The sequence below is a fragment of the Marmota monax genome, unplaced genomic scaffold (assembly GCF_021218885.2).
Source record: "Marmota monax isolate L192 unplaced genomic scaffold, Marmota_monax_Labrador192_F-V1.1 WCK01_AAM20220418_F8-fsc00008, whole genome shotgun sequence".
Taxonomy (NCBI): Eukaryota; Metazoa; Chordata; class Mammalia; order Rodentia; family Sciuridae; genus Marmota; species Marmota monax.
The window spans coordinates 22,570,830-22,691,012 of record NW_026694432.1 but is presented as its reverse complement, the minus strand read 5'-3'; the positions used below and the strand labels follow the sequence as shown (position 1 = coordinate 22,691,012).

General features: G+C 51.5%; 2 protein-coding genes, 2 long non-coding RNA genes and 1 other non-coding gene across 7 annotated transcripts; 2 read left to right on the top strand and 3 right to left on the bottom strand.

The window, feature by feature from the left end:
- Positions 1–48,071: 48,071 nt before the first annotated feature.
- Positions 48,072–48,144, bottom strand: Trnav-aac (transfer RNA valine (anticodon AAC)). The gene has a single exon. It is a non-coding gene; the product is annotated as a tRNA-Val (tRNA).
- A 2,865-nt stretch (positions 48,145–51,009) lies between these two features.
- Positions 51,010–94,414, bottom strand: Myom3 (myomesin 3). Of its 3 annotated transcripts, none has more exons than XM_046418909.2 (37): positions 94,282–94,414; positions 92,057–92,235; positions 91,704–91,784; positions 90,845–91,004; positions 90,048–90,205; positions 85,762–85,857; positions 84,167–84,255; positions 82,012–82,056; positions 81,306–81,446; positions 79,776–79,937; positions 79,253–79,394; positions 78,127–78,326; positions 77,518–77,571; positions 76,999–77,126; positions 74,552–74,735; positions 72,288–72,462; positions 71,338–71,459; positions 70,743–70,930; positions 70,389–70,515; positions 69,271–69,449; positions 66,675–66,789; positions 65,572–65,728; positions 64,919–65,028; positions 63,431–63,475; positions 62,470–62,606; positions 60,692–60,836; positions 60,492–60,551; positions 60,069–60,136; positions 58,817–58,927; positions 57,115–57,202; positions 56,822–56,860; positions 56,451–56,559; positions 55,141–55,304; positions 54,906–54,942; positions 54,723–54,745; positions 53,593–53,648; positions 51,010–52,402 (listed from the first exon to the last, which is right to left on the bottom strand). In XM_046418909.2, exons 2-37 carry the CDS (start codon positions 92,215–92,217, stop codon positions 52,139–52,141), a joined length of 4,320 nt encoding a protein of 1,439 aa, XP_046274865.1. In that variant the 5' UTR covers positions 92,218–92,235; positions 94,282–94,414; the 3' UTR covers positions 51,010–52,138. The 3 variants fall into 3 exon arrangements, with proteins under 3 accessions (XP_046274865.1, XP_046274866.1, XP_058427037.1); XM_046418910.2 differs by having other exon boundaries at positions 94,304–94,402; XM_058571054.1 differs by having other exon boundaries at positions 94,259–94,397.
- Positions 53,966–60,654, top strand: LOC124075381 (uncharacterized). Its single transcript, XR_009224353.1, has 3 exons — positions 53,966–54,299; positions 55,119–55,352; positions 56,174–60,654. It is a non-coding gene; the product is annotated as an uncharacterized LOC124075381 (long non-coding RNA).
- Positions 94,415–99,338: 4,924 nt separating the features above from the next.
- Il22ra1 (interleukin 22 receptor subunit alpha 1) lies at positions 99,339–118,173 on the bottom strand. The gene is made up of 7 exons (XM_046418906.2): positions 118,014–118,173; positions 114,490–114,622; positions 113,455–113,633; positions 111,187–111,362; positions 106,255–106,393; positions 102,784–102,905; positions 99,339–101,781 (listed from the first exon to the last, which is right to left on the bottom strand). Exons 1-7 carry the CDS (start codon positions 118,054–118,056, stop codon positions 100,876–100,878), a joined length of 1,698 nt encoding a protein of 565 aa, XP_046274862.1. The 5' UTR covers positions 118,057–118,173; the 3' UTR covers positions 99,339–100,875.
- LOC124075378 (uncharacterized) lies at positions 100,223–107,551 on the top strand. Its single transcript, XR_006846020.2, has 3 exons — positions 100,223–100,339; positions 105,456–105,642; positions 106,391–107,551. It is a non-coding gene; the product is annotated as an uncharacterized LOC124075378 (long non-coding RNA).
- Positions 118,174–120,183: the final 2,010 nt, after the last annotated feature.

Here is a 120,183-nt window from a genome sequence, read left to right as displayed (position 1 = left end):
AGGCTGAGGCAGAAGAATCACCAAGTTCAAAGCCAGCCTCAGTCAATTAGCGAGACCCTAAACAACAGGAGACCCTGTCTCAAAATAAAAAATAAAAAGGGCTAAAGATGAGGCTTAGTAGTCAAGTGCCCCTGGGTTTAATCCCCGGTACCAAACAAACAAACTAACCAAACAAATCTATGTTTACACAATTGCTCATGAATATGATGGCTTTTCTTGGCTTATCAACCATTTCTATTTCTTCTTTTGCTCATTTTTTGTAAATGTTCTTCTTAGGAGTCTGAAGATTCTTTTTATGGTAAGGATAACTATTCCAGTTATTTTCATGGCAAATGTTTTGCTGGCTTGTAGTTTGCTTAAAATTCTTGTAGAACGTAGTTTCTTTTTCTTTTTTCCCCCTTTTTTTTGGTACCAAAGATTGAACACACTGGGTTTAATCTGGGTGCTTTACCACTGAGTGACATTCCTGGCCCTTTTTATTTTTTATTTTGAGACAGGATATCTCTAAATTTTTGAGGCTGGCTTTGAACTTTTGGACCTCCTGCCTCAGCATCCCAAGCTGCTGGGATCACAGGTGTGCACCACCACACCTAGCAGTAGTTTCATCTCTGTAGAGATACAAGTTCAAGAAATAATGGGTATTAAAAAATAAAGATGAAACCTTACATGTGTATGAAATTGAGCTTAATCAGAACTGTTACCTATGGCTGTCTGGTTGTGCACAACATAGGAGTTTTGTTTACGTAGATTATACCGTGAATGGGATTTCTGGATTTGTCCAGTGCACAACTCTAGTAGTTGTATGTGGTGACCCCTACTTTGATAGGCAATAAATGGTCTTCAGTGAATAGTTGGATGTTTTGTAACAAGGACAGCAGAAAGCCATTAAAGATGGTTTTGAATTTTATGATAGAAGGTCCCTTGGAGATTATCTATCTAGTTCAAACCTCTCATGTTTCAGATAAGGAAACCCAAGATCTAGTGAGAGAAAGTGCCATGATTCATTCAGGACAGAATAAAACCCCCAGGTTTATAGACTCTTTGCTAATTTCCTTTTTTGTTTAAGAACAATATTCACTGCTGGCAGGAGTCAGCACTGCAAATTGCTTTTTTTTTTTTTTTTTAATGCTCAGGGTCAAACCCAGGGCCTCTCATCAACCAGGCAAGTGCTCTGTGTGGAGCTACACCCCAGCCCTGTAAATCACATCATAAAGCCTCTATAGAAAAGAAAAATGTACAACTATTTTGCTTCCTCTAATCTTTGTCGGGAACAATCCCAGGATGCCTACGCAGAAATTGTTTAGCTCTGGGTCTTTGCTTTTCAGCGTCTTCAAATTTTCTCAGGGTGAACAATTCCTGTTCAAGGAAACCCTTGAAAGCATTTTGTTTGCTTCTGTCCTGACGTTAGCTGGCAAGCTGTGTGGTTTAGCGGGTCGTTAGCTTGGAAGTAATCTGAGAACAGTGTCTCTGGAGGCCTGCTGAAGTCCTTTGAAGTTTGCAATGGGGAAATGACATATTGCTTCAAATTATAATTCAGAATCAAGCAGAGCCTGCGTGGGCACTATGGGAGGCCACAGGAAGCCATTGCTGGGAATTAAGTGCCTTGGGCTTCAAATTAATAGCCAGCTGCATATTGCCGATTCATTTTCCCCAGGCTCCACAGCCAGACAGTGGTCAGTAGATGGATATGCGGGAGAGGACGTGCGTACCCCAGCGTGCTGTGCCCATGCCAGGAAGAAGCCAACCCAGGGAGCCTCGTGGAGAGGGCTGGCGACTCTGGAGGAGGGCAGTGTGGCGGAATCCAACCTGAGCCAGGCCTTGACAGCCGCGGATCTGGAGCAGAGGAGTCAAAAGGAAGAGATGGGGAAGGCCTTGTGGGTGAAGAAGGTGACAAAGCCTAAGGGCCTAGAAGAAGAACCCTACTAGGTGTGTCTGGGAAACATGATATGGAGCATGTCATTTCAGTAGGGAGAAGTTAGGAAAGGAAGTTCAGTCTAGCTTGGTAGGTCCCTAGGTCTCCAACGACAGGGTTGTGTTCTTTTCTGTCTCTGTGAAAAAAAAAACAAACCTGATATAGTCAACTTTTAAAGAGGCGAGGTTCATTGTGGCTCACGGTTTAAGAGGTTTCAGCCCACGGTCCTTGGGGCCTGTGGCATCAAAGGACATCGTGGCAAGAGTGGGGGCAGCACAGGACATCATGGCGAGAGCAGGTGAGGAAGGACCCCCTCACCTAATGGTGGCTGGGTAGCAAAAGGAGAAAACAAGGGGCTAGGGTTGCAGATCCCCTTCCAGGGCAAGCCCCCAGAGACCTCACTTCCAATTAGGCCCCGCCTCTTAAGGGCGCCACCGCCTTCCCGCAGCGCTGCAGGCTAGGGGCCAAGCCTTAACATGCGGCCCAGGGGGTGGTTTCCAAAGTAGAGCAGGGGTTTAACCATTTCTCTGAAGACAACAGGGAGACATGAAAGGTTTATGAGTAAGAACATTATAAGACAAGGCGATGTTGGTGTCTGATTCCAATTCAGACCCGGTTAGTGAAAGACTATCCAAATGGGATTGAGATGGGGCTCAGGAGGATTAAGTCATCCAGAGAGAAATATTGCATGGATTCTTTTTTTGGGGGGCGGGGGGGCGAATGGGTCTTTGTGGGAGGGATGATCGCCTGTTCTTAGTTAGGAAAGCATGAAGTTGTTGCAGTTGTTGTGCGACGCTGAATATAGATGGATATGGATGCCCGGGGAGCCTGCTACTCACTTGCCAGTTGCTCTCAGCCCCCACCTGCCCTTTCCGCACTCTGCTGTGTATCAGAGAAAGACAAATTGTATTTCCCAGTTTCCCTTGAGAGCTGGCTTTTGTTTAGGTTCACACCGAAGGCGTGGGTGTGATAAATAAAAACTGCAAGGAGGAGAGAATCCACTCCCTTTCTGCTTCTGGATTCTGGTGTCCTCTTTAGCAGCAGAAGTAAATGATGGTGACCTCATTGGCTCTAGTGGACCTGGGTGGGAGGGCCACAGGGACAGGAACAGTGACTTGGAAATATAGGCTCCTAGGTTCTTGCTCAGGCAACTGAACTCCAATGGCAAACAGAAGCCTTAGGGACACTGTGCCTCTGAGCTTATTTATTTATTTAGGGTGTAGTTGGACATAATACCTTTTTTTAAATTTATTTATTTATTTATTTATTTATTTATTTATTTATTTATTTATTTATTTAATGTAGTGCTGAGGATTGAATCCAGCGCTAGGCAAGTGCTAGGCAAATGCTCTACCAATGAGCCACAACCCCAGCTCTGCCTGTGAGCTTTTGGAAACATTTTTGCTCTTATGTCCCAGGTTGATAGTGATTTCCTGAAGTTACTAATTTTTCTATCCTTTTACCTCCCCTCTTTTGTTCTTTCTAATATCCTTGTCACCAGTTCCATTATTAATCTGAAATATTCACTCTTTTTTCTTTTCTTTTCTTGATCCTGATTAGTCTGGTACCTACAGAATTTCTTCATTTGGCTTCTAGGATACTACCAGGCTTTCCTGACATCCTTCTGGATGTCCTTTGCAGTCTCTTGCTAGATCCCATCTTAAGTGTGACTCCAAATACTGGGCATGATTACTGTTAGTGATCTTTCCTGTTAAAAGTTAGTTAACTTTCCAGTGATCCTAAAGATCTAAAGATCTAGCCTTGAGGCTGGGGATGTGGCTCAAGCGGTATGCGTGCGGCCCGGTTCGATCCTCAGCACCACGTACAAACAAAGATGTTGTGTCTGCCGAAAACTAAAAAATAAATATTAAAAAATAAATAAATAAATAAAAAATAAACATCTAGCCTTAAGGGTTGATGATATAGCTCAGTTGGTAGAGTGCTTGCCTTGCATGCACAAGGCCCTGGGTTCGATCCCCAGCACTAAAAAAAAAAAAAAAAATCTAGCCTTATCTGTAATACAGCCCTATAATCTAGGCCCATAGGCATAATCTCATTTTACATTCAGGGAAAATTGAAGATTTTTTTTTTTTAACCCTACAGATTATTTCATTAATCCTATCTTTTTTTTTTTTTTTTTTTAGTGCTGGCACTCAAACCTAGGGCCTTGCACATGATAGGCAAGTATTCTACCACTGAGCTACATTCCCAGCTCCTCCTTAGTGCTATCTTTGCGTATGTGTGTGTGTATGTGTGTGTGTTGGGGGCCAGGTACTAAGATTGAACCTAGGGATGCTTTACCACTAAACTATATCCACAGTCCTTTTTATTTCTTATTGTGAGATAGGATCTTGCTAAGTTGCCCAGGCTGACCTCAAATTTGTGATCCTCCTGGTTCAGCCTCCAGAGTAGATGGGATTACAGGTGTGTGCCATCATGCCCAGTCCATTAATGCCATTTTTGGAGGTAATTTTATATGTTGATTTTTACCTCTGAGGTACAGACTTCATTTCAGACTGTTATAGCTAAAAGGAGCCCAAGAGTTTTGCTCACTGCTAGGATATTACCTCATTTATTACCTCATTAAAAACTCCACAATTGAGCCAGGCGTGGTGGTGCACGCCTGTAATCCCAGTGGCTGAGATAGGAGAATTATGAGTTCAAAGCCAGCCTCAACAACTCAGTGAGAACCTGTCTGTAAATAAAATGCAAAATAGGGCTGAGGATGTGGCTCAGTGGTTGAGCACCCCTGAGTTCAATCCCTGGTACCAAAAAGAAAAAAAAGTCCCACAGTCAAGGTTCTGGTTATCTCCTTTGCAGGTTCAAAAATATTCTTTTTTGTTGAGCCTGCCTAAAATCAATCAAATTCAAGAAAGTACAGTAAAATATTTATACTTTTCAGATGTTAAAATGAAATGTAAACCACCATTTGAAACATTAAGTTCCTGAGGAAGGGATTCGTAGTTTTAAGGTAACTAAAAGAACTCCAATGATATTATTTGTGTCCATGAGCATGGTATATCTTCATTTATTTAAGTCTTCTTTAAATTCTCTTAACAATATTTTGTTAGAGTTTCCAGAATTGAGGTATTATAAATGTTTTTAAAAATTTAAAGATATACTTTATGACTTGTGAAGTTGAGGCAGGAGGATTGCAGGCTTGAGGCCAACCTCAGCAATTTAGTGAGGCCCTCAACAACTTAGGAAGACCCTGTCTCAAAATAAAAAAGTAAAAAGGGCTGGGGATGTAGTTCAGTGGTAAAGCATCCCTAAGTTCAATCCCTAGGATGCCCCCCCCAAAAAAGAATATATTTAAAATATTGTTGGGGCTGGGGTTGTGGCTCAGCGGTAGAGCGCTCACCTAGCATGCGCGAGGCCCTGGGTTCAAACCTCAACACCATATAAAAATAAATAAACGTGTACAACTAAAAATAAAAAAATATTTAAAAAAAATAAATAAATAAAAAAATAAAATATTGTATTGGTGCATTGTGATTATACATAATAGTGGGATTCATTATGTCATATTCACACATGCACATAACATAATTTGATCAACCTCATTCCCCAGTTTCAAAATATGCCAAAGTCTGTCTGGGCACAAAATAACCGAGCCACCACACACCTTGTAGATTCAAACAGCAATTCTTTATTCCCGAACTCTCACCGGCACTCTACAAGCACGTTCTGGGAAAATTCCACACCTCCACCGGGTTCTGCATCCCAAAATACTCTCTGAATCCCGCGAGAACTCAACGGGAACTCAAGGAGCGGGCAGGCGCCTGAGGCAGCAGGATACGCCCTATTCCCAGCAGGGTCCACCGTAAACCTGGAACCCCCCTAATCCAGCAGGATCCACCCTAAACCCAGATCCACCCTGGTCCTTGAGCAGGGTCACCTTTCTCAAACATTCATGCAATGTTACTGCAAATGACCTGGGTCCAAGGCAAGCCCATTTCCACAATGGAGAGTCCTCCCTCTAAGCAACATTGGGTAGGCTGACAAAGAAATTGCCATGCATCATTCCTACTTGGCTATGGCTCTCAGCAAAAATAGACTTTTTTTTTTCTATTTTCTTTTTATACCAGGAATTGAACCCAGGGGTGCTAAACCACTGAGCCACATTCTTGGCCTTTTTTAACATTTTTATTTAAAGACAGGGTCTCTCTGAGTTGTTTAGGGCCTCATAAGTTGTTAAGGCTGGTTTTGGACCAACAATCCTCCTGCCTCAGACTCCCAACTGTTGGGATTATAGGGATGCAGTATTGTGCTCAGTTAGAATATTATACAATTAAAAAAATCTGGCTTTTCTTTGTCTTTCTTTTAGCATTACTTGCAAAGCATCTTACCATGTCTCTAAAGGATTTTATTAACAAGAGTAATAGCTGCATAGTTCAGATGGCAACTTTTAAACTACTACTATTACTTAATACTTTTTACTTAATACTTTTCCTTAATGATAATGTCTTCACTATGTTTTGTAGCATTTGCTTCATTGTGTTAAATAGAAAGTCTAGTATTTCACTGGGCGCCTTGGGGAATAGTTTAGAGTAACTGCAGACTGAGTTCCAAACCCAACACACCAAATAAAGAGGGTTTTCACTGAAAATGTCAGTTTACTTTGAATATTTCCCCATCATGTAAGCAGTCTTCATTTCTTCCCAACAATCAATATATTCATTTACCACCTCTTACCTCCTTTAGTTTTATTCCAAGGATTTTGGAGGGGAGTGGGGGTGACTATTGATCAGTCTTAAGGCAAATTTAATCTTGAATTTGATCACTCTATAATACTCCACATTGCTACCTGGCTGTGCTAACTGCCATCACAAATAATATAAAACATATCTATCATTTATTCATTTATTTCATCAACAAACATTTTAGTGAGGTGACATCTAGTATGTGCTGTAGGAATCTGATATATTCAGCTCAGTTTCAGAGCTGAGTAAACATGGTTTCTCCCGCCCAGGGACTTTCAGGCTATGTGATTCCACTAGAAACAAATCTTTGCAGCCACTGCTGGCCCTTGCTGGATGTTCCTGGAGGGCTTCGTCATAACCACTTGCTTTTCTCAGCTTCCTGCTGTATCCAATGGCCAATAGAGTCCTGGAGACTAGAGAGGATGATCACTGGGCAGTTTACCTTGATGAAAGCATCTTCCAAAGCACGCCAACTTAGGTCAAGACCGATTTCTTCCAGAATGTTCTGAACCTCTCCCCTTCCCACCAACATACTTCCTGGATCCTGTGGAAGCTTTGTGGCCAGTTGAGTCTGCCTTCCCCCACAACCCTCAGATCCTTGCTTTAATCTCCAAAACACAGGTCTCCCCGCCATCTGTCTTCTTCCACACCCTCCTCTGCATTCTGCTCCATGTTGCCTCTTCCTGTTGCTTTGCTCCTCTCAAGTTTCCACTGCACCTGCTACAGCCTCACCCCATACCATGCATATCCCTCCAGGAATGCAAGCTATTCCTAGAAGCCCCCTCTACCTCCTTGTCCAGCAGACACCCAACTCCTCTGAGTTTCTCAACCACTCTCTCATGAAGATGTGACTAGTTGCCCACTTCTCAAATGCCCAAGGTCAGGAGTTCTTTTCAGGGATGCCTCTGAACCATTTATAAACAAATCCCCTTGGGGAGCTTTCTGTTGTTCTTCCAATCAACTTTCTCTTTCATCCTTTAAATCTTCTTCATTCTCAGATGTCCCATAGGACCTCCTATGTGTTAACCTAGTGTCCTGCCAATCCCCATTGGCCGGCATCTGGGTAGTAGGGGCCATCAGAGCCATGCCCAGGGCCCCTGGGATTCTTCCATAGTTTGGGGCACACAATTCCTCTGTGCTTTCACTCTCCGCAGCCAGCACTCTGTCCCTGTCTGTGGATTGTCCTTAGGTCGCCAAACTCAGAGAACCAGAGTGGCTCCAATTTACATCTTCCCTCTCCTCCAGGACAGCTCTTACCCTTTCACTGATGGGTTTAAGTACCTGGGCAATTGAGGCAGGAGACTCCCCTGAAGAATGAGCCCAAGTCAGTTACCCTTCAGGCGACTTTGCTGTCATTGTATGCTTGCTTGACCTCTCTACCTTCCTGGTTTTTCATTCCACTTCACTACAGGTTTTTCCTAGGAGATATATATATATATATATATATATATATATATATATATATATATATATATTACTGGAGATTGGAACCAGAAGCACTTTACCACTGAGCCACATCCTAGCCTTTTTTATTTTTTATTTTGAGACAGTGTCTTGCTAAATTGCTTAGGGTCTCACTAAATTGCTGAGGCTGGCCTCGAACTTGCAATCCTCCTGCCTCAGCTTCACAAACTGATGGGATTACAGCATGCACCCAGCTTCTGGAATACTTTCTAATAACTCACTGTGCAGGAATGCTCATCTAAGAGATGGCTTCTGAGACACCCAATCTCAGACAGTCAACACCTAGGTCGTCTCCAGTGAGGTCTCCCTCATTTCTTCTACTGTGGAAGAGACACTTTCCCTTCAATACATGACCCAGGTACTAGCCTTCTCCCTCCTTTCCTGCCTCTTCTCTGCATTAACATGACCTTCCTAGGAAATCTTATCTACTCTCATTGCTGCATGTGCCTTCTGTATTAGTTTCCTATGGCTGCTACAACAAAATAACACAGACTGAGTGGCTTATATAGAAGCTGATAGCCTGACAGTTCTGGAGGCTAGAAATCCATGATTAAGATGTCAGAGGGTTGGTCCTTCCGAAGGCTGTAAAAGAAAGTTCCATTACTCACTCTTAATTTCTAGTGTGCTGTTGGCAATTGACATTCTCTCACTTGTAGATCTCTGCCATTGTCTTCATGTGACATTCTCCCTGTGTGTGTGTCTGAGTTCAAATTTCCCTTTATTATAAGGATACTAGTCATATTGAATGAGGCCTCACCCTAACAAACTCATTTTAATCAAATTATCTCTGTCAAGACCTTATTTCTAGCTGGGGGCAGGGGAGTTGTACACCTGTGATCCAGCAGCTCAGAAGGCTGTGAGGCAGGAGGATCAAGAGTTCAAAGTCAGCCTCAGCAACTTATCAAGGCTATAAGCAACTAAATGAGACACTGTCTCTAAATAAAATATGAAAATGGGCTGGGGATGTGGCTCAGTGGTTAAGCGCCCCTATGTTTAGTCCCCAGTACAAAAAAAAAAAGACCTATTTCCATATATAGGTCACATTCTAAGGTACTGGTTTGAACACAACATACACACTTAAAAGGGATATAATCCAAACTATATTTTTCCTAGAGAGAAATTGAATAATATTTCCCTGCTCCATGGGTCAAAATCCCAGAGAGGGGAAAATGGGGTTTTGGCTTGGTAGCTACTACCCATGAACCAGGTATTGGTTATTTGGAATTTGTTGGAGACTGTTCTGCCCAAACCTTGCTGCCTGTTTTGCAACACATAGCTCAGCCTCTGTCATGAGCTGTGTATAGTAACATTCAGCCTCTCCTAGGTTTCCCACATGCTCAGGTTAATTATAATGATTCCAACTTCTGTTTCACGTCCCCTCTCACCATGCAGATCCTGAACCTTGAGTCCCATTGGAACAAAGGTAAAGTAAAGGGCAGGCCCATGAGAGGAGCTTGCTGTGGTTCAGCAGGAGAAAAGCACACAGATTTTACACGCGCATGGGAGGTCCAGGTGAAAGGGATGACCCGGGACAGTGGCCAGGCACGGGGCTGAACAAAGAGAAGCATTCGTGGGAATTTCATCTCCTGCTTTTAAGAAGAAAAGGGAGTTGGGAGCACGTCTCTGGCATCTGCTGTTTCCCAAGAAGTATGTTCAGCTCAAAATAATCCTGAGGCCAAAGTGACGTATTTCGAGATAGCATATTCTGCCACCCTGCAGTCACCTGCTAAGGTAGTGAGGGTTAGAATGTCAATAGGGGTGGGGGGAGTGGGGAGGCTGGGGTTGTGGCTCAGAGGTACAGTGCTCACCTAGTGTGCTTGCCTAGCATGCATGAGGCACTGGATTCAATCCTCAGCACCACATAAAAATAAAATAAAGGTATTGTGTCCACCTATAACTAAAAAAAATAAAATAAATATATTGAAAAAAAAGAATGTCAAACGCTGAAATTTTGGAGGTGCATGAGTCAGTCCATATCTGTTTCAGTCTTGGGCTTTTTTAAAAAAAAATTTTTGTTGTTGATAGATTTTCATTTTATTTATTTATATGCAGTGCTGAGAATTGAACCCAGTGCCTCACACATGCCTTGCAAGCATGCTACCGCTCAGCCCCAGCCCCAGCCCCAAGGGTCTTTAGTTTTTGCAACTGAACAAATTCCTAAGTTGATCCACATCCAAGATGCATCTCCTTGAAATCTCCTTCTCTTCTGATGTTTCCCGGTCAGTGTGTTTGACCTTCATCTACTCAGAAATTGGAGAGTGTCTTCTCTAAGAAGCTAAAAATAATGTGGTTCTCAGCCTCCTTTGAAGTCAGAGGTGGCCAAATGACACATCAGCTTCCAGTGTCTGGGAATGTTGACCTCTAGAGTTTAATCGTCCCTCCCCCCATACATAACTAATCTCTGAGTCTTCTTGATACTATTTCTTAAATCTTTCTGTTATGAGGTGAATTTTGGTTCTCAATTTTTATATTGAAATCCTGACCCCCAGTATCTCACAAACAATTCTACTTGGAAGTAGCATTGCTGATGTAATTGGTTAAGATGAAGTCATCGTTATTATCTGAACGTTTATACTCCCCAAATTCATACGTTGACATCCCCCGTGAGGTGATGACCTTAGGAAGTCACTGGGTCGTGGGAGTGGAGCCCTCTTGAAAGGGTGAGTGCCCTTCTAAAGAGGCCCCTCCTCCACTGAGGACACAGTGACGAGGTGCTGCCTATGAGAAGACGGAACCTCAGCAGACATCAAATCTGTTGATGCCTTGATCTTGAACTTCTCAGCCAGAGAAATAAATTCCTGTGTTTATAAGCAGCCCAGTCTCTATGGTATTTTGTTACCGTAGCCCCAACGGTCTGACAGCAATACTGGAGCAGGGTGGACCTAAAATCCAGTGCGATTGGTGCCTTTATCAGACATGTGAAAACCGGGAGAAGGCCGTGTGCCCACAGGGGCAACACTGGAGTGAATGTGGATGCAGGGAGGATGGCTCTCACCAGAAGCTACACAGAGGGGAGGAAGGATCCTACCCAGAGTCCCTAGGTGCCCTGTTGACACCTTGACTTGGGAACCGTAACCTCTGGAACAGGGAGCGGACACCTTTCTGTTGTTTTAAGGTGCCTGGTTTGTGGCACTCGGTTACTGCAGCCCAAGGAGAGCAGCACTCTCTAATCCACTGACTCTCTCCCTGGTCGCCAGGCTCTTGTGATCCTGCAAGAGCCTCTAGAATGGTCTTCCCACTTCCTGGGTTGTTTCCTTTCCATTCATTCTCCAGCAGTTTTCTTAAGCTCCAGTTGCTCCCCTGTGTACACCCCTTCCAGGGGCCTCTCAGTACCCCAAGATGGATTCTGAAGCCTCTTACCCCATACACACGCCCCCCTGTGCCCTTATGGCTTCACCCTGTCCTCGATTTTTATGGTACTCTCAATGATTGCAATGCCCCATTGTTCCTACTGGCTGACCTCTGGCTTTAATTTTCCACTTGGGAGATGTTCCTTCTCCTAAGAAGCGGTCCCCAACTCCTCACATAGTGCCCATGCTGAATGCTTTTGTAAAGCCTGGCTCTTGCCCCTTCAGAGGATAGATGCCACTTACTGTGATGCTCATCTGTCTGCCTCCGTAGTCTGTGAGCTGCCCAAAGGAAGGGGCTGGGTCATTTTAGTATGTGACCTCTGTGCCTCCTTGTGACTGGCGCATTTCGGGTGCTTGATCCATTGAGGAAAACAGAAGGCTGTCTCTTTTTGTCATCTTCTCTGTGTTAGCCACCTTTCCCTCACTGTGACAGAATCCTGAGACAATTGACTTATAAAGAAGAAAGGTTTTTGGGCTGGGGATGTGGCTCAAGCGGTAGCGCACTCACCTGGCATGCGTGCGGCCCAGGTTCGATCCTCAGCACCACATACAAACAAAGATGTTGTGTCCGCCGAAAACTAAAAAAAAATATTAAAAATTCTCTCTCTCTCTCTCTTAAAAAAAAAAAAAAGAAAGAAAGGTTTATTTTGGCTCACAGTTTTGGAGGGTTCAGTACGTGATCAGTTGGGCTGTTGCTTTGGGCCTTGTCAGGCAGCACATCATGGTGAGAACTCATGGCAGAGCAAAACTATTCACTCCTGGCCAGGAAACAAAACAGGAAGAGGAAGAAGCCTGGTCCTACAATGTGCTTCAAGGGCAAGTCCCCAGTGACCTGAGGACCCCCGCTTGGCCCTACCATCTACTGATCATCCTGGGGACCAAGTCTTCAACATATGAAGCTTTGGGGCACATTCAAGATCCAAACTATAACATTCTCCACCGGTTTCACATTTTGAAAGATCTTCACCATCAAACACAAGTTATTTATTCATTCTTTTCTTTTCTTTCTTTCTTTCTTTTTTTTTTTGTTTGTTTATTGGGGGTTAAACCCATGGATTTGCAAGTGCTTTACCACTAAGCCACATCCCCAACCCTTTTTATATTTTATTTTGAGACAGGAGCTCACTAAGTTGCTGGGGCTGACCTTGACCTTGAGATCCTCTTACCTTGGCCTCCTAAACCTTTGGGATTACATCCAGCCCTTTAAAAAAATGTTATTTTGAAACAATTGCTCAGGCTGGCCTCAAACTTGTGATTCTCCTGCATCTTGAATATCTGGGGCACAGGATGCACACCTGTAATCCTGGCAACTGGGGAGGCTGAGGCAGGAGAATCACAAATTTAAGGCCGACCTCAGCAACTTAACAAGAATCTGTCTCAAAATTTAAAAAAATAAAATAAAAAGGGCCAGGGATGTAGTTTGGTGAGAATGCAGTTCAGTAGTAAAGCATCCCCGGGTTCAATTCCCAGTGTCAAAAAAAAAAGATTGAATACCTGGGAATACTAGTGTACCATTGTGATTGACCACAATTTATGAAATTAATCTTTGTGGCCTTATCAGAGAAATTAATTTATTTTTCTATTGAAAATAGTTGGACAGGGCCGGGGATGTGGCTCAAGTGGTAGTGCGCTCGCCTGGCATGCGTGCGACCCGGGTTTGATCCTCAGCATCACATACAAACAAAGATGTTGTGTCCGCCAAGAACTAAAAAATAAATATTAAAACTCTCTCACTCTCTCTCTCTTAAAAAAAAAATAATTGGAAACCTCTCTAAGCTGTTTTCTTTCAGGGGAATAACTGAGGACTTGGAAATCCTGGTTTTTGAATCTATCCTTCCCCTGCATTTATTAGATAAGGGAACTGAGGCCAAGAGAGGTTAACATAACATAGAGTTTACAGGAAGTCTGTGGCGGCACCAGGCCAAAATTCATGTTTTCTGACTTCTGCTCCAGGATTTCTCTTGTTCTTCCACAGCAGGTGAGACTTCAAGAGGTCAGGTGTGGCCTGCAGGTGAGTGTGTGACAGTGGCCATCTAGGGGGAGGGGAAAGGGCTGGATTTGCAGCATTTGTGGTCTCTGTGGTGTCGGTGACCCTTGGCTGATCAGGCTCCCTGTGCGAAGCCTCTGAACATAAGAGCTGGTCCAAGCTGACCCCGCCATCCTGCTAGGTACAGTCATGAACTTGGACATTGTCGATTCATGTTCTCAGGAGACCTCCATGATCTCTTCCTAAAGGTGGTGCTGGAGGCTCCTGCCCCTCAGAAAGTAGCCATTGCCAGAACATGCCAAACTCGGGCCACAGGACTGTGTAAAAGGCTAAAAATAAAATGCAAGGATCCCAAAGGAACGCCCTGTGGAAATGTGACGGGGCGGAAAACTTGTCTGGGTAGAAAGTGCACCTTCAGTTGCTTTTTTATTTTTAGAATTGCCTGTAGAATATACCCAAGCTCCCCACTTAATGTAGGGAGACCTCAGGCCAGTTTGTGAATCTCTCAACCTCTGTTCCTTTATTTTATTTTATTTTTTGATGGGGGGGTTACCAGGGATTGAGCTCAGGGGCACTTGACCATGGAACCATATCCCCTTCCCTATTTTTACAGGGTCTCACTGAGTTGCTTAGCGCCTTGCTTTTGCTGAGGATGGCTTTGAATTTGTGATCCTCCTGCCTCAGCCTCCTGAGCTGCTGGGATTACAGGCGTGGGCCACACACCCAGCAGTTTCTTTTCATTCTTTTTTTTTTTTTAATACCTTAATTAATTAATTAATTATATGGTGCTGAGGATTAAACTCAGTGCCTCACATGTGCTAGGCAAGCGCTCTACCACTGACTTACAACCCCTGCCCAGTTTCTTCATTTTTAAGATCCTTCCTTATAAGGTGGATACAGAATAAAATGACATAAGACCTGTGTGGTGCCCACCACACCACCCAGACATGTTCAGGATGCAAGAAGTACCTGTGCTCTCCTTTTATGGCTTGAACATTTCCTGCTTGTTCAAATCTTTACATTTTTTTTTCTTTTTGCAGTACTGGGGATTGAACCCAGGGGTGCTCTACCACTGAGCTACACCCTAGGCCCTTTTGATTTTTATTTCAAGATAGGATTTTGCTGAATTGCTCAGGCTGGACTTGAACTTGCAATCCTTCTGCCTCAGCCTCCCACGTTGCTGGGATTACAGGAGTGTGCACCCCACCATGCCAGCTCTTCTTTACATTTTTGAAGACCTGGCTTTCTATTAATGAAAAATTAATTTTACTTGGTGTCCTAACAGATATTTAGAGGCAGGAAGTTTTTCTGTGGACTGACTATCTAACTTAATTGTCTTTAATATCCAGTGGTTTTGTAGGACTTAGGGTTAGGGTTCAGTTAGACCCTCTACCCAGGTAGAAGGTAAGATCTCAGGCAAGTCATGCTCTGGAATGTGGACCAAGGTGCTCAAGAGAGAGAATGAGGAGTCTGCTCATGATTAAGGCTATAACCAGAAATGACATTAGGGCCCCAGCTATGGGCTGGGCATTTGACCCATAGAATCTTCTTTGATTCTCACATGAAGCCTATGAGGGTGGAACTATTCCCATTCTATCAATGGGAAAGTGGATGTTCAGAGAAGTCTATGCATTCACTCGACAATATTCCTTGAGCAGCTACTATATGCCAGGTGTTGTTCTAGAAGCTTCAGCGGAACATGAATGAAACAGATAAAAATCACAGCCCTGGTAGAGCCGAAGGCAATAGAGCAATAAACAAGGTAAAAAAGTGAAGATGTGGAGCATGTGAGGTGGTGCTAAGTGCCTTAAAAAACATTAAGCCGAGCAGGAACTAGGGAGTTAAGGGAAGGCTGCAATATGGTTGAAGGTGGTCATGGAAGGTCTCGTGAAGAAGATGACCCTGGAGCAAGAAAGACATGGAGGAGGTGTGGGGGTGGCCCTTGTGGATAACTCCTTCAGAAACTTGCCTGGAGTTACTAGGAACTGACGGGTGGGCACTGGAGTTATCAACTTTCAAGCAAGTGCTCTCATTTCAACAAGAGAGACTCTCTCTCTCTCTCTCTCTCTCTCTCTCTCTCTCTCTCTCTCTCTCTCTCTCTCTCTCTTTCTCTCTCCTGTCTTGGGAATCAAACCCAGGGTCCAGGGCCTCCTGCGTGCTAGGCAAGTGCCCTACCACTGAGCTACACCCCCCAGCTCAAACCTCATTTTCCAGAAGCAGTGCCACCGTCCTCTGACCGGGGATTGTGCATGTGTGTGCATATGCACACATGCACACGTGTGTGTGGCACCCCGAGGTGTGCTATGTGTTGTCCAGGAATGTGCTGTGTTGACCTTGGGCCCACCCCATGAGGACCTGAGCTTCCCTACTACACGTTGCGGGAGCTGAGGCCTCACACGGTTGATTTGCATGGAAACTTGGCAGCATTTCTAGTCACTTCACCCTGAGCCCTGCACCACATTCCAGCGGCTTTATTTGTGTGCCTTGGAACCCTGCCAGGCCTGGGCCTGGGACAGGTTGCCATGGTGATCTCCCCACTCTTTCCAGATAACTTCTCAAGGATGTTGCCCTTGGGCCTGAAATAGTTCTAGCCTGCTGCAGCCTGCTGGAGGAGGAGCCCCGGCCTGGTGAGACAACAAGATGGGACACCCCTCCGCCTCTCCGGCTTCACATCTGCACAAACTGCAGTCTGGGTCAGAAAAGTTCTGGGAATCATGCTCCTGTCTGCCCTCACTGACTCCGTTTTAGGACCAGAGATGGTCTTGCTTAGATGGGGGGACCTTCTTTCAGTGGTTATATTTTGGTTGTTATATTCAGAGCTTGCAGAAGAGAGCCTGTTAAAAAAACATTTTTCAAAAAGCTCAACTTCCTTGATGCAGGCCTCCAGTCAAACACCCTCTTTAACTGCAGAGTTCAATGAGTTCTGACAATGCATAATGTGGGGACCGACCACTACCCTCAAGGTACGTGGCTTTTCCATTTCCCATCAGGTGCCCCATTATTCCTGTTAATTTTAGGGCTCACCCCCTCCCCCACCCTCTCCCACCCTCCCCCACTCCCAGGCAAACCCTGATCTGCCATCTGTCATCACAGATTCGTTTCAGCTTTTCTAGAAGTTCACACAAATGGAACCATCTAGTATGTGCCCTTCTGGACGTGCTGCTTTTGCTTGGCGTGTTTTTGAGATTCGTCTATGTGGCTGCTTATAGGAGCAGTGCATTCCTTTTTTTTTTTTTTGGTGCTGGGGGTGGGGGCATTGAACCCAGGGCCTGGAGCATGTGAGGCAAGAGCTCTACCACTAGGCCACATCCCCAGCCTTTAGTTCATTCCTTTTTATGTCTGGGTCCTCTAGGGAGCAACCCAAGTGTTTTTCCTTGTTCTTCTATTGATGGGCATTTGGGCTACTTCCAGGTTTGGTTATTACAAATGTTAAATAAAAATGACAGGAGGCCATTGTTTGGGACTAAGCCCCAGCAGACTGGGCTAAAAATAAAAATGGAGTCATTTGTAGACAAGTTCCACTAAACTGAAACCAAGCTGCTTCTGAGAAATCAGGATTAGAGAGATAATAACCCAGTTTCCAAAACAGGGCAATTTCAATTGGTGCCATAATGAAGTTCTCTCTGCCTTAATCCTTATACCAAAAGATAATCTGATGTAACCTAATGTTAATTAAAAAGTTGTGTTTCTGTAGCTCCGTCTCCCTGTCCCTGCCTGAAAAGGAAAGTAACTTTAAAACGACCAATCTGATTTTTTGGTTCTTTGTACTTTCTTCAGTCCTTTCTGTCTACAGCTCAACCTCCTGCTCAACTTATTGGAACGATTACACTGTTTTCTGGAAAAAGATGTTACCTGCATATAGAATTGAAAATAAAGTCCATTCAGATCCTTAAACTAAACGGTTGCAATTTTGTCCTTTGAGAGAAGTAAAGTTGCTCTGTACATTTGGATGTAAATCTCTGTGTCAGCATGTCTTTTCATTTCTCTTGGGTTATACCAGGAACAGAATGGCTGGGTCATATGGTATGTTTAATTTTATAAGAAACTACAGAACAGCCTGTTCAAAGGCAGCATTGATTGCAATTGTTTTTTTTTCTTTAAAAAATTTTATAGTGCATTATAATTATACATGATAGTGGGGCTCATTTTGACATAGTCATAAATGCATATAACATGTGCATTTCTCTAATTCAGTTCCCAGTACTACCACTTTCCCTCCTCACCTCTCTCCTCCATCCCCTTTCTTTACTCTCATGGTCTTCTATTTATTTATTTATATTTAATTGATGCATTATAGTTATATATATAATCGAAATGCATTGTGGTACATACATGCACCTAGCATAACTTGGTCAACTTTGCAATTTTTTTTTTTTTTGGTACCAGAGATTGAACCCAGGGGTGCTTTATTACTGAGCCACATCCCCAGTCCTTTTTATGTTTTTTATTCCGAGACAGGGTCTGGTTGAAGTACTTAGGCTTTGTCTCGAATTTACCATCTTCTTGCCTCGGGGCTCCTGAGTTGCTGGGATGACAGGTGCATCCACCGTGCCTGGCTGCAACTGGTTTTGGAGGGACTGGAACTACTAGTTTCAAGGCAACAAGGAGAGTGGGATCCTTTACCAGTGAGTACTTGCCTGCCTGTTTGGGAAAGACCCGAGCACCTACTGGTAGCTATAGAAACAGGTGAGGTAAGAGTCAGGTGGGGCCCTGGCCACAAGAAGTCGTGCTCAGAGCCTTGGTGTGGTTAGATCACGGGGAATCAAGGAGACTTTGGGGAAATGGATAACCGGTCCAGGTCCCCTCATGCATTGAACATAGCCCTTGTTGCTCTGAAATGGACATGTTTGTTTCTCTTCCTCTCCTCTTCCCTGATCTCTCCTCCCTAATCTTCCCCTCTCTAATTTCAGGGGGATCTAGTGGGGGGAGGAACATGGTTGTTGGGGGAGGAATAAGCTTTTCAAAGCCCTGTGTTGGGGAGTGATGGGGAGAATCGCAGCTTCTGGGACAGGAGTCCCCTGTGTTTCTCCTGTGCTAGCAAAGCAATAAAACTTCTCTTTCCTTTTTATCAAAGCCCTGCCCTTGTTATAGGATTGGCATCAGGGACAAGGACTGAGCTTTCAGGAGCAGTTTCCCAGGATCAACAAGTTTCTAGGGTGGCTGGCTGGTCTGTTCTACTCCTCACTTTCATTTATCCACTCTGGTCCAAGAGAAAGGAAGCAAATGCATGAATTAGAATAACAGAAGACAGATTAACAAGAGAAAAACCCAACAAGTTCATTAGCATGAGCCTTGGGTACCCCACTGGAGCTCCCCAGGGGAGTGACTCAGAGGGGCAATTAGGACTGGCCTTAGAGAAAAATAAGAGACCAGACAAAGGAAAAGAATTTTGTAGGAAGGGAGCCTTGTGGGGGAGCCCCCAGGGAAGGTGAGGTCATGGTTTGTTGTGTACATTTTCCGTGGATTCTGTTTCTGGACCCATAAGAGTCTGGAGTGATATCAGTGGTTAGCTTTGGCCTCACAAGTGGAGAGGAAAGGAAGAGCCTGCTTTTAGGCCTATAGGGGAGGGCAGAGAGCTTTTCTGCGACTGCCACTGCTCAGTGGCCCTCAGCTGGAAATGGTCCTGTGTGAGAGTGGCACATGCCATTCAGGGTGGCCTCTTCTGCCTGCCGCTCTTCATTGGATATGCTCATCTCATTGAATCCTCACAAACACTTGGTGAGGTCTCTGCTCTTCCTTAAGTATTTGAGACAGAAAATAATTTTTTGGATTGTCTATAGAAGAGGCTGCTCTTCAGGAGAAAGGGCAAAGGCACCTGGAGGGGAGGCTGGGGGGTTGGCAACACACACACACACAATTGATCTGCACAAAGTCACACAGCCAGATATGGATTTGAACTCAGTTTCTGGACCGCAGTGTCCTCTATTATCTCACTCTTGGAGTGCAGGGGACCTGCCCCGGGTGCTGGGGTAAGACCCTGACCGTATGTGCCTTGGGGACATCCAAGAAAAATATATTTAATAAAGGAAATTTGATCTGGGAATAAAATGTGAAAATAAAATTGCAATTTGGGAAACATCTGTAACCTGGGCTGGCCTACAGTAAGTATGCCTGGAGAATAAAGGTCATGGAATTTTACTGGGAAAGAGAAAAGTTCCGTAAGTGTGGGCTGTCACTAGATAAAACGTAGAATCTTAAAACCTACTGTTTTGTTAGGTCAGGATTGTGAGGCAGTGACAGGCAGATGCCCTGTACAAACCACCAGCTGTCTCGTGACAGCTCCTGTTAGCGGACAAATCAGGTGTAAGGGAACCTCTTCCTGGTCTTTGCCAGCTCTGTTTGGTTAGGGCTTGACACAGGTGACTCCATTTTGAATCTAACAGCTTTCCCAGCCTGCCTGAAGTCTGCTTAAGAAATTAAAATTCCCAACCCGTGTGTTGTGGCACAAGCTTATAATTCCAGGGAGGATGAACAGGAGGATCTCAAGTTCAAGGCCAGCCTGGGCAATTTAGCAAGACCCTGTCTCGGGATAAGACAAAAAGGGCTGGGGTGTAGCTCAGTGGTAGCGCACTCCTGGGTTGCATCTCTACTATGGGATGGCGGGTAGTGGCGGTGGGAGGCTCATTGACGTCCCCAAGTGCTGAAGCACAGTCTGTCCGTTGAGCTCCCTCTGGGTATGGTGTTAGTTTTATAATTTTCACCGTTTGACAAATAAGCCACATGAACAGGGAGAGAGGAGATGGTGATGGTCTGGTCCAAGGCTTCAGAACTGGAAGTGGCCCCAGATAGGATAGGCCAAGTCCTTCATCCCTTAGAGAGGAAGAAATGAGGACCAAAATGGACAGTGCCCTTCAGCCCCTGGTTCCGTCTATTTTGTTAACTGGCGTCTACATATTTTCCAAGTCTCCTCTGTGAACTTCTTCCATATGTCCTGCTTCTGGATTTTTCTATTTGCTCCTTCTCAGTCCCCTGCTCAGATGGCTTTCAGAGCCATTGGTCATGTGGATGGCCTGTTTCATGCTTGTCACTCTGATCGACTGGGAGCTCTCTGAGGACAGGGACAATGCCTATTATTATTTTTTTATTTTAATGGTTAAAAAAGTATATTTAGAATTAGACAGCTGGGCTCAGTTTGGATTATCTCAGGTTTGCTGGAGACATCTAAACCTTCATGATCAGCAGCCACTTGAACATCTATCAGGCCAATGGGCCGCTTCAATGTCATTCAGCTTCTTCACAGCCTGTCTGATGTGCTGCTTGTTGGCTTTGACATCTGCAGCAAACACATGTGGGTTTTGTCTTCTGTCTTCTTATGGCTGATCTTTTTTTTTTTTTTTGGTACCAGGGATTGAACCTAGGGCACTTAACCATTGAGCCATATTCTCAACTCTTTTTATTTTTTGAAACAGTGTCTCACTAAGTTGCTTAGGGCCTCGCTAAATTGCTGAGACTGGCTTTGAACTTGCAATCCTCCTGCCTCAGCCTCTCGAGCTGCTGGGATTACAGGTGTGCACCACCATGCCTGGCAGTCAGGGGGATCTTGAGGATGGCCTAGTGATCAAGCTTGTTTCTCTTGGGGGTGCTTTTCTGAGGGTACTTGGGCTGCCTCTAGAGCCACAGTATCTTGGACCACCAGAAGAGGGGTGACATGCAGATCTTTTTGTGGCTGAGGAGGACTTTCAACACTGCCTCTTTGGCCTTCAAAGCCTTTGCTTTCAATTTGGCCATGGGAGTCCCAGGAGATCCTTCTTGGTTTTTGGTGCCATCTTGGTGAAAAGGCCTGGCTCAGTTTTGATCCTAGTCCCCAGCACAGTGCCTGGTACACAGCCAAGTGCTGACTGAAATTGTTTTGTGAATGTAATGCACATCTGCAAACATTCAAACACATGGAAAGCGTGTCTCCTTCTTCATGGTTCCCTTTCCACCTCCTATTCAGTCGACTGTGGGACCTCTCAGATTTTTCTCTGCATATGCAAAGCATTTGTCACTTTACCCATCTTTACAAACATGAGACTCATGCTATAGAAATGATCCTGTAATTTGCTTCTGCAAAAATGTAACCTTCTCAGGGTCTCTGACAAGGCCTGAAATTTAAATTGATGTAGACAATTTAACAGCAGAAAAGCCTTCAGATCCTCCTATGGACACAGCAGTCCCTACATGAAAATGAGGATTCCAAGAAGTAGTGATATCCTAAATTGAACAAAGAGGAATTGTAAAAAGTATGACGAGCAAAAAGGCCCAAGCTACGGTGTAATGGGAGAAGTGAGATTAGGGTCGGTTTGATGAGGTCTGTTTGTACAGATTTCTCCCAGCCCCAACTCCCTGTTTCTGGTGATAAGAATATTTCTTTCCTTCTGGAATGTTGTGTGGGGGGCCACTTTCACACGGGGAGCTCCATCTGCTTTCAGGAAGAAAAAAAAGTTCAGAGTGCCCTTCCTGCGCCTGTTCTTTGCAACTGCCTTTTAACTCAAAATAATCCTGATGGCAAAATATATTTTTTGGGGGGGTTGGGGGAGGGGAGGTGTTCTGCCATCTTCATTTCTCTTTCCCAGGGAACATTATCTTGAGTGAATAAAGTGACTTATTCTTTGCATCAGTTATCTACTTCTGTACAATAAGGCCCTCTCAATGGTGGCTTATGACAGCAACTACTTTATTTGCTCAGGATTCTGCGCATCAGCCATGCATGGCGGGCAGGGCAGCTCTTCTGCTGGTCTTGCCTGGGATCACACACACACACAGAGGCTGTTAGGAGCCTCAGCTGGGATGAGTTTTTGCCCCACATGGTCTTATTTTCCACAAGCTAGCCTGGGCTTCTGTGCATAGCAGGGCAGCATCCTGGGCTTCTCTAAGGCCCTGGGACTTTTCAAGGACAGATCCTAAAGTGTATGCAGTTCTGAGGGACTTCTCCAAAAATAAATAAATAAATAAATAAATAAATAAAAAACTGTTGCTGGGCACTGTGACGCACATCTGAAATCCCAGGGATTCAGGAGGCTGAGCCAGGAGGATTGCAAGTTTGAGGCCAGCAATTTCATGAGGCCCTAAGGAACTTAGTGAGACCCTGTCTCAAAATAATAAATAAATAAATAAATGAAAAGAGCTGGGGATGTACCTCAGTGGTACCAGTTTTGGATTCGGTCCTCAGTAATACACATACACACACACACACACACACACGCACACACACACCCATGAACCCAGGGCCTTCAATGAGGCCCATGCATGGAGTGGCCCAAAGCTGGAGCTCCAGAGGCCTCCTGGCACATCTGGTTTTCTCTGCTCTTGGACCCTCTGTGAGCCTTTAAGTGTTCTCTTGTTGTTCTTTTTCTCTGAAACTGGCCAGGGAATGGCCAGGAGCAGGGCTCCTTCTCAGTGACCAATACCCAAGTTCCCTGCCCTTTCCTGTCTCAATTCTGAGGTCGCAAGCACGGCTCTTATTCACCCCTCATTCTTCTGAATTCACTGGGACTGTAACTTTATGTCCTGAATCTTTCAGGCTTTAGCTTGTAAAACTCAACCCCGCCCCCATTTCCCTCAAATATGGTCTCGGCTGTAAATTTCAAAGGTCTATTTGAAACTCAGAAACTAAGAATGGACCCTTTGTTGGGCTGGATTCGCCATCACTTCTGGAGGAAGTTGGCTTCCGAGGCCCAGCTGCTTCTCCAAAGGGTGCAAGGACTTGGGAACCAAATCTATAGGGGGATACCCCTGCAAACCAGAGCTGCTTATTCACACAGAGTGAAGGATGTGAACTTGGCTCTCCCCTGGGGTTCCAGTTTCCCAGGCAGGAGATGGATCCTTGAAGCTCAGCTGCAGCAGGATTATGTTCTGGGGGAGAGAGGACAATGGGAGAGAAGGAACTTGCCCAACTGGGCTCTGAACAAGGGTGGGGAGTGGGGGGTGTGGGGTGTGGCGCTTGGGTGGGATGTGAGCAGTGGCTCTCTGCAGAGGGTGTGGTGGTTACCCAGACCCCTTGGGGGTGGCTCCCAGTTGCAGTGGGGGAGGACAATGCTGGGCATGAAAGCCAGTGCAGCTGTAGCACCAGGACCCAAGCAATGAGGGAAACCCAGCCCCCCTGCCAGCAGCCCATGGGATGAGCAGAGTCAGACACAGAATTGGCAGCAGGTGGAGATGCTGATGTCAGCTTGTTGAGGGCCACAGCTGAGTCCGGATGACGCATGGCATTTTGCCAGAGGGAGTGGTTGAGAGGTGAGGCCAGCGAGTCATTGAGATGATGATGGTTTTGTTAAGCTGTGTATTCAGTTGTATATTAGACCTTTACTGTTGGGCAATAGGGCAGCTCTTGCTGCCTCGGCACCCGCTACTTTGGAGTTCCCGTTGAGTTCTCCCGGGGTTCCGAGAGAGTGCGCTCACAGAGCCTGGTGGAAGGGGTGAGAGTTCCCGGGGAGCGTGTGTGGAGTGCTGGTGGAGTTCGGCAATAAAGAGTTGCTGTTTTGAACCTACAAGTGCTTGGTGGCGGCTCGGTTATTTGTGCCCAGCCAGACTGCGGCAGCAGCTCATGGCAAGAATAGAAGTTGGCTGTAGACAGGCAGGTGGCGAGGGCACGTTCAGTAGCCCAAGGATGGGGGTCTCCAGTGAAGGAACTAAGAACTAAGGACTGAGGATTTGGCCTTGGCGCAGCTTTCAGCTCTTCCCTGGGAAGAGCCAGCCCCCTTTTGAGTTCCTGTCTGGAAAAACTCAAGGTTGTCAAAAGAATTGACGCTGGTCCCAACCAGAATCTCAAAGAGGCCCTGACTTCCTTCAGAACTTGTGTGAGTGGGCTTCCAGTTGAGAATCTGAACTTTGTCCCTCTGAGATGCTATCTCCTACAGGACCTGAAGGCCATTCCTTTGAAGTGTGTAATCCCAGTAGCTCAGAGACTAAGGCAGGAGGAATGCGGGTTCAAAGCCAGCCTCAGCAACTCAGCAAGGCCCTGAGCAACTCAGGGAGACCCTGTCTCTAAATGAAATACAAAAAAAAAAAAAAAAAAAAAAGCTGGGGGTATGGCTCAGTGGTTAAGCATCCCTGTGTTCAATTCTTAGTACCAAAAGAAAAAAAGTGAATTTAGGATTCAGAGAGAAAAACAAAATAAAAAAAGTATGATTTTCTTGATGTGAAGTTCAATAATGGGTAGGAATGAATATTGCCTTCCCCCCTGTCCATGGGGGATTGATTTACCCATTGAAAAACCAGCCTCTACCTCAGAGCAAAGCCTGTCCAAGGAAGGGATATGACCCTCGTCCTTGGAAAGACCCACAGAGCACTCCTAGGCGCATACCCACCTTGCTGAGTTGTTTATCTACAAATAACAGGAGAGATCTGCTGCGCCAGGTGTCCCTGACTCAGTCAGGCTAGGTGAGGACCCATAGCAACCCCCTAGCAGCCACCAATCAGCATGAGACAGGGAAATACCTGGAATGCCAGATGGCCCTCCCAGTAGTTTATGGTGGTTGATAACATGTTGGGAAACCATGTAGTTCAGCATGTACACCCGTCGTGGCCTAAACCAATCAGTTCAAATGAGTCCCCCTCTTGTACTAGCCAATCACCCTTACCCAACTTGTTCCAGCCAGTGAATGTGCTAATCATGTTTTAGAGTTGTTTTATGATTTTCCCGCGGTGTGTGATGATTTGCTAAGAGATGCTATGATGTATGTGGGGGTCCCTGCCTTCCCCAAAGAGTGTATAAAACTGCTCAAACCCTAGGCTCGGGCCTCTGAGCATCACCAGTTGCTGTGTGTGCACGGAGGACCGAGCTAGCTCGCAATAAATGCCTCATTGCTGCTTACATCGATCTTGGTCTCTGGTGGTCTTTTGGGGGTCCCGAAGAATTCGAGCATAACACCATGACTCCATGCAGACACCAAAAATCTAGTCCTTTATATAAAATGGTGTCGTATTTGCACATGACCTCCTCACATCCTCCAGTATATTTTAAGTCATCTCTAGGTTACTTATAACACACAACACAATGTAAGCACTATGTAAATCGTAGTTGTACTGTATGGTTTAGGGAATAATGACAAGAAAAAAAAATTAGTACATGTTCAGTGTAGATGCAATTTTATTTTTCAAATATTTTCAATCCACAATTGGTTGAATCTGCACATGGGGAACCTGTGGACAAGGAGGGCCAGCTGTATATAACCGTAAAAATCAGAGCAGAGGCCCCCTCCAAAGGGGATTGACCGGCAAGTGGCATGAAAGTTCTGGTTTGTTTTAAAATAATCCTAATCTTGTTTGGGTTTCCTTCATTGCTTTACTGCTGTATGTATTTGTTAAGTCTCATCAAACTGTTCACTTATGATCTGTGTATTTTCTGCATGTAAATGACACTTCAGCAATAGTTGTAAAAGAAGCAGTGAATCCCCAAGTTCTAGATGTGCAGCTAGCAGGATTGCCAGCTCCTTTCTTTAGAACCAACCCTGGAGAAACCGAAGTTGCCAGAGGGAAACAAGTTCCTGCACCAACAGGAGAGGCACAGTTCTTTTCCTGTGTTGTATGTTTTATTTAATCTTTTGTCCTTTAAAACTGTGTCCAACTATGACAGTTTCTCCCCCGCCCCCCCCACAACTCATGCAACGTTAATGTGCTTTGTTTTCTCATTACTTCCAAAGTAAATTTTATTTCTAGGCTCGTCTTTTTAAACATAATTGTTTACCTTGTTGGCATGTTTAGGCTTCTCTTTGGCTTTATGCTCACTGACGGTTATGAGGTTCACAGAAGAGTAAAGAACTTTGTGTATGTGCACAGGTCACAATGACCATGCACTGGAGCTAATGCCATCTGTTGGTGGAGGGAAGGGTTGACATTCTTTTTTACTGAAGTTTTTTTTTTTTTTAAATTTTAAATTTTGTATATCTAATAGAATTTTGAAATGAAAGGGGAAAAGCTTCTTTACACATAAGATTCTTGGGTTTAAATATAATTCATTATATGTAGAACATAGAGATCTACTTTGTTCTTTTTCTATCATTGTAATATTCCATATTCTGAGTACACTATAATTAGTCAACCATTCCTTAATTGATAGCTACTTTAGTTGATACCAGATTTAATTTTTCTTTCTTTTTTTCTTTTTCTTTTTGCTACACATTTCACAAATTACGTACCTTTTTAGGGTTTAAAAAATTTTTTTGTGTGTGTGTGCTGGGGATTGAACTCTGTCTTGCCTGTGCTAGGCTAGCTTGCTGTACCACCGAGCCACACCCCTCAACCTTGGAATGCTTTTTAGATCTGTTGAATTGCCTGTGAATTTTGCATCAAGGTTTCAGGAGTGAGTCCATCTGTGGAAGAAACCTGAGAAACGGTCTCGGTCTGCAGCCTGGGCAACTGTCCATTTTCATATAATCGCCAACCTCTTCTGGTTGCCTCAGTGAGACAACTCAGTGAGATGGGTCTCACTGAGTTCCTTAGAACCTCACATTTGCTGAGGCTGGCTTTGAATTCATGATCCTCCTGCCTCAGCCTCCCAAGCTGCTGGGAGTTCAGCATTACCAATCACAGTTTCAAGATTTTGTGACCTAGGCCTATTTCTGTGGTTAAATTCAAGCGGGGGAGCTTGCCTGGCCAGCCAGCTGTCTGAAAATGTCTTAAGGTTAATGAGCTGACTTTTGTCATCATCTTGGTTAGGCAGTTTCAGATATTTGCATTTTGTTGCAAAGATGGAGAAACATAGTTTTTGAAATGCTTGCCTAAATACTGAGGGTGCAGCCAAGTTTCCACACTCCCATTTATGATTCTAAAGATTGGTAACCAAATGATCATTGGATAAGCTTTTTATCAAAACTATTTTGTTCCCTTCTTAAAAAATGTATATATTTAGGTAACTGTTCTCTGGATCAGGTCTGTTTTACTTGTGCGCAGGAGGGCGGAGGGCATCACTGTCCATCAGAAAGAGCTTAAATGGGCATGAAACCAACAGGACCAACTTTTTGGTACTTCAAGGATTTATTTTTTCTTCTTGGTGTCCAATGATTACTTGTGATTAAAAAAAAAGTGGAGGGGGGGTCTCAAGGCTGTGAAGCTCAGCATTATGAACTTTAAAGAATTTACAGTGGCTTGAATTTTGTTCATAAACGGTTCTGATGTGTTTGTCTTGATTTATGAGATGCGGCACCTCTGGTAAAGTTTGAGCAGTCAGCAGATCCTTGTAGAGGATTAGATTCTTAGGAAGCTTCTAAGGGAGGGTGGGGGCTTCCTCCCCGCCTCCTGTCCTCCTGTCCTCCTTCCCCCTTTCCTTCTTGTTCCTACTGGAGGGCAGCAAACATATTTACAAGTTCATAACCAGAACTAATCCTCCTTCTTCTTCTCCTTTTTTTTTTTTTTTTTGTGCTGGGCCTTGAATCCAGGGTCTCACCGTTTGCTTAACTACCACTGAGCTCGGCCCCCGTCCACATGTACCAGTCCTGAATGTCGGATGGATTTTCACAGGTACACATCCAAGTGCCCATCACCAAAAAAGAGAACGTTTTCAGCAAGCTGGCAAGCTTCCTTGTGCCCTTCCCATTCCCCGGCTGGAGGGAAACACAGTTCTGATTTCTGTGATCCTCAGTTTTGAGTGTTCTTGTACATACAGTGCGTGCTTTTGTGTGTGGCTCCTTTTGATTGACAGTCTGTGTTTCTGAAAGTCATTGGTATTGTTGACTGTTCAAGTACCAGTGTGCTGCTGTTGGGGGGGTGTAGTTTCCATCGTACCACGGTTTATTTATCCCTCTTCCCGCTGAGGAATTGGACTTGGCTTCCGTCTTTGTTATTACAATGATCATAAAGCTACCAGGAGCATTTTTGAACATTTTTACAGTGCAGTCATTTCTCTTGGGTATATTCTTAGGACTGGCACTGGTGAGTGAGAAGGTAGGTATATATTTAGCTTTAGGAAAATCTGCTAAACAAATTCCCAAAAAGGTTGTACAATTAGATTCCTTCCAGCGAGATCCGAGTGTTCCAGTTGCTCCAGTTCCTGGGAACGATTATCACTTTTGATGTTTTTAATGTAACCCTTCTAATAGCTGTATTTCCTTGTGGTTTTAGTTTGTATTTTTCAAGGTTATTTGATGTTATGGGTCAGTCTACCCCAGCTTTTACTTTTTGTTGGAAATGCCTTTTTTTTTTGGAATATGTCTAAGTTTCAAATTGTTTGCTGAGGGCTGGGGTTGTGGCTCAGTGGTAGAGTGCTCACATAGTGCGGGGGGGAGGCACTGGGTTCCATACTGAATACCACATTAAAATAAATAAATAAAAATAAAGGCATTGTGTCCACCTACAACTAAAAAAAATTAAAAAAAAATGTTTGCTGAGATGACTGGAAAGCTTTTACCAGTTTGCTTTTTTGATTTTTTTTTCCTGGTACTGGGGATTGAATTTAGGGGCACTCAATCACTGAGCCACATCCCCAGCCCTATTTCGTATTTTATTTACAGACAGGATCTCGCTGAGGCTGAGTTGCTTTGAGCAACTCCCCCACCCTTTTTATTTTTTTGTTTTGAGACAGGGTCTGGCCTTGAACTCGTAATCCCCCTGTCTCAGAAGTTGCTCAGCCTCACATTTGCTGAGTCTGGCTTTGAACTTATGATCCTCCTGCCTCAGCCTCCCAAGCTGCTGGGAGTACAGGCATGCTACTCCCCCCTCCCCCAACCCCGCCCAGCTATCAGTTTGCTTTAATCCAGCCTTGGTATGGATACTGTCACACCTTAAGAACCTCTAGTTATGCTGGGTGTGGTGGTACACACCTGTAATCCCAGCAACTCAGGAGGCTGAGGCAGGAGGATCACAAGTTTGAGGCCAACCTCAGCAGTTTAGCAAGGCCCTAAACAACTTATCGAGAATTTTTCTTAAAATATCACCCTCCCCCCACACCAGGTTCAATTGCCAGTACCAAAAAATGTCTGGATTTTTTTTTTTTTTGTGTGTGTGTGTATGTTTATACCTGGTAGGTCTTTGCATCAGAGAAGATTTTTCTAGAATGTTCTTAGCATGGGGAGTCATGCCAGGTGATTGCATTTGTGACTGATTCTTCAGATTAGATATATTTTCAGTTTTAGGAAAGAATTTTGTAAGCCCAGATTCCAGAGCCTGTTTACATAGAGTTGAGAAGGGGAATGTGATAGATTTGAACAGCCTGTCTCTTAGATGTAAACCTGGGCAAGCAAAGCCGGAAGGAAAGCGTTTTACCAACCCCAGACAGTTAAAGCAGCGCAGTAAGTACTTGCCTTGAGGGCCTCTTGGATAGGGTCATTCATTGTTGGATCAGCGGTAAATCTCATCATTCTAAAAAGCCGAGTTCAAGAGCTGGAATGTAGAAGAGTATTTTGCAGAAAGTATGTTTTTGTTTGCATCTCCCCAGTTTGATCAAACTGCATTAAATTCATTTTTCCTTTTTTCATCACCTGCTTATTTCCTATGCAGGTGGGTGGCTGAATCCGGCCAGCTGGGATCTGGCTTGGCTGTTTAAATATTTAAGATTTATTTATTTATTTTGGTACTGGGAATTGAATTCAGGGGCACTTTGCCACTGAGCCACATCCCCCGCCCTTTTTATTTTTTCTTGTTTTGAGACAGGGTCTGGCCAGCCGAGGCTGGCCTTGAATTCATGATCCCCCTGTCTCAGATTCCCAAGTCTCTGAGACTTTCCTTCCTTCCTTCCTTCCTTCCTTCCTTCCTTCCTTCCTTTTCTCTCTCTCTCTTTCTATGAAAAATCCCTGTCACTGATGCTGGAATAGGTGAAGGTATAAGAACCCTTAAATCTGTCCCCAGGGTACCATTGCTCTGCACACCAAATGGGGGCGATATCCTCGGAATGCGTTTGCCACCTGTCCATGGACCCCCTGAAGGAGGGCCAGTTTATTTTAAACACTATGTTAGGAAATCCCAGGGCACCTGGCTCTGGGTGTGGCCTGGCTGGAAATGCTGAGGGGCATGGACTTACCAGGGTGCAGGAGAGCACCCTAGAGCTGTTGGGTGCTCCCAGGGAGATTGGTCTTTCCCTCTTGTATATCATGGAGAGACAGAGCCCCTTTAAAATTAAAAGAAGCTTCCTGATGGCTGCTTTTCTGCATCCAGAGTTTCTTTATGCTTTGAATGGAGACAAACCACCAACTGGCCGGGTGGGCACCAAGGACACTGAGATGTTTCCTGGCTGGCACAGCCTGGCTACATCTACCAATGTCTGTTTCCTGGCTTTGTTTCTACAGATTGTAACTGCTTCTAGAGGACAGGCAGAGAAACAGCCTCGCTGCATCTCCACAGTTTGATCAAACTGCATTAAATTCATTTTTCCTTTTTACATCACTTGCTTATTTCCTATGCAGGTGGGTGGCTGAATCGAGCCAGCTGGGATCTAGGAGGGTTCCCTGGCTTGGCTGCCCGAGATGATTGTTCGTGGGAATGGAGGGGGCTCAGAATCCTTCAGGATCCCTGCAAAACCCACTGTCCCAACACTCACAACTTCGCCACAGTTACTGAATTGAGACCGTTAGACCAACCCCATTGTGTGACATCTCCGGTGACTTCAATGACCTCTGGGGGCAGACTCCACGTGCCCCAGCCTGCAGTTCTGAATACCTCTCTGGAGAGTAAGCCAGCCACAGGTGCCCACCGTTCACTGCCTGTCCCTCTGTCAGAACAGGAGCATGGCAGGGATTTGACTCTGGTGCCCTCTGTCTTCCTTCTCTCCTTTATTTTTCAGTTTATGACAAACTGTGTATAATTGTTCTTCAATTGTTGCTCTCCACTAAATTCTAAGCTCCCTGAGTGTAGGGATTTTGGTCTCTGTCAACTTCTGTTTTCTGAGCATCTTGAATATGGGCAGGCACATAGTAGGTACTCAATAAATACTTGTTGAATGAACTGTATTGCCAAACAGGCAAAGCTCAGTCAAGGTAAAAAGGACGACCTCTTGCTCCCATTGAGCTGAAAGGGGTGTTATGGAGGGTGTGTAAGTTTCCAGATAGCTGCGTGGCCAACTTTCTCAGCTCCTTTTAAGTTGCAGCTCAGAAGCACCTCAGTGTGGCCCACCTCCCTATTCAAAACTGGAACACACTGTCGCATTCTTGACCTTTTGTACCTTGCTCAAAGGTTTCCCTGTAGCCCATCCCATCTTGCAGCATAATCTATTTTGTACACATTATGGTCTTTAAGCTCCAACACACCCAGCGGAATCCTTCTTTGCTGGGGCTGAGACTCTGAAAACCATATTTCTTCGTCGCCAGCTGGTTCCCTGTTCCACTCCGCCGGTGGGCGACATCGAAAAGAAGCCGTGAGGATGCAGGCGTGTGTGTGTGTGAGTCAGCATCCTCTCGGAAACAGAACCAATAGAAGATGTGTGCGTTTCCAGGGAGAGGTCGATTTTAAGGAATTGACTCTTGGCATTATGGGGGCAGGGAAGTCCACAGTCTGCAGGACAGTGTGACAGGCTGGAGACCAGGGAAGACTCGATGTTGCAGCTCCTGTCCCAGGTCCCTATGGGGGCAGAATTCCCTCTTCCTTCAGGGAGATCTTTTTCTCTAAAGACCTTCAACTGATTGGACAAGACCCACCCATGTTATGCAGCGTAATCTGCTTTACTCTGAATCTACTGATTCAAATGTTGATCTCATCTAAAACGCGACCTTCCCAGGGACAGGAGACTGGTGTTTGACCGTGTTCCTGAGTACCATGGCCTAGCCAAGCGTGCACAATCAGTTATTTATGGCGAAGAGTGGGAAGGGACTTGCTGCTTCCCACTTGCTTCCTGCTCCCACAGGCACAACCGCAGCCACGGCTCCTGGCCCAAGAGTGGCAGTTCCTTCCTGGAACAGCAGCTGATCCTCTCTGCAGTTAACCTTAGAGAGGCAGCTTCGGGGCTTCCCCCAGAGACACAGCACCAATGAGCAGGGGCTCCTTTTTAGACTGTTCTCCCCAATCCCCCTGCGCTGAGCTTCTAAAGTCTAACATCCCAACCTCTCCCTGTGTGTCTTGGCCCTAGTGGGGGTGGCTGCTTCCTGTAGTTGCTCCTCTGTGACACCTTCAGCATTCTCTTATTTCCTCCTCCTCCTCCTCCTCCTCCTTTCTGTTTTGCAGTGCTGGGTATCGAACCCAGGGCCTTGTGCATGGTAGATGAGTGTTCCAACCCAGGGCCACGTCCCGGGCCCTGGCAATCTGCTCTCACCCTTTTGTTTCCCGTAGGAACAACCTCCTACCTCGATAACCATTATTTATATTCAACTCTCTGTTACAGTTCTAGTGTCATCTATAGCTCCTGATACAATTCTGTGTGTTGTTTGTTATCTGTGCTCACTTCATCCCCGCCTCCCATGACACCAGCTCCACAACGCAGGGGTTTGTCTGTTTAGATCACTGATCTATTTCAAGCCCTTAATCTGGTGCCTGACACCTTGTAAGTGTTCAAAAAATACTCCTGGGATGAGTGAATGGTTAGAGAGTTGAATGGATGGTTGTTGGTTTAAGATTTCATTGGGATTATTTATTTGAGTTTTCTATTTAGTGTTTTATTAGTTCTGAGCCAAGATTAATTGTAAAGTGAGATTTAAGGTAAATGAGTATTTTTTTTTTTTAAGATACAGGCAGGACCCAGACTTGGTGAACTTAAGGTCCATCTTGTGAACTTTTGGGGAGCTCTGTAAAGTGGGAGGCAGAAAAGCAGGATAGGCTATGAATAATAGCCACTCCTTCATATGTGTGGGTTTTACATGTGGGTTCAACCAACTATGGACTGAAAACATTGACAAAAATTGTGTAAAAATTTTTTTCCTTGTCAGTAACCCTAAACAATGTTATTTATATAACACAGTGTATTGGGTACTGAAAGTAATCTAGAGATGATTTAAAACATTCAGATGGATATGTGTGGGTTATACAGGTTGAATCATATTGATGCTTAAGAAGTGGAGGATTCGGAGCATTTTGGATTAACCAATAAAGGCTATGCAAATATTCCAAAATCTAAAAAACTCTGAAATCTGAAACTTCCAGTTCCAAGCAAATACTACACCTTTTATGTAAGACACTTGAGTGTCTGTGGACTTGAGTATTTGAGGGGGGTCCTGGAACCAATCCACCAAGGATACTGAGGGACAGTCGCCTGTACTCTGGTCAGAGGGGTAGTCCAGGCAACCAAGCATTTCCCATGTGACTCTGGAACGAACTCTGTTTTTGCCAACCAATAGCCTCATACCCCACCTCCTTTTTTTTTTTCTTATAGTACTGGGAATTGAACCCAGAGACATTTTATCACTAAGCTACATCCTTCCTTGATCCCCCAAATTTTAATTTTTTAAAAATAAAAAACTATGGGTCTGGGGTTGTGATTCAGTGGTAGAGCCCTTGCCTAGCGTGTGTGAGGCACTGGGTTTGATCCCCAGCACCACATAAAAAAAACAAAACAAAATAAAGATATTGTGTCCATCTACAACTAAAAACAAAACAAAACAAAAACTATGATCAGATTAAATAAGTTCTTCCTTGATAGTCTGCTAATTTTTTTAATTATGGAAGAATGTAGATGTTTATCAATTGTATTTTCTGCATCTGTTCAGATGATCATATGATCTTCTCCCCCAAACCTGCTACTTTGAGGGGCCTGGCATGGAGTGGGTGCCCAGAGAAATAAATTTTGTATGTGGGAATGAAATAATGGATAAATAAACTAAGTGACTTCCTCTTGGTCATGTACCAAGTAAGCAATGTGACCTAGGAGTCCTGACTTTTAATCCTCACATACTCCCCCTTAGTCCCGTCCTAACCCCCATGGTTTGCCTGGGTGCTGCCCCAGCGAGGTCCAGGGAGTCCTGAAGGATGAGTGGTGTCGGCGAAAAGATGACACAGGAGTCTTTCCGTTGGAGCAATCTCCAGAGAGAGAGCTCTAATGCAGCTTTCTCTGGTTCATCTTTTATTGCAATTTTTCTCATCATTATAGATTCAGAATACGTCATTGATTATACAATTTCAAAACTTTGCCAAGACATAACGTTTCCTTAACCATAATTAGGGGTATAGAAAAATGTAACACCAATTTACATTTTTCCAGGATGTGACCTTTAATTATCAATTATTAATAAAATGCGTCACTAATTTACATTTTTCCAGATTTTCCCAAGATGTACTATTTTCCCCAAGATATGCTATTTTCTTATTAACTAATGCCAAACTAGGTAACCAGACTCTAAGTCTCCTAACCTATCATTAACCTTTAAGTTTTAAAGTACACCTGCACTTTTATTTCTAGTCTAAAATTCCCATCTAAAAAAAGTCCCCTTAAATCTTATACTTAAAATATCCTAAAGTTTATAAACCATTCTTAAAACATATCAGAAACCCGTACAACTAAAAACTTAAGAATTCTAAACCCAAGAATCTAAATAGAATAATATTTCTAACATTATTCTAAAGATATGTTTTATAGAGCTACTTTAATTAATTCCTAAATTTATTCTCATAACTGGTTGAGCTGCTTTCTCAAAGAGTTTCTTTGTTTCTCAGTCAAGGTGTACTCGTTCTTATATCTTTATAATCTTTCTCAATAAAAAGTAAGTTCTAAACATCAGTCCACTTTCTGCCAATATTAAGATGCTCATCAAAAATCCCTATGTGAGGGCTGGGGATGTGGCTCAAGCGGTAGCGCGCTCGCCTGGCATGCGTGCGGCCCGGGTTCGATCCTCAGCACCACATACAACCAAAGATGTTGTGTCCGCCGAAAACTAAAATAAATAAATAAACATTAAAAAATTCTAAAAAAAAAAAAAAAAAAAAAAAAAAAAATCCCTATGTGAAGTAAAAGAGGGTTTATAGAAATGAAAAGAATGTATCCTTATATGTCCTAACTTTCCTAAGTGTATAACATAACTTTCCTTAATCAAGAATAAAACTACATTTGGTGGGTTTTGTTCAATGAGCATAATGATTAGGTTTTCTAAGAGGCTGGAAATATGGGCTTGGGTTCCAGTTGATATAATCAACGTGGTGCCTAAAATTCTCGTGACCTTTCGGAGAATGATTGTTGGCCATTATCAGTTTTGTCCTCAATGTGCTGAGATAGGAGAGCGGCTTTCTACTTTGTCCTTGATATGCTGAGGGGTAGTAGAAGAGCCTTCAAGGCATGAACTACCTGTTATGTTCTGGCCATCTGAAATTTAATTTGGTTTGGCATTTAACATACTCATGCCTCCTGTCAGGGACATGAGCATGAAAATGAAAAGTCCCAATTACATAAAAAAGGGTCTCATGGTTTTCGTTTCCCACCAACCAGTGAGGCTTTGCCCGCGTTCATCCTCACTGTGACCTTGACAAGACAGTGAGAGGGGAATCGCCTTCACCAATGGTTTATGGTTAGTTTGAGGCACAGAATTTGGATGTGCAGTCACTGACCAGGTGGACGACGGTGCATTCTTAGCCGGTTTCCTTCTGCATCAGACATGCCGTTACCCATGATCCACCTGTGCTCCTGGTGCTAAGTACTTCTGAGTCCAGCTGGTTGTGCTAAGACCCTATCACAGACTCTGCTGGCGTCCAGCTCATGTTCCACAGGCCCTTCCTGGAGGCCACCTGCAGATACTGTCTGCTCCTTGCAGGACCAAGCCTTCCTGCTTCTCCCTGTCCAGGGGGCTCTCTGGCCTTGTGTACAGGGGTACTGGGAATGTTGGGGAGTTGATGGTCCCTGGTGCCCCTGCCCAGTGAAGGTTGTGATTGGGGGCAAGTCCCCCAGCTTCCTCACCTTGTGGATGGGATTGAGTTCCATGCAGTCTGTCAGAGGGCTCCCCACAGGTTGTCCTGTGTCCCCAGCAATAACCTGCTCATCAATGTGCCCTTTACTGGCTCCTTACCTTCTTGCTTACTTGCAAGGTGACTTCTGGGGTCACCTCCCAAATAAACTGCTTGCACCCAAATCCATATCTCAGGGCGTGCCTCTGGGGGAATTCAGACTATAAGGAACACTGCTTTGGTCTTGTCAGTCTGCCACCCAAGATGCTGAGTTCACCCCTTGCTGTCCATTGACAAGCCTAAGCCCTGCTCCCCACCGGCTCCTCTCCTAATGCCGCCACCAGTTCTGGATTTTAGCTGCCACAGTTTCTTCACTGACCCCACATGCTGTGTCCTTACCCAGCTCTGTGCCCCAGATCTTGTCCACTCTGATGTATTTTGGTCACTGCCTTTCTCCCTCTCCCTGTCTATCACAGCTGCCCAGAGACCAGCACACAGAAGGAGCTGGAAAATATCTGTAGGACAAATTAGTTGAAGATTGAGTTGTCATGGGTGCTCATTAGATCATTAAGCTATTATTACATTTGGTAATAACAACGGTTGGTGCCTTAGTCTCTTCAGGCTGCTACCACCAAACACCACAAACTGAATTGGTTTTAAAGAAAAGAAAGAATCTGGGCAGGTCAAGGTCAAGGAAGATTTGGTGCCGGCCATGGCCTGCTTTCTGGTACATAGACACCTGCCCTGGATCCTCACATGGTGGAAGGAATGAGGGTTCTCTGGTTGTTTTTAGGGCACTTATCCTATGTACATGGGCTCTGCCACCATGATTTAATCCTTGGAAGGCCCCACTTTCTGAGACCCTCACCTTGGAGGTTAATTAGGATTCCATCCCACTCCTCTCTCTCTTCAGTGATCCAACCCAGAGGTGTTCATTCCCAGCTGTTTTAATTTGAGATAGGCTTTTGCTAATTTGCCTGGGGCCTCGCTAAGTTGCTGAGGCTGGCTTCAAACTTGCCATCCTCCTGCCTCAGCCTGCCAGGTTGCTGGGATCACAGGTGTGCATTACCACATCTGGCAGAGGTCAGAATTCAACATGTGAATTCTGGAGGGACACAGACTGCAGCTGGTCATTGGGGTAAGGATGTAGGTGTTTTATGCACTGCCGAGGAGGTCTAAATTAGCAGTCTTTCTTGGGGATACCCATCAAAAGTTTAAATGTGCTGATAATTCAAAGCAGCAGTTTCATTTTTAGTTACTCATCCCACAGAAGTACTTCATCCTGCAGAAATACTCTGTTTCTTGGGAATACTCTACATGAGATTAAAGGTATATGAACAGGGGCTGTTGAGAGTCACAGCCGAGTCAGAATGACGCCTGGCATATTGCCAGAGGGAATGGTTGAAAGGTGATGCCAGCGAACCATTGAGATGATGATTTGAGTTAAGCTGTATATAATTGCTGTGATGCTGGATTGATTGAGTTGTATATGGACCCTGCTCCGGATAGGTGGCTCAGTTAATCTGCCTCCGTCGCCTGCTACTTTGGAATTCTGGTGGAATTCTCTCAGGGGTTTGGGGAGATTAGGCGCGCGGAGCCTGGTGGAAGGAGTGTGTTCCCCAGTAGTATGTGTGCAGTGCCGGTGAGAGTTGGGGAATAAAGAGTTGCTGTTTGTGAAAGAGTAAAAGAAATTGAAGTTAAAGTGTAAAAGACCGGGTATTGTAAAGTTTCTAAGCTGCAAAGCCTGAGTTAAAATGTAAAGGACCAGGTATTGTTAAGTTCCTATGCTACACTCAAAATCTGAAATTCCTGTAGCTGTTAGGACAATTCCCGGGACTGCCCAGTAGATATTCCCCCTGACCATTTAGTTGTTTAATAACCTAGACCCTGTGCAGCTTGGCATGTAGGCATCTCAGGGCCCAAACCAATCAGTTTGAATGTATCCCCCTCCTTAGGACTGCCCTATCACTCCCACCCTACCTGTTCCCGCCAATGAATGTACTAATTGAAAGAATTCCCCACGCAAAGACACTTCGCCGGGAGAATTCCAATTTTATTGCAAAAAGCTGTGTGCTTATATAGAACTAAGGGGGAGATGGTAGGGCTTAGATAAATGGCAGGCAACCCGTTTATTGGCAAGTTCTTTCAGATATCAGCTCCAGAGCCCAGGAATTAGTTCTCATTGGGGCTAAGGTTCCCCGCCAGTGAGATTTGAAATTGGCACCAGCGGGAGAGTTCACACGGGCGGGAACTTTTCGCGCCACTGCAGAAAAGAAGAAGGTAGGAAGAAGAGGTGCTTAGGCGCCATGTTGGGGTTTTTTCTCTGGGGTATGGCTGCCTTTTATACTTTTCCCAACATTCCTCCCTTTTTGTTTTCTTAGGAAGTGGGGCGTCGTTGGTCAGATCCGGCTGCTTCCTGCTGTGTGGGGGCGCTGTGGGGCCTAGAAAGGGAAGTGGAGGAATGCTCGGGGGGCAGGTTTGGGGATATCATGGCAGCCAGAAATAAAACCCAGTGGCTATAGACAGCTACGTCCTTAGGGGTGAAGTCTGTGAAAGTTCCCTGAAGCCACAAGTTGTCGATGGCATCGAACCAGTCCTGGATGGAGGAGATTGTTGGTATCAGCCACTGGTCCTGTAACAGAGACTCTAGGAAATACTGGAAGCGTTGCCTGGACATGGCATCACCAGCACCTGAAGAAGATCAGAGTGAATAAAAACAGAATGAAGATAAAAATTAAAGCAAAGGTCAATTTTTGGCAGAAGTTCCATGTTGGGGGACTGACAGAGAAGAGGCCAAGGGCCATGAGGAAGCTTAGAAGGACATAAAGACTCATGAATCCAGGATGGCAGATTAAGAGGTTCTCCGAGCTCGTTGTCTCCCGCTGTCTGATGTCTGTTGCATTCCATTGTGCCTGGTAGTGAGCTTCAGCACTGAGTGAACTGTTCTCTTAGAGATGTTGGGGGTTCATCGGTCATCAGAGGCTGGTAGTGCCTAAGCAAAAGCTGGTTGAAAGTTTGATTAGAAATTTTCTGCAATTGGGTTTGAAGGAACTTCATTATGCAGGGCAAGAGAGCACAAAAAAGGAGCATCCCAATAAGGGGCCCCAAGATAGGTAGTAAGTACGTGGCAAGAGAGGATTGGAAGAACCCCGTTATGGGATTAGAGGAGGTGGGTTTGAGCAGTTGGGTCAATAATTCCTGCAATTTAACAACATTTTTTTCTATTAGCCCAGACTCATTAACATAGTAGCAACATTCCTCTCTGAGGAACAGGCATGTACCCCCTTTTTCTGCAGTGAGAAGATCAATCGCCCTTCGGTTTTGTAAAGCCACTTGTGCCAATGAAGTAACCTGCCGCTGCAAGGAGCCCAGAGACTCAGCAGTGGTATCGAGTGCTTCCTGCAGTTTTTGTTGCAGGTCATTGGATGCCCATAGAGCATGACCTATAGCTCCACCAGAGAGTCCGAGACTTGCCACTGAGGTTGTTAAAGTGAGGCCTACCAGAACCGGCAGAAAGACTGCCCTACGGGTGCGGGAAGGTAGGGCCAGCTGCCGGAATTCGGTGGGAGTATACAAAGACAGCTGAGGAACTACAGTAACCAAGAAGCAGGTGCCAGAGACATTGATTGTTGAGGTACTTAAAGACCCGTTACACCAGAGGAAATGTCCAGGTTGCATAAACGCAGGGCTCTATGGGGTGCTATAGCTCAAGGAACAAATGGGTAAAGGATTCATTGTTGGCAGGTGGAAACAGATGAAAGGAAATGAAGTATTGGTGGAATAACTTTCCCACAGTGGGATACGTGTCACATGTAGGGGTTGTCCTTTCTTAGAGAAATTGTAGGTTTTTGCTGAAATATTTCCTGCCGCTAATGGGACCACTGCTAGAAGTGGACGACTAAGTGAAGCACAGAGAAAGCACTGAGAAGTAGGCACAGAAAGAGGGGTGGAGTTTAATAATCAAAGAGTTTGGTGTAGCAAATTGAGCCATGTGGGAGGGGGGCCTAAGGGGGTTGAAGGCTCTGAATCCTCTTTGGATGGGCTATGGATAAGATCTCGAAATTTTGATTCTGACTCCTTGATGTGTTCGACTACCTGGATGGTTGCTTTAGGTGCGGCCAACAGTCATCCACCCTGTGGGTCTGGCTGAGGTTGTCCGAGCATAGACAGCAAACTCAACATAGTCCCAACGTTTGGCCTTGGGGTCAGGTATATCTAAAGTATACCATCCATTGTTATCGGATGAAGAGCCTTTATGCCACTTTAGGTAACTAGAAGTCCACCCTTCAGGGTAACCAAGTGAATGGTAAGAATAGCTACCACGTTCATCATGGAACCTGCATGACCAATAGGGGCACCCATTATATATCTCAGGCCACCAATGACAATAGTCTTTGGTTTGATCAAAAAGGAAGCAAATGAAAGGCCAGTTCCAGCTACCAGGGATGAAGGTCCTTGAAGGTGACAATTTTAGGGAAATAGAGGTGCAGTTGTGGATGAAGCAAGTAGTTGCATCCACTGCGCGGACCTTCTGCATGCCATGTTCTGAGTATCGTTCCCGAAGAGTAAATAAATACATGGTAGGAGAGGAGGGTAAAGGCCAGTCCTGACAGAGCACAGAAAATAAGCAGAGCACAAAAAACAAGCAGAGAGAGAAGACTAGGGTGTTGGGAGAGCTCATTGTGCCTTCTTTAAGAGGAATTGGGCTGTGGAGAACACCGTGTGAGCCACAACTTAAAGGGGTGAGATGGGTGTGGAGAGCAGGAGTAAAGGGGAGGTTCAGGAGGTGATTCTTGGAGTTCCTCTGGGGTGGTCCTGTCGTCAGCAGGTGGGGCCTCCTGGTGATACGGCTTCAACCTAGAAATGTGAATCCAGGGAGTGAGACGGTTGTCTGGTAAGGAGAGTTTGGCGGCGGTGGGGGTACAGAGAATGACAGGATAGGGGCCTTCCCATTTTGGGGCAAGAGGCCCTTTCTCCTCTGGGGTGTTATAATAGACTAGACTCCCAGGTGTTAAGGGAGGAGTGTTTGGAGAGGAGACTGGGTCCGGAAGAAGCCAGTCCTGATATTTCCAGAGTTCCGAGCGGAGATGAAACAAGAGAGGCAAAGACAAATCTCGGGTGAGAGGTCCTTGTGAAACGACCAGCCCAGGGGGTATAAGAGGTCTTCCATACATTATCTCAAAGGGAGACAGTAAAGATGGTTTCTTAGGGAGAGCTCTGATTCGAAGCAAAGCCAAGGGAAGGAGTTTGACCCAGTCTAAGTTTAATCCCATTGTCAATTTGGTAAGGACTTCCTTTAGAGTACGATTTACCCTTTCCACTTTCCCTGAAGCCTGGGGGCGATATGGACAGTGGAAATGCCACTTGAAGGAGAGGGCTTGAGACACCTTTTGTGTGATCCTAGAAATAAACTCAGGGCCATTCTCAGATTGTAAGGAAGTGGGCATACCAAACCTGGGGATAATGTCTGTCAGTAAGATTGAAGCTACAGTGGAAGCCTTTTTATTGGAAGTGGGAAATGCCTCAACCCAACCAGAGAAAGTGTCCACAAAGACAAGGAGGTATTTAGTGCGCCGTACTGTGGGCATGTTGGTGAAGTCTACCTGCCAGTCAGCAGCGGGAATGTGTCCCCGGGCTTGGTGGGAAGGGAAAGGTTTGGGCCTTAAAGGAGTATGAGGGTTGGTCCACTGACAGATCTGACAATTAGAGGCTATATTTTGTAGCATGGCTTTGTCAGAGGGGGTGAGGGAGAAGAAGCTCTGTAAAAAGAGGGTTAAAGACTGAGAATTGGAATGGAATAGAGTATGAAGGAACTTGAAAAGATCCTTGTTCTTACTGGAAGAAGTAGGGGCTTCAGATGAGCTGTCTAAAGTGGCCATTATATGTCCCCCAGGGGGGCCATAATTGGAAGTGGTAGCAGCCATTCGTGCTGCCTGGTCAGCTTTGGCATTGCCCTCAGTGATAAGAGAGCCGTCCTTCTGATGGGACCTACAATGGACAACTCCCAACTGGGTGGGTAAGTGGGAGGCCTCTATCAGATTGGTTATAAGAGCCGAATTAGTGATCGCATTACCTTTGGTGGTAAGTAGGCCTCGCTCCTTCCATATTGCAGCATGGGATAATAAGATATGGAAGACATATTTTGAGTCAGTATAAAGGGTGAGGGATTTGCCTTGTGCTAGAAGGCAGGCACGAGTGGCTGCTATAAGTTCAGCCTGCTGGTTGGTAGTTCCTGAAGGCAGAGCTTTGGCCTCTATAGTCTCAGTGGCTGAAACTACAGCATATCCAGAGTAATGAGTGCCATTCTGCCTAAAGGAACTGCCGTCAGTGAACTAGATAAGGTCAGGCTTGGTGAGTGGTCCCTCAGAAATGGAAGACTGACAGGGGAGGAAATCATCTAAGGTTTCCAAGCAATTATGAGTTGGTGTGTTAGACGTGGGAGTCATTGGGAGCAGTGAGGCAGGGTTCAGTGCAGAGCAGGGGAGGAAAGTAATATTAGGGTTTTCCAGAAAGGAAGTGAGGAGCGACAGAACTCTGGATGGAGGAAGGGTTTGAAGGCCCTTATAAGCTAAAAGATCCTTCAAATGATGTGGGGAGTGGATAGTTAAAGGGGCCCCAAAAGTCAGCTTAGAGGCTTCTTTGTGTAAAATTTGTCCAGCAGCCAGAGCTCTTAAGCAAGGGGCCCACCCACGGATGGTAGGGTCTAGTTGTTTGGACAAATATGCCACAGGTGCAAATGTAGGCCCATAGTTTTGACCTAAGACCCCAAGTGCTTGTCCCCCTTTTTCATGGACATATAGATGAAATGGTCTTGAAAGATCAGGAAAGTGAAGGGCGGGTGCCTTTAGGAGGAGTTGCTGAAGCCTGCGGAAGTGGTAGTTGGGGGAGGAGGCAAGAGATTCACTAGGGGGTCCCTTTGCTAGGTCATACAGGGGTTTGGCTAGAAGAGAATAATTTGGGATCCAGGCCCTAAAATAACCTGCTAGTCCTAGGAATGATAGTATTTCGGCTTTCGTATGGGGCACTGGAAGATTAGAGAGGAGTTGCCTCCTATCCAGTGTTATTTCCTTTTTCCCAGGTGTAAGACGAAAACCAAGATAGGTGACAGAAGACTGGGAAACCTGGGCCTTGTGGGGAGACACCCTATATCCCTTATCTGCTAGGAAATTGAGAAGCTGGGCGGTGTGGGATTGAGAGTGTTCCCAAGAGGGACTACATAGAAGAAGGTCATCGACATATTGAAGGAGAGTAGAGTCAGGACAGGTGGGGTGAAAGGATGTGAGGTCCTGGGCAAGAACTTGGCCAAAGAGATGGGGGCTATCCCTGAATTCCTGTGGGAGGACAGTCCAGGTAAGCTGACGAGAATGGCGGGTGTGAGGGTCAGTCCATGTAAAAGCAAAGATATCCTGAGATTCTGAGGACAAGGGAATAGAAAAGAATGCATCTTTTAAATCTAGGACCGAGAAGTGGGTAGTAGTGGCAGGGATCTGAGAGAGGAGGGTGTAAGGGTTGGGCACTAGCGGGTGGATGGGGACCACAGAGGAGTTGACAAGGCGAAGGTCTTGAACCAGCCTGTAGGACCCGTTAGGTTTCTTTTTTTTATTTTTGAGAATTTTAATATTTATTTTTTAGTATTTGGCAGACACAACATCTTTGTCTGTATGTGGTGCTGAGGATCGAACCCGGGCCGCACGCATGCCAAGCGAGCACGCTACCGCTTGAGCCACATCCCCAGCCCATCGTTAGGTTTCTTAACTGCCAGAATGGGGGTGTTGAAAGGAGAGTGTGTAGGCCTAAGATACCCCTTTCATAATAAATCCTGGATGATGGGTTCTAATCCGAGGAGGGCTGTGGTTGTGAGTGGATATTGTGGTTGACTAATATATCTTGAAGGGTCCCGTAAGACAATATGAATAGGACTGCATTTAGCCATAGAGGGTGTAGTTGTGTCCCAAACCTCAGGGTTAACTGGTTTAGATAGTTGTGGAAGAGTGCGTGAAGGAGGTGTGTCTGCCCCTAGGAACATCATGAGGAAATGAGAGGTAGGAGAGGTGTGGGGTGATATGTGAATGGTGACCTTCAATAGTGAGAGTATTTCCCTTCCCAGAAGGGGAATGGGGCAATGGCTCATAACGAGAAAGGAGTGTGTGAAGGACAAAAGGGATCCCTGCATATAACATGATAAGGGGGGGGGGGTTGAGGGAAAATCTGTTTACCTCCTACCCCGACAATAGGAGTTTTTGAGGGTGTGGTAGGACCCCAATACTCCCTCAAGACCGAAAAAGCGGCACCAGTATCCAAGAGGAAGGTAATGAAGCGTCCATCCACCAGGAAGGTGACCCTAGGCTCTTGCTTCTTGATGGTAATAGTCGGGAGGGAAGGCCCAGGGCTTGGTCAATCCTCCTCTGCCAAGCCCAGGAGAGGCTGGGGTTGCCGGGCAGCTGACCAACCTCCCTTCCGGGTTGTTGGGCAGTCTGCCCCCCAGTGTCCCCTTTGATGGCATTTTGGGCAGGGGTTGAGGGTGTCCTCGGCGAAGGACAATCCCTGGCCCAATGTCCCTCCTTATCACATTTGGAGCAAGCTCCAGGGGGTGTCTTATTAGGACGGCGTGGTGATGACCTTCTCTGAATGACCTGGGCCAACATTTGGAATTTGGCATTTTCAGCCTTCTGCCTACGGCGTTCACTTTCATCCTCTCTACCATGAAAGACCTTGAAAGCGACAGCGAGGATTTCGGTCTGAGGAGTAGCAGGGCCCTGTTCAAGCTTTTTAAGCTTGGCTTTAATGTCAGGGTAGCTTTGGGCCAGAAAATATGTCATTAAGACATGACGGCCATCAGGGGTTTCTGGGTCGAGGTTTGTGTACTGTTGAAGGGCCTTGGTTAGTCTATCCAGGAATTCTGAAGGTGTTTCCTCCTTCCTTTGAATGACCTCCTGCACCTTTTGAAAGTTAACAGCCTTGCAGGTGGCCTTTTTCAGGCCCGCCAAGAGGCAGGATGTAAAAAGGTCACGAGACTGTAAGCCTTCAGGGGTGTTGTAATCCCATAGGGGATCCTGCTCTGGGACAGCATGAGGGCCCATGGGGTGGTTAGGATTGGTCCTATGGTTTTCATCAGCATGGGCTTGGGCTAGCTCCCAGACCCGTGGCCTTTCCTTGGGGAGAAGTGTATTGGCCAAGAGCATGTAGATGTCATGATGAGTGAGGCTATATGCTTGTAGGACCCATTGAAACTCCCGAATGTAAGTGGTGGGGTCAGTGGTGAATGAGCCTAACTTCCTCTCTAGCTGAGTAATGTCCGACATGGAGAAGGGCACGTGGACTCTGATGACACCCTTGGGACCAGCTACCTCACGAAGGGGTGTGATTGTCTTGGGGGTGGGAAGGAGTCCCTTAGACCTGGTAACAGGAGGACTGAAAGAGGCAGGCGGCGGACAGGAAGGAGAGGGAGGGGAAGGGAGTGTCTCTGTGGAGGAGGAGGAGGTGGAGCAGGCAGAATAGGGTGGAGAGGAGGGGGATGAAACGGAAGGCTGAGGATCTGTGGAATCAGGCAGAGGAAGAGGAGGGTATAGCGGGAGAGAAGGGGCAGATGGGGCTGGGGGATAAGGTGGGGGTTCATCTGCTGGGTCAAATGAGGAAGAATCTGCGAAGTCAGGAGTAGAAGTAGGGGAAGAGAGGGGTTTGCAAGCAAGGAGGACCTGAGAGGGAGGGCAGGAGGAGCAGAGAGCAGGGTGCTGTGCGAGAAGGCTAAAACCTTCAACGCAGGGAATCTCCCTCCACTTTTTCAGACGCTGGCAATAGTTAAAAAGGTCCCGGAGGAGGTTTGGATCTAAGGAGCCTTCTGGAGGCCAATGATTGCCATTATCCAGTGGATATGTAGGCCAATCTTGGGTACAGAATTTGATTAGAAGTTTGGGCTTGATGTCTGGTGTGAGGGAGAGTGTGGCCAAATTTTTTATTAAACATTTGAGAGGTGAGGCTTCAGGTATAGACGAAGAGGTGCCCATAGTCACAGGGAAAGATGGAAGAGAGAGAGAGAGAGAGAATAAGAGTAAGCGAGAGAGACAAGGAGAAAACCCGGGCTGGAACGGCTTCCAGGAAGCTCAGGGCGAACGGGGGTCAGGTGGGCGTCCCCAAAATGACCAGCCGTCGCGAGGAAATACAGAGGGCACTACCTGGTCGTCACCAGTGAAGTGCGATCTGTGAGACCCAATGGGGTCGGAGCCACGGGCAACCTGACGTCAGGAAAGTTTTCGACCGCAGCGGAAGAAGTCAGTAATGAAAACAGAACTCCGGCTCCGGCAGAACGCAGTTCCAGGCCGGGAGTTCAGTTTTCCCCGAGCAGAGAGGCAGCTTCAGCCAGACACAGCAGCCCCACAGGAAACAGCAACTCTAGCCGGCAGCGGCAGCGGCGGAGGGAAAAAACCACAGAGCCTCTCGTGTAAACTCAGAAGCCTCACGCCCCAAAGGGAAACGGATCACCAGAGGGTCCACTTCGGCCAGTAAAGGTCTTAGTGGGAGGAATTCCCTCCCCCCTACCGGGCATCTGGAGTGTGCCGGACGATCACGGTCACAAACCCAGCGGTAGCCCGAAGGGAGTTGGCGAGCCGGGGTCAGGGGACGCTTACCTACGCCAGATCAGTGGTGAGTGCAGGAAGCCGGAGTCTGAAAAGATCGGACCAGGGCGGAGTGTCTCGGCGGAGCGGGGGATGGGGCTCTTGTTGGAAAGAGCTCACCCGTATCCTCACACGGGGCACCAGAATGAAAGAATTCCCCACGCAAAGACACTTCGCCGGGAGAATTCCAATTTTATTGCAAAAAGCTGTGTGCTTATATAGAACTAAGGGGGAGATGGTAGGGCTTAGATAAATGGCAGGCAACCCGTTTATTGGCAAGTTCTTTCAGATATCAGCTCCAGAGCCCAGGAATTAGTTCTCATTGGGGCTAAGGTTCCCCGCCAGCGAGATTTGAAATTGGCGCCGGCGGGAGAGTTCACACGGGCGGGAACTTTTCGCGCCACTGCAGGAAAGAAGAAGGTAGGAAGAAGAGGTGCTTAGGCGCCATGTTGGGGTTTTTTCTCTGGGGTATGGCTGCCGTTTATACTTTTCCCAACACTAATCATGTTTGAGAATTGTTGTTTGATTTTCCCACGGCGTATGTTGATTTGTTAAAGGGGACTGTGATGTATGTAAAGTCCCTGCCCTTCCAAAAAAAGTGTACTTAAGCACTGCTCAACCCCTGCTCGGGGCTCTGGGCTGCTCTCCCTTCTTGAGTGAGCACGGAGCCCCAGCGCGCTGGATCCTCAATAAACCCCCTTTTGCTGTTGCATGAGTCGGTCTCTTGGTGGTCTCTTCCTCTGTCGTTCGCCGGTCCCTTACATTTGAACCTACAAGGCTTTGTGGGGGCTCGGTTATTTGTGCCCAGCCAGACTGCGGCAAGGGGCCATATGGAAGGTCCATCATTGCTTGCAACGATGAAGAAAAGGAAACTGCCTAAATCGATGGATGAATGGTTACATGATATTTAGCACATGGTATAAAAGGAGGAAGAGTTGTCATGAAAAATCTTCGACTATTATTACATTTGAAAAGCAAGTACAGATTCAATATCCCTTATTTGCAATGCTTGGACCAGATGGGTTTTGGAGATTTGGGAATTTTAAGATATTTTGTCTGGATATAATGAGATATCTTAGGGGTGGGACCTAAGTCAAAACATGAAATTCATTTACATTTCATATAACATAGCCTCCACCTTAGCCTCCCAAGCTGCTGGGAGTACAGCCTTGTGCCTCCACACCCAACTCTTTTTTTTTTTTTTAAAGTTTTAATCATTAATAAGATCTTTTTTTTTTTTTTTTTTGAGAGAGAGAGAGAGAGAGAATTTTTTATTTATTTATTTTTTTAAAATGCTTATTTTTTAGTTTTAGGTGAACACAATATCTTTATTTTACATTTATGTGGTGCTGAGGATTGAACCCAGTGCCTCTTGCATGTTAGGCAAACGCTCTACCACTGAGCCACAACCCCAGGCCCAAGAGAGAGAGAATTTTAATATTTATTTTTTAGTTTTCGACAGACACAACATGTTTGTATGTGGTGCTGAGGATCGAACCCGGGCCGAACGCATGCCAGGTGAGCGTGCTACCGCTTGAGCCACATCCCCAGCCCCTCTTTTTCTTTTTTTATTTGGCAGTTAATGATTGTACCTCTATATGGGGTACAGTGTGATATTTTAGTATATTTATAGATTGCATATGGATCAGAATATTTAAGTTATCCATCATCTTGAACATTTATCAATTCTTTGTGAAGAAAACATTAAAAATCCTCTCTTCTAGCTATTTGGAATTATATTGTTTTATTTTTTAATAAAATTAGTTTCATAACTCCATTGTGACCTGAGATGCCTACTCAAAAAAGAATGAAAACAGATCCCAAACAAAAGCTTGCCCACTCGTTCATATTCTTCTTTTACTGCTCCTCTGCTTCCTGACCATGGGGTGAACAGTTGCTGTGCCACCTGCCTCTCACCACGTCACCCAGCACACCTGACACAGGCCCCAAATGATGGATCTGCTCCATCTCGGACTGGAACCTTCCAATTTATGAACCATAATATGCCTTTTCATATACATATATATGTTTTTTTGGTACCAGGGATTGAACTCAGTGGTGTTTAACTATGGAGCCACATCCCCAACCCTTTTTATTTTTTTATTTTGAGACAGGGTCTTGCTAAGTTGCTGGGGATGGCCTCAAACTTGCAATCCTCCTGCCTCCGTCTCCACAGTCACTGGGATTTCAGCCGTGCACCACCTTGCCGGCAACCTTTTTCTCTTGTATGTCTTTACATGTATGTAAATCTCAGGTATTGTGTTACAGTGATGAAATGATTGCTACAGTGGGCCTATGTTTTCTCTATCCTGCCTAATTTGTCCACAAGCATTTATAATTTCTATTTAAAAATAACACAAAACAGAGACTATTTTAAAAATTTCTTGTGAGATTGCGGGCTTCTATTTCTGGGAGCCTTCCAACTGTCATCAGTCCAAAATGTGCAAAAGAGGGCTGGGGGTGTGGCTCAGTGGTAGAGCGCTTGCCTAGCATGCACAAGGCACTGGGTTCAACCCCCGGCACCACATAAAAATATAAACAAACAAAATAAAGGTATCATGTCCATCTACCACTTAAAAAAAATGTGCAAAAGGAAGGAACTGTTGAATTCTGTGGAAGCACAACCCACCCCAGGAAATGGGTGCAGGGCAGCCTCATCTGTTTATCACATTCGGGGCACAGCACCTGGCAAGCTCCATCACATTGAAATCTCACAGAGAGAGGACTTCCTTTCTCTGCGAGTCAGGCAGGTTAAATGACTTAATCACGTCACTCAGGCTAACGCAAGGGTGGATCTCAGATCACAACGTCTAGGCTTCCTTTCCTAGGTTTTGCTCCCACGGAGATGTGTTGAAGGATTGTGGAGCCCACGGATCATTTGAATGTGTGAGTTGTTTTGTTTTCAGTCATACTTGATAATAATTTCTTTTCTTTTTTTTTGGGTACCGGGGTTGGGACTCAGGGGTACTCAACCACTGAGCCACACCCCCAGCCCTAGTTTGTATTTTATTTAAAGACAGGGTCTCACTGAGTTGCTTAGCGCCTCGCTTTTGCTGAGGCTGGCTTTGAACTCTCCATCCTCCTGCCTCAGCCTCCAGAGCTGCTGGAATAACAGGCATGCGCCACCGCACTGGCTGATAATTATCTCTTATAAAGCACCTATTAATTTTAATTAGTACAATTGAAAAATAACACACCCTATGAATTGCCTGCCAGAGGGGGAATTCTGTGTTCACTTGCCTGTATCTAATACCCTGCTAGTCTTCAGATAAAAATAATGAACGTGACAACCAACGTTTTGTGTCTCATGGCTCCTTACAATTTTTTTATCATGAAAAAAAAGAATCTACAAAACGGGGAGTGTTGGCATGAAGCCCCATATGCCCATCACCCCATTTTAAGAACGGTTGGTTTCTTGTTTGTTAATTTTCCCACCTTATCTTCCTGCCATTTTCTTTTCAAAAAAACTGGAGAATTTAAAGCCAAAACCCCAAGACTCATTTCCCCCCTGAACATTTCTATAATTGGAACGGAAAGGCTTTGTGTGGCCCTGCGTTTCTTCCTTTGGATCTGCTAGTACAGGAAGCAAGGATCTAAAAATCAGCCCCAGGCGGGTGGGTTTCTGGGAGGCCGGGGATGGGGTAGGGGTGGCAGGGGGGCACTTCCTCCGGGCTGTGCTGTTTATTTTGCTCTGGGCTGGGGACATTCCTCCACGGAACCGGAACCGCCTCCAGCCTCCGCAGTTAGACTTTTCTCCAGTGCTGAGAGTCAAGTATCTGGCTTCCCCCCGCAAGAGACATCTGGGGTGTGTTGCTTCTGAAACTATTTTTGGTGTGAGAAATGTCACTCAAGAGCTATTTGGAATTTTTTAAGCACTGAAAGCATCTGACTGGAGCCACAGGGGAGGCCAGGGGGGTGGAGCTAGTTACTCTGTGGGCCAGACATTTCCCATTCGGGTTGCTGCTTCCTCTACTCTTCTTAAGGCTTTGAGTGCTTGGGCCTAGGATGGCACTGGCATGGCAGGCTTGGAGGTGGAGTGGCCAGTGGCATGGGAGACGGGGACCCTTACTGGCTGACTGGCCTTCCTCCAACCTGCACATCTGTCCTGGGCTCTCTGTAACTGGGAGATCCACGGAGAGTGCTGGCCAGAGTGTGAGCCACAGGGTCTGCTGGTTCCCACCATGCCCTGGCACATGTAGCCAGCGGGTGTAGGAGGGATTCATTTCACCCTTCAATTTGGCAGTTGTTTCAGAAATTGGAGACAGGTGTCACCTCCTGGTGATGGGAGTACAGATGATTTTTATTTTCTCCTTTATAATTTCTAGGATTTTCTAAAATTTTGTAACATCTGTAACTTTGCAATTCCCTCCCCCTGCCGTCTTATTTTTTTAAAACAAGGAAACTGGAGGGTAGGGGCACGCCCAGGTCTGTCCTGAGATCCATCCAGCAAGGCCAACCAGTACCTGTCACACCAGGGAAGAGGCCCCTCCTGCAAGCCTGACACCCAAGGTCGTCCAATGTCGCCGAGGCAGCCTCCCTTCTCACCTTTGCTTCCACCATGCCCACTCCTGAAGCGACCTTCTCTCTTCCCGCAGCAAAAATGGACCCATTCCAAATTTTTCAGGGTCCGATAACGATTTTGCCAATTGTGAGCATGTATTAAAAACCCTACCTGCCCCAATCAAGGTAACCATCTGTGTCCTTCCTCTGACCACTGGTGGCACTTTATTTGGACTCGTTTTCTAATCTTTACCCTCTCCTGCCTTCTCCTGGAGTCATTCGCACCCAGGTCTGTGACCTAGACAGAGAGCTCCTCATGGGCGGGGCCTGTCTATCATTTGTCTTTGACCTCCCAGTGCCATCCTCAGCCTGGCACAGGCTGGATCTCAAGTGAGTGTTTGTACTGTTTACACCTGGGATTGGTGAGTCTGTGCAGGCGAGCTGTGGTGTTAGCAGCCCACTAGCCTCTCCAGGAAACACCTCCAGTTGTGACAGCTCAAAATAGTGACATTGCCAAATGTCCCCTGCAGAGCAAAGTTGCCTCCTGTGGAGAATCACTGGCACGTGGCTTATCAGGGGTCCTCCCAAACAGTGCCGGGGAGGGGTAGGAATGCCCACTGATAGACGAGAAAGGCTCATGGAGAGTTTAGCTGAAGCCGAGTCTTGCACCTACATTTCCCATTCCCAGTCCAGCGCTCGCCCTGCCATGTTGGAGGTCTCTCAAAACCCCTACTGAGACCTTTGCTTCTCCCCTTTGGTGTGTCCACACTACCCCCATCCCCATGTTCTTGGTTCCACCCTGACCCTTCCCTCTGCCCGCTCCTGTGGCCTGCGCCAGGCTGTGACCCACTGGTTGGCCCTACTGGTCCATGCAGGCTGGATCTCAGGCTGTGCCCGGAACACGCTCATCACATCTTCTTGAGCTCCTTGGGCTCGTCCCCGTGTTTGAACACGCTGATGGTGACCTGGCCTGTCTCAGAGCCATACTTGTTCTTGACAAAGACGCCATAGCGCCCGCTGTCCTCACTGTTGACCTTCTCAATGGTGATGGTGACCTCGGTCCCCTTTACCTCCATGTGGTAGCGGTCGAGGAAGGCGACAGGCTGGTCATTCTTTAGCCAAGCGATTTCAGGAGCTGGGTCTCCTGAGATGACACAGGTCAGGCACAGGGTCTGTTCCAAGAGAGAGGAAGAGAAAAGTCTCACCTCCTTGTAACTTGAACTTGGTATTCACCTTCATGTCCCCAGAGAGCTCCTAGTACAGGTAGCTCCTTGGGATAAATTCATTGTGTGGGTTTTACTGTGACCTCTAAAGGTGAGAGACATTTTATTTTCACCCCACGTTCTCCATCATCCACCTTTCTAGGAGCGCTTACTAGTTAGAATTTCCCACTATTCCACTCTAGTAATTACCTGCTCCAGAATGGCCTGCAGTTTGTTTGATTGCTTTTTTGTCATATATGTGTCATGACTTTACCATGTAAGATTTTATTACAATAGCACAAAGATTTATTAATTGAATTGGAAAATTATCGAATAAGATCTAATGCAGAGCCCCAGAATGTAATGGTTAAACACGTAGGCTCTGGACCGGAGCTGTCTGAGTTTGAATCTCAGCTCTACTCCTTCAGGCTGTGTGACCTTAGATAAGTCTCTTGACTAGTCTGAGTCTCAGTTTCCTCAGCTATCAAGCGTTGCTAGTAATCATGCCCCATTTCATGTGGTTGCCTCTATGGTGAAATCAGTTAAAACCGGTCACCCACATGGAATTGAGCCTGGCACAAAGAAAGCACCTTGAGAAAATGGTAGCCAGGATTTTTGAAAACACTAGTCTTGGATAATTCCAGCCCTAGAAGGGATCGTCCAGTCAAACTCTTGTGGAAATGGAAGCCAGAGATGGCAGTCTGTGACACCAGAGAGAGATGGGAAGCCAGGTGCGGTGTGCATGCCTGTAATCCCAGCCACTTGGGAGGCTGAGGCAGGAGGATCACAAGCTCAAGGCCAAACTCAGCAACTTAGTGAGGCCTTGAGCAACACAGTGAGATCCTGTCTCAAAAAATAAAAGGAGCTGGGAATGTAGGTTACTGATAGAGTACCCCTGGGTTGAATCCTCAGTACTGTGGAAGGAGGGAAGGAAAGAAGGAAGGGAGAGAGGGAGGGAGGAAGGAAGGAAGGAAGGAAGGAAGGGCTCTCCCTGAACACACAGGGTCAGTGAGATGTGGTCACTTGGCTGACTGCTGCAGATCCAGCCTCTCTGGCTGGCCAGCTGCCCCCTGGCTCTTGATTCTACACAGGGTCACGGTCCTGGATGGCTCCCTGAGGGAACACCACTGGGACCCCTCTGTGGGCTGGAGGGTGGGTACCTTATCTTCCATGATGGTGGCCACGTCCGGCAGGCCCCTCACCACTTTGGCTCGATCTGGAAAGGAAACAAGACGGCAGTGGTGAGCCGCTTCCCAGGGCTGAGGCTTATTTTAAGGGAGGCTCCTTGTTTCTGTTTTCTTCACGTTGGATGGAAACCTTTAAAACCGTGGGATGCACTTCCTTGTCTTCACCAGTAGGAGGTGTGGGACTTGGTGTGTTTCTGCCATTGACCAGAGGAGTGGCAGCACCGCGTGCGAGAGAGAGAGAGAGAGAGAGAGAGAGAGAGAGAGAGAGAGAGAGAGAGAGAGAGAGAGAGAGCGAGCGAGCGCGAGAGCAGCACCCTGCCCTTAAGGCAGTGAGGCGTCTCTGAGTCGCAGGCTGGCCGGGGGGAGGTGGGATAGAAGCTTTTGGGACACCCTCATTCTGGTCCAAGGACGGACCTGGTGGCTGTTGTGCATGGGCAGGAAGAGAGTGGCTGTAAATGACAAAGCAGAAACAGATACATTCCCCATGCTTCAGGGAGGCCGCGGGAAGAGAAGGGGTGTCAGCCTGGCCCTCGCCCCTGCATCAGGGAAAGGGAGCAGGACCCTCGGGCAGAAAAGGCCCGAGCGAGGGACACCACGTGGGCAGGGATCTTCAGCGCCCCCAGGTGAAATGATCCACTTCCCCAGACTGCAATGCCACAAACCCCAGCAGCCACATGTGGGTGAGTTTGACGGGCATCTATTGGGGTTCTAGTTGGGGCACTTGTCCAAGACATGGCATGCAGGATGGGAGGGAGGGTCGAGCTGGAGAAACAGGCTGGTGGCGCGAGAGTCCCCTTGGCCTGAGTGGGCCCAGGCTGGTCTCAGCGGTGCTCTCTCCCGGGAGGAGGCTGGCCCTGCAAGGCCTCACACCACAGCCACCAACGTTGCTGTGGCCCTGCTGGGCACCAGGCCCGGGCTGGACACGTCCACACCCACCGTCTCAGGAATCCTTGCGTCCCTTATCTGTGGGCGCTGCTGCCGCCCAGGTCTCCCTGTGAGACCGCAGAGCCCCACTGACCCTGCCGGGGAACTGGGACTCCAGCGCCTGCCGGGGAGGCCACCCAGACTCAGAGGCACAACCCCCAGAAACACTGGGGACTTACTCTTCTCGATGATGGCCAAGGCTCTGAAAAACAGAAACAGGACAAGGCGTGGGGTCAAGGGCAGCCCTGCCTGGTGGGGGAGAAGGGGTGAGGAGGGGAGGTGGAGGTGGCCCGGGGGTCCCAGGAGGGGGTCCTGAGCACAGTTCATGCCACACCCCAGAGGGGCCCACGAAGGAGACTTACTTCAGTCTCTGGTGTTCAGCCAAGGCGTCGTCAAAAGCTGCAAGAAGGACAAAGGTTGGGGGCATCAGGGCCTCTGCCAGGGACCCTGAGGGACAGGGCCTAGTCCTGACTGTCCCCCACTCTTCTCCCCATTCCAGTATCCTCTTGAGGGAGTGACAGGGTGGGATGCACAGGCAGGAGTTCCCCCCAAAGACCGTGGAGTTTTCTCAACAGGTTTCTCAGCGGACAGGCTCACCTTGCCCCGAGAGGTCCACAGAGAGCTGCCGGACTTCCTTTCCTGCGGCTATTTCCAGGCTGTATTTGCCCTTGTCCGAGTCTTTGGGGTCCAGGATGTGGAGCCAGATCTCATCCAGAGTGGTGCCCGCCCGTATCCGATCGCCAGTCTCCAGGCGCTTGTCTCTGAGTGTGACCGTAGGGAAATGGTCAAGGCTGGCTGGCCACATGGCTGTAAGCACCCCTGCCCCAAAATCCTTCTTGGGTGTTGTTTCCAGGAGACGTGGACACATAGCCACTCACTGATCCTTTGCCTTCTGCATCCAGCCAACCATCATCATTCCACTGTCCACTCACTCACTCATTCACTCATTCATCAAATCTCGTGACATATCAGCTGTTGCCGGTGCTGAGTCCAAATCTGTAATAAATCCTGTAGGCTGGGACCCTGGGGAAGTGTGGCTCCAGGGTATTGACCACCACTTCTCCCATCCTCAAGAGCCAGTTCCTCTTCTCTTGTTCTCATCTTAAACCCTCCATGAGTTTAAGGGTTTCTTCCCACAATCACTCTCCCCTAATCTTAGAAGCCATAGAAGGTTACCCTCTTTCCTTTCTTTACTTGAATTTCATTCCTGGAGACACCCGACCTGTGTTCCCAATGTTCTATGCCTAGAAAAGGAGCCCATTATTCTGTAACTCTCTCTGGCCTCAGTTCTCATTCTACAATCATGAACCCATCAGTCTAGCCTTCCCTTCACAATGGGTGCAGTAATGTCTGCTGCACAAGGCTGAGGCACGCACATGATAAGAAGCACTGGAAAATTCTGCTCTCAAACTATCTGGGGTGACTTAGATTTTGGCTGAATCTCTGTGGCTACCATGTCAAGCCCTGACCCTCAATTAGTTTTTAGCTATAGAGGACCCTCTGCCGGCACCTTTCCCCTAAGCTTGGCTGCCTGAGTCTGCTAAGCTGCAAAGGTCCACAAGGGCACCTTGACCCACCTGACCATCTGATTAATCCTTGTTCCTATATTTCTCTCTCATCCAATTCCTAGATGCTGCCTGGAGACCATGATCACTTTGTGGCCACGGATACACAGTTACTATTACTATATTTCCATTTTTCTCTGGAAAACCTACTCCTCTGACTGCTGATCCTCACCCCCAACTCCATCTGAAGACAGCAGAAATGGTATGAAACCCATGTCTCTTCCAACCCCCTAGAAGTGGGCTCTGCTGGGAGGACTGGGCAGGGGGCAGGAGGGAAGCCCTTGAGGGGCAGGTGCTGGGCCCCATGCAGCCTGGCTAGAGCTCTGGGCAAGGCCAACCTACTTGTGGAACCAGGTGGTTTTCATGTAGTCCACGTTGAAGTACTTGACCTTGCTGAAGATGCGGATCCCCTCCTCGGTTCCCTGGATTTTCAGTGGGGTCGCAGAGAGGGCTGGGGAGACAGAGGAGGAGGGTAAATCTTCCCCAGGGACCTCTGGGCAGCGTGTTTTGGGGCCAGCCTGCTTGCTCCTGCCCTGCAGGGCAGTGTGGTGGGGAACGTGTGCTGCGAGGAGGAAGCAGCTTCTCTCCCAGTCTTTGGGTTGGACACTTAACCCACTTAACCCACCCCTGGCAGCTGAGGCTGGTGGGAGGCCCCTTGGAGGCTCTGTGGCAGGCATCAGGATGGGGCTAGGCAAAGAGGTGGGCTAGCTTACCTCCGATCCTGCCCAGCTCAGTGAAGATGGCATCCAGGGCTGGGGGGAGACAGAACGGTCAGCTGTGTGAGACTCTCTAGGGATGCCCAGGATGGGGATGTCCTTGGAAAAGGCTGGTGGAGCTCATGAGCTGTTCTCTGGACACAGGGAGATCTGCAGGATGACTTGGGGGTGAAGGGCTCTAGGGACATGGGGACCTCATTCATCTTACCTCACAGATCATTTCATAGTCTCTTGCTCTAGTGTGACCCCCACAGCCCTCCTGGCCCATCTCTAAGGTCACCAGCTCCTACCTTCACCTTCGAGGTCCAGCATGGTGTCGTCTTCCCCTCGCTCATCAGAGACCACTGCTCTGTAAATTCCCTGGTCCTCTTTGGACAACTGGAAGGATAGGAGATGGCCGGGTCAGCAGGGGTTTGGGAGAGATGGACGGCAAGTGAGGAGGCCTGGGCTGCAGGCCTGGCCCTGACTCTGCGGGACCTCAGGCGAGACCTCCTCTCTCTGGGACCTGGTTCACTCGTCTAGGCTGGTGGTTTCTAAGTGGCTCCAGTGACAGCTGGTTCCTTGCTCAGGGCCTGTCTGAGCCTGAGGAGGGTCGGGGTGGCTGTGGTGACCCCTGCAGTTGGGTTGACAGCACAGACAGCCCTCCTTGCAGAGCTTGTCTGAGCATGGCACACCCCCTATCAAGCTGCCCCTGGCCTGGGGGCCCCGGATGGAGGGACCATTCTGCACCTTCCAGAAGGAAGCACGGTTGTGCTTGCTTGTGCCTGGGACAAGGGGGCCTTTCTGGCACATGTCTGTCAGCCCCACACAAAATCTGAACCCACGCTCAGCAAAGCAAGAACCCGGAGCACTTTTTTTTTTTTTTTGATGGTGCTGAGATGGAACCCAGGGCTTTCCATGCTAGGCAAGCGCTCTGCCACTGAGCTCCGGCTCCAGTCCAGGGGTGGTGCTTTTCAGGCAAGATCAGTGACCTCTCATTACACAACACTTCCTTCAGGGGGGTAATATTAGCTTCAAAGGTCCCCAGCACCCAGAGCATCCCCACATAGTGGGTTTGGGGCGAAGGTCCAAGGCAGAAGCAGCCCTTAACCTGGGGTTTGAGAGACTGAACCCCAACAATTCTTTCCTATGTCCCCCTTCCTTTCCTCCATGCACTGTCAGCTCTAAAGTTCCAGTCAAACTGGGAGCAGGGACTGGGGGGATTTATGAACCACGCCCCAGCCTTGTATCCTTGAACTTGACCCCTCTGAGCCTCAGTTTTCCCTTTGGTAAAACGTGGCCAGGGCTGATATAGCATTGTCCTGCCTAGGATTTAGAAGACCCCGGGATCATTATTTCCTCTCTAGTAGGCAGCCTGTGATTTCCCCAGTCCTACGTGGCCCTCAGCAAGACCATGGGACTCAGCAGCAGGGCAGAGAAATACAGATGGGTTAAGAACAAGCCCCGTAACCAGGCACACTCCTGCAAAGACCGTGGGGAAGGACGGGTGGGACAATCAAACTCCAGGCCCACTCTGTTCTGCCCAGACCTGTCTCACATGGACACCTCTTTCCTGGATTGTCAGAGCAGGAAGGATCATTGAGAGAGCATCCCTTCCAACCTGCTCATCTTCCTGATGAAAGCTGAGATCAGAGAAGGACAGCTGCTAGCCTGAGGATGCACAGTCAGCAGCATGGCCAGGCCTCGTGCCCAGGCCAAGGAAAATCAGTAACACATGTCCTGCCCGAATTGAAAATTTGGGTAGTTTTTTTCTTCAAGGTCTTTTTTTGTTGTTGTTAATTTTGATTTTTTAATGATATTGCATGATGAGCTGGGGGTATTGTTACTTACTTTGGTGATTGAGTTTTGATGCCCCTTAAGATGTGCACCTAGGACGAGGGCTTCCCTCGCTCGCCCTGGCCCCAGCCCTGCAGGGACTCCCAGGCCGGTGCCCTCAGTGCTGCCCACTTGCAGCTGAGGGCAGGGTGAGGCTGGAGCCCAGTGGGCACCCACCTCTTCAATGAGGATACATCCTTCTCCTGTCTGCGGGTCGTACTGACCGGCTGGCGTCTCCCTTTTCTTGAAGAACCACTGGAAGCGAGTCTCCTTCTTGGTGTTGGTCACCTGGGGAGGGTGGAGCACAAGGGGATGCCATCAGCTTTCTCAAGGGAAAACTCAGCCCTTCAGAGTGGTTCCACAAACATGGCTTCCTCCCTGGGGTCCAATCCCCCCCACACTCGGTCAGATCCCAGGGCCCCTTCCTGACGCCAGGAGTCTCCTCTGCAGGACTCTGGAACCAAAGCTTTTGCTAATAGTGTTCCCTCTGCCTCTAGGTCTCTTCCCTTCTCTATTCTCCTTGTAAATTCCTAGGCTTTTTTTGTATGTGCATGCGTGTGTGTGTGCATGTGTGTGTGCACATGCATGTGCATACTGGGGATTGAACTCAGGGCCTCACACATGATCCACAAACACTCTTCCACTGAGCTCCACCCCAACCCAACACTTCTCATAGGCTCAGTTAGATGTCGCTTCCTCCAGGAACCTCTCTGGAAGCACCGCACACCCCCATTGTGACCAATCCATTCCCGGCTCAGGTCTGATCCAGCTTGAGGCAAACTGCTTTCCAGCCGTCCTGGACCAAGGGCTCCCAGAGGCCTGAGGGACCAAGACTGCATCCTTGTGCATCTAGTACCTTGCAGAGCACTTGGCACATAGTAGGTGCTTCAAGTTCCCGGAATGAATATGCCCCTGGAGGAGCCCCCACCCACCCCGTCCTTCTCTGGTTATTGAAGAGGCTGCAGGGTGCTGAGAAGGACCTCCAGCTTTGGAGTCAAGCAGTGTCAGTTAGAACCTGGACTCCACGGCTAACCCTGCGGTCTTGGGATATTTCCCTGAGGTTTTCTCATCTGCGAGGTGGGGATAATAATGCATATTTCACCCACGATTGTGACATGGGTGAAATAAAATAGTATGGCAATGCTTTGGGCAGAGTCAGGCTCCCTGACCCACTGGCCCCATGGGACCCTGTCTGGAGGTGCTGGGAGCGCTGGCTCAGGGCTGACCCACCTCACATGCATCCTCCTGCCTGCACTCTGGGAAGACGACTTGTTTTAGGTTAAGTGGGGTCTCTCAGGGGCCACTTCCCAGGTATGGGGTCAGTCAAGCACAGGGAATGGAATGGGGGATGGTAGTGGGGTGGGGAGGGACATCCAGTGGACTTGAGGACAAGCTGCAGGTCCCTCCCCACTGGCAGGTGGGGACTTGCCTTGCACGTTAGCAGCACTTGGCAGTCCTCGGTGATCTTCCACTGCAAGGGATCCTGGAAATAGGGACCTGCCAGAGGAACAGGAGACACACCCACTCATCCACACGGGCTCGGCCTGGCGCCACCTGGTGGCCGTACGGGGGAAGGCAGCTGGGCGGAAGCAGCGGAAGACCACTGGCGCCCAAGATGCTGCCCGCACAGGGCGGGTTGGGGTGAAGCAAGAGAGAGGCCTGGGGTGCAAACTCTAAGGAGGAACTCACTCGGGCTGGGGAAGTGCTTTTTGTTCTGGTGCCGGGACAGAACTGGACTGAACCTCACTGGGGTTCTCTCTGGGGTGGGGATGGGGCTCCTGTTAACACCCCGTCTAGCTGGTCTCCAGCGCGGACCAGTGGCCGAGGTGGACGTCCCTCCAGCACCTCCTACCTTGTTTTCTCTTCCAGTCTCTTCTCTTAGCATCTGCCTTCCTCAGAAGTTTGTCAAAATCTGTGGACACACAGGGAGGAACTGGCATGAGCCCAGAGAAGCGCAGGACTCCAGGGTGGACAGGCCCCAGAACTGGGGGCCCAGAGCCTGCGGGGCAGGGAGGGCCGGTGCGGGCAGCAGGGTGGGGGGGCGGGGCTGACCGTCGTCCACCAGGGCCAGGGTGATCTGGTTCTTAGCTTTTCCGTCTTGGAGCTGAGCGGTGTACGACCCCTTATCCTCCTCCGACAGGTGAAGGATGATCACCTCCACCAGCCCCTTCTCTCGGTCGAAGTTGATTTTGCGGTTCTGGGGAGAACAACCCCCAGAGTCACTTTTCCTATCCTGGGGATTTTGCTGTGGGGCGTACCTCAGCGGGTGGTGGGACTTGGGGGTGATGAGTGCAAAGTTATCAGCCTTCAGAGACTGGGAGGGGCCCCGGGCAACCCTTTCCTGCTTGTATAGATTGGGGCTCCCCCAGCACCCAGTGCCTGGGAACACCCCTGGATGCTTGAATTAATTACAGTTTAATAATAAGTCCCTCACCCCTCCTGTGCCTCATTTTTGGATATTTTCAACTTCGTTTACAATTTACTAGAACTCTCTAGAAGTACATAAAGGATGGTATTAAAAACCACCCATTACTAGCCAGCCATAATTAACCCCTCTTTACATTTTGCCACATTCTAGCAGTTTAAAAAGTTTTATTTTCCATATTTAGGTCCTTATTCTGTTTGGCTTTATTTGCATCTAACTTTATTTTGTTTTTCTGGAGGGGGATTTGATTGTCCAGATGCTGTATGATCTGTGCTTGGGGCTTTCCAGTTAGGTTCCTCATATGCTTCTCTTGATCCTGGGGCAACTTGTCCATTGAACAGATGCAAACACAGAGGCATAGAGAGGTGGAGACCTGCCCTGGTTAGGTCAGACAGCCCATGGGACTGGATGTGAGTTTTCTGACATCCACCCCTGCCTGAGCTCATTCCCTTCGGTCAGAAACCAGCATCCACTTCTCTGTAACAAACACATGCTTTGCTTCTTTCTCCCTCTTCCTTCTTTCCTGCCTCTCTCCTTCTTTCTTCCTTCCTTCTTTCCTTTCTGCTGGGGATTTAACTCAGCATCTAGCCCAGGCTACACAGCAATTCCACCAGCCCCAATCCTTGTTTTCTGATGGCGGCTTTGCCATCTGCAGACGAAATTCACAAATAACATGAGATTGCATCATGAGCTTGAGTCTTTCATGACACTGAAATTGCCGTGTTTGCAGATCAATAAGGTTGAATATCAGCAATTTATATGGCTCATTCTAACTCAGCCTATCTACCTATTAATTAAAATAAAAACAATGTAGCACTTTCACTGTAATATGAAGAAGCAATAAAAATCATTTAAAATGAACCAACGTGTATTTTGATATGTGGATGCTGAGGCACAACCTCATTCATGCTGCACTGATTTATGATGAACGAGTTTGAATTTAAGAGAAGAAAAGCAAGAAGATCAGGAGCTACTGCATAAAGAATAGGAAAATGAGTAAATGAGCACAAGTGACCAATAGAACAGAAAGTCTCCACTCAGTGTGCATGAAACTTGTGCAGAAGAACTTTATATTTTTACCTAAAACAGGGTTAGGGTCTGGGCTTGGATAATTATCTGCATGAAAAGGTGTTCCACCTTCAGGATGTCTGCTGGGACATTTGAAAGTTGTAGAGGGTCTAGAAAATTCTTTTATAGAAATGTTCCTGACACATCCTGCACATCTTTCCACCTCCCATGTACTAGAAGCCAGGTGTCCCCATCCCCACTCCATCTTGGTAACAGCCAAAGCACAGAGCCATCTCTGAAATGCCCCTTGTGGGGAGGTTCCACCCTGTGGAGAGCCAAAGCCAGAGAAGGTCAGCTGAGTTGGGGGAGCTTCATGGAGGGACGGAGGGCCAATTACCGGTGAGCTGAAGATCTCCTTCTGGTTGAAGATGAGGTGCAGCTCAGCGGCTGGGGACAGCTTTTCCACCTCCAGCCAGAGCCGCACCTCTCCCTGCTCCAGGATGTCGATGTTCCAGCCGGAGATCAGCTTGATCACTGGGGGCACAGTTGGGAAGGGTGTGGGTGGGGCGCCCTCTCCTCCCCCTCCCCACCAGCCCTGCCTGGACCCCGTTGGCATTTGAAGTGTGACGGGTTTGGAGAGCCTGAGGCTGGACTCGGGTGGGTCTGGGCAGCTTTTCTTTCCACTCATCTTGGCTCTTCCCCTTCATGGGCTCTGGGGCCATAGTCCACACCTGGTTGGGCATGAGATCCTGGGGGATTTTCAAAGACACTAGTGTCTGGACTTCACCTCCAGAGATTCTGATTTGCCCGGGCATTGGAATTTTTTTGGGGGGAGTATCAGGGATTGAACCCAGGGGCGCTCAACCATTGAGCCACATCCCCAGCCCTATTTTGTATTTTATTTAGAGACAGGGTCTCACTGAGTTGCTCAGTGCCTCGCTTTTGCTGAGGCTGGCTTTGAACTCTAAATCCTCCTGTCTCAGCTTCCTGAGCTGCTGGGATTACAGGCGTGTGCCACTGTGCCTGGTGGCATCTGGATTTTGAAAAGCTCCTGGGGGCGATTTCAACGTGCAGCCAAGTTCATGACCCTGGCCCTAGGATGGCAATGCACTATCCCTTGCCGATGGGGAGAAGCGGAGGTTTAGGTGATCCCAAACCCAAATGACTGAAGAGCCAATAACGATTATAAGAAGGGACCATCCCATTTCCTTCCCTCGCATCAGCTGGCCAAGGTCTCTTTCAGGGACTCCCCTGGTCTCTGACCCTCCAGCGCTGTGGCTCTCCATCCTGTGATCCAGGTCCCTTCCTGGCTCTCTGGTGGACCCAGCTCTGCTCAGGGGCTGCCCTGGGAGGCTTACCTGGGTTTCTGATCTCATGACTCAACTTCTTCAGCCTGTTCAGCTCTGGGGTAGGGAGGGGCAGGGAAGAAAACAGAGAGGGTGAACTGTCCTGGCCAGAGGAGCCCAACAGAGCCATCCTTGTGTCCCATGCCAGGTGAAGTCCTGAGAGAGGCCCTCATCCGAGGAGTAACTTGGGGTCCTGTGCTCCACAGGGGCTGAGGATGAGCACCGTGGGCTTTGGCCCAGGGGCCCGGAGGGAGCTGCTAGGGCTGCTGCTGGAGGCCCCAGGGTTTCCTGTCCTTCAGGGCCTAGACCAAGCCCCACCTCCCTAGAGGAGCACCTTCTCGTGCCAGGCTCTGCTGGACCTCAGTAGTTCTCATGCAATGCTGTGGGCTGAGCGCCTCTGTCCACCTGCAGGCCTCTCCAGGCCCACAGCCTCCTGAGCCTCACTGTTAACCCACATAGCATGCCGTCCTAGTGCCTGAGGGTCTGGACCACGCAGTGAGCACTGAGATGTCTCCACAGCTGGTCTGCAGAGTGCTGGCATATTTACTGACTGCTTCTTTGTGTCAGCTTTGTCTCTAGCGTTGAGCTGAGCTCTGGACCTACATGAGTGTCTGAAACATAGTAAGTGCTCAATAAATGTGCATTGCAGGGATGAATTGGCAGGGTCAGTCACACACTGCATTTTCTCTTATAATCCCCAGGGTCTTTGGCATGATGAGTTGGGATTCTGGCAAGCAACCCATCAACAAAATAAAAACCCCATTATGGTGGATGGCTTTAGTTTGCACAGAAACATCTAATTGTATCTGCATAATGAGATCGTTCTGTGGGGCAGCAGGGGTTATAATCCCCCTTTGCTGGCGAGGAAACTGGAGGTCTGAGAGGTGATATGACTTGCTCAAGGCCAAATAGTCAGCAAATTGAGGAGCTAGAATTGGAACCCAGTCCCTCTGGATCTTGTTTCTTAGCACAATTGAAGGCCTTGATGTGCAACAGCAGACAGTGGGCACGGGCTCTTCCACTTGCTCTAAAGACAGCAGCCAGCGCGTCCCATCAGCCACGAGCACTGGTTGCATTAGTTGAGTCATCAGGTGTGGCTGGGCCTTGACACATGGCTTCCACACTCTGGTTAGCCACAGTCCTTACCGCTCCCTATCGTCATCCTCACTCCACAGAACAACTACCATTTGCGGTTCATTTTCACCCTTGCAATCTTGATTTTCTTATGCTATTGAAAAAAGCAAAATAATCCTGGAACATTTGCCTTTATCAAAAGTGGGAAAATGAAAGACAAGAAGAATGTGAATTCTCTCTGGCAGGGGTTTTTGAGTTGAGGGCCTAGGACTGCACCTGCCGTATGGTGGAGGCTCCATAGGTGATTATTGATTGGCTAACTGAAGAAGTGTGTGTGGGGGTGAGGGCTGCTACACTCTGGTTGTGTTTGTGTTGGACTCGATCAGGGTCTGTCTCCGGGGAGGCGGTAGGGAGCAGGGGAATTACCTTCCTCCGTCAATGTGTGGCTTGCAGAGATGTCTTCATCGGCATCAGTGACTACCACTGAGTAGGTGCCCAAATCCTCAAGGCCAGGTTCTTTCAGGATGACCTTGGACCTGGCAGACAGGAGAACAGAGACTATGGGGTGGGGTCCTTGGTCTTGTGCACTGGGGGCTGAGAGCTGGAGAATCTTGGTTCTGGTGGCCAGTGCTGCAGTGGAGACCCCGACCAATCTGGGAAGCAGGGCAGCTGCCTCTCTGCACCTTCGCAGGGGCCCCTCTGGCCTGGCACCTTTAATGGCCACATTGTCCCATCTGCCTCCAGGGCCCAAGACACCAGCTTTATCTCCTGGTGGACAGGGCCAAGGCCACGAGCAGCCAGGGGAGGAGGAGGGAGACCTGGGGCATTGACAGACACCCTGGTGGTCATCTGATCCAACCTGCATTTATCAACGAGAAAGCTGAGGCCCGAGACTGTGCCAGAGCAGGAAGCTGGCACTCAGGCTGGGAACCGGGGCCTGGGCATCTCCGTGGAGTCTCCGAGGCAGAGGCTCATGCCGTTCCTTAGTGAAGCAGAAACTCCAAGAGATTGTCACCATTCCGGCCCTTCGGGGGGCTACCCCGCCACTCCTTCCGCCGACTCCCCTTCCCGTCACTTGCCTGCTGACTTCATCCTTGATCTCCACCCTCTGGGGGTCTGGTGGACCCTTGTAGTCTTTGGACCATTGAAACTCCGAGGAGTCAGGGGCCTCTGGGGCTTCGAAAGCCAGGTAGATTTGGCCCTCTTCATCCACGCCGACCTCGATCTCCCGGGCATCTGAGGTGACATCAGTGGTGGGCACTGGGTGCTTATGGAGGGTGAATCAGGTCATGCCCCTCGCTGCTTGGGCCCTCCAGTGGCTGCCATCACACTCCACACCATAAAGAGCCCAGACTTCTTTGCTTGCCCTCCTGGCTCCGTCTGGCTCCTTCTCAGCTCAAATGTCACCTCCTCACAGAGGCCCTTCCTGACTGCCCCGGCTACTGTGGCCCCACCCCCCATAGCGCCATGTTTTATTTCCTCTGTGACACTCTACACTATCCTAAATTGCCTTCCTCGTAGAGGAGTTCCCTCGTTTACCGACCCCCAGCTCCCTGAGTGCTCCTCCCCCTCCCAGAGCAGGGACCTGCTTTCTCGAGAACTTCTGGGTCCCTGGTACCATGGGAGCGTCCCTAAATATTTGTTGCGTGAGTGAATAATTGAAAGCCTGGAAAGAGAATGTGGTTGATGGCCGAGTGCTTCTGGCGTTTTCTAGCTGGGTGCCCTGGTTGTCAATCTCCCTGAACTGTAACAAAGTCAGTTCTAAAGTGCAAGGACCCAGAACAGCCTTTGGCTTGTGTCACAGGAGGGACCTCAGGAACTGTGGCTGTGACAGGCAAGGGCACTCCTGGGGACTCAGATGGAGCTGGGTGTCATTTAAAAGACGTACAAGGAGTGGCAGGGGTTTATGCATGTGGCCTGTGAAAAACTGGAAGGTACGGTCGAGTTTGTGGAAAGGTCGTTCCTATCTGGGGTCCCACAGAAACGGATGGGGGAGGGGAAGGGTGAGAGGAGGGGCAAGGAAAGAAAGATCTGGAAGATGTCCCAGCGGCCAAGGGAGGAGAGGCCCAGCAGACCCTGTCCTTGTGCTGCCATCCTCATGGGACTTCCCACCCCACCAACCTCCACCCGGCCTCAGTGACAGCCCAGCCACGGAGCACCGGCACCCTCCAGCTGTCCCTACCTGGCTTGTCCTCGAGGAGGACAGGGTCAGTAGGCATTGATGGTTGCCCCAGGCCAGCTGAATTTATGGCCTGTACTTGGAACATGTACCTCTTTCCTGGCTTCAAGTCACACACCTGGGGGTTGGGGACAAGAGCAAATACTGAGGACAGTGAAGGTGCACCTCCTGGATCACCGGCCAGGGGTGCAGAACTACTTGGCAAAATCCTCAGGAGGACGCAGGCTGCCGGGGCCTGGGGACAGGCAAGGAGCCAGTCCCTCTTCTGAGTTATTCTCCTCCTGCCAAGAAAACCCTCTTCCTTCCTATGTTCCGTGTCTCTCCATAGATGTCACCTTCCACCCACCAGCCCAGGGACATCCATGATGTCCTTTCCTCGAGCCCTTCCCATACAATCACTAAGTTCCACCCGTTTTATCTTCCTAACGTTCCTTGAAGGTGGCCCGGCCACGTCTTGACTGAGGTGTCATTTCCCGTCACCTGGATTAGCCCAACAGTGCCCTAAATAGCAGCTCTGTCCCCTTTTCCCCAGTCTGTCTTTCCCTCTGCCAATCTGATCAAGCTCCAATCTTTCAGTGGCCTTCAGGGTCAAGTTCGGAATTCGCCAGGCAGGACCTAAAGGCTTGCACTCTGCTTTAGACCCCTGTCCTCTTGCTCCTGTATAGACCCCTTCACTCCAAGGCTCCCCAGGGTCCCCACAGTCATGGTGTCCTTGCTGAGTCTTCCCTCCCTCCTTCTAGATAGAGCTCAGGCTTCCCCACTGAGCTCCGGCACACGCAAGGATCCCGGGAAGCAGCAGTGAGATTCCTGCTCTGAGCTCCGGGGAGTCCTCAGATCCATCTCCGTCTCTGAGCATTCATCACTCAGAATTGGAATGGCCTGTTACCCAGCGACCGTGACTTGTTCAGGTTTTTATGTCTAGGAACTGGTCCAGGCCTGGCACAGAGTAGGTGCCAAGAAGTGGTTAGAGAATGATTGAGCGAGTGGGTGGTAGCCAAGCAACCCCACGTGGAAACTGGGCCAAGTCCCTGAGGCTGTCTGCCTTGGCCAGGGCCAACCCAGGACTGGCCGGCTCTGCTGCAGAGAACGGCCCCCGGGCCGTGAGACTGCAGAGCCTCAGAGGATCCCACTGGGCGAGGCTTGTCCTCCCTGACGCTGTCTAACATGGCCTTAATCTCATCCTTATAAAATCAAAGCATTTTTAGTGTTTCCTGATTATAAAAGAAATGCATGCCGGCTGGGAAATTTCTAAAGCAATAGAGGAGAATGTCAAGGAAGATTGAATGTCCTCCTAGCGGCCCCACCCTGGAGAGGGCCAGGGTGAACAACTTGGTAAAGTCCTTCTAGATTTCCTGGAAACCTGCAGTGGCCATGTTCTGCTTGTTGGTATCTTTTCTATCCCACACAGTTTCGGGCCTCTGGACCCTGCTGTCTTTTCTCTGGAGGGGTAGGGAATGGTCCTGGTGACTGAACACCTGTCTGTCCTGGGGAACGGGGCCTGGAGAGAGGGGTGGGGACACGGGCTGTCCTTCCCTAAAGCTGCACATCACAGAACCTGGTCCACATCAGAGAACAGTCCTGATACATGCTCCTTTGATGGAGGAGGCCCCCCGAGACCCACGGGCTTTCCAGGATGGACATTACGGCCTGCAGAAGTAGCTGCCAGTGACCAAAGTCCACAGTTCTGGCTGAGGGTCCCAGTGACTGTGTGCGGTGGAGGCTCCCGGGGACCCCTTCGTTTCCTTGACTTTGTCGTGCCGGGAAACCACCTTGGGCTTCCCTTCCCTCCTCCACGTGTAGAAGTTAAAACAACCACAAAATGAACAAAACCAAGAGTTTTGTTGGATTTCTTACTTACCCAGAGAGTTTAGAGCTTGTTTCTCATGTGAAGAAGCACATGATTATTTATGTATGTTACGTATGTGTCTATTTGTCTATCATCTATCTGTCAGTCTACCTAACATGATGGATATATTACGTGCCATCTTAGCATACAGACATCCCCTGCTAGATCCTGCTTTGCTTGTCCTGGCTGCAGCAGAGACCTGTATTTCATGTCAATGTCGCGTTCTGTCTGCTCCACTCTTTCTACTATTGTCACTCCTTATACTCCCTGTTCTTTCTACCACCTGGCACAGGACTCCACTTGAAGGACACACTCAGCATATCTCAGCACCCCCCCTACTGATAGGTCCTTGCATCATTCTTTACGATTCAGTCCTAGAGGCAGCATTCCTCCGTCAAGGGCTAAGCGCATCTAAATGCTGATATAACCGGGTGACTTTCAAGTGAGTTTTTAAGGAGGAGTCTATTCAGTGTGGAGCAGGGTGAGGCCACCTGCCCAGACCTACTACTACAAGGTCGCTTGCTGTGTGACCCCTGGTAACCCACCTTCCCGCTCTGGTCCTCTGCTGCCATTGAGTGAGGGACATGCTCTCTGATGGTTGTTCAGCCAGGAAGTCCTGTGGTTCAGGACATATCCAGGGGCAGAGAGGGCTCAGGGCTGGCTGGAAGGGGCGGGGCTGGGGGTGTGGCTCAGTGGTAGAGGCTTGCCCAGCACCCTCGAGGTCCTGGGTTCTATGAAGGGGCAGGAACTCACCCTGAAGTGGGTGCCAGGGATGGGGTCTGCAGTGACTGGTATCCATTCCTCAAAGCCTTCTTCCTGGACACTGATGCGGTAGCCTGTGACTGGCCCAGCCCCCATGTACAGCGGGGGCTCCCACTGCAGCATGAGGGAGGAGGCCCGCACCTCAGACACCCGCACATCGTACGGGGGGCCTGTGGAGAAGGGGAACAGGGCAGAGAGGTGGGGTTGGGCAGCCAGATGGGCAGTGAGCCGAGTGGCCAGTTTGTCAGTCACAACCAAGACTGGAAGGGTATAGTGGGGACCTGGGCGGCCTTGGCCTCATGCAAGATCAACCCTTCAGGAAGCTCCCTGACCTTCTCTGTCCCCATCCCAGACGGCGTGATTCTTTCTAATGTCATTGCCATTCTAATGTCCAGTACAGAGGCAAAGGCTGTGACCTCCAGAGCCATGGTGGAGACTCTGGGTGAGTGATTTAACCTCCACGTTCCTATCTCCTCATCTGTAAAATGGGGGTGATCCGTGATGGCTGTTCTCAGGCTGCAGTGTCTGGGACATAGCGAGGACCCAGGTAATTAACTGTTACCTCTAAAAGTGCTACACATTGCAATTACCTGCCACCAGGGGAGGGTTTTGTGTAGAAAATGGATCTAAACTGAGCAGTGACAGAGGCCACGATGGTTCCTTCCTCGGGGGCCATTGGGGGGCTCATTGTGAGAAAGCTAGCGGGGGTTACGGGAGCAGTGCACAGCGTGGCCAGCTGTTCCCGTTGGTCCGGGAGGGAGGGTATTCCTGACTTTCCGTGGTTGACTGAGAAGGTTGTGGATAAACTGGGATGAGTTGGTCACCTTGCAAGTGTGGCCTTGGTCTGTGGGCAGAATTGAGCTTGGATGCTGTGCTGAATCGGGGGGTAGTATGTGCTGGGGTACAGGGCCAGTCGAGGTCCCCTAAGGCAGGTTTAATTTGGTGTGCATCAGGGGTTTCAGGGTTCGTTTGTGTAGAGGGGGTCTGGGGTCTGGGACTGACAGCACAGGCCGGAGACCTGGGGCTGGGGAGTGGGACGACTCTCCTCAGTTGTCCCTGTGGGGAGGACAGGAGGGCAGGTGCTGGACCTCAGCCCCCCGTCTTCTCACCTGGCTGGGGCATCGTCCACTCTTTGCACTCAAACAGGCTACTGGGCGCCGACAGCTCGCCAACACCTGCCCAGTTGGCCGCCCGGCCACGGAACTCGTAGAAGTGACCTTCTTGAAGGTTACTGACCTGGAGGAGCAGACACAGAGGTGAAAGGCAGGGCTGGGGAAGGGAGGAGGAGGGCGGGATCCAGAGCAGGAGGTCCGTGGGGGCTTTCAACAGGGTTGTCGGCGAGGTCTGCTCTCGAACTTGGCTGCAGTGGGAGGCAGGGCAACTGGAGGCCTTCTTCAGATTCGGAGCCTCCAGCTTGGCCCTCCCTGCCCCGCAGAGGGATGAGGCCCACACTACAGCCTCACCTTGCAGACCCGGCTTGGGAGGGGCTGCTGGTTGACCGGGTGCCAGTCCAGCTCCTCTGAGTCGTGCTGGTCCAGGAAGTAGCCCAGGATCTTGCCGCCTCCGCGACGCTTGGGGGGTTTCCACCCGATGACCATCTCGTTCTTCCCACAACTCAGGAGGGCGAAATCATACGGGGCCGACGGGGTAGCTACAGGAGGCAGGAAGGAGAGGTGCTGCTCCTTAGGGTGCTGGATTGGGTGGTGGAGTCTGGGGGAGCTCTGAGCACCCTTGGGGGCACCCACCTGCTCCAGGGCTTGCTCCCTGAGCCTTGCAGCATCTACCCCTCCTCCCCGGGGCACTGGGCCTCAGATTTCCAGACCCGGGGGCCTCCCGACCCCATAGAGATGAAGGGGCTCAGGCTTCATCCCAAGACCCCAGGCCACTGTTACTTCTCCCCAAAGGAGAGGGTGGTTAGGGGGCTCCTGTGCCCCTCACAGGGCTTCTGCTCCATTGGTGGCTGGGGTCACACCCTCCAGGATATGACCTATACGCCCCGCTCCCAGCCAGCTCAGGCTGCCCCAGAGGCTTGTGGGCTGAACCTGCCCCTGGACTCACCCAGTGCCTGCTTCACCCTGATGGGTCCAGTGGAGGCCGAGCTCTCGCCCACGCCTGCCTCGCTGACCGACCTGACGCAGAACTCGTACTCCCTCCCCGTCCTCAGCCCGGGAACTGTAAACCTGGGCGAGGACGGTGCGGCCTTCAGGGACGGCTGAACGGCCCCAAGGCTTTCTGAACTTCCTAGAACAACCTTGTGCAATAAATGAGTGATAGGGCTGAGGGTTCTGGGCCAGTTCTTCTCTAAAAACTGTGCCCTTGATTCCAGAGTGATGCCCAAAGAGGCACCACGGAGGCTGTTGTCCTCGAGGTTGTAAAGGACTTCTCCAGGGACCTCCAAGAAGGGGCAAATACACAGAAAAAGGGACCAAGGCCAAGGCGGCATCTGACCCAGCGCTACCTGCGCATCTTCAGAACTTGGGCCTTAGCCTTGAAAAAGAGCGTGTCTGTTATTGTCTGCACTGATGCTGTGATTCAAAAACAGAGTCCTCTTAAAGATCACCCCCCAAAGACCTGTCATCCAGGGACAAATAAGACCACCCAGGCTTAGAGAAAATTGTCCTTCTCATTCTGTCCCTTCTCAATAAAACCTCTTTTTGTAGACCTCTCTTTTCTTTGGCCACATTTTTCTGTAGCGAATCTTGTTCTGCAAGGACTCCTCTAAGTCAGTGGTCACCTCTGTCCCTGGTCTCCTGCAAACAGCATGACCTTGGCAAGTGACTGTCAAAAACAGGCCATCTGGGTCTGTATCCCTGATCCTGCACTTACTAGCTGTGGGAGTAAAATGACACTAAGAATCATTGTCATAAACCCAGGGTCACAGTGAGACTCGAGGACCTAAAATATGAAGGAGCCGGGAACAGGGTCCAGGGTTCATCCTGTGAAATGGTGGGCTTCCGTATTACTATGGCCCCTCTTTGAGGATGCCCTTGACCAGGAGCTGGACTTACCTGCTGTCCTGGATGGGTTTGTTGTTAACTGTTTGCCACTCAGATGACCCCACCTCCCGGGAGTAGATGTAATAACCCAGGAGCTCTGTGCCCCCGTCCACAGGATCCCAGACCAGGGAGACAGAGGTCTGTGTGTCTCGGAGGGCTTGAACTTTAGCTGGGGGAGGGAGAGTAGCTGTAGAACAGAAACGGGGCAGAGAGAAGACACTGAGTTATGGCCCAGATGGGGCTTTGGTTCAAAGTTTCCCAGTCCCTGAAGTGTGCCTGAGACTCTCCTGTCCTAAAGTCCTTTCTCCTCTGACTTCTGAGCGTGTCGCTTCTTCACTTAAACATTAAAACCCTCATTCGTTGATCCTTGTGGTCTCTCAGATGTCATCAAATCTGACAGTGACAAATCTATCACTCCTTTAGTCCTTATCTTCAATCTCAAGAAACTTTGATTTTCTTTCCTTAAAATTTATCTACTGAGTTTCAAGACTCTCGGAGACTAAGCTCCTTAAGTTGGGGCTGCTATGATTTGTTAGATGGATAGATATAAATGGATGGATGGATGGATGCATGGATGGACAGATGGATGGATAGTTGGATGGATGAATTGATGGATGGACATACAGATGCATGGATGGACGAATGGATAAATGGTTGGATGAATGGATGGATGGACAGATGCATGGATGGACGGATGAATGAATGGACAGATGGATGGTTGGATGGTTGGTTGGATGGACAGACGGATGGATGGATGGTTGGATAGGTGGATGGATGGATGGATGAATGGATGGTTGGATGGATGGATGGATGGACAGATAGCAGGTATACTATCTTCCTAGCTCTCTCTTCACTTAAAGTCCTTACACATCCATTGGCGGCTCTCTGTCTTCCTTTTGCCCCCAAATGGGATTGCTCCAACTTTTTTTTCTTAACCTACTCCATTTTTCTCTTCTCCTTTTGTTCCGGAGGCTCCCGCCTCTCCAGTGCTTCAGCCCTGGCCTCTGTAGGCCTCACCTCTAGCTCTGCCCTCCGCTGACCTCAGAGCCTGTCTACCTTTTCCCTTCCGACATCTCCTTTGTGCTCTGGTGGAGCCTCGGAGGCAACAGGAAAAGTCTGAACTTAGCACCTGCCCAGCATGATTCCTGCTTCTGTCAGTCTGCTTCCCACCAGCCACCACGCTGGCCCTGAGCACAAACTGAGAAGCAGACTCAAGGTCCCACGTGCAGGAAGGTCCTGCCTCCCATTCAGCCTCTGAGATTGAGGAGTGTGGTGGTGGGTGCAGCTGGGTGGAGGGAGAGTCACTCAGGAACCCCATTCATAGGTGCCATATGTGTAAACACACACACACACACATACACCCCTATTACAGCAGAGCAAATACAGGACTTGAAATCATCCCCACATGGGCCCAGGGCCTTCTTGGGATGGCTGCTGGTTCCTTAAAGAACTAGTTGGCAGTGGCTGCTTGCAGAGACCCTTCTGATCTGACTCAGGAAAGAGCAAAGAACCCCAGAATCCAGAGGCCTCCGAGGGCCTCCAAGGAGGGGGGCCTAGGGAAGTCGAAGCCAGGCTGGGGCTGCAGCTGGGAGCTTCAGAAGGAGCTGGAGGGAGAGCAGCCAGGGCCTTCAGAGCAATGGATCTGGCAGGTGAGGATGGCAAGGTTTGCAGCCAGGACATGGCTTGCCCAGGCCCACATTGTGCTGCAGATGAGTCAGGGCTCGGGTGGGACAGCTCGGCCCCCTCAAGGAGGGAACAGGGGGCCTGCTTGGGAGGCCTCTGGCTGCAGGCAGGATCTAGAGACCTTTAGATCTGAGAAGCTCCTGTGCTGGACCCAGCTGGCCCCTGTCACCTGTAAATTGTTCATCTGAGAAAAATGTCCACACCTCCCTGAACCTGCTGCCCAGAGAATGGGATTTCTTTCCTTTTTTTCTTTTGGGGATTAAACCCAGGGTGCTTAGCCACTGAGATCCACCCCCAGCCATTTTTTGTTTTCTATTTGGAGACAAGGTCTCACTGAGTTGCTGAGGCTGGCTTTGAACTTGCGATCCTCCTGCCTCAGCCCCCCTCCCCAAGCTGCTGGGATTACAGGCGTGTGCCACGGCACCTGATGAGAATGTGATCTCTGACATCATGAAACTTTACAGGCCTGAGATCATGACGTGTTGAAGGGGTCAGGGGCAAGGAGGGGTTCCCAGCCTGCACCGCTGGGTCCTCTGCCCCGGATGCTGGTGGCCCAGCCTGCCTCCCGCGCCCCTCGCTGCATCGCGCGGTACCTGGCTTGCCCCGCAGGGCGATGGGCTCGCTGGGCTCCGAGGGGTCGCTCATGCCGTACTGGTTCATCGCCCGCACTCTGAAGACATAGGACTTGCCTTTCTCCAGGTCGAGAAGGGCGAACCTCGGGGACTTGACAGGGGTTTCTGACCTGATGGCCTCCCAGGTGCCACTCCCTATGACCGACTGAAGAGAAGGAGGAACAGCGTTGGTGAAGGGATGGCTGGGGCCTGGCTCTGGGCCGGGACCTTCCCACACGTCCTCGGGAGCTTCTCTCCCCCACAGGGGCTGCCTGAGCACCCCAGAGCTCTGTCCGCTGCCTCCTCCATCTCTCCACCTGGACGCCTACTGAGCAAGTCCAGGGCTCAATCTGGGGTTTCCCAACCCATGTGTCCGCCTTGTGCCAGACTCTTGGGCTTGGGCCCAAATCCTTGGAGCCCTCCTGGGCTCAGGCCTTCACACCCAAATGCGTTCCATCAACAGATCTGACAAGCTCCACCTTCAAAACCTCTCCAGAGTTCAGCCATGACTTGCCACATAACCTTGATCCAGGCCAGCATCACTGGTCACCTTAGCTGTTCAGCTAGCCCCTTATCTGGCCTCTCTGTTTCTACCTTCGACTCCTCTCCGTCTTTCCTCACATGGCTGTCAAAAGCACCCTTTATGGTACAAGTCAGATTAGGCCCCTGTCTGCTCAGAACCTTCCTAAGCCCCCCCGTTGACCCCAAAAAAAATGCTTCCCCATGACCTGAGCTCGGCTGCCTGTCTGGCCATGATCCAGTCCCCACTTTGTCCACCTGCCACAGCCCTGGGCCTCCCTGCTGCTCCTCAGTGGCCCAGGTCTGGCCTCAGGGCCTTTGCACTGCCCGGTCTCTCTCCTTCCTTTACTGAAAACTCGCCTTTCCAGGGAGAGTTTTCCAGGGTGCCCCTCCCAGCTCTCTCTCCTCAGCGCCTCCACCAGCTCTTGACCTAAAGAGCTTTGGTTTTTCTGATTTATCTCGTTTATCCGGCTTTCCCACCCCGTGCATCGCCAGGGCCAAGAGTAATTCAAGCGCGTGGGATGAATCGTTGAATAAATGGACGAGGTCTCACAACCGTCTTGCCAGATAGATGTTAGTTTCCCCACCAGTGGGGGAAACGGGTTCAGAGGCTTTTTGGGAACTTGCCTGAAATTCGTCCCTATGGTAGATGTGGCCTTTAAACCTGCTCACTCTCCACGACCTCGGGGACCCAACAGGCTCGTCCACCCTGAGCCTCTGGGCAGATGGAGGGTGAAGAGCCAGGGGTGACTTGGGCAAGTGAGGCCCCAGGAGACCGTTTCTGCTGAGTCTGGACGCAAGTGTTGGGGTCCAGGAGCACCAGGGGAGCCACTGTCCCTGCCTCCCTGTCTTTCCTCTCCAGGCTTCCAGTGGCCTAGAACCCAGCGAGGCCCAGAAAGTAGCTTCAAGGAACACCTCTGAGCAGGCCCCTGGCTGTCTCTGCTTGTTTTAATAAGTCTGGTCCTCCCACAAACCCTGCGAGCTGTGTGTGATTTTACCCAAAAAGAAACGGAGGCAGCAAGAAACTAAATAACTTGGGAGTGGGAAGATGGCCCATTTGGATAACCAGGGCTCGGGACTCCTCCCTGGAAATATCTGGTTCTTTTATTCTGGAAGCCTTTACTGTTACCTGCTGTGTACCAGGCACTGTTCTGGGCACAGAGAGTAAAGAGAAGAGAAACTTAGTCTCTGCCTTTAGGGAGAGGAGTCAAAGACACTTCTCAGGAAGCATTCACAGCCCAGGGGCTGCGGCCTCTGACTGTGTGCTGTGTCTTATTTCATCCTCCTAGGGCAGGTTTTTCCCTTTGGGAGGGAGGAAGCTCAGATAAGTTAGGAAACTGGCTGAGGATCACACAGCGGAAACCTGAATCCGAATAGATCTTAACACCCGTGCGGTGTTCTATTCTGCCGCCTCCCCAGCTCTGAATCCACCCCAGATGAATGGGTCCACCTCCCGCACAGTGTGCCCTGACCCTCTCTGTGTCCAGTGAGGACTGACCTCGAGTGCTGGACACTGGCTGGTGGGCAAAAGCCTGTGTCACTGGCTGGTGGGCAAAAGCCTGGCTTCCCTCCCATCATGGCCCTGCCAAGAAGATGCATGTGACCCAAGTGTGACCTGACACCAGTGACTGGGGGCAGGGGTGCTCAGGGAACGGTGGATATTGTTGTCTGCACCTCTTGATTTTGTATATTTCATGAACAGCCTTAGGAACTGCTGTCAGTAAGTAACTAATCTCTCAGGGTTAGTGGGAAAGGCCATTTAATCCATCCCCCTGCCTCTGTGTTAGGGAAATCTTTTCTGTTCTCTTAAGCTCCCCTGCCCCCCAGGGACACTGCCTGGGGTTTCTGAGTACCCAGTGCTTCCCCGCACCCCGGGTTCACTTCCCAGGCTGGGTCCTCGGGGCTCCCACCTTCTCCAGGGAGTACTGCAGTGGGGCTTTGCCCCGGGGGCGCGGCTCATCCCAGCCCAGAACCACGTAGGCCTCTCGGATCTCGCTGGCGTGGACGTTGGTCGGGGGTGAAGGAATGGTCACAGCATCTGGAATTGGAGTCACCCGGGGCAGAGACGGGTGGGCGCTCAGAGACCCCTCATCTCAGCCCCTCATTCCACAGAGGAGCGAGCCGGAGCCCAGAGAGGGGCAGGAATTTGCTCCAGACCACACAGCGAGGCCAGGCAGAGCTGATGCCAGACCCTGGTCTCCTGATGCCCTGCTCGGGGCTCTTCCTTAGGGACCGCCTCCTCCAGGAGAGGCAGAGCCAGGCAGGAGACAATGACCCCGGCACCTGTGCCTCTTCTGACTGACCCTCTCCCCTTACGTCCCGGCACCCTGAGCATTGACGGTTTCTGTGCTTTGCCAGCCTGTGCCTGCTCTGGGGGACAGGACCGTAGGAGCTGACTGGAGGCCTGGGCCTGGGAGGGGCACTCATACCTTCAAAGTCATCCATGCTGACCGTGATCTTGCTGCCCAGGTCAAAGGGGATCTCTAGGAAGGAGGATGGAGCACGTGGGGTGGGTCAGGAGGCAGCCAGGGCCTGCCCCACCCCGGGTTCTGAATGCAGCCTGGTCCTGGCTGGGCAGCCCTCACTCTGTGACCTCAGGCAGGTGCCCTCTGGGCCCAGATTTCTCTGGAGCCCAAAGTGGAGCCCTGCTGCTCTCAGGCCGAGAGATGCTCTGTCTCTCGAGGCAAGTGGGGACAGACAGGAGGCATGATGGGCCTGGGCATGACCGAGCAGGGGCAAAGCTAAGTGACTCCCGAGGCTGAGAGGGCCAGGTCCCCACACTCCCCCAGGCAGGGGTCCTGAGGGCAGCCCATTCTCCTCCATCAGGCTGAGGACCTGAGGAAGCCGTAGTCCTCCCTGGACTGGTGCCTCCTGTGGGTGGGTTCAGCAGACTGGCTGCACCTTCCCCCTCAGGCTAGGGCTCCCTGGGGCCTGGGGTGTGTCTTCCCCTTAGAGTGAGGCTGTGTCTCCCGGGTGAGGCGCTCCTGAGCATGCCCTGACTGATGCTCCAGAACGTCCTTCAGGGCCTCTGTCCTTACCCATCTTCCTCCGAGCTGCGTCATAGTCCTCCATGACGACCACTTCCGAGGCCTTGGAGGGGAGGCTGCTGCCCGCCCTGCTGATGGCTCTCACCCGGAACCGATAGCTCTGGCCTTCCACGAGGCCTTGGATTGGGCACCGACAGGTCCCCCCGGGGGCCTTGTGGCAGGGCACCCATTCACTGGAGTCACCCTGGCACCTGTGGGAGACAGGCTCTGGCTTCAGCCCCTGCCGGCGCCTTAAGCCCTCCAGGTTTGCGCCTCTCCTGGGCTGTGCTCTGGGCCTGGGGCTGTGCCTCCCGCCCACCCTCACCCCTGCTCACCACAGTCCTGCCAGCTAGGACGATCGTGCCACCAATGGGCATTGCCCTCAGAGACAGGAGCACTGTCTCCACCCCAGGTCCCCTGCTCTGAGCAGTAGAGGCAGACTTCACTGAGCACTGTCCACTCCCTAATTTGGCGCCTTCTAGGTGCACCCCCAGGCCCCGGGCTCTTACACCTATGGGTGGGGGCAGCACATGTGGCTGTCACAGGCTGGACGGGGCAGTGCTCATGTGTGGGTTCAAGCCCTGCCTCCACCACTGATGAGTAGTGTGACCCGGGCACCGTCACCTCCATGTGTGGAGACATTAGAAAGTCCCCCTCCCTCTTAGAGGACATTGTCAAGGCAAGGCACAGTCCTGGCTCAGCCTCAGGGACACATGGCCGTCCACTGTCCTGAAGGGGGAGGATTAGCAGGTTTCTCTCCAGCGGGGACCTCAGAACTGACAGTATATGAAAGAGGCACGGGTTCCGGTCCCTAGCCTTTGGTCCCCTTCCTACTGTGCCCTCTCCTCCAGGACCCGACACAGGGGAGTGGCCAGCACATTCTCATGTGCTGGGGTTTCCAGCACCCTCTGTTTTGGCCCAGAATTCTAGGCATCCGATTGACACAGGTTTGAAGCATGGACGCCTCTTCTGCCCCGAAATCATCCAACTCGGTCAACCTCCTGCCCTGGGCCAAGAAGCAGGGGAGGCTTCCCGGAGGCCAGGCACGGGGCTCCTTTCTCTTGTGGCCGCCACTCTTGTTCTCGCTACCAGGCAGAATTCTACCCTGGGGACGCGGCCTCTCCAGAGACCCGCTCACCTCTCGATGGAGTAGCCCGTGATGGGGCTGCCCCGGGTGTCGCTGGGCGGGGTCCAGGTCAGGATGAGGCCGTCTCTGTTCACGTGCAGGCACTGGACGTTCAGCGGGGAGCCTGGGGCCCCTGGGTTCTCGGCTGCAGCATCTGACACCGAGAGGGAGCACAGAGGCTCGGTCAGCGGCATAGTTAACCCCCGAGCCCCACAGTGACCTCCCACTTAAGTAACGTGCCCAAGGTCACCCAGCTAGAGAAGTGGCCAAGCCAGGAGTCAAACCCAGATGGGAAGGTTTAGGCGGCAGAACTCAATAGGTGACCAGAAGGACCCAGCCTACCCGCAGCCCACCTCCCCAGTCCCCACCCACTCCGCCTCTCTGCCTGTATCCTTTTTGGAGGGTCACAGGCGGCCACAGGGATTCTTAGACAGGACCTAACCTGAGGCCCCAGGAGAGGCAGATGGCCAGCAAGTCCAGGGTGGAGCCTTGGCCTCTGGGTCCTAGCAACCCACCTTCCCACCCCACGCCTCACCTCTCACGAAAACGTAGGTGCTCTGCTCCCTGGGACCAAAGGGTGAGGGCACCCTGATGGTGTAGAGTCCCTCGTCCTCCTTATAGGCACAGGACACCTTCAGGGATGCCTTACGGTCCGCGTAGAGCATCTGCCGACGTCCCGAGGACCTCAGTAGCCAACCTGTGATGGAGAAGGGGGTCCAGCATGAGTTTGGGGGATCCTGGCTTTACCAGCTCTGCAGGGCTGGAGGCCTGGCTGGGCAGAGAGAGAGCCTGGTGTGGCTACAGTCTGGGGTTCAGCTCAGGTAGGGGTGGGGACTTCAGGACTCCGCCAAGGGAGTAGTTGGAATCTGCAGAAAGCTGGGGGAGGGGCAGGGCTTGGTAGGCATGGTGGGGGTGGTGGGCAAGGTGGGGGTGGGTTCAAGGCCAAAGTGGAGGTCCAGGGAAATGGCTGGCAAGGGGAGGAACTGGGGGTTCTATGAGGAAGGGAGAGAGGGTTCTGTATGAGATCAGGGGTTCAAAGAAGGGGAGCTTATTGAAAGTGAGGGGGGCTCAGTGGTAGGACCTGGGAGCTTAATAAAGGAGGCCCCCTTTACAGAGCCCCCGGGTTGAGGGCTGGGGCTCCATATAGGGGCCAGGGTCTCGTGGAGAGAGTTGGGGTCTCTCAGTGAGGAGGGCAGAGGGCCGGTTGAGGGGCTCCATGGGTGGGATGTCAGTGAGTTGATAGGGACTCTCAGGGACTCTGGGGGGTGCAGGGAGTGGCCAGCCCGGCCCCTGGGGAGCCATCCCTCTCTTTGCTCTGAGCAGAGAGGCACTTCCTTCCTGCCAGCGCCTCTATTCTAGATGACCCACAGGTTTGGGGGACATCCCAGCCTTGTTACCGCAGCTGTTCCTCAGGGCTCGGGTGACTTCCACACCTCCCCTCCCCCGTGTCCCCAGCAGGTGCAGCTCTGGGATGAGAGCCAAGGGTGCTGGGGTGGGGGAAGCTGTGCTCCTCGACCTTTGGCTGCAGGCTGGTCACGGATGGGGCAGGAAGCCCAGCTGTCCTTCTCCCCCCTGCTGGGTCACCTCTTCCTGCTTAGCTGAGTCCTTGTCACGGTCCTGGCCTGGGACATCCCCAGAGGTCTCCTAACAGTCATTTGCCTGGCACCCACATGGCACCCTGACTCTGGGGAGTCCTGGACACAGCAGGCTGCTCCGAGCAAGGTCCTGCTGCTGTTCAGATGCCCTGGGTGGTCATGGGGCACGGGGAGGGAGGAGCCAGTGCCCAGCCTCAGGGGCCTGGGCTGTGCCCAGGGCTTCCTCCTGGTCCCCAGCTCATGCTCCTCTATACCCACTGCCTGCCCAGGCCCCAGCTCAGGCCTAGCACTCCGTGGGTGCTTGGGGCCCCCACCTGACTCTGCTCCTGTCCTCCTTGGCACCCACAAGGCAGCTGGTGCTGGGTGGGGGAGGGGCACGTCTGAGTCTCATTGGGGAGGGTCTCAGCCTCTGGGCCTTTTCTGGCTTCTGGCCTCTCTGGGGGGTGCCTCTGAAGGCCGGGGGTCCTCACCATCTCGGAACCACTGGATGTTCTGCTCCGCGTCTAACATGTCCTCCGAAAACAAGCAGGACAGGGAGAAAGGCTCCTTCTCACGGGCGAAGACGGGCCTCAACACCGACGTGAATTCCACGTTGGGCCCAAACAGCGATCCTGGGACAGGGACAGAAATCCAGGGCAGAAGTTGTCTGAGATGCCACCCCGACCTGGGGCCTGGGTGGGAGGGAGGCCCTGGGCGTCCCTGTGCCTGTGGGTTGGGACTCAGCTCTCCCAGCACAGTACTGACAAGGCAAGAGGGGCCTGGCCCCGGGGGGGGGGCGGGGGAGTAGGGGGCAGATAAGCCCCAAGAGCAATATCCCAGGGCCGAGGCCGGTCTCCTTCGTTTTTTGCCTTTGTGACCCAGTTTTGGTCAAAGGGCAGCTCAGACTCTGGGCGCAGCTGTGGGGTGGGTCATGAGGGTCGTTCCTAGTGGACAGCGCTTTGTGGACAGTGGATGGGTCTGTTCTGACAAGGACTACACTAAGGAGTCCCCGACACCCTCTCCCAGTGAAGGCCCACCCCCACCCCGCCCACTTACTTACACCCCGGGGCACTCCCCCACTGAGCCACATCCCAGCCCTTTTTATTTTTGAGACAGGGTCTCGCTAAGTTGCTGAGGCTGGCCTAGAACATGCCATCCTCCTGCCTTGGCCTCCCAAGTAGCCCCCAGCTCACTTACTTTTAAAGATCTCTGAATCGAAGCCAGCATCCTTCCCCAGGTAAGCTGAAAATCAACACACACGGAGTTGGACAGCGTTCAGACCCCACATTCCTACAGGTTTGCGGGGCATGGCCCTGATGTGGGTTCAGGTCCTGCGCTGTCAGTGGCCCCTGTGGCCGATTCTCCGTCAGTGGAACCAGGTCAGGAATTCCTACCTGGTGATGGGGGTGGGGTTAGGAATGAATGAGATCCCGAGAGTCAAGCCTTCAGCCGGAGCCTGACACACAGTAGGTGCTCAGTAAATGCTGGTTTCCCTCTTCTGTCCCAACTGGCTCCAGGACACACAGTGTCTTCATAGAGGTGGAGCCTGGTCAGGGACACTGGGCTTTCTGGTGGGATCAGCACTGACAGCCCATCAGAGGCTTAAGGGTGCGATCCACGTGACCCCAGGGGATGGGCAGGAGCCGCCATGGCGCCCACAGTGCTTACCAAGCGCTTTATGCTAATTTGATTACTCCTCACCCAGCCCTGTCTGTTGCTGCCTTTGTCCTCGTACAGATGAGGAACCTGGGGCAGAGTCACCCAGCGAACCCCAGGGTCCTGAGGCCAGGATGCCCCCCCACCCCGTCCCTGGAAAGGTCCTCCCTGAGTGAGGTCCAGCAGGGCAGGAGGCTGCCCCAGTGGTACAGAGGCCAGTGGGAGACTCGGGGCGGGGCGGGGGGAGATGAGGAAGACCAGGGCCCTGCCTCCCAGCCTGGGGCCTTCCACTCAGACCCCGAAGTCACCATGCAGATGAGGGGTGATGGGGTCGAGGGGAGTCCTGAGCAGGGGCTGGCGAGAGTCTGAGCTCATGGACCTGCAGCTGTTGGCCCTGACGGAGGGAAGGACAGGGATGTGGGGGGCGGGTGGACAGAGAGGCAGGGTCCTGCTGTCTGACCTTGGACTTGGCTCTGGCCAAGGCCTACGGGGCAGCTCAAGTTTCCACTCAGAACCTGGCCTGGCAGCCAGGACAGCGGCCTTCCAAGAGCTATTTGAGGAACAGGGCAGAGGGCGGGGAGGCTGCGAAGGACAGTTTAACAAGGCCTGTGGCTGTGGGGAGGGCGGGGCTGGCCCCAGCCTGTCCACTGCCCAGGACAGCTGCCCTGGGTCAGGGGGAGAGGCTTCTCACTCCCGGGGGCCCTGAGGGCAGGGTCCGTAGGTAGACCCCTGGACAGTGCCCTGCCCTGGTGGCCCAGAGGGACAGGGGAGCTATCCTTTCCCAAGGGCCTACTGTGTGCCAAGCGCCATCTGTGTCATCTCATCTAATCAACACGAGCACCTAAGCCAGGTAGAGGGTCCCCTTGCACAGGTGAGCACCTATAGCTCAGAGAGGCGAAGGTCCCTGCCCAGGATCACACAGCGCGTTGAGGGCAGAGCAGGGATGGGAACTCAGGTCTGGAGAACTCCCGGGTGCCCTGCTGTGATTTCCGTTGCCCGTGGGGTGACCTCCAGCAGGGGTCCAGGTTCAACTGGGAATGTACACCAGAAGCCAAGAGGGCCAGTGGGATCAGGTGGAAGTGGGGAGGCTTGGTCTTGGCCCCTGAGGACCCCTCAGCAGGGTTGGCAGGGCCAGACCACCAGGCCCTCAGCCGGATCAGGACCCGAGTCCAAGCATGCTCTTTGGAGACAGGCAGGGAAGGTCGTCCTGAACAGTTGTATAGGTTGTGCCCCGCACAAAGGCATCTACTGCGAAGGCAGGCGGGGGCTGAAATTTTCCTGCCATGTCACGTGGCCTGGTGTGGGGACAGCATCCACCTGGAGGAAGGTTCCCTTTTTTCCAATTCATCTCCCAGTCCACACGAAGGTGCCATCCGTGCCAGGGATGGCCCTGAAGGCAGCCCAGGGTGGAGAGAGACGCCGTGCGGGGTGCTTGGTGCAGGGCCACAGCTCAGGGAAGGCAGACGCTGATCCCGGGCAGGGGACCTGCCTTCCACCATCAGCCACCACGCTGGCCCTGCTGCCGTGGCAGTCTGAGGGAGGAGGCTCCCACTTGCTCCAGAGGCCAGCAGGAGGCAAGCCTCCATGGCTGGCCTGATCCCCAATCCCAGGGGACACCCGTGCCAGAGGCCCACTGTCATCTGCCTGTCGTGGGTCTGCCATGCTCAGCCTGGGCCACTGGGGACAGCAAACTTACTGCGGACGAGGACTTTGGCGAAGGAGGAAGCCTGGCCGAAGGCGTTTTTCACCATCACAGTGTAGGTGGCCGAGTCCTCGGTGGTGACTCTGGAGAGAGAAGGAAAAGTCCCCGAGACTGCTGGGCTCCGTGGGAAATGCAGGTGCCCCTCGGTGGGTGGCCAAGGCTCTATGTTTTGGGCTTGGCCTTGGCACTTCTCTATGCTTTGAGAAACTGGGGACACACACACCAGCCTCCACCACCTCAGGGGAAAAGGGCTTTGAAAATAGCATGTGCTGCATTGCGTTGTCATTAGTGACTCTGGAGGGCCAGAGAGGTGAATTGACTTGCCCAGAGTCACACAGCCACTGGAATTCTATCAAGCTTCAAGGTGATAAGCCCTCTCCTGGCACTGCCTGCTACTCAGGCCTCCTCCCTTCTTAACAGCAGCCGACAGATGTGCCCAAGGCCTATGCCCATCTGTGCCAGAGCTGGGCCAGAAGCCCAGGTGTTCTCAGTCTCAAGCTTGGATCTTACCAGCAGCCAGGCCAACCCTGTCATGTTCCCGGAGGAAGTGTGGGCTGGCTCTCTCCCTGGGCATTTTGGTGACAAAGACAGCAGGCAGTAGGATGTGCACATCTGGCCCCCTCAGCAAGCCGCGAGGCTTCTTGGTTTCCCCTCACTCCCCACCATGCAGGGTGGGCACCCCTCTGTCTCATGCCAGTCTCGAGGTCCCTGGCCCTGCCTGTGTTCCCTGACTGCCCACGCCACGGGACCCCTCCCTGTGGTAGCCTGGTGTGCTCAGGTATTTATGCCCGGGTCCCCCTCTGCTTCCGGAAGGAAGGACCGGCGTCCTGTCCGTCTTCGCGTCTCTGAGGCTGAGCTGGCTGGAGTGAAGGGCTCCGTGGGTTGGAGGGAAACCCAGACCCGAGGGACTGGCCCCGCCCCAGGCCCCCCCCTGCACTACTGCACAAGTCTGGACACTTGAGCCTGTTTCCCACCTGGGACATGGGGACAGCAGTGCTTTGGTGGTGGGCATTATGCATCATGGGTGCAAAGCTCCTCGTACAGGGCTGTGTCCCGGGAGGAACTCGACCTGGGGCAGCTGTGTGAAGGGTGCGTATCTGGGACAGTCACACCTGCATGTCCCATGTGCTTCCTCCAAGCACCCGCCTCTTCCTTCAGAATCAGGCTTACGACTTTGCATCTCCTGAAAGGCCTCTCTCCCGTGCAACTGCTTCCCTTGCACGTGTGGGTGCAGGTGTGTGTGTGTGTGTGTGTACAGGGGTTTCTGTCCTGGGAAGGAGCTTTCCCAGCCAGGCTCAGCACTCGGCCCGCGAACCTGAGTGCAATTTTCTCATCTTGCATTCCAAGACATGGGCATCGTGTGTGAGTGTGTGTGTGTGTGTGTGTGTGTCTAATTCCTGGGCCCCACTCAGACCGACTGAAGCTGCATCTGGGGGCAGGGGGGGGGCTCCGTCTTGGGGGTCATTATTTTAATAGCACCCAACATGCAAATTTGGGGGAACAGCTGGAGGAAGGGCTCAGGGTCCTGCTCTGGCTTCAGTGGTATTGGGCCCCGGGGGTCAGGGTCTCTCCTGGCTTCTCAGCCTCACCTCCTGATCTCCAGGGTCAGCAGCCCGTAGTTGTTGGTGATCCGGTACTTTCCGGCGGGGAACAGTCGGGGGTCGATGCGCACGTCATCTTTGTACCTGTGGAGACACGGTGGCTGTGGCAGGCCAGGAGGCTCTGAGCCTCTCGGACCTGGGTTCCAGCCTCAGCTGTGTGCTGCGTGCACACCTGTATTGCCCAGGGTGCCACGGTCACTGTCCCAGCCTGTGCAATGGGGGTGTAACAGCAGTGGCCTCTCAGGGCCACCTTGAGGACGAAGTGAATGGTGTGGCAAGCTTCCCCAGCCTCACGCGCTGTACATCCCGAGACGTCCATCCCCCTTCTAGGGGCAGAGAAGAGCCCACAGTGGGGGCAGCTGCTCTTCCTCCTCCCAGGGCACCTCAGGGGTACCCTGGGGACCCCGTCTGGCTTTTTCCTCCTCTCGGAGGGGCAGGTTAGCTCTTCTGAATTTTGGGTGTCATTTGAATCACTTGGGGATTTAAAAATCTCCGCTGCGTGGGGCTCCGCAGTGGAGCGCTCGCCTCCCCGTGGTCTGGGTTCTGTCCCCGGCACCAAAACCAAACCAAACGCCTCCTGCCTGTGAGCACCCCAATGCCGGCCTCCGCGGAATCTGCCTCTGGCATTGCTCATGGGTCTCCAGTAGCCACTCTGCCCTGAAGGAGCGGGATTCACCCCCGGGCCACCCCGCAGGCAGCACGACTCCTGGCCCCTCTTCTGCGAGGCGTGGCCACGTGACTGACGGCAAGTGAGGATGAATGGCATGTGGCGCTTCTGGTGACACACTCTGCCCCCTTTCATGTCCTCGGCCTTCCTGCCTGTGGCAGGAAGAGGGCTGGGTCGCTGCTCAGCACCCTGGAGACCAGGGCTGCGTGTGAGCGGATGGGGAAGGAGAAAGATCACCTCCTACTTTCTTTAAGACGTAAAACAGCCCATGCCCAGGATACATCCCAAATCGATGAAATTGAACTTCAGGAGGTGGGACATGGGCATCCGTATCTTTTAAGCTCCCCCAGGTGGTCAAACAGATCACCTGCCCTGGACACTGCCTCTGTTTTCTGTGAACTCTAGGGTATCATTCTCCCTGATATATGGGTGGGACAGTGGGGTGGCCTGGGGGTCTGGGGCCTGAAGAGTCAATGCTGGGAAGAGGGTAAATGTCAGTAAAAGTTAGGAGGCTTGGGTTCTTGACACAGTATGCTGTGTGGCATTGGGAAATTCAGTGCCCCCTCTCTGGGCCTCTGTGTTCCAGAGGCCATTGTATGGTCAGTCTCATGGGGCGACCATGTGAAGGCTTCTCTCTGACCCCGTGCTGGTGATTAAGGTTGAAGAGGAGGGTGCTCCTCATTGCCAACAGAGGGCGCCCCAGACTCATGGCGCTGCTTTCCTTGATCTGGCCTCCCTGTTTGTCTCCATGGCAACCAAACAGCACCACACCCACACAGTCCCGGGGCAGTGCCCTCTTAGGAAAGGGGCCCAACTAAGTCTCCTATGGGGAGGGGCCTAATCTGGGCACCCAATCTCTCTGGCTCTCCCAGGTCCCAGGGCCAGGAATAGACCCCACCCCACACCTGTCAGGAACATTCCAGACACCTCAGGCCGGCTGGGCTCTGTAGCCGCTGCCGCGGTGGACACAGATGCTCAGCCTGCCCTGCCCCTGGGCCGCTGTGTCCCCACTCCCCGTGCAGCCAGGCCAGCGAAGGCCGGGCTGTGTGGACAGTGCAAAGTGACATCCCATAATAGAACCACATTAACAGAGACCACTGAGGTGAGGAGAGAGCCCAGAACCTGGCTCGGAGAGGCCCTCGGGAAGGAGTGAGGTCTCTATCGTTTATCTGAGTCTCCTCTGCACATACTTTGATGTTGGATTTTACTTTGAAGGCTGCTTCGACTGAGAGGCTGCTTCTAACTGGCCTCAGGTAACCTGGCCAGAGCCCCAGAGCCCCAGAGCCCCAGAGCCCCAGAGCCCCAGAGCCGGGGGTTTTAACATGCTGGTCTTTAACAGCATGGGTCCCTGGGGTCCTCTCTGGGCGCGCTGTGGACCCCTCACCTGTCCCGTTGTGGAGGACGGTGGGTGCTGCCCCCCCAGCTCTGCACACTCCAGGGGTCCATGGCTGGGCAGTCAGGTGTCCCCAGAGTGCGCCAGCCCACCGCCCACACTACCTCCCTCGCCTCTCCTCTCCTTTCCTGTGTCCCTGGAACCCCCAGGGTGTTGGGGCCCCCTGGATGCCCTGACCTGGGTTCCCGTCTCCTCCCGTGGAGCTCCAGGCAGAGATGCTGGGAGCCCCCTGGGGTCGTCCTCCCCCAGGCTCCTCGAGAACAAATCCCTGCCCTTCCTCCACGGCAAACTGGGTCCTTTCTCAGGGACACCACTTCAAGTCCCTTCAGCCAAGTGTTTGCCTCGCTAGAGTGAGGCTGCGCGTTTGGGTCCCCTTGGTGCCTCTGCATCCAGAAGGTGCTCATTAATTGCTGAATGAATGGATTTGCCTGACCAGCCAGGATCTTCTGACCTAGGGCTGGGTTTCTCCCAGGGCCTGAATGGAACCTCTGGAGGCCAATCCCAGGACGTCAGTGGCCCTGCCCGAGGGGCGCGTGGAAAACCATGCGCTGGGCCAGGAGCTGCGGGGCCACCTGAGCCGCTGGGGCAGGAGGGGGCCGGGCCTGGTTTCCACCCTCTTAAGAAATGTCTGGCTCTCTGTGGTGGCAACCTTGTTGGCAGGAGTGGAAACTATTTCCCCACCAGAGGCTTCCGCAGAATGCCAAGACGGGGGCCTCAGGTCTTGGCTGCGGGGCCCGACAGCTGAGGCTCTGACCTCTACTTAGCCCACGCTGGTGCTGGAAGCTCTCCTACTATGGGACCAATATACACGTAGGGACTTCCTGGCCCTGTGGAACCCCAGCTCCCGGCCCAGCGCCCAGCGTGCTTCTCTGAATAAGAGCTGGTTGGCAGTGAGGAGCCCCAAGGCCGACTCCCTCGAGACGCCTCTCTTGGTTGCTCCTGGCCTAAGTGTGTTCTCTTCCTGAGCATTCTGTGCATTTAAGAGAAATTACAGCGTAATGACTACTGTCAGGCTCTCTAGGCCAGTGGGAGGAGTTTCAGCTTGGAGGCAGGAGCCCTGAGTTTGAATCCTGGCTCACGCTGGCTGTGTGACCTTAGGTAAGTCACCTCACCTCTCTGGGCCTTGATAGCCTCTCCTGAGAAAGGGGCAACAGTCTCCCTCTCTGAGTAGCTCTGAGGCTCAAATGAGAGAAAAGCGCTGGGTCAATGTAAAGTGAGTCCAAGTACAAAATGCTGCTTTTGTCTTGTGTTCCTGGTTATCTGTGTGCTTGTCTTCTCACTCCTGTTAGACCACAGTCTGTTCACCCTGGAGATCGGGCTCCTATGCCAAGGAGGAGCCGTCCTGCCGCGGCAGCCATTTCTGCCCTTCACCTCCTCTGTGATCTGGAATGTGACCCACGAATGCACTTCTCTGTGACCCCCGTTCTCTCTGGCCTGAGCACTCCCTGAGGGTGACACTCTGGGTCTTTCCTGCGTCCAGTGCCTGAGTCGGGGCCTGAGATGGTGACACTCTTAGTACGAATTTGTCAAACCCCTTCCTCGCTCCCAGGTGCCTGGCAAAGGGCCTCAGGCGCAGGGGAACTGGGTACACGGTGGCTCCACCGTGGGATGACATGTCTCCCTCCAGGGCCTGGCTGTGCCAGCCCACCTAACCCAGCTGGGCCTAGCTCCGGGGTTTTGCTATGGCCACGCTCCCACCAACGGCGCCCCCCGCTTCCCCGGCCCTCTTTAAGTTCTGAGGTCCTCTGTGTTGTTGAGAATGTCTGCTGCAGGCAAGTGGAACGGCCCTCAGCCCATTCTACAGCTCGGACAGCGAGGCTGGACCAGAAAGGTCAAGACACATGCCTGAGATCAACTCAGCAGAGAGAGAAGGCCGCGCCTGGGCACGGGCTCCTGCCCAGGCCTGAGTCCCTCCCCGCCGCCTCTCCCACTGCCCCGGCCACTGTCCTGCCTCCTGCCATCATCCTCCCACCCCTGAGACCCGGGGCTCGGAGCAGCTCCTCCCAGCGCCACCAGCATCATGTTTTTACAAGGCTGCCCCTCCGTGGCCTGTCTCCCAGCCCCCGCTGGAGGGAGGCTAAGAATAACCCAGGTCTGTGGCTCCCCAGCTGTTGCTATTGGGGGTGGCAGAGCTCAGGGTCTGTGGCGTGTGGCTTTGGGGGAGCCCCTGGGGAGGCGTTGGGCTGTGGGGCACTCTGGGGCTGGGCCGCTTACCAGGTGACCTGGGGTGGCGGCGAGGCCTGGACGGTACAGGTCAGCAGCACCGTGGTGTGCTCCCAGACGGCGTGGGAGCGGAGCGGGATCCAGAACCAGGGTCCCCGGCCGGCGCACAGCTCCCTCAGCTCCTGGGCCTCCCGGACCTTCTCCTCTGTCTGGAGGGGGGCGGGCATGCGTGACGCCTGGTGACCTGTCTCCCCACCTTTGCTCCCGTCCCCCTTCCTTGCTGCCCAGACTCTGGAGTCAGACCCTGGGGGCTGGCCCTCCAGTCAAGGGGCAGTGCTGCCCAGTGGGCAGGGGGCGGGCTGGGCTGGGTTGGGGCCTGACTCTGCCCCTTACTAGCTGTGCACCACGGGCAGGGCCTCAGTTTCCTTACCTGAGAAATGGGGGTGATGATCCTATTTGCTCCACCCCACGGGATTTAGCCCTGAAGATGTGACATACGTGAGAAAGCCCTTGGAGGTGTGCCCTGGGAGGGGCCGGGGAGTGGCTTCAGTGCCTGGTGTGTCAGGGAGGCGTTCCCTGGGGCTCTCTGGGTTCTATAGCTGGGAAGGTGACTCACTGTCCCCACCTCAGCCCTGGGAGCCCTTAGAACCCCATCTGTGCTTCAATTGAGAAACTGAGGCTCAGGAACAGCAAGCCACTTGCCCCAGGTCGCACAGCGAGAGGGTGGAGGCACCAGGGCTCCAGCCCAGGGCCCGTCTTCCCCCGCGTGCCTCTCGACAGGGGACACAGTGCAGGTGGGGCCTTGCGGTGGTCACAGGGGCAGCGGGGCTCCCAGCCCACACTCTCACCCGCAGCCTCAGCGCCTTCCAGTCGCGTCTCTGGCGCAGCAGCCGCCGGGTCCGCAGGAAGGCCAGCTCCGTGCGCTCCCAGTCGTTGCCGAAGCCCACCCGCTTCTGCCCGCGCTCCTCCAGCTCCACGGCCGAGGTCTGGCGCCTCAGCTGGGCTTCCCTGCCGTGAGAAGGCCGGCAGGGCTCAGCGAGGCCGGCAGGGCCCCGGCTGTCCTGGCCAGTTCTGTCCCCAAGGCCGGCAATGCTGGTGGCACCTCACGCTTCTTGAGGAAAAGCACCTCTTTGCTTCTGGTCCTGCCTCCAAACGTCCTGAGGGGGCCCTGCTTGCAGCTGGTGCTCAATAAAAGCTTGGCTACGTTAGGGCCTTGGCTATGTTAGGGGCCTGCGCAGACCTTGTCGGCCTGTGTTCTCCACGGCGGGTGGACAGGCATTGGTGGCCCCACTTCACAGGACCTTAGGTTAGTGATTGGCTTCAGGTCAGCAAGAGGGTGGCCAACACCTCCCAGCCTAGGCCCCTGCCCAAAGCCACATGCTGCCTGTGACGTGTCACTCTCAGAGACCTTCCCCACCTGTGGACAACCTGTGTGTGACCTGCGGCTGTTACTGGCTCCTCCTCCACTCTCAGCCCCTCCCTCACTGTCGGTGATGGGGCGGCCCCTCCCATGGTGGGGACCCTTCCATAGGGCAGTGGCTTTGGGGCGAGATGGCTCTGGGCTGAGGCTCCTGTCCAGCCCTTTTCTTGATGTGGAAGTTTGGGCGGGTTCTGTAAGCTCCGTGTGGGAGCCCTGCAGGGAGGCAGGGGACTGGACAGGATGGCCCCTCCTTGGCCAGGGTTCCCTGGGAAGACCATGTGACTTACCAGGACACCTCTGAGGAGGCCGTCAGGGCCAGGGCAGCGGCCAGGGCGTAGTCGGCAGCGCTGAACTGATGCTCTTCCTCACTGCACCAGGAGAGGGGGGCTGTGATTCCTGAGGACTGGCTCAGGGGCCCCTGAGACTAGGGCTGCACCCCAGGGCACCAGCCGGCAGGCCAAGGCCCCTCCTCAGACAGGGACCTCTGGGGGCCGGCCTGGGCCTCCCTTTTCAGGATGGGATCTCGGGAAGGACGGCTGTGCCTCCCCTTCAGACTGGGACCTCTGGAGGGCTGGCCACGCCTCCCACCTCTGCCTGGGGACCCCGGGGAGGTGACTGCCGCGGGCACCCTGTGCCCCACCTGCTGCGGAAGGTCCTCCTGCTCACAGAGGAGCCCATGTGCAGGCTGTGCTGTCGCTCCTCCCTGTGCTCCTCCTCCTGCCGGTGTTCCAGCCTGTACACCTGCACGGCCTGGGGGGGCTGGGTCCCCCCCGCGCTTTCCGGGCTGTGGGGCAGAGTCATGGCTGCGAGGGCGACAACCTGCCAAGGCCAAGGTGCACGGTCATTCCATCAGGCATCTGCCCACATCTCTGCCAGGGCCAGGGGCCAGGGGCTCTCTCTCTCGGGGTGACAGGGGACCCGAGGCTTGTGAGGGAGAGGGACCTGCTTGTGATGGCAGAGGCAGGCTGTCACTGGGGAGTCACTGGCCCTGCTGTGCAAGGCCACCTAGGACACAGAGCCGGCAGGTGCCCACTGTCCTGCCCTTGCCCACGGCTTCCTCCCCTGGTCTCTGGTCCAACCTGAGATGCTGGCCACACAGTGGTTTGTTGCAGGGACTCTAGGGCCAGCCTGTAGGCATGACCCTCTGATCCTCACCCCTTACTCCAGTTCACAAGCATGTGGCCTTGGACCCTGTGACTTGGTTTCTTCACCTGTAAAATGGGTCTACCACTCCTCATGTGGCTGCAAAGGTCAGGGGAGGCCTGGTGCTTAGCCATGACCACAGGTCACCTGGTGGCCTCCCTGAATGCTCCCACACCCTCTCCAGGTGGGGATTCTGGTGGTCAGGCTCCCCTGGGAGGGCCCTGTCTGGACTTGGGGAAGGGAGTGGTCAAGGAGAGACTGCCCCCCAGCCTTCCTCCTGTGCTAGCCCCACACTTCCAGAAAGGCCCCTGGAGGTGACCATGTGTGGAGACAATCCTGTGACCTGGGTGTGAACAAAGCACCCGGGGACCCTTTCTCTGGGTCCATGACAGGGAACTTGAGTCCAGTGAAAGGGGCCCGTGGGGTATCGGGGGCTCAGGCTGCTGAGGGTCGGCCTCAGTGGGCCCCTGTGCCTTCCAGTTCCTAAATGTTTGTTCCCTCTGCGGGTCTAAGCCGAGGCCCTCAGGGTGGAGGGTGGACGAAGGCAGAGTGAGCCACCACCAAGACCTGTCCCTGAAGTTCCCTTGGCTCCTGCCCAGGCTCTCAGCGGAACACAGCTGACAGTTACCCCTTCGGCTTCGGGTCTGGCTCCTCCCAATGGAAGAGGATCTCTCTGCACCCGAGAAATCGCCAGCCCTGCTCGTCCACCTCTCTTCCTCCCAACCCCGGAGGAGACTGCTGGAAACCTGCGTGTGTGGAGCTGGACGCCCGTTGTTCTCCTGGGACACTGTGGCCCTGGCCCCAGCAGCCAGGGGTTAACCTTCCCTGGCCTCCACCCTGGCTGCCTTCCCCGGGATGCTCTGTTCTGATTAGCACCGTGGTGGGGCCGGGCCTGGCGCTCAGCCCTGACCTCCGGGGCCTCCAGCAACCAGACCCCCACTTTAGCAGATGAGCCATTGATGCTTTTTAAAGCTCTGACTGATGCGTGGGATTAAGCGGCACAAGTTGGTGGCCTCTGCTGCCCTTTTCCCACAGGGCCAGAGGGCCCTCTTCCCAGAATATAGTGTGGCCCCGTGGGGCAGGGTCCTGGCAGATGCCCCAGGAGACCCCTCCCCTTCCTCAAGAGGGAGAGTGAGATGTGGCTGGTGCACCCCCCCCCAGCTGAACGCAGAGGAGCCGCCCAGGGTGGGCAGAGGCGGACACATCCTGCCCTGTGGGACTGTTGGCTGGGGCGTGCTGGGGCGTGCTGTGGCCATGGGCTTCCCGGAGGCTAGAATGGCCTGGCTCTGATGAGCTGCGGCCACTCCTTGCCCAGCTGGCCCCAGCTTCCAGCCAGTCAGCCCAGGCCCTGGATGCAGTGCCCCCGGCTCTGAGACCCCCACCCCCGGGGTCCAGGGCTTGCTCTCTTTCTCTGCCTATGGGCTCGGCCAAGAAGGCTCAGCCAGCCAGCCCGCAGCGGGGCGCGGCAGACTCCAGTCCCCAGAGCATCCCCAAAGGGTCTTTATGTGGAGCCTTCACATTGCAGAGGACTCGGCTCAGATGACCCCGGCCACAGGAAGGTCCTGGGATCCCCTCTTCCCCCTGTTCACTTGGGGTGCTGCCTGAGCTCAGATCTCCCGACTGCTTTCACACACACACACACACCCCACCCCCCAGTGGAAAGCTGAGGGTCTCACTTTCCGGAGCTGTCCCTCCTTACCCCGATCCTGGAAAGTGACTCACAGAAGCAGCTGCGTCCACTTACGAGTCTCTGGGGAGAAAATTCGTGAGGGTGAGAGGGTTTTTGGTCTCTTCTTCCCCTCGGCTCAGCAAGGACTGGGAGAAGAATGTGATCTGGAGCCGGCCTGATCTTAAATATAGCAGGGCTGGGTGACAATGGGTGGGAGCTGGGGGGAGGGGGGAGGGCGGTCCTGTCCCTCGTGCCCTGGTGCCCTGCAGGACAGCAGCAACAGGTGGAGCCGCCCCTCCCGGGCTGCCTGGCTCTACCCCTGTTCCAGTGGGAAGAGCCAAGGCTCCAGCCTGTTGTGTGGAAGTGGCTGTGGCGGGTTTTCCTGGTTGTGGGATTTCTGATCTGAACTCAACCTCTGGCGGGCTGGGCGCCCTGGGGATGTGCTCAGCTTCTCTGATCTGATCAGATCCCCCTTCTGAAAATGAGCCGGTGCCGCCAGGCACCCAGGCTGCAAAGACGGTAGAGGGAAGGAGGAAAGGCGACCTAAACATGCATCTGCGGTGCTCAGGGGTCATCCTGGCTATGGTGAGGTACTTGGCTTCTCCACCCTCCACCACCCCCACCACCCCTGGCACAGCCCCCGCCCGCCCACTGTCATGGTCATGTGTGTGTGGGGGGGCGTAGCTGGAGAGGAGTTGGGAGCCGGGACCTCTCCAGAGGGTGAGTGGGTCTGGGAAGACCGCATCAGCTCCAGTCCAAACACAATGGCCTCCACTGGCCTCCTCCTGGGGCCTCCACCTACACTGTGGCCACCTACGCCGTCCTCTTCTAGAGCCCGGGGCCACTCCCTGGAGAGAGGAGCAAGCACCATAGAGCTCTTCGGCCCAAGTCTTAGCCTCCCTCCTGCCCAGGGTGAAAAGCCCTTCCTAAACTCCCTGCTTCTGTCCCTCCCTCTGGCCACCGTGGGAACACTCGGTGTGTCCCTCTCGTCTTCTCCTGTCCCGGCCAGGATGGGTTCCCAAGGCTCACACCCGCTCTGAGGGCTGAGTGGGAATCTGCACAGCTAAGGCTGCTCCGTCCTGCAGGACAGGGCCATCGGCACCGGTCCTCAGCCCCCTCCCCTCCCAGGCGTCCTGCTGGGACCCACCAGGGTAGACACCAGCATCGGGGGCACCCCCCATCTGACTGGCCTTGCTCCCAATCTGTCCCCTCTTCCTAGCTGGATGACCCTGGGCAGTCACATAGCCATCCTGGTTTGATGATCTGCACGGGGAGACAATTAAGCCCGACTTACGGTCTGACTGAACTCAGAGCCTCCATTACATGTGTCCAGCAGACGTCTGCCCAACATGTGGGGCTCCTCAGTACCCCTTGGCTGACCACACACCGGTGATGCACCCACTCATCACTGGGACCTCTGTAAATACGGCCAACCCTCGGTCATGTAGCTGAGACAAGGTGACTTGGAGTTGCAGAAACTTTGGTTTGAATCCCAACCTTAAGCCTCCATCCACTAATCAGGAGGGGGCCTTGGCTTTCTGGGCCTCAGTACCTTTATCTGTAAGTTAGGATAAGTTCCAAGATGGTGGGGACCTTGCCTGCCTGTCCTCTTTACTTTATCTCCAGCCCCAATAATAGTGCCTGGTGTTCAAGTGGGCCTTTGATTTGGGTTCCTTTAAAAATGTTTGAATGGGGGTGTTGCTCAGTGGTAGAGCACTTGCCTCGCCTGTGTAAGGCCCCGAGATCAATCCCCAGCAAAAAAATTAAAAATAAGTAGAAATGAACGAATGACCAAATACTGTCTTAACTCCATTCAGGTTGCTATAACAAAATGCCTTAGAATGGGTAGTTTGTAAATTACATAAATATGTTTCTCACGGTTCTGGAGCCTGGGAAGGCCAAGATCAAGGTGCCAGCAGACTTGGTGTCTGGAAAAGGCTGGCTCTGCTTCATAGCTGGTGCCCCTTCTGTGTCCTCACAGGATGGAAGAAGCAGAAACTAGTGTGTTCCCTGAACCTCTTTTATGGGGGCAATCATCCTGCTGTTAAGGAAGAAGCCCCCATGAGCCAATCACCTCCCAAAGGCCTGCCTCTAATGTTACTGTATTTGGGGATTAGGTTTCCACATATGAATTTGGGGGGAACAAACATTCAGACCATAGCCACCTATCTTACAAAATGGTTGTGAGACTTAAATGCAGTAAAAAAAAATGTGTAAGATTACTGGCATAGTGCCTGGCTTATATTTCTTTGTTCTCTTTTTTCCTTCTTCCCCTACCCTCCCTCCCTCCCTTCTTTCCTTTCTTCCTTCCCTCCCGCCTTTCTTCCTTCCTTTCCCTGAACTTAAGACCCAACCTACAGTCACTCAAATGCTGCTTCACCTACCAACGACTCAGCCTCCAAGTTTTTTCCACAGAGCAACCAAACTGTCTTTGGCCGATGGCGCCACCTGGTGCCATAATGGAGAACTGCCTGGCCGAGGCTTCCCACTACATCCCGCCCATGGAGATAAAGAGCACCTCCCTGTGGCTCTCACTCTCCAGTTGATTCCAGTTACCGTTCTCCTCCTTTGTACAACTCAGAGCTGGCCTTCCTCGGGCCTTTCTCTTCATACCAGAGGAAGGGAAAGTGGGTTCTGTCAGATCAGACAAGGCGGGCAGCGGCCAAAGGAGGCAGGTTTAAAAGGGCCGCGCAACAGGCTTCATTGAGATATCACTCCCGGGCGGAACTGGATCAGACCCACAGAGGGGACAGGGGAAGGGTCTGAGGAGAAACCGAGTGGAAGCTCGACCGGACTGGACTTTTATGGGGTTTACAGCAGGAAGGGAAGGGCTTGGGACAGGAAAAGGTGTCTCTAGGGTCCCTTGCTCCCCTTGGAGTTGGTCAGGGGAGTTGGCTGAACTCCAGGATTGGCCAGGGGGTCCTGCTGATTGACAGGCATTAGTCAGGAGATCTGGCTGATTGACAGGCGTTTCCGCCGGCATCTGATTGATGTTCAAAGCAGCGCGGGCTGCTTTGTTCTAAGTTGCCACTAAGTCGCCACCAAGTCGCTGCCACCGACCTAACAGGTTCAGATAGCCAAGGGGCCGAGTAGAGGGCTGAGGTCTCAGAGCTGTGCCCCCCCCAGCATCAGTGTGAGCGGGCAGGCGGGGGCTGTCTCTCTTCTCTGGCCTTGCCTGCCTCACTTTCTGTTTCTGTCCCACTATCTGGAGTGTAGAGTGGGGATAGCAACAGGGGACAAGCCTCAGTGTGACATCAGGTCATAGGCTGCTTGCCCAGGCTGGCACTCAGATGTGGGAGGGACATAGAGCCCTGGAGGAGTTCATCGCTGTTCTCTGGTGGAAACTCAGGCAGCCTCCGTGTGTTCCTGGAGCTGGGGCTTGTGGGGGTCTGGGTTTGTAGGCACCCCAGCCTCACAGCTCCCCACCCCATCCAAGGAGGTGACGGGCTGTCTCTAGGGATGTGAATGGAGGCAGTTGATAGAGGTACTGTTGGTGTGAGGGTACAGATCCCTCGGTTTGCCTGTCTGGAAGAGTTCGTTGAAAATCTAGATTCTCCAGGGGCAGGGCTGGGCTGGGGTTGGGGCTTCCAGTTTTAGTAGCTCCCCAGGGGATTTTCATGATGAAGCATGTTTGGGAAACTGGCAGGGGCAAATCACCTCTCTGAGCCACATTTTCCTCCTGTGCAAAACATCACCAATACCATGGAAGGGAGGTTGGCAGGAGGATGTGATCAAGATTGCAAACTGCTAGGTGACGGGGTTGCAGTGATTTCCCCTTATCTGTGGTTTGACTTTCTGTGGTTTCTGTAACCTCTAGTCAATTGTGGTCCAAAAATCTTCAATGGAAAATTCCATAAATAGACAATTCACAAGTTTTTATTTTTATTTTATTTTAATTTTTTTTTGAGACAGTATCTTGCTATGTTTTCCAGGCTGGGCTCAAACTTGGAATTCTCCAGCCTCAGTCTCCTGAGGGATTATAGGTGTATACCACCACACACAGCTTAACAATTCATAGAATTTAAGTTGCTTGCTGTTCTGAATAGTGTAATGAAATCTCATGCCATCCTGCTCCACATACCCCAAGTGTGAATCATTTCATTGACCAAGGTATCCGTGTGATATATGCTACCTACCCATTAGTTACTTAGTAGCTGTCAGTTATCACATTGACCATCATGGCAGTGCCTGTGTTCAAGTAAACCTTATTTTACTTAACAGTATTGTATTTTATTATTAGTTTTTCTTAATCTCTTATTGTGACTAACTTATAAATTAAACTTTATCATGGGTGTGTAATATGGGGTAAAAGTATCTTTAGGGTTCAGTGCCATTTGTAGTACTCTAGAGATCTTGGGGTGGTTCCCCTGGGGGTTAGAAGAAACTCCATATTACTACTCACTTATTCCTGGGCTTGGCTTTGCCATGACTGTAGGCAGGTGACACCTTGGAAACTGGGCAGGGCAGGGCTGTGGAGCTTCCTGGTAATGGGGTCAGAGCCCAGGACTCTCAGGAATGCCAGGGCCCCAGCCAGTTGCTGGGGTACACAAACACCCTATTTTCTAGGTGGTTCCAGCTTATCTATGGCCCTGAGCTGCCTAGGGGGCTGGAATCTCAGGGAGGGGGTCCTGGAACTTGCCCCCTTGGTGGGGACCGCACCAGCCTGTGGAGGGTCCCAGACTCAAAACATCCCCTCTTTGCCTAGACAGCTGGACTTCTCCACCCCACAGGTCCTGTGAGTTAGGAGAGGTGTTCATGGTTCTTGATTTAAAAGCCTCTGTAGGGAAGAGGGGTGTGGCTCAGTCGTAGAGCCTTTCCCAGCCTGTGCGAGACCCTGGGTTCCATCCCCAGGACGGCAAAACCAAACCAAGCCCCCAACTCCAACCACATCAAAAATCACCTCCATAGCTCCCTAGTCCCACCCCTGACCTGGAGACAACAATCCAGCTGTTTGCCTGTTTTTCACTAGTAAACAAGGTAAAGACTGTTAACCTTTGGCCATGGGTGCCCCGAGGGACAGGAAGTAGACTTATTTGCAGTGTATGGGCCCCGGGGCTCCCTCGGGATGGCGGTTCACCACCTTCTGTTACAGAGATATCGATCCAGTGACTCTGAAGTGATGTTAAATATTAATTTCACACAGATAAGAACACGCTGTCCGTCACCACGTCCCAGGGAGGGAGGGGGAGCTGGGTGAAGGGAAAAGACATTGTGCACCCTTGGGAAGGGTCAAACCAGGGCAACAGGACTTTAGGCCCGTCTCTCTAAAGTTTGGGGCGGGAGGGTGACCAGGGAGTTGCTTGTCCCTCCAGGACCCCTTTAGGGATCCTTCCCTCCTTACGCCCCACTAGTTTCATCTTCCAAGAATCCAAACAGGTTTGGAAAGTTCCTTCTCTTGATGAGGCAAAAAGCCCTCGTTTTGACACTGACCCTGTCCCGGCCCCCTTTGTGGGATCTTGAGTGGGGGTCCTTGGGCGGAGGTCCTTCCCCTCTCTGGACCTCGGATTCCTCATTGTAAGGGGCGTCTCAGGTGAGAAGGACGTGAGGCGGTGGCAGTTCCCTGAGCACAGAGCCTTCCCTTCCTGGGAGCCCGGACGAGGCCAGGGCCCAGTGCCCGCTGCGTGGCCTCCGGGGGGCGCTGTTGAGAGCCAGGCACAGGGAGGCCCTCTGACCGCAGGGAGACAGCGCTGCATCTTTTGTCTCTGGGCTGTTTCCAGAAGGCCCTGCAGTCCCTCCATGGTCCATTCTGGAAAGTCCAGCCCTCTGGCCTGTCCTGAAGCAACTCTGAGGCAATCTGGATCCTCTGAACCCTTGATCCAATTCCAGGTGATCTGAAGCCAACTTGAACTGAGGAAGTCAACTCCTGGGGCCACCAGATATTTAACAAAATCACAACAGGAAGTGGTCACAGCCTCCATGCCAGGCACTACTACGGACACTAATGTCCTCCTCACCACAACCCCGCGAGGTGGGTGGTGCTCTCCCCATTTTACAGATGAGGAAACTGAGGTTCTGAGCCGTGGATCGTCTGCTTGAAGTCGCGCTGCTGCTACTTGGCGAGGCTGGACTTTGAGCCCAAATGGGCTGAGTCCAAGTCTCCAGAGTTGTGAAGTGAGTGCCATTTGCTTTGTGTCCTCTTCAGGGCCCAGAGGGTTCCAAGTTCCTTTCAAACCCTGTTCTCAGGTTGGAGCGTGAAACTCCTGCCTGCAAGAAGGGTTTCTGTGGCTCCTCCCCGTTGGACCTGGGGGTTCCCTGGGGTAAAACCTCCAGCAGAGGAAATAGGCTGGAAAGGTGCGGGAGGGAGCCCCAGGCCGCGCCCTTCCCTGTAGTCTGCCACTGAGCTAGACTGCCTCTGCCTCTGGTCTTGGCAGAAGTATAAGTTATTCTGGTTCCGCCCAGCCAATGGTCGCGGGTCCTTGTCCCTCCTCGGGCATCACAGGGGAACAGACGCCTCTCTGCACCCTCAGATGCTCTGGCTGGAGTCCTCCCCTCGCTCATCAGCTCCCGTGGGGGCCCTTGGCCTCCTCCTCTGGTTCTTTCCAGGCACCCACCTGGGCTGGCTGCAGAGTGTGCGGCGGGGCAGGGCGAGGGCTGACAGCCCAGGAGGTGACGGGGTGGGGGAGAGAAGTCGCAGGCTGCTGGCCCCCTCAGGACTCCCACTGCACAGTCAGGGCCAGCTCCTTGAACAGCGAGCCCAGCTCCGTGGACGGCTCGAGCTCTGAGGCCCCTGGGGCTGGGCTCTTGGCCTCAGCCTTGGACACCAGACCCTCATCCTTGGGACACACAAGGGACTCCAGCAGGCCCCAGGGACTTGGCTCCTGGTCTGAGGGGGAGCAGGAGAGGGCAGGAGTGTGCAAAGACAGGGACCCGGGGTGGCCTTCGATCTGGACGGAGGAGAGGAGGGAGAGCTGGCCCCCCAGGTACTGCGGTGTCCCCGGCTCCCCGTTCAGGCCGGGTGCTCCGTCCACACAGAACTCCTCCAGGGACATGGAGGCCATCCCCTGCAGAGACAAGTCACCTGGAAGGCAGCTCCCAGCTGGCTCCTCTTTCTGGAGCTGCCCTTTCGGCCTGAGGTGCTTGGGACCCGAGAGTGTCCCCGAGGGGGAGTCTTTTCCAGAGCTGTTCACGCACACCCCGTAGGAAGCAGCCAAGCTGTCCAGGGTGGCCTGGGGGGTGTAGGGGAGCGGCTGGGCCTTGGTGGTGGCCTGCGGAGCGTAGCACGGGGCTTTAGCTTCAGAGGCCACCTGAGGTGTGTAGGCCGGGGGCCCGACCTCAGGGGTGGCCTTCAGGGTGCAGGACGGTGGGGAGACAGTCTGGCGAGGTGACACGTTGGGGGGCTGGAGGACGGAGATGTCTGGCTGCCCTAAGTAAGAGATCTCAGGGAGGCCGTGCAGCTGTGCGGCTCCTGGGGGCTCCCTGGGCCCCGAGACCACGACCTGGGAGTACTGGACGGGCTGGGACAGGCCGCTGGGCCCGTTGAGCTCAAAGACCGGGACCAGCACGTGCTCCTGGATGAACCGCAGCGGCTGGAAGGTCAGGACGCGCTGGACGTTCTGTGCAGGGACAACAGCAGCCCACCTCTTAGGGCGGGGCCTCAGCCCCTGATGCTGACCTGGGCAGCGGGGGCCCCCGGGGGAGTCGTGGGGACCCTTCCAGCTGCATATACCTCCCTCCCACCCCCACTTCCCGGAGACCCCACTGAGTTCTGGGGCCCAGCGCCTCCAAGGAGGGACGGGGGCTCCCAGCCTGTGTTGAGGGCCACGTCTAAAGTCCAGGTAACTCCTGGAGACAGACTTGGGCGCTGGCTTCTCCAGGGGGAGGTAATCCAGGAAGCTCGGGACCCGGATGTGGTGTGCCAGCTGCCGGAGGCTCCTGGCAGCTTGTGACTGCAGGGTCAAGGTGGGCAAGGGTCAAGGTGGGCAGGATGGGAGACAGGAGGCCGGGAGAGTCTTATGGACATGGTCTGTCTGGCAAAATGCCTCAGAGTGCCTCGGTCCCTCCAAGAGCCCCAGATGGCTCTGCGCGGGATCTGCGGTGGCCTCGCTGATGGGGCTGAGGGGCGGCCCTGCTGCCGGGTGTGTGGGGGTGCTGCAGGTGGGACTCGTGGTCTGACTCACACACGGCTGTACATTTTTAAAAACTAGTTGCCAATATTTGAAAATTAGGAGATTTCATATTATAATCATATAATAAATAAATTTATATTCATATTATAAATTCTGATTTCTCTTAAAAAAAAGTAAAGATGGGGTCATTACCAGCCTGTGACCCCCTGGGACAGCACTTGGCTGCCCATTTCGAGAGGCCAGAGCTCCACAGCTCCCTCAGGCTGGGGCCGCTGCTCAGTCCCTACATCACCTACCCAGGCCTGGAGGCTCTCAAGCCCAAGGGCTTCTCTAGGCTGCGTCACTGTTCCTGGTCACCTGCTGCCCCATCCTTACCACCAGTCAGCAGGGCAGGGAGCCCCCCGGGGACGCCTCGGGGAGAACCAGGGGTGCCCATGCCCTCTGCTGATCTGCCCTCCCCTTGCTCTCTGGCCCGGGTGGATGACTCACCAGGGAGTTGGGAGGCACCGGCAGCTTGGTGACGTATCTGTAGCTCAGGTAGCAGAGCATGGCCACCAAGAAGCCCATGGAGAAGAGGATGGCCCCCGAGAAGGAGTAGGCCCACGTCCGGTCTGGGGAGAGAGCAGCCCGAGGGGGAGTGAGGCTGGGATCCCGCCAGGCCAGGCCCCAGCAAGGGCACTGCAGCCCCCGGGCCAGGCAGGAAGGCCCCTGCCACCTCCCCTATCCACAGGGCTAGGGCCAGATCCCAGGCGGAAGGCCACAGGCCACACTCCGAGTGAGTGGAAGATGTTCTGTCTCCCACCTCAATACAGTTGCTTTTGAAGCGAACCAGGTTTGAAGTCAGGATTCTTGGCCTCCGGCGGATGCTGACTAATGCACAGGTGAAAGTCCTCCCCCCGCAAACCCCCAGCCTGGCCAGCTCGTCACAACTGCCAGTGACCTCGGGCACATGTACGTGGATGGCTAAGCTCATCCGTGTCCCCACAAGTAGTCACCTTTAGGCCAAGGGCCTGCACACGAGCAAGTGTCTGCCCTCACAAGGAAAGGACCCAAGGGAGGGGTCTGCGGGACAGCATGCAGGCCCGGGCCACGTGGGCAGGAAATCCAGGGTCCCAGGTACTCAGGTGGGATCTAGAAGGGAGACCACAGGATGCAGAGGACCTGTCCCGTGGGCTGTCTGGCCTCTTTCTCTGGTGGGCAGGGGCATGGCTGGGGGTGGGCACCAGAGCAGGGCCATTGAGAGGGCAGGGTGCAGGGTCCCTCCTGCCTGGGTCCAGGGGCCGTCCTGCCTCCCTGGCAGGAAACAGAAGCGGAGGGAGGCAAGGAGGGTCAGCGGGAGGGCCTGTCCTCTCGGCCTCCTACCAAAGCAAGGGGCGGAGGCCGGGAAGAGTCTGCTCAGGAAGGGACCCTGGGAGAGCATCACCCCTTGTAAAAGGGGAGGAGAGGGACAGCTAGGGGCTCTGGTGGTCTCTTTGTGGCCTGGCATCTTTGGGACAGGCTCAGTCGGCTCTAGGTGTGACACTGCCTGTCAGCAGTCCTACTGGGACTTGTGAAGGACGGAGGGAAGAAGAGGAGGTTGGGGGGTTCTCCAAACCAAATCTGCACTCCCCAGGGTCTTGACCCTCCAAGTCACCTTCCCTTTTCTTCCTGACCCCTGTGGCCTCAGCTTGGGCAGTTCATGACCAGGCACCCTGAGCCCAGCAGTCACAGTGACCCCTGGGAATTTCCGAACCTCCACTTCCAGCCCACTCCTCGTTCCTCCCAGCCTGTGTGGCTTGGGTCAGCTTCCCACTGCAATGATGTCCTGTCACCTGTCACATGATACCCCCATTGCTGCTCCAGGGAGAAGACAGGACCTGGATGTCCCTACGTGACATACCTAATGTCATTGGAAACCCCTGCTTAGTGTCCCGGGACAGTTAGAGGGCCTTGGAACATTCCCTGGCCTGATAAATTTTCCACGTGCCATTTCACCTGGGGGGAGGCAGGATGGAGTCAACACCAGCCTGGGAGTGAGGAATGTGGGGTATTAGAGTCTGGCTCAGCCCTTGATATGCTGAGCTGCCTCTCTGCTATACCACCCTCTCTGGTCTACCATTTACTAATCACAGTTGCCACTGGCACTTGAACTGTCCCATAGGCCATGCATTACACTGGGAACTCACCCTGTGTTCTGCCAGAAAATCGTATAGCAATCGTACCTGTAGAGAGGGATACAGGTACCCTCTTCCTCCAGATAACAATGCTGAATCTCAGAGAGATTAAGTGATTTGCCCCAGATCACACAGCTTCTCAGTAGGGAAGCCAAGAGTGACTCACACATATCTATAGTTCACCCTCACATCCGTTACACAATCATGCTTCGGTTTCCTCACCTGTACAGTTAAGATCTGCAGTGAGATGAACCTGAGATCACTTTCCAGCACCAAGGTGCTGGGATCAGGCTCTGTGACCCCCCACAGACATCCCGAGAAGAAATATAGTGGCGATTCTGGGCTCTGGGGTAAAGCAGACTCTAGGATACAGGGTCAAAAGCAAGGTGTATGACTTTGAAATGGAAGTCAGAGGAATAGGTGTGCAGTCGAGGGGACTAGTTATAAACCAAGTTCAAGGTGGTGGTTAGAGCCCAGGCTTCTGATGAATCTATCTAGGCTCACCAAGCAGCTGTGTGGTCATGAACCAGCCACTGAACCTCTCTGAGCCAGAGATCCTCCTCTATAAACTGGGAATGGTCCTGCCCAACTTGGAGGATTATTTTAAAGATTCGATCCTATATGCAAAGCATTTGACACAACCTGGGGTAATAGAGCAGTACTGAATAAGTGTCACTGAGCTATGTCCCCAACCCACCACAGTGTTAGAGAAAAATTGATGTCATGTCATGAGAGATCATGGAAGGACAGGCCAAAGAAAGGTGAGTTTGCCTGTTTTCAAAACCCAGGGCAGGGCAGGGGTGGGCCCGGGGTGGACGTGGTGTGTCTAGTATGGTCGGGGGGAGCGTCTCAGTCACACGTGCCCCCCCAGATCAGTGCCCATAAAGTTGGTTTCCGTTTTTTAGATTCTTCTTGCCAAGGTCTATTCTGGTCTCCCTGGGACCCTAGACCAAGAAGGACATGCCCCGTGCTGGCCAGAGCTGGCTGACCCCCCCCCACTCCCCCCAGGATCGCTCCTCTGCAAAGGATTCAGGTGGAGGAACCAGGCTCCGGGGGATCTAGGGAAACGGACGAATTGAGCTTCCAAACAGAGCTGCCTCCTAGGGCCATGCACTTTGTCCAGCTCTCAAACTGAACTCTGCTCTGAAGGTTGGCACTGTGGGAACAGAAATCACCTACGAACACGAATCTGAAGGTGATGGTCAAGTGGGGGCGGTTTTTCCCAGTCCATCCCTTTCATGTTCTAACCTTGCAGCTCAAAGCAACGTTTCCACCGGCTTCACCATCCCTCTCCACCAGTTGGGCAAGTTACCGAGCCACTCTGAACCTCAGTTTCCTCTTCTGTAAAATGAGAATGATTACGGGACCTGCCTCAGACAGCTGGGAGGGCTGCACTTACTAGTGCCTGGTCCCTGGTTAAGGCTGAAGAAATGCCAGCCAGCCTTCACCATCGTCATCCTTATTCTTTGGTTTGGGGAGATACTGGAGGATCCTTTTATCTTCCCTTTTCTCCCCCTGCAGACTTTCCTCCAGTGTCACCTGGGTTGGTGTCAAGGGGAGTCTTTCTTGCCAGGTTCTCACAAACTGGTGGAGAGAGGAGATCCAGACACAGGCTGGAGGGAGGGATCAAACATTCGCTATGAAAATCCACCCGTGGACTCAGCCATGAATGAGCCAAGACGGGCCTTGACAGTACACTAAGAACCCCCAGGGTTTTCAGAGCTCTGCGAACCCAGCCCTGGTGGCAGGCAGGGAGGAGTGGGTTCAGAGGAGAATTCAGGATCCCCCTCCTCTGGCTCCTACTCACCCGGCAGCGTCTTCACGCGACACACATAGGGGGCGCTCTCCTTGGACCAGGTTGGAATCAAAATCATGGTGGTCCCAAGGAACTCCGTGTCCGGGGTCAGGCCGGAGAACTCGTATTCTCTCTGCTGCCCTTCCAGGTGCTGCGACCAACAGAGGCCCACAGTGACCCCGCCTGCAGCCAGCCTCCCCCCGGAGCCCCGCCGCGCCCTCCCGACAGCTGCCCAGACCAGACACCCCTGGACCCGCCCGCAGCTCTTCATTCCTCTCTCCCACTTCTTTCTTCTCAAATCCAACCAGTCGCCAAGCTCTGCATACCTTGTGCTTCGATCCGGGTCTGGCACTTGCCCGCAGCCTATAAATACCAGCTGCTGCTAAGAGACCACATCCCCCTCGTCCCTGCTCCCCTCCCCCACCGTCTTCCAGCTCTCCTCTCTCTTCTTTATCAAACATCCAACGCCTTTGAATACCCACCCTCCTCCCCTGCCTTCCTCTTGGCTTCTGTCTGGATTGGGCCTCCAGCCTCCAGCCTGGACAATTGCTGTGGCTTCCGTACTAGTTGCTTCTCTCTGGTTTTGCCCCTGTCCATTTCCCATCTTCATCTCAGTGCTGCCATGATCTCTCTAAAAGATTAATGCAATGACAACGCTCCTTTTTTCCAAATGCTTTTGTAACAGGGGTCCACCTTATGCTCTGAATACAGCCCTTGCTGCTCTACCAATGGGACTTATTTTTTTTTAAATGGATTTAATTTAAATTCTCAGTCTATACTCAAAGGACTTAAAATCAGCATACTACAGTGACGTGGCCACATCCATGTTTATACCAGCTCAATTTACAACAGCTAAACGGTGGAACCAACCTAGATGCTCTTCAATAGATACACAATGGAATATTACTCAGCCTTAAAGAAAAATGCAATTATGGCATTTGCAGGTAAATGGATGAAGTTGGAGAATATCATGCTAAGCAAAGTAAGCCAATCCCCAAAAAACTGCAGGTCAAATATTTTCTCTGATAAGTGGATGCTGATCCATAGTGGGGGTGGGAGCCAGGAAAGAATGGAGGAACTTTGGATTGAGCCGAGAGGAGGGAGGGAAAGGGGGGAGTATGGGGGTGGAAAAGATGGTGGAATGAGATGGACATTATTACTCTATGTACGGGTGTGATTGCACGGGAGGTGCGACGCTACATTGTGTTCAACCAGAGAAATGAAAGGTTGTGCTCCAATTGTGTACACCGAGTCGAAATGCATTCTGCCGTTGTGTGTAACTAATTAGAACAAATAAAAATTTTTTTTAAAAACAGACATGTTCAGTTCTTTTCCACTCCCCCTCCTCCTCCCGAATCTCTCCCTCTACCTAACCTCAGGGGAAACAGAATTACCTTTCTTCCCCATCCTAGGCAGAGTTATCCATCTTTGAACACATTATCTATGTTCTCACTCTGGTTCTAATGGTTTATACCGTCTATCAGTCCAACCCTCCCCCAAACAACTGTAATTGTGATTAAAATGAAAAAAAAAAAAAAACAACTCCATAGGAGCACTGGAGATTACATAAAGCAGGTAGATATTGGAGAGAGGAAGAAGGTTGGCATGGGGTGAATTTTTTTTTTACATCTTTTATCCTGAAGGAAGACCCCAGTCTACACCTCGTGGGGTGACTAAAACCTAGATAGAGACCCTGTCTGTCATATATTTTTTTTAATATTTATTTTTTAGGTGTAGATGGACACAACACAATGCCTTTATTTTTATGTGGTGCTGAGGATTGAACCCGTGTCCCACCTGTGCTAGGCGAGTGCTCTACCGCTGAGCCACAACCCCAGGCCCCTATCTGTCATCTTTCTGGCTTGAATAATCAGAGGATAGAATTTGATGAGGCAGGACTGATCCAAAGAGAGGGAGGCCCAGCTTCTGTGTATGAACTTTGCCCAAAGCCATGGCTGGCCCCAGATTGTGCTTGGACGGGCAGCCTCCAAATGGCACAGATAAAGTTAAAAAAAAAAAGAAAAGAAAGAAAGAAAGAAAAAAAAGTGATCTGAGATTCTAAAGTCTGGAATCCAGCCAAGTTAGCTGTCCATTAAAACACGACAAAAACCCAAAGCAACAGCCTCTGCAGGATGTAACAGAATCCAGACTCGTTTCAACTGTCATCCATAATGTCCAAGGCAGGTTACAAAATTGTTAGACATATAAAGAAAGAGAAAACTGGGACCCATATTCAGGAGAAAAGACTCTTCATCTCGTCTGACCCCAAGGTGACCAAATTGTCGGACAAGGATTGTAAAGCAGCTGTAAAGTCTTGCTCAAGGAAGTGAAAGAAAATGTTTGTAATCAATGAGTGAATAAAGGAATCCTGATGGAATACATTAACTGTAAACATGGGACGCCTTAGAACTGAACCATACAACATTTGAATGAAAAAAAAAATGCATGAAATGATCTTAGCAACAGATTGGAAATGCCAAAAGAAATCGAGAACTTGAAGATAGGTCCCTGAAGCCAGGCGTGGTGGCACATGCCTGGTAATCCCAGGGACTCGGGAGGCTGAGGCAGGAGGATCGTTCAAGAGTTCAAAGCCAGCCTGAACAATTTAGAGAGGTCCTAAGCAACTTAGTGAGACCCCTGTCTTGAAATAAAAAGGAACTGGGGATGTGGCTCAGGGGTTAAGCATCTCTGGGTTCAATATCCGGTTCCCAAACAAACAAATAAATAAGTGGATGTGAGGAGCTGGGAGTAGCTACGATAAAATCAGGTAAATTAGAGTTCAGAGTATTACTAGAGATGAAAGAGACACATCAAATCATAAAATGGTCAATTTATCTGGAAGCTATAACAAGGGAAAAATAGACAAGCCCACCACCATCCCAGTTGAGCAGTTGAGAGCTGAACACGGCACAACTAAAAGAAAAAAAAAAACAGATCCTCCTCCCCCAAAACCGGGAAAGACAGAGGCCCTGAATAACACTGTCAGCCGCCATCTCCTAATCGACATTTATAGAGCACGCCACCAAACAGCTGCCAACACAGGTTCCTTTCAAGTGTACACACGGAACAGTCGCATAGGCAGGCCATATGCTGCGCCATAAAACCCATCTCAGTAAATCTAAAAGGGCCCAAATCAGGCTGGGTATGTTCTCTGACCATGAAATGAATTAAATTAGAAATCAATAATGATAAAATATTTAGTCAAACATCAAATATTTACCCAAAATAGCTGTGATAAAGACTCTGCCTGTTCAGTAAGCTCTCGCTGCTCTCCTTGACGATGGATATGAACAAAGATCCCTCCAACCGCCACCTCCATCTCTCCTGCAAGGTCCCCGCAGGCTTCCCCGTGCCCCCACCTCAGGGCTCTCCAACTGCAAGGTGAGGGAGAAGCACCCGTATTCTCTGCAGTTCAGATCCAGGGTGTAACTGCAAGCATTTGATGCAGTGGACAGAGGGGGCCCAGGGACCTGCACTCAAAAGGGCCACAGGTGACTCTGATGCCACCCCGTCTGGGACCGTCTTTTGAGAAACGACTCCAGTCAAAGTGGGCAGTTTTCTGCTTTTCCAAAATGCCCTCTTTTTACTTCTCTTTCTGATCATGGTGGGGCAGTGTCGGCCCGTGGACTTAGCACTGAACTGGATCTGAATCCTGGCTATGCTTTCACTCGCCGAACAATCTTGAGCAAGCGACTGAACCTCTCGGAGCCTCTGTTTTCTCATCTGGAAAATGGAGACAGTGGCTTGTGCCTCACAGAGCTGTTCGGGATTCATTGACCTAATAGGTATATATGACCTGGGATACCCCAGAAACCGGCACTGACAAACGCAAGTTTTTCTGGAAGTCTTTTAGATCCACCTTGCAATATCCTTATTTTCCTCTACCTGTCGCTGTTGGAATTATTTCAACTTCTTCCCGACTCGCTAAAGTATTTTTTTTTAATTTTTAATATTTATTTTTTAGTTTTTGGCAGACACAGCACCTTTGTTTGTATGTGGTGCTGAGGATCGAACCTGGGCCGCACGCACGCCAGGCGAGAGCGCTACCGCTTGAGCCACTTCCCCAGCCCCTGACTCACTAAAGTATAAGCCTCTTGATTGTGAGAATTAAAGTAGGAAATGAACATTCATTCAGCTGGATTATGGGTTCATGGCACATGCTGGGGGGAAATACCACATCTTTTCCAAAAAAAGAAAAAAAGGAAATAATTTGCATATACCATTTGGCAGTTTATGCACTTGCCTTTCACATTTCATTATTACTGATCTTAGGACACTCCCTGAATATAGTTCCTGAAATTGTATGGAGTGGAGAACCAGTTTAAGGAAATACAGCAGTAGAAACTGACTCCAGCATTTTTGAAAGTTAACACCAGAGGATGTTAATTGGCTGTTCTCTAGGACGTTACAAAGTATCAGACATCAAACAAAATCTATATTATGCAAATCAAGGGGTTTTTTTTGGGGGGGGACACCAGGAATTGAACTCCTGAGCCACATCCCCAGCCCTACTTTGTATTTTATTTAGAGACAGGGTCTCACTGAGTTGCTAAGCGCCTCGCTGTTGCTGAGGCTGTCTTTGAACTCATGAGCCTCCTGCCTCAGCCTCCTGAGCCACTGGGATTGCAGGCACGTGCCACCACATCTGGCACAAAAACAAGTTTTGTGGTCAAATAAATCTGAGGAAAGGTGAATTAAGCAAATAGAAATGGGAATCTCTGCCTCTGCAGGACTTGCCAGAGCCTTCAACATGTTACTGTGTACGTGAGTCTACAAGAGGGAGGTTGTGCTTAGGATTCAAGGCCCCCCTTCACCCCACAAGGGACATGTTTGGGGAATTCTATTTATACAACATATTCTCTTTCTGTTTAGAGCAGCACAGATCTAACCGAGAAGGAAGGCATTTCCCAGGTGAGGAAGGACCAGGATGCAACCTATGTTTACCATTTTGTAGGTGTGGTTGACGTGGAGCTCCACACGGTAGAACAGGTCTTGGAACATCTCCTCCAGGGTTTGCTGGTGGCCATCTCCTGCACGGATGGGCGTGGGGGTGGGATGGATAATCATCTGAATGGATCTCACTTTGGGGATACAGGTCACGTCAGGTGGTTTGATGGTAGCTGGGGAGAAAAAAGAAGAAAAAGTCAGAATTGGCATTAGTGTCAATATGTCAATATGGATGGTGGGAAATGACAGGTTCTCCCACCCACCCCACGCAGAGCCCAGGATGTTTCCAAATGCATCAGCTAAACCTGCGTGAAAAGCAATCCTGCACTCGCCTGGCGGCCAGGTGTAGGGCTGACAAAGGGATGTCCAGGTGGACGGGAGGAACCAAGGATGAGGGTCACCGTCCCTGGGGTTGGACAAGCCTGGATCCTGCTCCCAGGTGTCCCAGCTCCTCCCCCCCACCTTGAGTCTTCCTGGGACACAGGACCCCAGGTCTGTAGGCAATGACAGCTCTGGGTATGTCCACATGGTGATTAGCCACATGTCCTAAATAACACCAGGGGGGGCTGAGGTCACCCATTAGAGCCAAGGCCAGGCCCAAGACTTCAGTCTCTCTCAAGATGGAATTTTCCAAGTAACTAAATGAATACAGACCCTTGGAGAATATGAATCTTCTCTCCCCCAAAATGTACCTCGACAAAAATCTTGCATTCATGCAAGATTTCAGGGATTCATGCACCCTACTCACCCTGAATCTAGCTCATAGAAATCCCTCAAGGGTCCATTGACCTCTGAAATTCAGAACATTTGAATTGGCATTAGTGTCTGAGGCAGAAGAAGGATGCTCATTTGGACGCTTGTTTGTAAAATTGAAAAACCGAGCAGAATATCCTCATAAAGGGAATTAGATAAATAAATTAGAGTGCCTCCCAAGAATGGGCCCTTTTGCAGTTATGAAATATCACATTGTGGAAACACATTTAATAATGTGGGCAAAAGTTTATGATACCATCATACAGAGGGAGAAGAAGCTCAAAAACAAGAAAACAATGCTAGATTAAAAAAAAAAATAGACCCAGGTGCTAGTGATTGCTTGTTGGGGTGGGTGATTTTTATTTTTCTTTGAATATTTCTGTGTTTTCCAGAACATTATCACGGACTTTTCTATATTTTGCATATTTCTATATTTCTGGAAGTAAACAAGCCAGGAAGAAAATCAGTAACTGACTTAATTTTATTTTTTGTTTTCTTAAAAAGTCAAGTGTGGCTGTAAGGGGAGCTGGTGAATGTGTGGGAGTCGGGCAGCTGGTGCGCATTCATTTACTCGACCCTTCTGGGTGGAGCCTCTTCTCTCTGCTGAGCTCTCTGCTAAGGTCTGGGAACACGAGGATCCCGTAGAGGATCACTGAGGCCATTTTTGGAACTCACATGTTAATGAGCCAGGCTGATGCTGTACATGTAAGCAAACATGATAGCTGCCCACTATGATATGAGCTATGAGGACAAAGTGCAGTGGACAGGGGTCCCCCGGTGTCCACTGGGATCGACGCTGGGACACCACATCCATTCCCTTCTAGGAATAAATTTATCGTTTGGGGAACAATGACAAAAAAAAAAAGCGAGTCCTCGTTCAAGTACAGATGAAGTTTTGTTCCAAATATTTTTCACCTGCATTTGGTTTGATCTGTGGATAAGGGTCCTGCAGGCACTGAGGACAGATTGGGTTGGGAGGGAGGGTAACAGGTGGCCACCCGCTGAGATCAAGTAGTCAGGGCTAGGAGTGGGGACGCTCGCTTAGGGCTGAACTGAGCCCCAGTAAGGACTGGGAAGAGCCACCAATGAGTGAGGGATTTCCAGAGGCCAGACTGGATCAGTAGACAGAGCTGCTGGGATAGACCGTGCCTCGGAGCTCACAGCAAAGGGCTGGGTCTTATTTTAAGAATCATGAGAATTTGCTGGAGAGTTTTCAGCAGGGGAGGGGAAGGTGGGATTTGTGTATTGACAAGGGTCTGGGAGGAGCCCTGGGGATAGGAGAGCAGGGGGAGGGCAGGAAAGTTGACTTCCCTGGCTGCAGAGGAGGGTGGTGTGAACTGGGGGCTGTGTGTGGGGGGGGGAGGAACAGGCCCCCTGGGGATGTGCTTTGGTGGGGGGGCACCTTCCCTGACTGGCCCTGGTGCAGACCCCTCCTGGCCCTCTGCCCACTTAGAGGGAAGGAGCCTCCCAGGCGCTTCACTGCCCCTGGCCCAAGCAGGGACTCCCACTCACTGTGTGGCAGAGAGCTGAACCGGTCGGTCATCTTGGTGGCCGACCGGCCTCCAGGGCTGATGGCCGTGACCCTGGCATAGTAGAACTCAGTGTGGTTGCCCGTCTCCATGGTCAGGTTGCAGGATTTCCGTGTGATCCTCTGGCAGCCTGCCTTTGCCAGCCATGCGATCTCCCCGTACCTGGGCAGGAGGGAGGGGCCGGGCACACCATTAATGAGGCCTAGGTGCCAGGCCTGTGGCGTTTTAATAATGATAGCGGTATCTCCTATCTCAGGCCCTTTATGTGGATGCTCTTGGTTCTCATGGTGACCCCCCTGGGCTGTGTACACAAGGAAGCCGAGGTTCAAAGGAGGAAAATGCACCCCGCGTGCCCGTGACGGCCTGGACTTGAACCCAGCTAGTCTAGTCTACGTTCTGATCTCACTACCCCGAGACCCGGTGGGCGAAGCCTGTTATCCCCATTTGACAGACAAGGGATCTGAGGTTCAGAGAGGAGATGACAGGCCACAGGAAGAAGTGGCAGGACCAGAAATGGACCCCAGGTTTGTGGACCTGGAGCCCATGTCAACCCTCCTCCCCTGCCTGGGTGGAGAGAAGAACTAAACGGGGGGCACAGGCTGGAGTGGGGTGGGAACAGACTTCCTGTTGACCTTGTTTTGCCAAAAGTCAAAAAACAATCTCCAGGACCTCATTACGTCAGGCGCAGGTTGACTTCGTCTTACCTAATCTACCTGACAACCTAGGAGGAAGGGACTCTCACTGTCCTCTCTCTACAGATGGGGAACTGAGGCTTGGTGGGGTTCCCCAGCGGACCGAGGTCGCACAGGTGGGAGATGGCCCTGCAGCCCTGCTCGGCGGCCGCCAGCCCTGTGGTATCAGTCCTGATTGAACCTTCCCTCTGCAGAAGGAATGCAAGAGTTGTCCAGCAAGGCTGGGGGCAGCAGCTCAGTGGGGGCCCAGGGACGTGTAGAGTGGGGGACATTCTGGGAGGGCTGGCTGCAGAGTCACAGGAGGTGGGTGTGGTCAGGAAGCCTACTTCTTATATTCCACGCTGTAGACGGTGCCAGGGGTGCTGTCTGTCCCGCCGTCCCACGTCAGGATGTTTTCAAAGTTGTTGGACTGGAATTTCACGTGTTGAAGAAGATCAGAGGCATCCTCAGCAATTCGAGCTGCGGGAGGTGGGAGCAGGGTAAGCAGGTGGGCCCCCAGCCCTCCAGCGCAGCAGCCTGTTACCCCACCGCCTCTGCGCTCAGCCACCCTCTTCCTTCCCACTGGGCTGTAATTCACATGGCATCGGGTTCACCCAGTGACTACTGGGAAGACTCACCCGCTGTGCAACCTCACTACTACCTGATTCCAGAACACTTCCGTCACCCCCATAGTGGCCAGTCCCCATCCCTCTATTCCCTGTGTAATAGTCCATGGTAAGGACAGACCACGTTTTGTGTATCCATTCATCAGTCCATTGACATCTGAATTATTTCCAGTTTGGGGCTATTTTGAGTAATGCTGCTGCGAACATTTGTGCAAATAAATTTAAGTGGATACGTTTGCAGTTGCCGTGGGTGGATATTTAGGGTGGGATTGCCGGGTCACTCTATGCTTGGTATGGAACCCAGGGGCTCAGGACAGGCCAGTGCTCTATCACTGAGCTACAGCCCCAACCCTTACATTTAACTTTGTGAAGAATCGGCAAACTGTTTGCCAAAGTGGCTGCACTTTCCTACCCCCAGCAGCACCCGAGGGGTCCTGTTTCTTACCCTAGTCCCACTTTTTGCTGTCTCTTGTTCGCTCACTTTGTTTTTGGTACCAGGAACTGAACTCAGGGGTGCTTAACCACTGAGCCACATTCCCAGCCCCTTTTTGTATTTTATTAGACACAGGTTGCTAAGTGCTGGCTGTGAACTCACGATCCTCCTGCCTCAGCCTCCCGAGTGGCTGGGATTACAGGTGTGCTCCACTGGGCCGACTACTCACTTTTTAATGCCACCTGAGGTGGGTGTCTTCACTTATTATAGAGAGTGCCAGCTAAAATGCCCCAGAAAGCTCGCCCAAAGGCGTTCCCTGCACCCAGGATGGAGGGGGCTGTCTGAGAACTCTGGTCTCCCAGCCCGTCAACTGCTGCTTCGGACATGGAAAGGAGATCTGAGGCCTGGACCCCTAGAAGGGGGCTGGGGAGGGGCTGCTGCCTCGGCATTTCACCGGAACTGAAGAGCCCTTGACTTGCAGAACCCCCCGCAGCCTGTGGAGGGGAAGAAGGACAAGAAAGTGGCCAGAGTTGGATGCTGGCTCTGAGCATGCTCAGAAGGACCTGTCTGGCAGGGTGGGAAATACCCAGGTGCAGACCCAGCTGTGCCAAGGCCTCTTTGATGGCCATGCCCCTCCCTTCCTCTGGACATGACCATGGCCACCAGCAGGCCCAGGGCACGAAGGGGTGGATAGTTATTTATTCCCAAGTTATAAACAGTATTTCTGCAAGAGGAGTCCAGGGTTGGGAGGTCCTTGGGGAGATGGGAAGCGTATGAGGGCAGTCCCATCCTGGGGCACATCCCCTGCCTACGTGGAAGGCCACCACCCTCTCTGAATCTGGGTCTACCTGGCCCAGCAGCTGTGGACATCTTTGTCTGGGAGCTTCCCAGAGTCCCCAGAATGGGGCTTTAGGGGTAGCACAGGGGGTCTTATTGCCCCCACCCAAGGTGATGGCTGTGCCACTGAGCCCCAGATGTGGCTCGTGTCCTGGGCTTGGATCCCAGTCTGGGCAGAAATGGTGTTTGCAGGGAGGGGTCTTAGACTCAGGGCTCGGTCTAAAGTCATGGAAGGGAGTCCAGTGGCCACTGGTGGGGTCAAGGGCAGGAGAGAGAGGCTGAGATTTGAGAGGAAGCCACAGTCAGTCTGGGGTGGGCTTGGCCTCCCCCAGTGCTGGGTTAGAAGCTGCACTGGAAAGCTTGCTGGTTGGGGACAGTGTCCTGTGCAGGCTCCCTGTGCTAGGGAGGCTGGTGGCTGAAGCTGGAAAAGGGTCCTGGGTGGAGTGGGGATGGCCACCACTTTTTGATGTGTGTGCTGGGAACTGAACCCAGGGTGCTTTACCACTGAACTCCATCCCCAGGCCTTTTAATTTATTTATTTTTTATTTTGAGACAGGATCTCGCTAAGTCACTTAGAGCCTTGCTGAATCGCTGAGGCTGGCCTTGAAAACTTGTGATCCTCCTGACTTAGCCTCCTGAGTCACTGGGATTACAGGTGGGCGTCACTGTGCCCAGAGGAAACTGAAGCTGGCTTCCTGAAGGGGTGGGGGGCGTGGCCGGCCCCCTCTCTAAGGGGGTATCAGGGACTAATGAGGCCTTCCCTCTCCTCCCAACCTCTCGCTCCTTTTCATCCCCAAATCCATCATGCCCTCCCCGGCCGGGGTCATTTCTGCACTTCCTGGTTGGAAGTGGACATTCTGAACGCCGGGAGACATACGCTGTGTGGAGCGACTGTCTGGCCGACTTTACAAAAAGCAAGTTTTCACATTTGTGTGGAAAAACCATATGTCAACCGGTGGGGAAGCTCAGAAACTACACAAACAACGATCCCACATGCTCAGGAACCAGCTAGGCGCACCAGGGCGAGGGGCCAGGTCTGCAGAGGATGCTACTGACCCTTCACCATCTACTCAGGGCTGTTTCCTGTGGGTCCCCATCTTAAAGGGCCACGAGCTCTAGGACTTCCAGCCAGAATGGGAGGGGGCCTGAGGGACATGTCTTGGAGCCTCTGGGGCTGCAGGAAGTCTCCCTCGTCCATCAGAGACTCAGAGTGTGGGGAATGCCCCGCTGAGGCCAGGGCAGCACAGACTGGAGGCAGTAAAGGAACCAGTCAGCACTGGCCAGGGACTGTCCCTTCACGGGCCTCATCCTGCACTGAAGCCAGGAGGGCCTGCAGAAGTCACACGTCCCTCTCTTCCATCAGGACTGTGCTCTCACTTCTTGACAGAGATCCCCGACACTCAGCTCAGGAGAGTGGGCAACCTGAGGTCTCAGGTCAAGTTCTCCACGATGATGAATCCCACTGGGACCTTGGACTCGACAGCGGTGCAGCTCACCTGGCCACTCTGGGAGGACATGCTCTTTCAGGTCCGGCCAGAGGGGCCAGAAGAGGCCCCACAGGGACATGGAGAGAGGCCACGGTGTCCCTCCTCCCCTCTTGGGCCAGCAGAGGGAAAGAAGCCAACTCTGCCGGAACCCCCCCCCCGAGGGAGGGCAAGAGGTCTGCTCCCCGGGCCAGTCCCCTACCCGCTGGGATGAGGGGATCCAGCACCCAGGTTGAGACAGCTGGCCACATGCCCCTGGACCTACAGGTCAGTTGAGTCCCTGGGAGAACCCGGGCGCTGGGGCAGCCTCTCATCCTCCCCAGCCACCTGAGCTGGCCATCCGCGTCTCCAGGAAAAGCCGGCACCCAGTCAAGCCCAAGCGGGGGAGAAACTGAAAGCAGCCTGGATGGCACTGCAGGGTGGGTGCAGGGAGACAGCCCGCGCACTGGCCCCGAGGTGGGCCAGCCCTCACCCAGAGCAGGGGCACTCACCGGCCAGGGATCCCACCACCAGGATGGTCAGGAGCGTCCTCATCAGCCCTGCTTGGGACCCCTTTGGGCCCCCACTCCGGGCCCTGCACAGAGGGCAGGCTGTGAAGCCTGGGTGCCCGGGCAGCTGGCTCCACCCGGCACAGGGCGGGGAAGGAGGGGAGGGGAGGGGTCAGGAGGCAGGGGAGGACCTGGGCCAGTGGGGGCAGGGGTACAAAGGTGCCTGGCCCTGTGCTCTGGAATTCCAGATCCTGGGTGGGATCCAAGGGAGTTCCCTTCCTAGTTGCAGAGAGCAGCTACCAGGCCGGCCGGCTTGTTTATCTGGTCTGGGTAGCTGATTCATCCCAAGACTCCGGAGTGGTTGATTAGGGAGCTAAGAGGCAGAAAGGGCAAGAATGACCCACAATGTACAGTCTGATCAGAGAACAACTGGCGACGAATCAAATCTCACACCATGTGGGTATCTCTTGCCCCAGCAATTCTATTCCTAGGGGATCTACCCTGAGGAAAATAACGGGGCAAAACAGAAGAAAAAAATCCAGAATGTTTCTTGCAGCAAAGGAGAAGCCTGGCTTCTTGGCTTCATTCTGGCAGGTGAAGATATGGGTGTCTAATGCCTGTCCTTGTGCCCATATCTTGACCCCCAGGCTGGACAGGGGGCTTGGGAATGGCTTTCCCCCTGGCAAGGATGCTGGGCGAGAAGCTCAGCCATTTACCTTGAGGCTTTGGGGCTGGTCTCTGCAAAAAGTTAGAGAAAAACGGATCTCAAACCCCAGGGGTTCTTTGTGCTGTGCTGGAGAGAGGGGGAAATGCAGGAATGGGCCTCTGGTTTGGGGCAGTGAAGATAGAGACTGCTCCCAAGCTGTCATTCTGCCATGAAGAGCAGTATCTACAGAAATGAACGAGAACTTCCTAGTGAGGAAGGTGCCTGGGAAAGGATTTTCCCCTTCTTGCTGGGCCCCAGAGAAGGAGAAGGGGCAAGAGAAGGACCTGCCCCTGGGGGGTTTGCTGGGCCCCAGTTGCACATGTCAGGACTATAGCAGGAGATTGGCCCGCAGGGGGTCCAGGGAGGGCTTGGCTTTATTTTATTTTTGTATGTGGTGCTGGGGATCTAAGCCAGGCCCAGGTAATGCTCTACCCCTGAGCTGCACCCCAGCCCTGGGCCTTGGCTTTTGGGCCTGATGGATGGTGATATCCAGGGATCTCTGTTTCAGTTTTCTTTCCTGTGTTTGCTATCAGCTCTGAACTTTTGCTAAAGTTTGTTTGAACAAGCAATCAAATCTAAGCTGCGCTTTGGGGGACTTAAGGTAGGGCCTGTGCCAATCATTTCCCGTTATGGGAGAAAACTACATTTCCTAGGCTCCTTTGTCAGCTGCTTTCTGATAGACTGAGCCACGCAGGTTGGAAGAGTGGAGAAGTCAGGGTATTTCTCGGCTTTGTCTCCTCTGGGGCACCAGCTCTCCCTGGGGAGCCCATCTCGTCAGGCAGCTCCACTTCTTCCTGGTCCTCTCAGGTTTGAGCTCAGGTAGCTGCCCCCAGCATCTAACCCTGTGGCTGGCAGGATAGAGCAGCTTCTGACTTCTTCTCGGTCCTGCCTGGGTCTCCAGTTTTCCCATCAGCTGGTAACCAACTCCTTAGTAAAGTCCGTTGCTTGGAAAGACTTGAGAGGTTTCCGTGCACCTGGATGGACCAGGATGGAAACAGTGTTTGATAACTTTAGGAGCGAGATGGAGCGGGAAGGCTGTCACCAGAGGAACAGGTTACAAAATGCCAGGAAGGGACCATGGAGATAGGAGCCAGTTCTGGACCAAGTTGGCTGCCTGGGGTGCAAATTGCAGCCCACTGGCCGTCCCGTAGTGGTGACCGTGTACAGTTATTGGATGGTTGAAGAACTTGAGAACAGCCGGATTGGTTTCTCACAGTGTGGTGGTGGTGGTGGGCTCAGCCGCCGTGTTCAACAGCAGGGTTGTGGTTGAATGGATAACAGTGTGTTCACCCAAAGTGAGACAAATTCAGCCTTCAGAATAATGTTGGAGAAATATAATGCGTGGCCTGGTAAACATTCTCCAAATATTGTCAAGTGGAAAGCAGCATGACTATCCCACGTGCTGTCCACTGTGTCCTCCATGTCCCCATGTTGCAGTGGGGACAAGGCTTCTACCTTGCTCTCCTT

What these genes read in the sequence shown, in the direction of transcription:
- Myom3 (XM_046418909.2), bottom strand. Translation starts at nt 92,217, where the DNA reads ATGACTCTGCCCCACAGCCCGGAAAGCGCGGGGGGGACCCAGCCCCCC. An exon ending in TGCAGTACTCCCTGGAGAAG is followed by an intron (nt 74,736 to 76,998) that starts GTGGGAGCCCCG and finishes CCTTCTCTTCAG; the next exon opens with TCGGTCATAGGGAGTGGCAC. An exon ending in TCCCAAGCCGGGTCTGCAAG is followed by an intron (nt 70,516 to 70,742) that starts GTGAGGCTGTAG and finishes CTGCTCCTCCAG; the next exon opens with GTCAGTAACCTTCAAGAAGG.
- Il22ra1 (XM_046418906.2), bottom strand. Translation starts at nt 118,056, where the DNA reads ATGAGGACGCTCCTGACCATCCTGGTGGTGGGATCCCTGGCCG. An exon ending in TACAGCGTGGAATATAAGAA is followed by an intron (nt 113,634 to 114,489) that starts GTAGGCTTCCTG and finishes CCTCCTGCCCAG; the next exon opens with GTACGGGGAGATCGCATGGC. An exon ending in TCGCGTGAAGACGCTGCCGG is followed by an intron (nt 102,906 to 106,254) that starts GTGAGTAGGAGC and finishes CTCTCTCCCCAG; the next exon opens with ACCGGACGTGGGCCTACTCC.